General features: G+C 39.2%; 1 protein-coding gene across 3 annotated transcripts; it reads left to right on the forward strand.

Annotated features, from left to right (window-relative positions):
• The first annotated feature begins 9,686 nt into the window (after positions 1-9,686).
• LOC143857212 (transmembrane protein-like protein) lies at positions 9,687-105,732 on the forward strand. Of its 3 annotated transcripts, XM_077367626.1 has the most exons (14): positions 9,687-10,020; positions 15,907-15,965; positions 32,873-32,981; positions 51,551-51,660; positions 62,037-62,105; positions 62,842-63,516; positions 64,267-64,781; positions 64,914-64,978; positions 81,064-81,143; positions 86,536-86,640; positions 92,634-92,773; positions 92,868-92,996; positions 103,889-104,041; positions 104,669-105,732. In XM_077367626.1, exons 1-14 carry the CDS (start codon positions 9,837-9,839, stop codon positions 104,835-104,837), a joined length of 2,562 nt encoding a protein of 853 aa, XP_077223741.1. In that variant the 5' UTR covers positions 9,687-9,836; the 3' UTR covers positions 104,838-105,732. The 3 variants fall into 3 exon arrangements, with proteins under 3 accessions (XP_077223741.1, XP_077223743.1, XP_077223742.1); XM_077367628.1 differs by lacking the exon at positions 15,907-15,965 and having other exon boundaries at positions 9,688-10,020; XM_077367627.1 differs by lacking the exons at positions 9,687-10,020; positions 15,907-15,965 and adding an exon at positions 28,568-28,702.
• The last annotated feature ends 5,165 nt before the right edge of the window (positions 105,733-110,897 follow it).

The raw sequence follows: 110,897 nt of genomic DNA on the forward strand, positions 1-110,897 counted from the left end.
CTAGGTAACTAGGCTTGTCCTATGAAAAGAAAAGGTAACTAGTGTAACTAGATCTATGACTCAATTGCTAATAATAGCAATTGGTCGTGATGAGGTTGGACTCCCTAACTCTAGGACATCCTAAAACCTAGAACGTGACGTAAGTGTTCCTAATTGGTTCTAAAAGACCCTATGAAGAGATACTGTTATCTAACGGTTCCAAAAGCATGGATCAAATGATCTTAATTTATTAAGTTAATGATTTTTAATTTTTCAAAGATTTTTGATTCCTAACATCTAAGGAATACGAAAGGCTCTAGGGCTTCACGAATTTCAGCCTTGAGTTGCATTCATGAAAGGGAATCGTGGTTTCCACCCTTGCATAATTTGACCCGTAAGTTATAGTATGTTATTGCCTGGCATATTTCTCAGAATTTTCGTGGACAGTGGACCTCGGAGCCAACAACATACTATAATTTAAATGCTCAAATTATTAAGGTTTGATCGCAATTAAGATACGATTATGAACGCAATCTTGGCGATTAAACTATAGCATAGCAAATATTGAATGCATGATAGAGAATTAGAATTCTCTGAAAATTTGGATTTATTTCAATTCTCTTAAAGATTTTTAAAATTTCAGTTCAAATTATAGATTTACACATCAACCTATAACAAATCTAATCCAATTAGGCTCAATCTTTTACAGTAGCTTCCTCTTGACCATAGAAAGTTACTGTAAGATTTTCATGAATTTTTAAGATGATTTACTATCAGTTTTCTAATGTTAAAGATATCTGTCAAGATTATAGATTTACACATCAACTTATAGCAAACCTAATCTAAATAATTTCAAATTTTTACAGTAACAGCCTCTGGACTAGAGAAGGTTACTATAAAATTGGCATGGATTTTGAAAATGATTTACTATTAATTTGCCAATGCTAAAGAAATCTGTCTAGATTATAGATTTACACATAAACTCATAGAAAATCTAATCGAAATAAGATGAAAATTTTATAGTAGATTTATCTACACCATAGAAAATTACTTGAAACATTTGATGAATTATAAATATGATTTACTATCAATTTCTGATTTTACAAGTATCTATCTAGATTATGAATTTACAAAGAAACACATAGTAAATCTAATCTAAATCAATCAAAATTTTTTGAAAACATGTAATTATAGCAGTAAATATCAATAAAAGATTTGCAGAATTTTGCATTGCAATTCGCTATTTTATTCTGATTTAATATGGTCAGCTTGATTTGGCATAAAAAATCATAAACAAGTATCTAACAGCAACCAAAATTTTTGAAAACTTCACAGGAGATTAGATCAAGTCTTAGTTATTTCTCATCCAAATTTCATCTCTGGAAACTCTATATTTTTTGAAAATTAGTTTTTTTCCAAAAATACCCTTAGGATTAAATAATTTTTTAAACCCCTTAAATTAAATCCAAATTTTTTAAAAATATTTTAACTGTTTCAAAACCTTAAAAGTCTGTTATGTTCAAATTTTCATTAATTTTTAATCTATTTTGATATCTTTTTAAATTCGATCTTGAGAATTTTACCCCTTTAAAGGTAAAGTTCAAAAGGTCAAATCATGGTCAAAACGAAGTTAAAATTTCTGGAAATTTCAGATTTCTATGCTTTTTAATACACAAAAGACTCAGAGATTGAAAAATTGAAGAAATTTCAAAGGTTTATTAAAGTTGCTTTGTAAAGTGGATTTAAACCCTCTTAATTTCAAATTTTGGATTTTAATATTAAAAAAATAGATTTTTCAAGAAAAATTTTAGATTATGAAATATCCTAAACCTGATCTCATCTCCTCAAAATTTCACATGCAAACAATTTCATATTCATAGCTTTTCAAAGAAAATCACAAATTCAACCCTAGCATGCTTTTAGTTTAAACTACATGAAAAATGATTTTGGAAGACCAACCTTGTTAGCTCTCATTGTCTCTAGGATAAGTAATCCTTGGATATACGCTTTGACTTACCATTTTAATCGTAAAAGAAATCACAAAGAATCATAAACCAACCTCCAATATGTTGAATGTATTGAATATGTGAAAGCACTTTGTGAAGAACCAAGTGGAGGAGATGAACACCAAAGCAACAAAAGAGATGAATGAATTCCAAGGAGGAAGTGAGAAATGAATGAATTTTCTAGAAAGAGGCCAAAGGTTGTGCTTGCTTTGTTTTTATTGAAAAAGTTAAGGTTAGATTGGATTTGAAAGTTTCCAATGTGAGGACTCCTACCTTTAGTTAGTTTTCAATTCTCACATATGACTTGCTTTTCCCTTACCTTCTAAATTGGATTTACTTCTAATATTGATTTCTTAAAAGCCAAGCAATGTTAAGTTACACAATTGAGATCATTCCAGATCAATCTAGAAGCCTTCTCACATAGGAAACTAGCTTTTGTGAATGATTTTCGTCCAAAAAGAGCTGTCCGACGTTTGAGCTCGTTTTTTACCTATTTAAAGGCTGATTTAGAAAAAGTTAAAAACTAGAAAGTTGTAGATCTTGTCGAGACGTGTACAAGTTAAACACTATGAATAATTGCACATCTTCTGTTTATATCGTGTATTCAATTAATTTATGGCATTCTAAATTAGGACATGTGAATTATCGAAGTATGAAATGCATGAGTAAATTAAATTTATTGCCTACTTTAGATTATTCTGATATAGAAAAGTGTCCTATATGCATTATTAAGAAAGCATTTAAAAGTGTGACTAGAAATTCACGATTGTTAGATTTTGTGCATTATGATATATGTGAATTAGAGGGTCACTTGACTAGGGGGTAAACGATATTTTATTATTTTTATAGATGATTGCTCAAAATATACACATGTTTATTTGTTTAGGACTAAATATGAGGCTTTAGAAAAGTTTAAAGTCTATAAGGCAGAAATTGAAAATCAATTGGATCGTAAGATTAAAATTCTTAGATCTGATGGAGGTGGAGAATACATCTCCTTTAATGATTTCTACGAAACTTATGGAATAATACATCAAACTACAGCCCCATATAGTCCTCAGCAAAATGGTGTGGCAGAAAGAAAAAATAAGACTTTAGAAGAAATGGTTAATTCTATGCTTAATACTTCTGGATTGCCCAAGAATTTATGGGGTGAAGCTTTAATGACGGTATGTTATATACTTAACCGCATACCTCATAAAAAGACAAAAATGTCTCCATATGAAGTTTTGAAAAAGAGACAACTGTCCCTTGATCATTTCAAAGTATGGGGATGTAGAGCATTAGTTAGGCTTATTGATCCAAAACAATCAAAACTTGGTAATCGGGCAATTGAATGTGTCTTCATTGGTTATGCTCAAAATAACAAAGCATATAGATTTTTTATTATGGAATCTACGAATTCCGTTAGTCAAAATATAATTATGGTATCAAGAGATGCAGAATTCTTTGAGAATTCATTCTCAAAATTACGGGAAACAGAACACTCAAGTGATAAAAGTAAAAATGAACTTGAATATCAACCCTTAATTGAACCGCATCCTCGTCCCATAATAGATGAAGACATTGAACCAAGGAAAAGTAAACGAGCTAGAAAAGAAAAAGACTTTGGTCCGGATTTCCACATGTATCTTGTTGAAGGAAATAGAGGAAATATTTTTTTTAGTAAAATATATAATGTTGAGCAAGATTCTAGTAATGATAGAGATCCATTAACTTTTCGAGAAGCTATTACATCTCGAGATTCTGTTTTTTTGGCAAGAAGCAATTAATGATGAAATAGATTCTATTATGACAAACAAAACCTGAATTTTGGTGGATTTACCTCCTGGTAGTAAACCTATTGGTTGTAAATAGATTTTCAAACGAAAGCATAAAGCCGACGGATCCATTGACAAGTACAAAACAAGGCTTGTAGCCAAAGGTTTTAGACAAAACAAGGTATTGATTATTTTGACACATACGCACCGGTTGCTAGAATTAGTAGTATTAGAGTTATGCTTGCATTAGCATCTATCTATAAGTAAGTGATACATCAAATGGATGTTAAAACGACTTTTCTAAATGATCATTTAGAAGAGGAAGTTTATATGGAACAACCATAGGGGTTTGTTATAGAAGGCCAAGAAAAGAAAGTTCGTAAACTTGTAAGATCTTTATATGGCTTTAAGCAAGTTCCTAAAGAATGGCACGAAAGATTTGATCTGGTGGTTCTTTCCAATGGTTTTAGAATAAATGAATCTGACAAGTGTGTTTATTCTAAATTTAGTAAAGGGGATGGTGTTATAATTTGTTTATATGTTAATTTTTGGTACTATTGAAAATGTAGTATTCGAGACTAAAGCTTTCTTATCATCAAAGTTTGATATGAAGGATATGGGAGAAGCTAATGTAATATTAGGTATCAAAATTACTTGAATTTTTTATTTAATTTCTTTAACTCAAAGTCATTATATAGAGAAATTGTTAAAGAAATTCAATCATGAAGATTGTAAAACAGTTTCAACTCCATATGATTCTTCTATCGAGTTATTACCAAACAAAGGGTCTTCAGTTAAACAAATGGAATATGCAAGTGTAATAGGTAGCTTAACGTATGTTATGCAGTGTACAATACCAGAGATTGCATTTATAGTTAGACTTTTGAGTAGGTATACTCATAATCCAAGTGAAATTCATTGGAATGCAGTATCTAGAGTACTTTAGTACTTAAAGGGCACAATGAATTACTCACTTTGTTATGATAATTATCCCGCAGTTTTGGAAGGTTATACAGATGCTAGTTGGGTAACAAATTCTTACTCAACTAAGTCCACAAGTGGATGGATATTCACTTTGGGAGGATGAGCTGTTTCTTGGGGATCAAAGAAACAAACTTTAATAACTCATTCTACAATAAAATCTAAGTTTGTTGCTCTAGCAACGGCAATCAAAGAAGCTAAATAGCTTAGAGATTTATTATTGGAAATCTTATTATGGTCTAAGTCTATGGCTACTATATCAATATTTTGTGATAATGAAGCAGCATTGTTACGTGCTTACAATAAAGTTTATAATGGGAAGTCTAGTCATATTAGTTTGAGACATAGCTACGTGAGGGAACAACTAAACCATGGGGTTGTCACAATAAGCTATGTAAAGTCAAAAGGAAATTTGGTTGATCCCTTGACAAAAGGCCTAGGCAGGGATATTATATGGAAGACTTCAAGAGAGCTGGGTTTAAAGTTTATAAAATAGGTGACTTTCAAGTGGAACCCAACTATACACTAGAGTAATATCTAGTCTACTAGTTCAATGGAAAACACTTGTAATTAACCAGTTATGCCTAACAAGTATGAAGATTTTATCTTCATAGCCATCTCAAAGTATAGTGCATGCTTGTATGAAAAGAACGAGAGGGTAAGATAATCCTTTAAATGAATTTAGGTTATAGATGTGGGTCATACAAGCAAATCTTAATAGATTCACCTATATAAGTGAAGGAAGTGAGGCCGCTTCTGCAAGGTTAAGCTTTCCTCTAAGTCACTTATGAATCCTAAGACGTAACACAAGGCCATAAATGTGTTGGGTTTCTTGAAACTATAAGAAGATACATTATATGTCTAATAGACCAGGTTGTTGTTGTATTAAAGAATGCTTAGTTCAAAGTTTTGGCTACTATGGATTCTGACTTCTTGAAAAATAGACTACGTAGAGGCTTGAAGTCGAAAGACACCTTTACTTAAGTATAATATATATCAAAGTATAGAGAAGGATTGTGAAAAATGGGGGGGGGGGAATTGTTAGGATTTTTCAAAATCCATAAAGCAATATTCCTGAAAAGTTGTAATCTTTAGTGAACAGTCATGATTCTATAACTAAGCATTGCAATCTTTGGTGAATAGTCATGATTTTATACGAACGATCACATTGTTTCAAACTAGTTTTCATAAAGACATGTTTATTCGAATGAACAGACATATCTGTTAAGAAATGGTGCCTTGATTCAAATGAACAGACACATCTGTTCTGAAATAATGCATTGATTCTAGTAGACATGTCTATTCATTGATGTTTAGAAAAGACATGTCTATAGAAAGTGACTATTGGTTGGTTATAAATATGTGGGCTAGGATTCAATTCAAAAAACTTCTTCAGATTCGTTATCTCTTCTCTATTGCTTCTGTAGTTTTGCTTCAATTACAAAACTGCAATTTTGTAAGTGAAACAGATTAATTTCTAGGCCTAAATTATCTTGGGAGGCAGATTTGTTGATTACCTTTTGCAGATTTATAAGGGGCAAATTCTGTCTCAAGGAGAGAACGAATTACATTCGATTTAGGCATTAATTTTCTTCATTCAATTAATCAACACTTTCCATTTCTAAAAGGGATTTTGAAGGCTTCTAAGAATTCCCTGGATACCCATGGCAATGGAAGATGGTTTCATCTCTTTGGTCATTTTTTTGATCGAGATGAAAATGGCAATTTTTTTTTATTGCTGTTTATTTGATCTTTAACAAAATGGAAAGTTAATGAATTAAGCATAGTATCAAAATCTTATGCATGTGATTCTTATTCTCATTTCATTATATGTGAGATAGATCAAAACACTCAGTAATATCAAACTTATTTTGGTTCACCTTGAGAAAATAGTTACTCACCAATTCAAGAATTTTGTTAATTTGGACAGCCTCACATACAACTACCCAAAAGTTATCAACATCATATCATAAAATGTCTAATGAAATAAAGAGTGCCATTATAAAACAAGTGTGTCCATCTATCATTTCACTGTTTAGTTTATGTTATTCAGTTTAGAGAAATTATATGATGGCCTCCCTTTACATATAAAGGGCGGAGAGATAAAAAATCCGTTGATTTTTTATCAAGCCAAAAGTAAAAAAATGGAGTTTGACCTGGATCAAATATCAGTATCAGGGGAGAGTTTTTTCTCTCTCCGCCCTTGTTGTTGGATAGTCGAGCACCATATAAAAACTCTCCAGTTTATGGTCATTTTACATTCTGCTAGAATTCATGTAGTATCTGAGTATGAGTATGGGTATCGTAGTGTGTTGGACACCTACACAATTATCAGAGTATCACAGGCCATTACAAGCCTAGCCCATTATTGCTCATTGGTCCACACCACCATTAGATGATTTTAGACCTTTGATCAAGCATGATAGAAAAGGCATCCTTTAAGTTGTTTTTCTTTGTTTTTGGTCTGTAACTAGTTTTTCAACGAAAACTGCAAATCTAACTCAGAAGGGTGTGGCTCTCTGGGGTAAAGTCATGGGTTTGCTCCCCAGTGACAAGCGTTCGAATCCTCCCTTTCTTACCCGATGCGCGTGGTTTCCGGGTGATTGTGCGCATCCGTAGGGAAATAGTCCTGCCACACCCTTCGTTACCAAAAAAAAAAAAAAACTGCAAACCTTCTAAACCAGGGTATTTTATTTTCAGAAATTACTTTTATTTTCAGATTTTGTAAAAATAACATTTTCATAATTTTCAGTTATCTAGGTCCAACTGAGGCACACATTAAGAAAAATTTTAACGCTTTGAACTTTGAAGTCTAAGGTTTGGGCGTTTCAAAAGTGCTCTAGGGCGGCCTAAAAGCCTTTATAATTTGCAATGGTGGCTAGGCAAATTCTGTTGAAAATTTTCACCGTACATGTGGCACATGCACTCTGAACCAGTCAATCCTAGCCATCCAATCAGTTAACTACTCATCACAATGATTTACACAAGAGTTTTAAAAAATGCACTAATCAGATCATTTTAAACGAATCATTAACAACTTCCTCTTCATCTAGCGTTATTCTTTCATGTCTTTCTTGTCACTAGAGTGGTGGTGCTATTGTAGGCAGGATGATCCAGATCAACGGTCATGATCTTGATGTTGTTGGAGGAAATAAAAAAAATCAACGGTTTAGATGTTGTTGGAGGAACACTAAAAGGTGGGGCCCACAGAGTCTGTTGGCTGCCTCCGTTTGGTTGCCGGTATTTTTTTGGTTCTTGGGACTTTTGTGGAACAAAAATCTTCCTGGGAGATTGGTGGGAAAAAAAACTCCCTGGAAGTATCCCGGTAAAATAAAAATCCCATGTTTGGTTGACCGGACTATGGTGGGAAAAAAAATCCCGGTAAAATAAAAATCCCTGCTTTGTTTGGTTGCTTGAATTGTTGGGAAGAAAAAGTTCTTCTTTTGGTTATTTTTGGTTCCTCGGAATTCGTGCAGGATTATTTTTGTTGCTTGGATTTTTTTTTCTAACTTTGGGTATCGTAGGGGGTTATTTTGGTTCATGGGATTTTTTTGGGCCTACTATATAATCAGCAACCAAACGTGGGTTTCCTGCGGAAATTCCACTACGGTGAGTTTCCAAAAGTTTTTTGTCCATCTAGAAGTTTTTTTGGTTGCCATAATCCATGTGATCACCACCGTACACTTGTGTTGCTTGCGTTTACAAGTTTGCCTATACAAGTCAACTAAACTAGTCCAATCTTGGGTTTATAAAGACTAAGAAGAAGGTTCTAAAGTTGGTCGAACAGCAGCTTAAGAAAACACAAAACGTTTGAAGGTATAATGGTCTAAGAAATCTCTCGAAATTACTAAACTGCCCTAAGCTCTATTTGGAATTTTGGATTCCAGAAAATGTTTGGAAACATTTAAAAGGGAAAACTTTTCTACAATTTTTTGTTTTTCTCCTGAAATTTCTTTCTATTGGTAATGATTCTAATTTTCGCATAATACAAACCGATGGAAATGGAAGAGTTAGAATCGCCCGAGCGACTCCCCCAGCATTGAAAAAGAGCGGAAATTTGATTCTCCAATTATTTTAGTAAGCTACATTTGGATACCAGCGAGATTTAGATTTGGATTTAGTTGATATTTTGAACTAGATCATATCCTTTTTCGGCCCTAAAATGGCTTTTTCTAGAAATTTCGGACCGAAATTACCAAAATTTCAGGCCTAACTTCTGACATTTTGGGCCGAAATTCCTAAATTTCGCGAAATTTTCAATTTTGGGAATTTACAGTTTCAATCCCCACCAGTCGAAATTTAAAACCTTGCTTCCTACTAGAGGGGAGAGGTTGAAGAGCACAGATGGTGAAGGAAACTGCCACACCTGTGGATTTCAAATTACTTATTTCCACATAATATTTGGAAATATGATTTTTTTCACTGTCAGTTGCTGATTTGGAAATCCTAGGATTTGATCCGGATCGAAATTACAACCCAAAAAGGGCTCCAAATCCAAATCAAAATCTTCTCGGCATCCAAACCGGTAAATGCGCCCCTTTTCCATCACCTAGGACTTGGTTGGTTCTCACCCTAGATGGGCTATGGCCGAAAATTCTCCTTGAAAAGATTATCCTAGCACACTAATATTTTGAGTTACAAATGAAAAATCATACATTTACCCTTTACAACTTATCATTGTTGGGACAGAAGAGACCCTCCACATTAATGGGTCCCACATTTGACTGATCTGAACCATTCACTTGTTTTTAGGATTAGATGGCTGTGTGATTTTAAGCTGGTCCTTTGTAGTTGGGATTAATCAGAGGAGGAACCAACTCCGCCATATGGTCCCGCCATACCGAAGCATTTCCTCAAAGACATGAACAGCACAGGGCTCCTTCGTCATTTCACTTCAGAAAGACCAAACGCTCCTTTCCCTTCTAGATTAAATTAAATTAAAGTCCCTATTATCATTTTCATAAGAAACTCGTTTTCATCTGTCTCTATATATTTGCTTATAATAATGTCTCTATATATTTTCATCTGTCTCTATGTATTTGGTTATAATAAAGATCCCGCTACTGAAAAATCTTCCCTTGCCTGAGATCCTCTTCCCTCTCTCCCTCCTATGAAAATCCTCTATGAAATTCCTTTTATGGGTTCTCTAATTCCCTCCCTTCTCTTTTGTTTTTCATGTATTTTGGTCCACTACTCCTCGTATGGAGACCAAGCTCTGGACAATTCAGTCCTCCTTTCCAGCTTTAGCTATCCAGAATCCAAGCTCAAGCCCTTCGATTGGCGTTACATAAGAGGTGCGTACATTTATAATTTGCAGACCCTTATAGTACTTAATGGTTTTCAGCTTTGTTTTTTTGTTCTCTTTGAGGGAGTTGGGGTCTTTTAGCTGGTCTGTTGTAGTTGGGTTTTCATTGAATTTGATTTTTCTAAGTAATTGATTTTTGGATATTCGATAAATTTAGGGAATTTGTAGTGAAATTTGTGGATGAATTGGGTAAATTGTCTCTTAATTTGGTTGTTTGGAACGAAATTATTTTGTATTTTGTGTTAAATTTGTGGCTTCTATGTTATTGGTTTTTTTTTTTTTCCAAATCTCTGTAGTCTTTGTGGAATTAGGCGGGCCCGCACCATAGTATAATGAGGCGCTCCCATTGCATTTTTAGGTGGGCCACATCTTTTTTGTTTGTAGGGAATTGTCTACATGTGGGCCCAACCTTCATCCATAGCAGCACTCCAATCAGGCTTCTTTGGAAGTTGGATATAGACTGTTGGCTATATTTTTCCAAACTGTTGGCCTCTTGGATTATTCCTCTAATTGCGAGTTGTTATATGATGCATAGTCATTTTTTTCCTTGGGAAAATGTGTGCAAGCTGAATTATAAGTAGCTCCTACTTGTTCAATGATCTAAAATATTTATTTATTATGTCTTTCTATGGATGTGCCATAAACCGAAACCATTCTCGTTGGATATTTTAAGCCTTCAATTTGCTGAGGCATTCAAGGTTTTTTCTATTTCTTCACTTTCAATTTAACTTCCAAAATGCATGCTCCATCCATTGGATGGTCTAATGACTATGTTACATGGATTCTTCTGAATGGGCAATGTACACGCGTCATTTTCCAATACTTTGGGATTCACTGTGGCACTTCTAGATCTCTTTGACATATATTTTTCTAAATACTACAACAAATTTACAATTATCAACTTTCAAAATGAAAAGCAAATTTGTTAGGCAAGCAATTAAAGCATTCCGGTTTATCAGTTGTCGATTTTTAATTGCCGATGCGTATTTCAAAGAGAATTGAATAGATTCAGCAGATTTTCTTTGGGGGATGGGGGTCTGAGAAGAAGGGTATTTCGTTAGTAGGGTGGAAAAAGGTTTGTATACCGATCAAGGCAAGTGGTTTGGGTGTTAGAAGAGTTAGAATAGTGAATCAGTTTTTGTTAAGCAAGTGGTTGTGGAGATTCGGAGAAGAAGAGAGTGCTCTTTGGGTGAGAGTAATTGATAGTAAGTATGGGTTGGATTTGTCTCGATGGGTGTCTGAAGATAGTTTTTTGAGGAAATGATGCATGGTATGGAGGCACATTTTGGGCATTTCCTTGAATTTTCATCAAGGCATTAGATTCAGGGTGCATAGTGGTGATCGTGTGAGATTTTGGTTGGATTTGTGGTGTGGGAAAGAACTATTGAAGGATGCATTTCCGGATTTGTTTTTGGTGGCGTCGGCTAAGGATGCTTTGGTTAGGGATTGTTATGTGCGGATGCAAGGAAGGGTTATATGGGCGCCTGCTTTTAGGCGTAATTTCTTTGATAGAGAACTAATATCGGTTTCCAGACTTTTTGATGTTCTTGAGAGTTGTTATATTAAGAGGGATGGGGTTGATGCCAGGGTATGGATTTGGAACACTGCAGGTGAATTCACATCTAAATCTTTTTACAGCCATTTACTGCCTTCTTCTGCTGCTCTTGATATTGCCAGAGTTTGGTCTATCCCAGCCTCCTTAGGTTGTTGTTTTTGGGTGGGCCGCCATATTAGAGAGAATTCAAACGATTGACTTTTTGAGAGATAGAAAGATGATCATTATTAATTTCTGTACCCTTTGCCAAGAAGATGGGGAGTCGGCGAACCATTTGCTTCTTCATTGTAGATTTGTGAGAAAGGTGTGGGGAATGTTGTTGGGGAGGTTTGGTGTGCATTGGGTTTTTCCGAGAGGCATCGCCCAGGCTCTAGAGAGATGGCAATTTGCTCCATGGGGATTGAAGGGGAGAATTCTTTGGAAGCTATCTTTTCTTGCAATAATATGGTTGTTATGGAGAGAAAGAAATGCTAGAACTTTTAGAGGCATTTCTAAAAGTGCTACCTTTATTGCTTCAAAAGCTACGGCGTTAACTATATTTTGGGCGAAGTCATGGCCTCTATTTAATTTTGTATCCGCATTCGATTTATGGTATGGTATGGGTGGTTAGAGGCGTGCTCAAGTGTTGAAATGAGTACTAATATTGTTCAAGCTTGGGATCCTTGTATGGCTCGTGTAAGCTTAATTTTGATGGATCAAGTTTAGGTAATCCCGGCCCGGTGGGTATTGGAGGGGTTTTAAGGGATGATAAGGGTGAGGTGATTTGGTCATTTGGGATTGCCGATTCGAACGAGGCGGAAGTGCGGGCTGCTCATCAAGGAATAAAGCTTCTTGAAGGGGAATATCTTAATAATGTTGTGGTGGAAGGTGATTCTATTAATGTTATCCGATGGTTATCGGGTTCTCATAAGTTTCCGTGGAGGTTTGCAGACTTTTTTAATGAGATCCTAGATATTATCGGAGATTCTCATGTAGCGTTCAGTCATGTTAGGAGGTCGGCAAATGAAGAGGCGGATTCTCAAGCTGGGAGGGGGGTTGGTTTGGAGTCTTTGGAGAAATTTGATTTTCTTCCCCCTTGATGATGTTTTTTCTTGAGTTGTATTGTTTATTTCTTTTTTGTAATCTCTGACCATCTCGGTGTTTTTTAATGAATTTTACCATTAAAAAAAAAGAAACACAAATTTACAATTGTCACAATGTCTTTAGCTTTATCTAATAGTAAGTTTTTTTACATGAAAATAAAACATTATCTTTACTTAACCTACATAAATTCTGAATATACTATCTATTGTGAATAATATATTATTATGTAAAATAAATAAAATTAAAACTGATTAAAATATATTAGTGAATCCACGAATCCTTTTTTTTTTCTGAGGTTAGTTGAATCCGACACTTAGTACTCAGGTCGGATTCCGACACTCGTACCAGTACTCATGCAACAGTCTAACATATACATTGAACAAATGACCCAAACTTATGCTTTTGCCTACTCATATTTTTCCTTGAAAAATCATATGCTCATACATTATATATAAAGTCTACACTTGAATTGTAAATTTGTAACTAATATGAAAACCTACTCAATAGTAAAAGATGTTGGGTTCACTGCCCACCTATGAGTTGGAGCAGAAGAAAACTTCAAAAATTTATGATCTAGGATCTTCGAACTGAATGGATAATAAGATTCCAATCATCATGATTAAGATCACAAACACATTAGAGATGGTACACGTGCACCACGAGGACCGTTATCTCTGCAATCTTCATAACTTTTCTTTTGAATGGTAAGCAGACAATAAAGCACTCAAGAGCAAGAGACACCAATGCCGAGGACGTCCCAAAAAAGAAGCAAAGCAACAAACTAAACAAAAAAAACAACAACAATAGACTAAACAAAAAAAAAAGAGAAAAGAAAGAGAAACAAAATGAAAAATAGAGTAAACAAAAACAAAAGAGAGAAAAGAAAAAGCAAAAAAAATGAGAAAATATCAAATAATACCACAAGGTTATTAAAAAAAAAAAAAAGAAGGTTATCAGGGATGAAGATAATCAATCGATGATATCTCATCTCTATCAATTCCAGTATGGCTAAGCCGATCGGCCTCACTACTGACATATTGCCAAGCATGTCGAATCTCCATATTATTACCCTCAATCACGTTCTGAATCTCTTCAATAGCACCCACGAATCTCCAAGTGTAAAACTCCCCATTTCTCACCCATCTAACCACATTGAGCGAGTGGCCCTCGGTGATGAGATGATCAAGAAGATCTCGATTCACAAGCTGGATACCAAAGAGGAGGTCCTGCACGACAACCCCGTGAGAGTCCTTGCCAATAGGGCTCAAAAAAGCCCATCTAATCTCCTCGTACAACTCCTTAGAAGACCCCAATTCTCAAGGCTCAACCTGTTGAAATTCAGCTTCGGAAAACTAAGAGGAGATGCCACCAAGGATGATCCTCACAACAACTGCTTTGTCAAATTTCCTCCTAGGAAATGTAGAAAGAAGTCACAAAAGCACCCCTAAAAATAGGAAGGTTTGTTATCCACAGGACGACAACAGTAAAAATTTACCTCTGAGTGCCACACACACTCCTTGATATCTCTTTAAACACTCTTGATTCCCTTCCTTCCAGACTAGCTATAGTGAAGCAGTAAAGAAAAGGTTCCAAAGAACTGTATCTCTAGAGTGCCAAGGAGCGACGAGCCAAGCGTCAAAAGAATCAGCTCTAGGAAGAACCCACCTTACTCTGAACAAACTAAGAACAAAATACCAAATCACACAAATATAACTTCAGCGAATCAGCAAATGATTAACATACTCAGAAATTGAAAGACATAACACAATGATTAACTAAAATCCTTTGTCTACACCAAAGATGGCCAGCGTAAGGATCTTATGAAGGCACACCATCTAGCAAAAGGTCCTTACTCTACAAAGAGTCTGGTAATTCCAAGCTCTCCAAGCTGAAGAGGGTTGCGTCTGACCAGCAAGATGGTTATACAGGCATCCAATGAAGGCCATCCTATTAAACTAGATCCATACTTGGACGCAATAACCAATCTCCAAAGGCTAGTTTCGAGTGAAGTCGAGATTCAGGTCCTCCTCACTAGTCTCCACATCCACTTTTTATTCAACAATCTCTCCGTGGAAAGCATTTCCACAAGTGTGATTTCTTGGGCTCTAATAAGATTATCGGGGAGACTTGCACACTTCATTTCAGAAGTGGCTCATCTCTGTAAAGATTTAATGCCTTCTCTCCAACACTTCTTGAGATCTACGAACGAGGCAACAGGCAATTTGACAAAGGATGAAGTGGATTGGCCTACTCTCTTTGTTGACGACTCTTTTCCAGATTGATTTCTGTGGTTCTGTGTTCTTTTCTGTTTTGGTTTTTCCTAAGGTACATGGAGACAACTCGTCCTTTGCGGTTTTGTAGCGTCTCTTTTATTTCATGATAAAATTCATGCTGTCTTTCCAATAAAAAACACTTTAAGACAACAATATCAATCTCCCATTTGTAATGAATAGGGTAAGAAACAGAGGGAAAGGTCATAGACATTGATGTTTTGGTTTTGTGGATGCTGGTTTAAGTGCTGGCTTCCAAGGCCCTCAGTGCAATATTTACTTTCCCCTTCCGGATGTTTTTTGGTGGACTTGGTATTGGCACTAACTTTTTTTTGGTTAGCCACCAGTACATACTACATAGAAGATCCTTACACTTTAGACACCAAGGAACATATAAGTCCTATACTCCCATCCAACAATGGGATTTTAATATTATTATTGAAGTGCTGATGTTTAGTGCAACACTGGCTTATTTATTATTTATTTAGACTTCTATCAGGTTTGCCCTAATTTTTGAGCTAGTGCTGAAACATTATTTTTATTTTTACAATCTGAATATGACAGAATGTGGGAAGCATACTTAAATTGGTTTGAAATATTGTTTGCTTTAATTTTTCTATGAAATGTCTGAAGAAGAGATTTAGTGAAAGTCTAGGTTGTCACTATGTCACAAATCTCCGAAATTTTCAAAATATAGCGATTTTATCCCGTCGTTTTGATAAAACGACCAAATCCTGTATAATCGCAAGAATTTTAAAAATATAGCAATATTTTCATTTGCCGCAAAAAAAATAAAAAAGATTAATGTATCTCGAGATTTTCCCATGCCGAGCAATTCCTGATAACGATATTTGTGACATAGGGTTGTCATGTCCTGACTGTTAATAGGAGGAGTTGGTTATGGACTTTTGAATTGTTTTAAATGCATATAATATTTCACTAGTTTGATGTGTATGCCTTGTTTCAGTTGAGCTGCCACCTTGGTTCTCTTCCATGGATATGACTCTAGTGTCAAATATAGACGTTGTAAGTATTTTTATTGGTCCTATTAAACATAGTTCATTGCTAGAGGTACCATCAATTGTTTCTTTGGATTATTTTAGTGATTAAGTTTGTGTGGTGAATTATTGCACTATTATGCTTTTCACATAAATTTTTCTTAGTCACGACGGGCATCATAATAGACAGATGAAGCTAATTTTATGGTAAATATATACCTTTTTTTTGAATGGCTGGTAAATATATATCTGTTATTTGACTATTAATTGATGGTTCCATGTATACTTTTCATATACCATTTCTTGTAGTGGGAATAAGGCTATAAGCTGCAACTTTGTGGTTCTGTCTCTAAATTCCTCTAATCATGTCAGTATGATGGCATGCATTTTATGGAAGGAACATATAATGGTTTGATTGAATATTATTTATTCATTTTTAATTGCTTGTCCAATGAATTGAAACATAAAAACTGAAAGCAATGCCTACAAAAATCTAACCTGAATTTTTTTTTGAATATAAGCTAAAATTTTGGGCACATAGGCAGTTACATCCTGAACCACACCCTAGAATCTCCACATGTTAAAGATTTGATGGGATGGATTGTATGACCTCGACAATATTTGGAATGAAAGATTTATGGGAAAGACTTAAACTATTTTAGAAACTAATGTCCTTTTTGGTAATCTCACAGCGAACCTGTAAATAAAAAGAAACATATAACAAAATTTAAATAAAAAGAAGTCTTTCAAAGTACCCTATGTTACCTATGGGTCATGTGGACCCTTTGGTGGGCCGTGGCCCCCACACATGGTGATCTTTGGTGAAGCATGGCTCATGGATGCGTCAATCCTGTTTCTGTTTGTAAATTAACTGTCATTCTTCTTTTGCTAAGTGCTGAACATTTGTAGTTTATAGTCTTGAGTATCTGAATCCTATAGATGCTAAACTCATTATTTTATTATTTCCTTCCAAGTTAAATATATTTACCTTTCATCATTGTTTGTTTCTATATCATTTTGTATCTCCTGGATTTTGGGAAATGTTGAGTGTAACGCTACGCTCATAGGTTGACATACTTATGTGGATATCTATATGTTATGATGGAGTTCTTATTCATTGATTTTTTTATTTTGGAAGGGTAAAGAAATAAAATGGTACTCTAATAGTCGTTTCATAGATTCTTGATATGTGTGTTCTGGTCCAAGTTCTCTTAGGGTTCTTGCATCTTGTTGGATTGTATCCCTTTACTAAATCTTGATGTTTGCCATCTTTTCCATAGAGGTATTCACATTTGCAATATATACCTTTTGTGTTGAGCACAACGACAGTGAACTACTTGCTCTTTCACTATTAATTTTCTTTGGTAAGAATATAGTTGGTTGTGCTGACATCCAAATTGGGTCTATCAAAATTGTGTTGAGCACAACGACAGTGAACTACTTGCTCTTTCACTATTAATTGTGTTGAGCACAACGACAGTGAACTACTTGCCATCTTTTCCATAGAGGTATTCACATTTCAATATGTACCTTTTGTGTTGAGCACAACGACAGTGAACTACTTGCTCTTTCACTATTAATTTTCTTTGGATAGAATATAGTTGGTGGTGCTGACATCCAAATTGGGTTTATCAAAATTGTGGCCCGATATGTCATCTCCGATAAAAGGTCACATCTTGCAGAAAGTTTGTCTAGTCAAAACCCTATGGTTAACTTGGAAGGGTTTTGGCATCCTGCGTTTATTGAGACGGAATCTATTAGTAGTAGCTCAATTCTTCCAATATTCTTCATAATGAAGAGTACTAAATAATCTCATTGCGTAGGATAGTAAACAACATCTTGGTGTAGCTAGTAAATTTTTGTAGCGATATCTTTATGATATAATTCATTAACCTTCATTTTCAAAAAAAAATAAAAAAATTATTAACCTTATTAGAAGTATGTGTATGTGTGTGTTGCTGCCTAAGGGCATAGTGGTCATTGTACTCTTCTCTATTTATATAAATACATAAGTGAGGGGGAGCTATCCAAAGCTCACTCTTTCTTTCTCTCATTCTCATCTCCTCATCTTCTTCTAACATGGTATCAGAGCCCTAGGGTTACGATGACCACGTCCGCCTCGTCTCGCCTCCGCCTCGCATCCCTCGCGTCCCTCTCTCTCTCTCTCTCTCTCTCTCTCTCTCTCTCTCTCTCTCTCTCGGACAAACCCATCCCCGTCTTTGCCACAAACCCGAGCGAAACTCTGGATTGAAGATCGACGATTCCACTCCAAAGCCCTAACCCTAACTCTAACCCTAGCCCTAACCTAAACCCAAATTCATCCTTTCCAAACCCTAACCCTGACCCGTGAACAGTACCTGCGAATAGTGCCATGAACAGTACCGTGAATAGTACCCGTGAACAGTACCGTGAATAGTGCCACCTCCCTCCACTATCTCTCTTCTCCGGAGCTGCGATATGTCTTTTGGGCCCTTTTAAGTTCCTTTTCCTCTCGTTGTTTACTTTCCCTTTCCTTGTTTTTCATTCATTTTTATTCCTATCAAAAGTCCACACCACGTGTTTGCTGAAATGTCTGAGTGAGCTATTGTGCCTCCGCCTTCATCTCCTAACCTCTCTTCTCCTCTCCTCTCCTCTCCTCATGGCTAGTGATCCTATGTCTTCTTATGCTTTGTCCCTTCGTCGGATCTACGCTATTATGGCCGGGCTCGTCATGTGATTCTCCACTTCTCTCTTGTTTATCCTCTACCGTAGTGTGCTTGAGGGTGTCTCTATATTTCTATCATAATGGATCCTTATCTTAGATCCCCTCGTACTACCATATCGACTTCTTCGCCTTCGGCTCCCTTTCCAGTGCTGACTCCTGCCCCTTTGATTGGTGCTTCCATTCTTGGTGTGCATATTGGTGATGGATCTTCTGGCCGTGGCGGTGGTTGTCTTTCCCCTCCACTGAACCAGTCCGTATCTCCCGCGCTTCTTATGAAGAGCTTTTGCGCCTGCGTGCGCATCGCCAAGCCCATATTGCCCCTTTTGCACAACCCAATTGTCCCCCTGCTTCACTTCTTACTACCTTTGGTCCTTGGATTATTGATTCCGGGGCGTCAACCATATAACGGGTAACCCCTGCTTCCCTTCGCTCGTTTCAGCCCCTTTAGCTCGCTTCTACTGTTACTTTACCCAATGGGACCACTGCACCCATCTCTGGTATTGGTACTGTTTCCCCTCACCATGGTCTTACCTTGTCATCGGTCCTTTGTGTTCCTTAGTCGGCCTTTAATTTACTGTCTGTGACCCAAATTACCAAAACTCATCACTGTTCGGTCTCTTTCTTCCCCTCTCATTGTGTCTTTCAGGACCTTTCCACTGGGAAGAAGATTGCGTTTGGCCGTGCAACCAATGGTCTCTATTACCTTGACTGTGATCCTCCTTGTTCTGTGTTGCATAGCTCTGTTGATGCCTATCATTGGCATTGTCGTCTCGGCCATCCTTCTCTTCAGTGACTTCAACAGTCCTCTGTTATCTCTTGCCCTCTTCAGTCCTTTCAGTGCGAGGCCTGTGAGCTTGGGAAGCACCATCGCACTTCCTCCTCAGGCTGGTTAGCCGCGTCTCGCGTCCATTTGAGCTAGTCCAGCAGACTATGTCTCTTCTAGGTTATCGATACTTTCTCATTTTTGTTGATGATTTCTCCCGTATGACCTGGCTCTTTCCCCTTAAGGATTGATCCCAAGTGTTTACTATTTTTCGTACTTTCCATGCCGAGATTACTACCCAGTATGATTGCCGTCCTAAATCTTTGCGTACCGATAATGCTTGAGAGTACTTTTCTGCCTCTAATGGCTTTCAGGAGTTCTTATCATCTCATGGTATTATCCATCAATCCTCTTGTGCCTACACCACCCAGCAGAATGGTGTATCCGAACACAAAATCCTGTCCTTTCTTGATCTTGCCCACAGTCGTCTCTTCCAAATGCAGGTTCCTAAAGCCTATTGGAGCGATGCCATCCTTACCGCCAATTGTTTTGGCTAATCGGCTTCCCTCCTCGGTCCTTGATGGAAAGCCCTCCTTTTCTGTAACGACCCGGATTTTCGGATAAACCCGAATCGCTACCAAAGACAGAAACTAAATGTAACTCATGAAAAATGCGGAATAATTTTTTTTTATTTTTTGTATAACTTTGAACTCATGTAATATGGATCTAAATCAAACTTAAGAGTTTAGCAAAAGTAAACTGACATCAGTAATATAAATGAAAAAGACTAGACACTCCAATGACTCGTCACGCTCTTCTTACGCTCCCCATTTATTCTCGATGTCGTCCATTGTAGCAAAACCTGAGGGGGATTTTTGGTGTTAGTTCAAAAAACTATGTAGATTTATTCGGTACCTAAACAAATATAATTAAACAACTCTTAAATTTAAAAGCATATAAAATAATTCAATAGTTAACATGTGATAACAATTATTTCAAATTGAAACATGAAATATTAATAAAAGAACACGCCATAATATCCGTTAAATGTGAATCTACTAATCTCATAAAACATACAACATTTTACCTTTAAGAGGTTTATATTTATTATTAATTTAATGCATGAGACGACTCCCCAAGGCAATCCAGCTCCTCATAGCTTGTTACCTTGCCTCTAATACGTTCCACTACCCTCGTCTACAGATAGTGAGCATGAAGAACTTCTTACGACGTGCTTAATAGCCACTCCGCCTCTTGACATCATGGTCTAAGATATGATGCATTTACCGCCAAGGGGGTGCGCTAAAACCCAAGGCCGGCTTGGAATTTCATTATTCCTGGACGACTCATACCTCCGCCCAATTCACCAAATTATTTTTCCACTGCCTTTGTTTCTTATCAGTTTTACTGCCATATCATCCATATCTTTTTTTTTCCAATATCCTAAAGATATTTTTAGCAATTTTCTTGCTTCCCACATTTTTCTTTTTCCTTTAATAAGGAATCATAACATTTTTAAGCTACTAGCATAGCATCATTTTCCAATATTTGCTGCAGGCTACTAATATAACCAAACACAAGAGCGAGATGCATATTAATAAGAAACAATCATCTTAACTACATCATTAGCATGAACAATTCTATGTCTACTAAGAATTTTCATTGCATGCATATAAATCAATCATTGCTTAATAGTACAAGTTTAGGACACCGTCACCTACCTTGAATTCAAAGTTGACTTTGTGAGAGAGTCTGCAAATTTCTAAATGAGTGGAGGATGATGATTAACCTGAAAGTAAGAGACCACACACACTAAGTTTTCCGTTAAATTTTACTTTCACTCTGACCCTATGATAGTTGGAGTGTCATAACTTTTTCCGTTTTGTTCTTTAAATTCTATTCCCAAAGATTTCAGTACAACCAAAAGATACACTCATGGGTATTAATACCTATGCGTAATTCATATACTGATCTGATTCTTAATTATTTGCATCATATATATAATATATATATGAGGAAACTGTTGGTGAGCTTAAGCTCACCAAACTTATGGTGAGCTAGCTTGCCCAATCACATGGGTCCCACATTTTGGGGAGTGATCCAAACCATTCATTTGCAAGGCCTTATCATAGATAGGGGGTGTACCAAAAATCAGCTACATAGGATCATCCTAACCCCTCCATTTGTGGAGGACAAAAATGGGGCAGATTTGTGTCTGTCCATTTTTGTCCTCCACAAATGGAGGGGTTAGGATGATCCTATGGAGCTGATTTTTGGTACACCCCCCATCTATGTAAGGGACTTTCAAATGAATGGTTTGGATCATCCTAACAAAGTGGGCCCCCCATGTGATTGGGCAAGCTAACTCACCATAAGTTTGGTGAGCTTAAGCTCACCAACAGTTTCCTCATATATATATATATATATATATATGTATATATATATATGTATTTGGGTAAAAATCATGTTAGGGGCTGTTTTTAACAAAAAGACAAGTACGAACAATTTATACAAACACTAGGTCTTTCTCCGAAAGAAAAATAATTATATAATTTATCAAGCATATCACCTATGGGCTGATTTTTGAAGGACATGGTTTTTTTACATCAAATAAATCACACTGTTTGGAAGAAAAACAGTTGCTATTTCATATTCAAATCACACACATGCTTTGATATCTAGGAAACAATTCTTTAGTGTATATATATATATATATATATATATATATATATATATATATATATATATATATATATATATATATAGAGGAAAGTGTTTCTACTCGGTCCCCTAGATAAGCTTATCTACTCCTCCCTTTAAAAAAATACAGTGGGCCCACGCTGTTTGGATGATCCAAAGCATTCATTTGATAGGTCTTAACATAGATAGGGTGTGCCCAAAAAATCAGCACCAAAGGGTCATCCTAGCCCTTCGTTTTGTTGGGCACACCGTGTCCAAAATGGACGCATATAAACGTGGACGTTTATATGTGTCCATTCTGGGCACCACAAGGCACTACAAAACGAAGGGCTAGGATGACCCTTTGGTGCTGATTTTTTGGGCACACCCTATCTATGTTAAGACCTATCAAATGAATGCTTTGGATCATCCAAACAGCGTGGGCCCACTGTATTTTTTTAAAGAGAGGAGTAGATAAGCTTATCTAGGGGACCGAGTAGAAACACTTTCCTTATATATATATATATATAGCATGCACATGATGAAATTTGTGGAAAACTAAAGCTTCTAGTAGATTTATATCATATATATATATAAAAATTTGATTTTAAAAGAACATCTTTTGTACATGATACTAATTATAAGCATGCCGATTTTATGGAAAAACAGCCATAGGGCTCACTTGATCTGATCTTTATAAAAAAAAATCATATATATATATATATATATATATATATATATATATATATATATATATATATATATATATACTACGGATCATGCACATGAATTGTCTTCCAAGAAAATCATCTTTTACATATAAAGATCAAAAGAAAATCTTGATTTGAAGGAAAAACAGCTTTGAACCCTAATTCGAAAGAAATTTAAGGAAATAAAAAATCAAACACCATGAATCACAAGCAAAACACATATAAAAAGATTTTAGGCACTTACTCGAAACAAGAATAGGGTTTGAATATCAATCCCTCTTCTCCTTTTCCTTTTCTTCTTTTATCTCTCTTCTCTCTTCTCTCTCTCTCTCTCTCTCTCTCGGTTTTTGGACATGCAGAAGTAGGGTTGCAAAAGCCCATGTTTTGGGTTTTTAATAGCTAATGAGTTTTGTGCTTAAAGTGGGTGTCTCAATTAGATTTAATATTAAAGGTTAGTTTCTTAATCCAAGTTTTCCACAATTAGCAAGAGTCCATCTTTATTAAACTCCCTATGGGTGTACTTATCAAATTTAGCAACTAAACTAAAGTTTTTAAATAAAAAAAAAACCCAAAAGTTGCCTAATAAGACAAAACTCGTAACTATGCCTAATCCTAGCAGAAAAAGGGTCATAACTTACTCAAATCACGTCCGAATCGCTAAATCTTTGGTCCGTTGGATAAGTATTCGAAATACCAATCTACCGAGACCAAAATCATGTCGAACGGACAAAATTTGATGCCCTAAAATTGGTTATACTAGAAAAACGAAAATACACTGTGATTTTTGGTATGGAGATCTACGGTCCAGATTTAATTAAGGTTATTAACTTTCTAGGCCCGTATGGGGCCTAGTCTTTACATTTTCGATCTTACATCCTCATCGTGATCCCTTTCCTCTTACCCCACGGGTCTTTAGCTGTGTTTGCTTTGTTCACACCCTTATCCCAGGGCTAGATAAATTGGATCCTCGGGCAGAGCGTTGTGTCTTTCTGGGCTACTCTCATTCCCAGAAAGGTTATCGGTGTTATAGTCCTCGACTTCGCCGACTATTTGTTTTCGCCGACGACACTTTCTTTGAGTTTACTTCCTCTACTGCTCCTGTTGAGTGCAGTCCCTTTGTATCCGAATCTCATATTCCTCTTCCTGTTCCGTTCTACCTGATCATGTCTGTTCACCCTCTTTACCATTGCCATTGCCTTCGGTTCCTACTCCTCATTCCTCAGCTCTTCCTCCTCCTTTAGCTCTTATACATGTTTATCAGCGCCGACAGCTGCCAGATGCCCTCACCCCTCATCCTGAGCCTTCATCATCTCAGTCGGCGATCCCAGCTCATTCATCTCAGATGCCTCTTGTTCCCTATCCCGATGTTGCTATCGACTCCCCTATTGCTTCACGGACTTGTTCCCGTTCTATTGCCCATCCTATTTCTCACTCTCACTATATCTCTTATGATCGTCTCACTCCTACTTTTCACACTTTTGTCTCCTCTTTGTCTTCTGTTTTCCTGCCTAAGTCTTTGTAGGAAGCTCTTGCTCACCCTGGCTGGTGTGCTGCTATGGACAATGAGATGGCCGCCCTTCAGGCCAATCATACTTGGGATGTCGTTTCACCTCCTCCTGGTGCAGAGCTTGTTGGCTATCGATGGGTCTATGCCATCAAATATTTTCCAGATGGGACAGTTGAGCGCCTTAAGGCGCGCTTGGTTGCCAAAGGGTACACTCAGACTTATGGAGCTGACTACACCGAGACATTCTCTCTTGTTGCTAAAACTCCCTCTGTGCGTGTGCTCATCTCTTTTGTTGTCAACCATGGATGGCCCTTACATCAGTTGGATGTCAAAAATGCCTTCCTCCATGGCGACTAGGCTGAGGTGTATATGGAGCAATCTCCTTGCTATGTTGCTTAGGGGGATATGTCCTCCTCAGTATGCCAGCTTCGCAAATTATTGTATGGTCTTAAACAATCCCCTCGAGCTTGGTTGGGAAGTTCAGTGATGCCCTCATGAGATATGGAATGAAGCAATGTGAAGTTAACCACTCTGTGTTCTGTCATGAGTCGAGTGTTGGCCATGTTCTTCTCATTGTCTACGTTGATGATATTATTATCATTACAAGGAGTGACACACGTGGCATACAAAAGCTGCAGGTATTTTTGCGAAAAGAGTTCTCCCCAAATATTTTTGGTCTCCTTAGATATTTTTAGGGGATTGAGGTAGCTTACTCTGGCAGTAGCCTCTCTCTCTCTCTCTCTCTCTCTCTCTCACACACACACACACACACACACACACAGCAGAAGTATGTTTTATATTTATTAGATGAGACTGGATCCTTAGGTATGAAACCAGCTGTTATTCCCATGGACCTCGATACTAAGCTGCTTCCAGGAGATGGCTACTTGTTAGAAGACCCTGACTGATACAGACGACTAGTTGGGAAGCCCATATACCTCACAGTCACTCGCCCAGATATTTCATATGCCGTGGGGGTTATCAGGAGGTTCACGAGTACTCCTCGTACCTCCCACTGGGCAGCTGTGATTTAGATCCTTAGATATTTGTAAGCGCTCCAGGGAGAGGACTGTTTTTCAAAAGACATGGCCATATGAAGTTAGAAGGTTTTTGTGATGCTGACTGGGCAGGGCCACCGGCTGATAGATGATCCACTATTTGATATTGCACCTTTGTTGGAGGTAATTTAGTGTCCTAGCCTAACTTATAAATTTCGTTTCGTCCGAAATGGACGAAACATTTCGTTTTCGTTCCGAAAACGAAACGAAATCTTCAAAATTTCGTTTCGTCCGAAATTTCGGTCATTTCGTTCGAAATTGACCGAAATTTCGGATTTCGTCCGAAATGGACGAAATTGGCTATAACGGCTAGTTTGACTGTTTTTTGCAGAAATTACATCAATGCCCCTGTAACGGCTCTTTTGGGTTTTTAACCATTTTAGCCTCCAAATGTGACCGTTTATAGCTGTTGGGAAGGGTTTTCTAGTCATTTTTACTTGCACAAACAATAAAAAACTCTATAAATAGCATTTCCCCTACCTTCTCCTCCACCTTCACATAAGTGATTCTCCTTCTCTTTTCTACTTTCACTTACACTATCTATTCTAATAAATTTCCTACAAGTCTCCACTTTTCTTCAACTCAATCCAAGTCCATTTTGGAGCAAAGGGAAGGCCTACCTTCAACTTACAACTACAAGAACTATTTCCTAAGGCTTGCAAATTACAAGTTACACTACAAATTTCAAGTGAAGGCTTACAACTTACACTACAAATCTCAAGTGAGGGAAGGCTAATATTATCTTATTCTCTTCAAATCAAGTTCAACCTCAAGGTTCTCTTTATTTCTTTCCATTTCCTTTCTTTTATTTCTTACTTCATTTGTCCCTTTTTACTTCATTTTTTTGTAATTTGTTTCAATTTTTTTCTTCTAATTCATTTTTCCCCTTCTTCTACTTCATTTCAGAATGAGTGGGTCGGGCTCGGGACCTTCTGCAGGAGCATCCTCTATTGGTTCGGCACCCGCTAGATTGGATGACCCGGCATGGGCTTACGGTACATTGGTTCCGGGTCAAAAAAATAAAGTAACTTGCATATTCTGTGGCAAAGTCATATCGGGTGGAGGTATAACCCGCTTGAAAGAACATTTAGCGGCTATTCCTGGTGAAGTAGCATCATGCAAAAAAGTGACTGAAGATGTAAAATATCGAATGAAGCAACTTTTAGATGCAAAGAGAAAAGAAAGGGCTAGGATGAGCCTATCCAGAGTAGCGGTTTGAGGTTTTTATGGCACACCAGACGAAGAAGAAGAGCAGGATGAAGAAGACATTGGCACACAATTGCCTCAACGAAGGGGTAAGGAAGTTCTTATAGAACCGAGTGGTACGAAAAGGAAGAAGAAGGGAATCACAGGAGGGATTAGGAATTTCTTTGCACCACGAACAACCCCTGGAGCCCAGCCAAGCATTAAAAGTGCTTTGGCTACCAAAGAAACAATGGATAGAGCAGACATGTCGGTTGGCATGCTTTGCTATGATGCCAATCTCCCTTTCAACGTTGCCAATTCACCTTTCTGGCAACCTATGTTTGATGCTGTGAATGACGTGGGTTCGGGTTATAAGGCACCTACGTATCATGCTTTAAGGGGTTCCATTTTGAAGAATACAGTGGATGAGGTAAACAACTACTTGGAGGAGATTAAGATGTCATGGAGATACACTGGCTGTAGCATTATGGCAGATGGATGGTCAGACACCAAACAACGTTCCCTAATCAACTTTTTGGTGTACTGCCCTAAAGGAGTCATATTCCTCAAATCCGTTGATGCATCTGGCATAGTGAAGAATGCCGATGAATTATACAATATCTTTGAAAAGATTGTCGGAGAGGTGAATCCGGAATATGTGGTGCAATTTGTAACTGACAGTGAGCCAAGTTACAAAGCTGCTGGGAAAAGATTAGAAGCCGCGTTTGGTACATTCTTCTGGACTCCGTGCGCAGCTCATTGCTTAGATCTCATCTTGGAGCATCTGTGCAAGCCGACTGTATTTCCTCACATAGCAACCATAATTGAGAGGGCTCAGACGATTACAAAGTTCATCTACAACCATGGAAGCCTCTTGAATTTGATGAGGAAGAAGCTCACAGGTGGGAAGGAGTTGTGCCGCCCTGCTGCAACCAGATTTGCTACAAATTTCATTAGCATACAAAGTCTGGTGTTGAATCGAAAAGCACTTCAGCAGATGTTTGTGTTTGATGAGTATAGTACTAGTAGGTTTGTCCAACACCCACTGAGTGAAGGGGTAGTTAGTACTGTGTTGGATAAATCTTTTTGGGACCAATGCAAGTACATTCTAAACATCAGCGAGCCTTTAGTGAGAGTGTTGCGTTTGGTAGATCGGCAGGACAAACCGGCGATGGGTTACCTATATGAGGCCATGGATAAGGCCAAAGAGAACATCAAGGAGAGGTTGAAGAGAAAATCAGATTACATGCCCATCTGGAGGATCATCGACCAAAGATGGGATAGGCAACTCCACAGTCCCCTCCATGCAGCAAGATATTTTCTTAACCCCGCTCTCTTTTTCACTCCTACCTTCTCTAGGCACAGTGAAGTAACCAGAGGCTTGTTGGCATGCATCACTCGACTGATATCTGATGAAGCTACACAAGACCTCATCACCAATCAGATTGAAGATTATCGAGAGGCTAAGGGTATGTTTGGAATGAAGCTTGCAATCCGCAACCGAACGAAGTTGGGACCAGGTATATTTGAGTTGTTTGTTTAATTAAGTATAATTCATTTTAACTTTCAGTTTCTCAACAAATAATGCTTTACTATTTGTTACATGGTGGATCAATTCGGAGGTGACGTGGAAGAATTACAGACCTTTGCGATCAGAATCCTCAGTCAGACCTGCAGTGTGACTTGGTGTGAAAGGAATTGGAGCACTTTCGAACACATTCACTCTGCAAAGAGAAATAGGTTGGAGCACCAGAGATTAGATGACTTGGTGTTTGTCCATTACAATCTTAAGTTTCGAGAAAGGTATACAACGTAATATAATATTTTCAACTCTCACCTCATCACTTTAAGCTTTTAAGTTTAACCTTTGACATTAAACTTAATGTTTTTCTTTTCAGGGACTTGTTGAGGAAATCATCTACCACTAGTGACCCTTTGAGCATAGACCATCTGGATGTCATGATGGATTGGGTTGCAGAAGAAGAAGATGTCATATTCACGCCGGAAGACATTGGGTGGGAAAATCTTGAAGCACCTACTGCTGTGGTTGGGGCCGGGGACGACGACGACGACTTTCTCATGCCTCTTGAAGAAGATGTCCCTATTGGTGGTCCAAGTGGTGATGACGGCGGCGACGACGACGACGAAGAAGACATTGAGTATGATCATCCTGGTTATGATGACTGAGAGTTGTTGCTACTAGCTATTGTCTATGTTTCACTTTCATGTATCTCTTTTTTTTTTATGTTTTTCTATGTATCAGACTATCAGTCGGACTTGTGCAAGACTTTATGTATTTAAGTAGTGAATATGCCTTTTGAGACACATATTTTGAACTATTTATTAGTTTTTCATCTTTTTCTGTTGATTTTTTATTTTTTTGGATTTTTCTCATATTTTTTAATATATTTTTTGTGTGAACGAAAAATTTCGACCGAAATGCACCGAAATGACCGAAATCCCACCGAAATTTTGTTTCGGTGGCCAAAACGAAATGGCGACCGAAACGGAATTTACAACTATGGTCCTAGCGAAGCAAGAAACAAAATGTTGTGTCCAAGTCAAGTGCTGAAGCAGAATACAGAGCTATGTCACATATTGGGAGTGAGCTTATCTGGTTGCGCTCCCTTCTATCTGAAATTGGATTTTCATCATCTTCCCCAACTGAGTTGTATTGTGACAATAAAACTGCTACCCACATCGCCAACAACCCAATGTTTCATTTGCGTACCAAACACATAGAGGTGGACTGCCATTTCATACGTCACAGGATCCAATAGGGCGAGATATGCACTACTTTCACTCAGTCAGCAGATCAGTTGGCTGATACCTTCACCAATTCCTTGAGCAAAGATAAATTAAGTGATTTTGTAACAAGCTAGGAATGCATAATATATACATTCCAGCTTGAGGGGGAGTGTTAGAAGTGTGTGTATGTGTGTGTTGATGCGTAAGGGCATAGTGGTCATTGTACTCTTCTCTCTTTATATGAGGGTAGCTATCTAGAACTCACTCTTTCTTTCTCTAATTTTCATCTCCTCTTCTTCTTCTAACAAACCTTATTCCGATAATGTTTGGTCATTATGAGAGAAAGAATATTTTGATTAATATGGGGCCGAATTAGTTTAAGAACCCATAACATTTTGGTATCATCCATAGAAGGTTCTTGTATCTTACGGTTCCTTTATCGTACCATTATTATCCCTATCGAAAATCTTAACTGTTTGGATGAGGTAAGAGATTATGGCAAACCAACTTAACTGTGGAATTTGCACTGCTTAAAACTCCACTCTTCTGTCAGCCAATCGCCCAAGTTGACTCCCTTTTATCTTGGTTGAGTTGTTTGAGCTTTTGCCCTGTCGTCCATATTTTTGGCCCATAACATAAATAGCTTTTGCCCCAAAAAATCATTTCCATAGGATGATCCTAACCCTCCTATGTCTCTCAAAACTCCTTTGACATGTCATGCTCAATGAAAAATTGACTATTTCAATCATTGTCTCACTTGAGTCGATTCCCTTTTACTGTGGTCGAGTTCTTGTCCAAGTCCGAGTTTTGAAACACTGGCAATTTGTACAATTGATTTTTCTTGCTTATGGAGATCCTGAGGCATTTCTTTTTTCTTTTTTATTTATTTCATCACTGACAAATATTTCAGATGTTGAAGCTTTCTCTAAACTAATAATTTTGTGTTGGATCAGACTTCAATTAAACGAAAAGGGCAAATATGTTCAAAATATAATTGAGTTTAATGGAGACATCCAAAAAATAAAAGTTGAACCAGTAATTGTACATGAGGGTTTTTGTATTGATCGGTCACATCTCAACAAAACTTAAATGTTCCACACTCACGTGTCTCTTAACATGTTTCTTGTTTAACAATAGCAGGACATAACAATCAAATAAGAAATTTTTTTTTCCCCTATTTATATGCTCCAATCGTAAAAATTCACCACAGATTCCGTTAAGAGTTATGGAATTTTATTTTGATTTACATCATGTTTTAAGTCTATCTTTTATTTTATTTCTATTCGTAGGATGTCGCCTATCATGGATGACCTATTGGAAGCATTGTCATTAAGTGGTATAAGTTGTCATTAAGTGGTATATATATATATATATATATATATATATATATATATATATATATATAGAGAGAGAGAGAGAGAGAGAGAGAGAGAGAGAGAGAGGTGTTCCTGAGCTCTAGCTCAGATAGGCTTATCTGAGCTAGAGCTCAAAAACACATGTGGCCCCACATTTTTGGGGTGATCCAAAGCATTCATTTGGAAGGCCCTTCCATGGATAGGGTGTGTACCAAAAATCAGCCCTATAGGATCATCCTAACCTTGCCATTTGTGGAGGGAGAAAATGAGCAGAAACATGGACACACAGTGTCTGTCCATTTTCCCCTCCACCTTTGATTGGGTTAGGATGATCCTATCGATCTGATTTTTGGTACACACCCTATCCATGGAAGGGCCTTCCAAATGAATGCTTTGGATGCCGCCAAAAATGTGGGGCCACTTGTGTTTTTGAGCTAGAGCTCAGATAATATCTGAGCTCTAGCTCAGGAACACTTTCCTCACACACAGACACACAGGGGACACTGTTCGTGAGCTTGAGCTCATATAAGCTTATATGTGCTAGAGTTCCTAAACACATGGGTCCCACATTTTTTATGGTGATCCGAACCATTCATTTGCAAGTCCCCATACATAGATAGGGAGCGTACCAAAAATCAGGTCCATTGGATCATCCTAACCCCTCCAAAAGTGGAGGGCAAAAATTGGCAGATTTGTCGACAAACAATGTCTGTCCATTTTCCCTCTACTTTGGATGGGTTAGGATGATCCTATGGACCTGATTTTTGGTACACACCCTATCGATGTAAAGGCCTTCAAAATGAATGCTTCGGATCACCCCAAAAAATGTAGTACCCATGTGTTTGTGGAACTCTAGCTCATATAAGCCATACAAGCTCAAGCTCACGAACAGTTTTCCCATATATATATGAGGACACTGTTCGTGAGCTTGAGCTCATATAAGCTTATATGAGCTAGAGTGCCGAAACACACGGGTCCCACATTTTTTATGATGATCCGAACCATTCATTTGCAAGTCACCATCATAGAGAAGGTGTGTACCAAAAATCACCACTACGGTATTTTGATGATCGCACTCCTCACTTTATTAAAAATTATGGTATGGCCCGCACCATAGGATGATCCAAACCGTCCATTAGATCCACATCGTAAATAGGTTGTGCCCCCAAAATCATTTCCATAGTTTAATCATAACCCACCAATCTATAGAGGGTTAGGATCAACCATCTAATATTCAGTCCCTCTATAGATCGGAGGGTTATGATCAACCTATGGAAATGATTGTTGGGGAACAACCTATTTAGGCTGTGGCCCCTCTAATGAACAGCTTGAATCATCCTATGGTGCGGGCCATACCATACTTTTTAATAATGTGAGGAGTGCGATCATCAAAATACAGTAGTGGTGATATCATTTCTCTATATATAATGGATGTTGATTTTGGGGTTGGACTGCAACTTCCATGAAATCTCTCCTCTCCATTCTTCCTCCATACTACTTTCATATGAATTTGATGTGGGTGGATTGTTAAAAAATCAACAGAGGCTTTTGGAGAATAAGGAAAAAATTGCATATAATCGAAACCCTCCAAGTGGTGTCAGTCTTGCATCAATAATGTTCTCATGCCAAACTTTTTTTTAACCTTAGCAAAATTTATGACATCAACCATGCAATCTTATATGGCTGCAAATCCCAAAAAGAATCCTTCAGCTCTTATATTTTTTTCTCTAATTCCCTTTGTAAATCAATTAGCTTCGGTCTAGGTTTTCATGGATCAACCGTCAATTTTTTCAACAGTACCAAACAGAAGTATGAAATAGAGAGAAACTAAAAATAGAAGGAGACATGATTTTTGGAAAGATCAAGAGAGAATCATACATCCCTTCTTTGATTTTATCTAATAATAATACTTAGACGAGAAAATTATGATAAAACCTCTCACTTAAAATTTAACTCATTATTTTGAGCAAAGACCAAACTACCCTTTTGAACCTAAAATAGATGCATGTATGAACAAATATGTACTCAACAATGAAGACAAATGCTTACCACTAGCTTTTCAAATTTTGGTTCTATTTCTGAACTTTTCATTATCCATTTACTTACATGCCCGGAGATTATATTTTAAAATATGCTTGCTTTTTTTCAGTATCATTTATCAAATGTCTTGGTTGCACCATTTCAGTTCCATTTCCTCTTATATGCTTTATGGTTTGTGTTGAGCAGGATCAAGGGATAGTGGAAAGGTATGCCAAGAGTATGCAGCCCATGATGTGCTTCCAATATGGAAGTCCCCCACTTCCTGATGCATCAGAAAATTATTTGGATGATTTAGGTAAAATCCTACCTCAATATATATGAGTTTTTTCTATGATGCCAGACCATGAAGTCACATGCGGGCGGTACTTTTGTTGTACCGCCCACACAGGACTTGATGCTCGGGCACCATATAATCTCTCTCTCTCTCTCTCTCTATATATATATATATATGTATATATATATATATATATATATATATATATATATACTAGTAAAAAACCCCGTGCGATGCACGGGCCGACAAAGAACTGTACGGACCACATCATAGGTTGATCCAAACCGTCCATGTGATGGAACACAACAGAAGTAGGTTGTGCCCGTAAAATCATTTCCATAGGCTGATCCTAGCCCTCAAATCTATAGAGGTTTCCATAATATGTTGTTCCTCTTAAGGTGCCTGGAATTCGTCTATATTTTGAAAGGCGTCCTGAATCCGTAGTATTATGTACTATGTTCACAAAAATTCGTAGTATTATGTAACATATGTACCAAATCCGTAATTTTGCAAAGAAAAAATGTCATTATGTTGACTTTGTTCACTTTTTTTATTACAAAAGCATAGAGGGGGGTAGGATTGAAATTATGTGGCTTTAATGGGTGCCTTTGTTAAAAAGCATAAAGGAGGGGGTAGAATTGAAAATATGTGGGTTGAATGGGTGCCTTTGTTAAAAAAAGTCAAAAAAAGTGATATGTAATTCTATTAGAATTTTGGGAGAAATTCAAATAATTCTCTGCTATTCTCTTCTGCTATATATATATATATATATATATATATATATATATATATATATATATTTGGCTTATTTTAGTATCAACTAATCGAAGTCTCTCACTGATCACTTACATCGTGTATTGGTCGACCTGGTGGGGAACATGATATATATGGACCATTTTATAAGCTATATTTGACTTGGACATGTACATTGAGACATTGCCTTGGGAGGTGATAATATGGTTAAGTGTGTTAAGGGCTTTCTGTGTCGGTTCAATGATACATCAAGCACTTGACTTCATTTTATAACTCACATGGTTGGTCAGATGAAGACTAGCCAAAAAGGCAAGTTGTGTTGTCTATCTACCAAATATGCCTGCAATGATGGTTTCCAAGGTGATTAGCATCATTAGTTTTTGATGAAGTTGAAGTAATCTCATATCACATGATCAAGAGCACACCTCTATCCTTTCCATTTCACATGCTTGACACAGGATATGAGGCCAGCAGTAGAATAAATAAAAAACCGCAAGACAATGCATTATTTATCATTGTGTCCATCAGAGATGGAAACCATACATCATTATCAGAGTTAATTTTTTCGAACGAGGATGTGGTAGCAGGGAGAGGTGAGGCAGAAGTTATTGGTTTGTTGAGAGAGAGACAAGTGAGGTATTTATGTAATTTTGAAAGAATAGGATTTTATTGTGGACATTTCTATGAGGGGCTGTTTGGATACATGGATTTTAAAATCCTGGATTTCCTCAAAATCCTGATGGGAGATGAGAGAAGAAGGAGACCGTCTGTTGTTTTCTGATTTCTCGCCCCTCTTTTCGTCGAGCGAGAGAGTGGGAGATCATCATGTGTTTCCAGGTTTTAGAAATCTCAGGACGGGGGAGATATTTCTAAAAGCTGGATTTCTTAACATCCAAGAAAACAATTGATATCCAAGATTTTAAAGGAGACTGTCCGCCGTTTTCTGATTTCTCGCCCCTTTTTTACACTGCTTTCAAACTAAAACCTGGATTCTAAAATCCAATCATCCAAACAGCCCCTTAAAGCATTCCCAATTTTTTAATAGAATAGGATTTTATTGTGGACATTTCTATTAGGGGCTGTTTGGATACAAGGATTTTAAAATCCTGGATTTACCTCAAAATCCTGATGGGAGATGAGAGAAGGAGACTGTCTGTTGTTTTCTGATTTCTCGCCCATCTTTTCGTCGAGTAAGAGAGTGGGAGATCATCATGTGTTTCCAGGTTTTAGAAATCTCAGAATGGGGGAGATATTTCTAAAAGCTAGATTTCTTAACATCCAAGAAAACAATTGATATCCAAGATTTTAAAAAAGGAGACTGTCCTCCGTTTATTGATTTCTCGGCCCTCTTTTACACTGCTTTCAAACTTAAACCTGGATTCTAAAATGCAATAATCCAAACAGCCCCTTAAAGCGTTCCCAATTTTTTATTTAAAGCAACCAGGTCCTTTCTCCTCCCATTTCTGACACATCTTTGTAGTTACCCACTAATCCAGCAAGAATCAATTTAAAAAAAAAAATCCAATAGGAATCATGAAAAACCAACAATTCTTGGCAAATCTGTCAAACCCATTGATCAATAGCATGCATTTATAAATGCCTTTGCATCTTACGTCTTTCTTTCTGTCTCTCTCTATCATGGGTGGGTCCTTGGGATGTGTGTAGATATTGTTGGCTCAAGTGAAAAGGAATTGAATGCTCTGAAATGGGGCCCAAAGGGGTAGAGTTGTGATACTCCATGTTCAATTTCTGCCCATCATCCTAGGTGCAATTTTCTAGTTTTTATTTATTTTCTTCTAGAGCTATAGATGTTTCTCCACCAAGGATGATTAGGGCAATTGAGACGATGTGAAAAAGGGTTAGGAGCATATTTTCAAAACTCACTCCCTTCATCGTGGACTCCCCAAGTCGACTCCCTTTTACCTTGGCCGTGTCACGTGTTTTGCCCTACAGAGTCAATAAAAGCTCCTTTGACTCTGCCGTATTATGACTGCATGCCGCGTCAACCGAGTACTCGACCACGTCGTGTAGATTCCGCTTGGATTTTCTTCAGCTGCGTTTCGTGCCACATCCACATTTTTTAAGACTGGTTGGGAGGACAAAAAGAACTGCAAAACATAAATAGTAATACTGAAAAAGAGGTAATTCTACAAATTTTGAAGAATAGAAGAAGAGAGAAGGGGACATTATGGGATTGAAGAGAAACATAGTGCTAACAGAACCTAGTTCTAGAAATTGTTTGGGAGCATCAATGAGGATATCTTTGAAGCTATGATACCCGGATACATGTACTTATGTGGGCATGTACATGAAAGTGGAGATACAACTCAACATTTTTCAAATTGTAGTACATGGATGCGGATATGTGTATCTCGTGCCTTGAAATAAGACACAAGAAATGCATAAATTACTATAATGCTTATTTAGATTTAGATAAGAAGATGGAATTAATAAAATATCTAAAATAGCATCGATAAAACACATCGGCGCCACATCTAACAGGTAAGCTGATAAAACACATGCTCAAAGTTATTGCAAATATGAGGAGCTCACAAGAAAAAAATGATAATTAATTCGAAGAGTGTTTGAAGCGTGTTCTCTATTTTTAACAATATCCTTGAAGTATCCAGTACGCCCTCTCCCTTCCGTGCTTGTGTGCGAGAGTCGTGTGTGTATCCTTATCGTATCATCCAACAAGATACATTGGGCCTTCACTACTCACAAGTATCTTGGCATTATAGCTTTAAAGATTTAGCATGCCTCTCTAGTGCAGGATGACCTATGATGGCCCACTAGAAGGTTGGCTTTATAAGATAGTTAATTTGGAGTGCAAGAAGATTGGTTTTGATGAGAACCAGGTTTTGGCCTTTGGCAAGCGGTAAAGGGAACTGAAGGAAATAGTTGAGAAAGGGGCTTATAGTTCTAATCATAGTTGCATGAAATACCTACCTGAAGTGGGAAACACGTTTATGAAATGGGAACGAAACGTTTTTAAAAAAAAAGTGTGAAACGCTTGGCAAACATGGCGGAAACGCCTAGGAAGCGTCGGGGAAGCGTGGGGGAAACACGGTTTTGTATTTTGGAAACATGTTTCCAAGAAAGGGAAACAAGTACTTTTCCTGGAAAAAGTGTTTCCATGGAAACATTTTACATATTTTTAGTAAGTGAAATGTTTCGCCCCTTGTAATTAATGGGACAATCCCATGTAGTGTAAAAGAAGAGTCATATACACTAAAAGGCGGGTTTGGTTCGGTGGAATTGAAAAGAAGAATGGTTATTTGATACCCTTTCTAATAATTCACGCGTTTGGATCTAATTTTTAGTAGCAATAGAGTTTGGGAGTCGGAAAAAAAGCAAAAATAATGGGGGCTATCGTTACCGCCCAAAAGAGGTGGTATTCAATCCCCCCCTCTAAAATCTCTCTCTCTCTCTCTCTCTCTCTCTCTGTCTCCCTAAAATCTCCCCCACTTACTCTCTCTACGTCCCTCCTTTCTTACCTAAAATCTCTCCCCCCTCTCCGAAATCTCACTACCCTCCTAAAATCTCTCCAGAGAAAGCTCTCACCGTACGCCTCTTTCCTTGTCAGAAAATCTCTCTCTCTCTCTCTGTAAGGAAAAAAATCTCTATAAGCCCATCCGTCCATCTCTCTTTCTGGTTCCATGAATGGTCTCCCCAAACACTAGAATGGGTATCGGCATTCCCTTTGTGAGCGGAATTGGTATGGGATTGGAATTTGATATCCATACCGATTCCTGATTCCCGTGATCCAAACGCACCCCAAAAGGGTCTGTTTCAAGTATAAAAAGGGGGTGAATATATCACTTATCTATATGTCTTAGCCCCTTTTGTTTACTGGATACAACCCAATCTAGTGTAAAAGAGGAGTCATAAATACACTGAACGGGGGTGTTCCAAGTAAGAAAATTGGGCTAATATACCACTTACCTATATATACCAAGTTTTTTTACAACAAATGTTTCCCTTGCATTTCCCGAATGTTTCTGAAACGTTTCTTTTGCGTTTCCCAAACGTTTCTGAAATGTTTCTCAAACGTTTCCCTTGCATTTTCCAAGATGTTTCCCAATGCGTTTCACATGTGTTTTTCTATCGTGTAACTATGATTCTAATTGGGCATTAGCAGTGGTAGCACTTGTAATTTTCTTTTCTAGTAGGGGTATATGTGTATTCCTTTAAAAGGACAGGCATTTATGTAATTGAGATATGTAGTGATTTAGTGAAGGCATTCTTGTAATGTGAGTAGTCTAGGCTTGGACCAGGGGCGGAGCCAGGAATCAGCTTTAAGCGGGGCAAAAATGGTTGTCATGGTATGTTTGGGCCCCCCATTTTGCACTTCATGTATTGATAGGTGCGTCCCATCATCTTCCCCATAACCCATGCATAAGGTGGAGCCTACAATTTATTCCTCATATATTTCGACGTAGTTGAGCCCACTATTGTCACCTCATGTTCTGATGGGTGGGGCCCACAATTCACACCTCATATTTTGCACTGCATAAACCTTCATAGGATGATCCTGACACTCCGATATTGACACTCCGATCTAACAGTCCAATCTAACGGGCAATCCCACTATAGATCGGAGCGTTACGATCATCCTATGGAAATGATTTACTCGGTGCAACATATTTATGTGGTGGTCAAACAAATGAACAGTTCGAATCATCCTAAGAAGTGGACCTGCAATTTTTTTTTTTTGAGAGGGATATTTACTATAAAAAACCCTATAATATAGGAACTCTACATGAAAAAAGGCTAATTTCTCAAAAGGAGGTGAAAATTGTTTACAGTTAGCCAGACGACATTTTAGGGATTCTTTAAGGGCAATGATAAATACGCAGCCCCTGTAGGATAATGCGCACGACTTAAACGTTAAAAAGAGTTAAAGTCTGCCACATACCCTCTTTTACAGGGGTACGAATTTATCATGGCCTTTCTTTAATTACCTATTTTTTTGTTCTCTGCAACTTAAAAATAGGTGAAAATTGTTTTCACTATGGTTGCCGAACACAATCTAAGCAGGGGAAAATCCAGAACAAACTGCTAACTAAACCTATCCACATGGCAAAGATCCCAAATTTCAAGGGGGCAAGCCTAATTTCAAGGGGGCAGCATTAAGAAAAAATTGCTAATATCAACTACCGACTCATAAAATCCAGATTTTTAGCCGTCCTTGGCTTGGACCCCATATAAATAGCTCTTTATGAGTTTTGGAGCGACTTTTGGCTGAGATTTGAATTATAAGAGCTGGAACTCAAGTTTTGTGTGAGAGAGGTTATTTGTAAAAGGGAGCTTTGATTGATGTTAGGAAGGAGATCTGCTCAAAGAAGGCCCTCCATTTCTTCATCTCAATTTGAAGTTCCAATTGAGCTAAGTTCTTTTACTGTTACGTCTCATTGATATTCAATAAATTCAGTTCATCTCTGTTCTTTGTTTGTCCTTCGTATTTTCCAGCATTTCCAGCACATTTTTTGCACTTTTTGCCCATTTTCTGCAATTTCCTGCAATTTCTAGTTTTTGGACTGGTTTTGATCAGAATTTTCAATCCTTTACTGTTCATTCACTGATCTGAATTGACCTCCTTCACTGGTCTGAATTGGTTTTGATCTGAATTGACCAATTGGAAATAGATCTACATTCGATCTATATCAAATTTGGTATTAGACCCAGATACGGAAGAAATTCTCATTTCTCTGCTATCCGAAGCTTCGAATTTGGTTTAAACTCCACCATTTCTTAAAGATTTATACTTGTTCGATCTGCCTGATTTCTTTTTTTTTGTTGTAATGCAACACAGTTTAAGACATAAAAATGACAATAAAACTTTAATTTTTCTGACTGTTGAAGTAGAAATGAGGGAAGAAGAGAGTGAGTTGGGGAGGACTCCTCCTCACTTGTGTATTTATTAAGCGAGAGGAAAGGTACAAAGACAACTATGCCCTTAGGCATTCTACATATTCTAACACTCCCCCTTAAGCTGGAATGTATATATCATACATTCCTAGCTTGTTACAAATATCGCTTAACTTAGCTTTACTCAATGACTTTGTAAATATATCTGCTAGCTGATCCACAGATCGAGTGAAAACTGTGCATATCTCCTCCTTCTAGATTCTCTGACGAATAAAATAGCAGTCCAACTTAATATGTTTTGTCCGTTCATGGAAGACTGCCAGCATTGTTATCACAATACAACCGAGAAGGCGAAGAAGGAACAATACCATTCTCAGACAAGAGTGAACGCAGCCAGATAAGCTTTGTACTCATATGTGCCATGTCCCTGTATTCGGCTTCAGCATTGGACTTGGCTATGACATCTTATTTCTTGCTTCTCCGTGACACCTAGTTACCTCCTACAAAGGTGCAATACCCAGTGGTTGATCTCCTATCCGCTGGAGATCCAGCCCAATTTGCATCAGAAAAACATTTAATCTTCATATGGCCATACCTTTTAAACAACAGGCCTCTCCCTGGAGCGCCTTTCAAGTACTTGTGAATCTGGACTACTGCTGTCCAGTGAGAAGTACGTGGGGAGCTCATATACTGACTGATTATCCCTACATCATATGAGCTTACCAACTAGTCTCTTATATCTGCTGGGTCATCCAAAAAGTCCCCTTCTTCTCGAATAAGTTTTACATCAGGGTCCATGGGTACAGATGCAGGTTTCACTTCAAGGTTTCCTGTCTCATCTAATAAATCCAATACGTACTTTCTTTGTGATAGAGAGAGACTTCGAGAAGAATATGCTACCTCTATCCCAAGTACCTTAGGAGATCTAGATCCTTGGTGGAGAACTCTTTCTGTAAGAAACTCTTCAATTTCTGTATGCCCCCTGAATTACTACCAGTGATGATAATGTCATTAACGTATACTATCAACAATATATTCTTTTTGTTGGATATCTATGTGTGTTTCTATGTATGTATGCCATAAGGGCATAGTAGTCTTTTCCTCTTTCCCATCTTATCTATACTTGAGTGAAGGGGAGAGACCCTAACTCATTCTATTCTCTCATTTTGGTTCTTCTCCAACATGGTATCAGAGCCTTAGGGTTTTTGTGTCCTAGGGACCAAATTGGAGATTCTTCTCCTTCTTCTTCTCCACTCTCTCCACCCAACCCTATGACCTAAACCCATTTCCCACTCTCTCCACCCAACCCTTCCCTCTTCTTCTTCTTCTTTTCCTTCTCCTTCCTCCTCTCGCCCCCCTGTGTTGCCCCCTCTCTCTTTCTCGTTCTTCTTCTACCTCCTCCACTCCCGTTCCCCCACCTGCTGTCCATGTTTCTCCACTCCCTCTTTTCTCTAAACCCTAAACCCTATTCATTACCTTATCTAACTCCAACCCCATACCCCTCCAACTCTCAATCCCTCTCTTTCCCACCTTATCTATGACCTAAATCCCCACCTTCTTTCTATCCCTAGTCTTTGCGGCTCTGCATGACTCGGTATTGGCCCGAGCCTTTTTTCTCTTTGATGCTACATGTGGGTTGTCTTTCTATGCCTCTTCTCATTCTCTTTTGTCGTCGGAGCCGCGCTCGTCTGATGGAGTCGCCCTTGTGACTTCTCTTTGTCTCTTCTATTTCATCTCCTTTCGGGCCGTCGTGAGCATTTTCTCTTCCGATAGATCCATCGAATACTTCGGATCCTCCTCTCTCACCCTCCCTTACTGACAGTGTGACTGATCCTCCCGGGGCTTCTTCTCCTTTGAGCTACCATCCCACAGTGTACTCTCCCTCTGTTCAGCAGTCCTTTCCCCAGATGACTTCGGAGCGCCTTGATGGCTCCAATTATCTTAGCGTGAGGAGGGCTGTTGAGACCTATTTTCTCGCTCGCGGCAGAGTCTCTCATTGAGCGGGGTCCTCCACCCTCCTCAGATCCATCCTATGACCAGTGGCGTCAGGATGATGCGATGGTTCACACGCTACTATGGCAGAGCATGACATCTCATATTTCTCGGCCGATGATGGACTTGGCGACTGCCAAGGACATTTGCTCTCATGTTCTCTGGGGTTGATAACCTCACTCGCATCTGTGTGACCTACTCTGAGTGGATTCGTCTTCAACGTCACGACTTATCCCTCTCTGACCATTACAGCCGGTTTATCTCTCTATGCCAGCAGCTCGATGTATTTATGCCCCTCACTTCAGATCTGACGGTTCTAGCTCGTCAGCGGGATCAGCTTAGGGCTATACACTACCTTGAGTCCTTGGGCCCGGACTTCTTACCATTCCGTCAGCAGATGATTGGCTCAGGAGCCATCCCCTCTCTCCCAGAGATTTACTCCCGTGCTCAGCAGTGTGCCCCAGGAGGCTTCTCCACTATGCTTCCTTCAGAGGGTTCCGCTCTTGCTTCTTATGATACTGGGACTTCTTCCGGTCGTGGCACTGGTTCTTTTGGTCGTGGCACTGGCTCCTTTGGCCGTGCTCGCGGATCCTTTGGCCGTGCTCGTGGTTGTGTGATGGGTGGTGGCCGTGGTACAGGTGGTCGTGGTAGGCCATATTGCACTCACTGTCAGAGGGATGGTCACTGTGTTGGTACTTGCTTCGTGCTTCATCCAGAGCCCTGTCATTCCCGCACTGCCCACCTCTCTGCTGCGTCCCCTACTGATGGCACAGTCCAGTCTTCTTCTTCTTCAGATCTTCCAGACGAGCCTTTTGAGTTCACCGGAGCTGATTATGAGGAGCTTCAGCGACTCCGCCTTAGCAGCCACCCTCCATCCGCCGGGGTTGCCCAGTCAGGTAGTGCACCTGCTTCCCTTCTCACTAGCTCTAGCTCCTGGATCATTGATTCTGGGGCATCCAACCATGTAACGGGTAACTCTCAATCCCTTACATCATTTCCGTCCTTTCCTTCTCATTCTCGTTTTGTCACTCTGGCTGATGGCACCAAAGTCCCCATTTCTGGTACTAGTTCTCTGTCACCCCATGAGGGTCTAAACCTATCATCTGTCTTGTGTGTTCCCACCTCTCCTTTTAATTTGTTATCAGTCAGCCAGCTTACTAAATCTTTGCATTGCTCTGTCTCATTTTTCCCTTCATATTGTGTTTTTCAGGATCTCTCGACTGGGAAGACGATTGGAACGGGTCGTGAGCTGAGCTGGCCTCTATCACCTCCAGTGCCATCCCTCTCCCACCATTTTGCGCAGCTCTATTGATGCCTATCAATGGCATTGTCGTCTTGGTCATCCATCTCTTCAGCGCCTCAGGCAGACCTCCATTGTCTCCTCTAGCCTTCAGCCATTTGAGTGCGAGTCGTGTGAACTCGGGAAACACCATAGTGTGTCGTTCCCTTCTAGGCTTGATAGTAGAGTTTTGAGACCTTTTGGGTTGGTTCATTCAGATGTATGGGGTCCCTCGAGGACCAAGTCATTTTTTGGATATACATACTTTATTGTCTTTGTGGATGATTTTAGTCGAATGACATGGGTTTACTTACTTAAAAATCATTCTGAAGTGTTTACTGCTTTCCACACCTTTTATGCTGAAATTACTACTCAATATGATTGTCCCCTTTAAGTGTTTACGAACAGATAATGCTAGAGAGTATTTTTCCTCTTCGAGTGGGTTTCAGGACTTCTTAGCCACTCATGGCATTCTACACCAATCCTCATGTGCATACACCTCTTAGCAAAATGGTGTTGCTGAGAGGAAGTTGCGCTACCTTCTGGACATGACACGTACTTTTCTTGTTCAGATGCATGTTCCTAAGGTATATTGGAGTGATGCCATTCTTACGTCATGCTTCCTCGCAAACCTTCTTCCTTCGTCAGCCTTAAGCAATCAATCCCCATTTTTGGTCCTTCACCCTCACGGCGAACCATTTCCTCTTACCTCTCGCGTGTTTGACTGTGTGTTTTGTCCACAAGCTGGGCCTAGGTGTGGACAAACTAGACCCCCGGGCTGAACGGTGTGTATTTCTGGGTTACTCCCGCACCCAGAAAGGATACAAGTGTTACAGTCCTAGCCTTCGTCGGTGCTTTGTTTCTGCCGATATTACCTTCTTCGAGTCTGTTCCGTATTTTGCGAGTCCACCTCCTCCACAAGCCCCTTCTGTTCCTCTTCCTCTCCCAGTGCTTCCCGATGTGGTACCCTCTCTTTCTGTCCCCACGCAGGCTCCTCCGTCTCCACCTCCACCTCCGCACGTTCCCGGCCCTGTTAGGATCTACCAGCGTAGATCCCGTCCTCAACTGTCTCCAGCTCTGCCTGCGCCAATCTCGTCCCAACCAGAGATCACAACACCTACTTCACAGGTATTGCCGCCTTCTTGCCCTCCACTAGAGTCTCCCATTGCATCTCGTACATGCTCACATACTACTGCTCACCCTCTATCGTCTTATGTCTCTTATGACCGTTTCTCACCTGCATTTCGTGGCTTTGTAGCTTCGTTGTCTTCTGTCTCCTTGCCTAAGTCTTTGCAGGAAGCACTGGCACACCCTGGCTGGCGGGCTGCTATGGACGATGAGATGAGCGCCCTTCAGGCGAATCGGACTTGGGCTCTTGTTCCCCCTCCTCCTGGAGTTCATCCAGTTGGATGCCGATGGATCTATGCCATCAAATATCTTCCTCACGGCACAGTTGAGCACCTCAAAGCGCGCTTGGTTGCTAAAGGATACACTCAGACTTATGGGATTGATTACACTGACACCTTTTCCCCTGTTGCCAAAATACCCTCTGTGCGTGTCCTTATCTCATTAGCAGTCAACTATGGGTGGCCTCTTTACCAACTTGATGTCAAAAATGCTTTTCTCCATTGCACTTTGGTTGAGGAGGTGTATATGGAGCAACCTCCAGGGTATGTTGCTCAGGGGGAGTTGACCACCTCTGTCTGCCATCTTCACAAGTTCCTATATGGCCTCAAGCAATCCCCTCATGCTTGGTTTGGCAAGTTCAGTGATTCTCTCATAGGATATGGTATGAAGCAATGTGAGGTTGACCACTCTGTCTTTAACCTCAAATCTGATGCTGGATATGTCATTCTCATAGTTTATGTTGATGATATTATCATTACAGGGGGTGACTCTTGTGGCATTCAACTATTGAAGAGTTTTCTTCAGAAGCAGTTCTCTACGAAGGATCTTGGTCGCCTTCGATACTTCTTAGGGATTGAGGTATTGTACTCTGGTACAAATGTTTCCCTATCTTAGCGAAAATATGTGTTGGACCTTCTGGAGGAGACTAGATCCTTGGGGATCAAACCTGCTAGTACTTCCATGGAACCAAATAAAAAGCTCCTTCCAGAAGAGGGAGACTTATTAGAGGATCCTGACAGATATAGGAGACTTGTTGGAAAGCTCATATATCTTACTGTCACTCGTCCTGATATTTCCTATGCTGTAGGAGTGGTCAGCCAATTAAGGAGTGACCCTCGTACCTCTCACTGGGCAGCTGTAGTGCATATCCTTTGTTACTTGAAAAGTGCTCCAAGGAAAGGGCTACTTTTCAAGAAACATACTCACATGAAGATAGAGGCCTTTTGTGATGCTGATTGGGCTGGCTCTTCGGCTGACAGACGATCCACTACTGGATATTGCACCTTGGTTGGGGAAAACATTGTGTCATGGCGTAGCAAAAAACAAAATGTTGTATCTAAGTCAAGTGCTGAAGCAGAATACAGGGGTATGTCTCACACTTGTAGTGAGCTCATTTAGCTACGTTCTCTACTATTTGAGATTGAGTTTCCTCCATCTTCTCCTGCAGAGTTGTATTGTGACAACAAGGCGGCTATCGATATTGCGAACAATCCTGTGTTTCATGAGCGCACCAAGCATATTGAGGTGGACTGCCACTTCATTAGACACAGGATCCAGCAGGGCGTCTTACGCACTATTTTCACTCGATCGACCGACCAACTAGCGGACACCTTCACCAAACCATTGAGCAAAGCTAAATTTATTGATATTTGTAACAAGCTAGGAATGTGTAATATATACATTCCAGCTTGAGGGGGAGTGTTAGATATCTATGTGTGTTTCTATGTATGTATGCCATAAGGGCATAGTAGTCTTTTCCTCTTTCCCATCTTATATATACTTGAGTGAAGGGGAGAGACCCTAACTCATTCTATTCTTTCATTTTGGTTCTTCTCCAACACTTTTGTTTGTGTTTAAAAAAAAAACAATATACAACTAGCTGCAGAGTGATAACTGAAAACCGAATGGTTTACGACATATTGTTTCGTGCCGAAACGCATGACAGCTTCACTGAACCTCCCAAACCATGCTCGCGGAGATTGCTTCAAACCATAGAGAGATAACACACAGAGTAGTACATCTTCCTCTGAGCAACATATCCTGGAGTTTGCTCCATGTAGACCTCCTCAGTGAGGTCGCCATGAAGAAAGACATTTTTCACATCTAGCTGATGTAGTGGCCAGCCATGATTAACTGCCAAAGAAAGTAAAACACGAACTAATGAAATCTTCGCAACAAGAGAGAATGCCTTAGTGTAATCAACACCGAAAGTCTGAGTATACCCTTTAGCCACTAATCGTGCCTTCAAACGCTCAACAATACCATCTGGCAAATGCTTAATAGAGAACACCCATCGGCATCCCACAGGGCGAGCATCAGAAGGTGGAGGAACCAAATCCTAGGTCTGATTGGTGTGAAGTGCACCCATATCTAGATCTATGGCTACACACCAGCCGGGGTGAACAAGAGCCTCGGCCACAGACTGCGGTAAAGAGATAGAACCCAAAGATGAGACAAAGCCTCTGAAGGAGGGGGTAGATTAGCATAAAAGACAAAGTTGGAAATAGGATGCGTAGTAGAATGAGAACAGGTACGCGAAGCAATAGGAGAATCAGATAGCTTAATAGAAGAAAGAAGAGATGATACCTGAGAGGTAGATGTCGCGATCACCGGCTGGAAAGAAGATCCCTTGAGACTCGAGAGGAGGTTGGGGGGGATCTGCACGCCGACTCCGCTGATAGTGTCTCGTAGTAGCAGGATGCCAGGACCTGGTGCTGTCAGAATTGGTGTAGGTGTAGGGGCTGAGGCGGGTGCATCCAGTGACATAGATGGGGGCGGAGGAGGCAGCATAACTGAGTCAGGTAGAACCGGGAGAGGAAGAGAAGGCACCAGCTCAAGAACAAGAGGACGAGACTCAAGTGTCTGTGTGAAGAATTGCTCGGACTAAAGAAAGGTCACCTCGGCATACACAAACCATCGTCGAAGACGAGGACTATAACAAAGATATCCCTTCTCGGTACAAGAGTAACCCAGAAAGACAACGCTCCGACCGCGGGTCTAACTTATTAGGACCTAGATTTTGAACAAAGCAAACGCAGCCAAATACCCGAGGGCTAAGAGGGAAAGGATCCCGGTCAGGATGTAAGACCATTAAGGGTGAGTCACCAATAAGGACTGATGACGGGAGACGATTAGCGAGGAAGACGGCAGTAAGAATAACATCACTCCAATTGGTTTTAGGCAAGAGTGCAGGCCACCTCAAGTAAGTAGCGTAGGTTCCTCTCAGCAATACCATTTTGTTGAGAGGTGTAGGCACAAGATGATTGATGAAGGATGCCATGAGTGGAGAGGTAATCCTGAAAGCCATTTTACCCAGAAAAATATTCTCTAGCATTATCACTGTGTAGACATTTGAGATTGCAATTATATTGGTTTGTAATTTTAGCATGAAAAGCACGAAAGGCAGAAAAACCTCAGAACGATGTTTAAGTAAAAATAGCCATGTCATCTGCAAATAGTCATCAATAAAGACAATAAAGTACTTATAACCAGAAGAAGACACGACCCTAGAGGGTCCCCATACATCGGAATGAACTAACTGAAAAAGGACTCAACACTCTACTAACTACTCGGGGTTAAAAAGACACACGATGGTGTTTCCTGAGTTTACATGACTCGCACTGAAAATGAGAAACAGGTACACGAACAACATGCGTCTGCTGCAGTCGCTGAAGAGAAGGATGGCCAAGACGACAATGCCACTAATAGGCATTGACAGAATTCTATAAAGCAGCTGAAGGTGTGCTACAATCCATAAGATAGAGCCCATACACCTCACGTCCCGAGCCAATCGCCTTCCCAGTCGAGAGATCCTGAAAGAGACAGTAAGTGGGGTAAAATGAGATAGAGCAATTGAGACTTTTAGTAAGCTGGTTAACAGAAAGTAAACTAAAAGGAGACTTAGGAACACATACGACTGAAGATAAAGGAATGCTAGGATGAGGAGAAATACTACCAACACCAGAGATGGGAGTAGTGGTCCCATCAACAAGTGGTTCGAGGCTTTATCGTCTGAGAGATAGAATGAAAAGCTTGAAAAGAGGTAAGCTGAGAAGAGTTACCGGTCATGTGGTTCGAGGCTCTTGAATAAATAATCCAGGACCCAGAGCTAGAAAGAAGGGTAGTAGGTGAACTACCTGGCTGTGCAAAGCCAACAGTAGGAGGATAGACGCTCAAGCGAAGGCGTTGAAACTCCTCATAATTGGCCCGTGATAAAGTGAATGTGTAATCGGCCGGCACAGGGGGCAGTGGAGGAGGAAGGCGAAGCCTCAGAGGGACCAGCATCGGTGAGGTGTGCCGAGCGAGTCTGGCGAAGCTTGGGATGAAGGGTATTACAAGTGTCGACATGATGGCCCTCTCGCTGACAATGAGTACAAAATGAGCGGCCACAACCACCACCCAACACGACCACCACCACGGCCACCACATCCTTTACCACAGGGAAAATAACAATCACCACAACCAGAGCGAACATCATCATCATAGGCTGCCAAGGCAGTGCGATGAATCTGAACAACTAGTGAGGAGTCGCTCAGAGCAGACTACTGGGCACGAGAATAGACTTCCGTGAGGGAGGGAATAAAGGCGGAGCCAATGATCCGCTGACGAAGATGAATGAACTTAGGGCCCAGATTGTCAAGGTAGTGGACAACAAGGAGCTCGTCCCACTAACGGGTAAGTACTATGATGTCAGAGGTGAGGGGTATCAAGCTGCTAGAATAGGGAGACGAACTGGCTATAATAGGCAGCGAGAGACAGATCACTACGACGAAAGCGTATCCACTCGGAATATGTGGCACAAATGCGCGTGTGGTTGTCGACTCCATAATAGAGGAGTGCAGTATGATCCCAGATCTTCTTCGAGGTGGGAAGGACCATCATGGTGGCAGCTATAGACGGAGTCATACTTTGCCGAAGAAGTGTGCGAATCAGCGAATCCTTCTTCTCCCATCGAGCACACGTGCAATCAGTAGAGGAGGGAGGAGCCTGGTGAATAAGGCTAACCTTGTCTCGAGCAAGGAGATATGTCTTGACAACGACCTTCCAAGTTAACTAGTTAAGTAATTGGTCCCATCCAATTTAACAGTAGTCATCTGTGGGAATGAACCATCTACATGAGAGGTGTAACTAGAAGAGGGAATAGCCGAAGGTGGTTGTGCGCACAGACCTCATTGGTTGTGTTGACGGAGGGATCCTCAACGACAGAAGGCTCCATGAAGACAAAGAGTTAAGTAATACAACAACCACGGCAACCGGCAACAAATGAACAAATACGAGAAGGTAGAAAAACTAGATGGGGCCAAGGATCATATCGCGGCTCTGGGAGTGAGAAATGTAAAGGAGAAAGACACAGTAGTGGGAACCGAAGCCGCGTACAAGAACAAGAGAAGGGTAGTGAGGATTCAAGACATTAGATCTTAGGGATTTTAGTTTTTTTATGTGTGGTTGTGGGTGTGAGGGCTTTAGATCTGAGAGAGAGAGAGAGAGAGAGAGAGAGAGAGAGAGAGAGAGGTGGGGGGGGGGGTTGTGTCGAAGGGGGGAAGAGACGGGAAAGAGAGAAGGGAGGTGGGACGAGGGTTTACAGGCGTGGGGGGGGGGGGCGGTTGTTTCCCAATGGCAAGGAGGAGGTGGGGAAGAGAGAAGGAGCTAGGGAGGTGGGGCGGGGATTTACAGAGGGGCAAGGGGTGGGGGTGGCAGGGGAAAGTGGGCCGGGGGGGGACCAGGGAGCTGGTGCATGGGGCAGGGGGTGGGGCAGGGGGCATGGGAAAAGTGGGCAGGGGGTTGCCGGGGGCGGGAGGGAGGACGGCGGGAAGGAAGAGAGAAGAGGGGTGGGGTTGGCCGTCTTGGAGGAAGGGAGAGAACAGGGAGGGGGTGGTTGTGGCGTAGGGTTAGGGCTGAGGGAAGGGTGATGGAGAGAAGCTCTATGGGGTCCCTAGGGGATCAAAACCTTAGGGCTCTGATACCATGTTGAAGTAGAAATGAGGGAAGAAGAGAGTGAGTTGGGGAGAACTCCCTCTCACTTATGCTTTTATATTAAGAGAGAGGAAAGGTACAAAGACAACTATGCCCTTAGGCATTCTACATATTCTAACACTAACTATGTTCCTGACCGCTTGAAGTGGCCACTCCAGTCTCCATTGTACTTTGGCCTTTACAGGATATGCATATAACTGTTCATCTGGTGAGGATCACTGTGGATCAGCCACAGTGCAACATTGGTCAAGTTTTTTTAACCATATGCCCCATAAACTTTTTTCGGTTCATTCTAGACTATTTCCATTTTTGTCATTTTTGGCAGTTACTTATTAGAAATTTATGACTACTGCAATTTTTGGATTGTGGCTCCATGGGTAGCAGTGCTTACTGGATGAATGGTTTGATACCCGCACTTGTGTCAAATGTGCATGTGGTGATCAGAGTCTGTCAGACATCCCTCATAATTTACATAATAATGGTCAGTGCATTGTTGGCATGCATTGTATACTGGCCCACCATAAATTAGACATATGGCAGGTTATCTGTTGCATGCTAGTGTATGCTGGCCCACCATAAATTAGCCAAATGATTTGCATCTGTTATATGACTGCTCACACACCGAGTTTGGGCCATCATAAAGTTAATCTTTAAATTGTGCATCTATCGCACAAATTTTGTTTGTGCTTTCTTACTGTTGTGTGTCAATGATAATCTTTATGCTTGATTTGGTTTCGTAGAAATATACAAGTGGCAAGTAGAATTTTTACCTATATATGTTTAGATGTTCTCAGAAATAGTGACACTTTCCTAGACATCAATGACCAATTGGTCTTTGACTGAGCTGTGTGAGCCGCTGACCCTCACCTTGTATCGTGGGAGTTCAAGTTCAGTTATTTCCAGCCATGTATTTAACCCTCTCGCTACTATATTAATTGCACACATTATTGTTACATTCTCTAAGCTCCAAGTCCGTCCTATCCAAGGTTTTAAACTTTGCTTTCGGTTTCGGTTTTGGTTGGAAATTTCGTTAGAAATCCTGTAAAATCACAGAAATGTATGGAAACACTGCAAAATGATATATTTTTAAGAAGAAACATCAAGAAATAGTGTAATGAACACAAATACAAACTTAGAACCCATCACACAAGCAAGACAATCATCGATAATGGTTTAATAAAATCCAACACCTATAACGACATGTGCTGTTTGGAGTACGTACACCATATTTGACATGCAATTTATATAAATATAATTATGTAACATGTGCTGATATAATATGCCACTAATGCAGTTATGATTTTGGTTTCAATATGCATTTCGATTTCAGTATTGTTTCCGTGGGGATGGAAATGGAAACATTTCGGTTTCGGTGGAAATTGAAAACCATGCCCCTATCATAAGTTGTTCTTTTCATTAGAGTTTATATATGGTTTTGTTTTTTATTCTGCATTGCTGAGTCTAGTTTTTATGTTTTTTGAGAATCTACAGCTATATCTGAATGAAAATTTGTGCTAACCAATGACCCTTTTTTTCTTCCTGATAGTTTATTCATGTAATGATCACAGCCTAAAAGACTTTTTTGTTTTCGCAGTGTTGAATTCTCTCTTTAATGGATCTATTGGAGGCATGCAAAATGGTCAGGGTGCAGAACAGTGCTTTTTCTTTCAGAAAAATAAAACAATTACAATGACAAATGAGCAGGTTCCTAACAAACATTTGGACTCATGATAAACTGAACACTGTTTGTAGCCATAGTTGAAAAATATTTTATCTGCTTAATTACGGTAGGAATTCACTATGGATTCTTTCATCAATTTTAATTGGGAGTTTCCAATCAGAAATTAAATATAATGCTATATTTAGATGGCAATGGAACTGAAGTTGAAAAGCTATGGCTTCTATTGTAAATGCTACATCTATATATCTTTGTAAGAATCAGATTTTTATATATGATCAATGACTTTATCTGTTTATGAGCTCTATATTTACAAGTGAAACTTTGTTATGCAAACCATGATAACATGTCCATATAAATCATTCAATATTTAACACTATCCTTGGTTTTTTTTGCGGTGCTATCTTCTTGGATTGCTAGTAGTTTACGTAAAAGCTTTCTTGTTTCTTTTTGCTGTGTGGCACTTCTTTCTTATATTGGAGGAGGTGATTGACATAGCTACAAATATCTCCGATATTTTAGAAAATATTGAGATAATGTGTTTTTTTGTTCAAACAACAAAAGCCCCAAAATTTCCCATGATTGTAAAAATCATCAAGAAATCTTCATATTTTATTTTGACTGTGAAAATATCACGAAAAAATCGCAATAGATTCACTATATTATTTGTTGTAATTATTTTGTTCTTAAATTTTATATTATATATATATATATATATATTATATTTTTCCAGTTTATTTCTGATATAAACCCAAAAATAACAAATAACAAAAAAGTTTAAAATATCTCGAGATACTCCCTTCCCGAGAAATCTTCGCGACAAATATTTGTGACTATGCTTACTGCTACAAGGTTAGAGAGGAAGGGGATGAAATGGAAGCTAGAGATTTGAGCCTCATGAAATAGGAAATGACATGCTAGAAATATGCTTAGAGCTTGATACCTCACTTCTTAATTTCAATTTAAATATCCAAGTGCAAGAGGAGAAACCCATAATGAAGGAAACAGTGTAGGGATAACCTGTGAGACACCAAAGGTCAGTACCCCCAAATATCAAAACTAAACAACTCAGAACTTCAATTGCATAGGTTTGTTCTTCGAAATGGGAATTTGGCATTTTCTCTACAATATGCAAGTGTTGTTAATATCATTCACTGACTTTCAGATTTGCTTCTTACAGAAAAAAATGACAAGTGAATTTCTTGTATTCTTTTGTTTGCATGAGCTAGATGCTTATGCTACAACTAGACATTTGCATTCTTTGCAGGCCAATGTAGATATAACCAAGGTTTGAAATTTCCGCCGAAATTTTTAAAATTTTGGATTTCTGCCAAAATTTAAAACCATGGATTATAAATTTGTCTCTGTCATCAAATTTTACTCTTCCTTTCTCTTTAACTTAATTATCATCCAATTTGTTTAAGGATTCTGAAAGAAACAATTGACGAAGAAAGAGAATATTTCAATAGTCTTAATCGGTGTAGGAGGTTTGAGATCAGTAGTTCTGCGGGCATCTGAGAGAATGATGAGCGGTCAGGTTTTCACGGGTAAGCAAGGAACTGGAGGTGGATGCACTTCGGGGGGACCTGGATCTGGGAGATGGACCCGCTCTCTTTCGAAAAAGGTGCGAAGGATCGAGCGAGTGGCACAGAAAAGAAGGGAAGAGGGTTTGGGCGATTAGAAGTGTATAAGGTGTAGGTTCAGCAACTTTAGAAGAAGGGTTGGGTGCCAAAGATGCGGGAAGATTTGGTCTAACCTGAATTTTAACTTTCCGGGGCCGTCGTTGGGTGTTAATATTGATGATGGAGGCGGTGTTCAATTGGAGGAGGAGGGGCCTGGATTGTTGGGTGAAGAATTTTTTAATCAAGTCTCAGATGGGATTTCTTTTAATCTTGAAGCTATTCCTCTGAAATCAATTGGGAATGGTGACTGTTATCTGTGGGGGGAGGATAAGACGGGGCTGGAGCAGTGATCTTCCTGCTCTTGAAGGGTGGTTGTGTAGGAAAGCTGGTTTGAGATCAGCGGTGGTGTATAAAATTGACCCCTTAGAGGTGATGGTTTTCCCTCCTTTGGGGGTCAGCAAGATGCATGTAAAGGCTCTTTGGATGGCGTCGAGTTACTCTCCGTTTGAAGCCTTGCTCCCTTGGGAGGAGAAATTTCCATCTAAGGGTTCCATGTGCTGCTGGAGGGTCACCAGGATTCCACCTGAAACATGGTGCGAAGATAACTTCAGAAGGGTGGGAGAACGGGTCGGAAAAGTCTTGGATCTTGACTCCTTGTGTACGACAGGGGAAGTTTATGTGTTAGCTCTGGTTTTGATTGCGTCTGCGTGTGATATTAGCCCGGAAATCTCTTTGCAAGCGAATTTAAATGGATCTGTTTGGTGGGTAAGTGATGCAGGGCATCCCCTTCAACATATTTTACATTGGCCTTAAAAAAAAAGCTCATTAAAGTAGTCTTTAGTTATTTTAATAGCTAGGGGCAGTTTAACTAGTTTTAGTCTTTTGGGCAATTTAGTCACTCATTTAGTAAGGGTAATTTAGGGTTTTAAACCTTGTGTAATGGGCTATATAAACCCTCATATTCATTTTGTAAGGAGCTTTTGATGATTTCTATTTTAGACTTAGGGTTTCTACCCCCTTTTTGTTATGTTCGATTGAACAAGGAAGTTACAAGCTTGTGATTCAAGCTTTTCTTCCTAGTTCCTGTTTTTACCCTTGTAGATTTCAAGGTTTTGAAATCATTTAATGTTTCGAATTTTGGCATCCCCTTGCCAAAATCTGTCTCATTTCAAAGCATCTGGCTCATCAAAGAAGGCAACGTTGATGTCCGTTTGAAAGCGTTTTAGGGCATTCGACAAGATCTGCAAGAGTCCTCCAAAATCTAGTGAGTTTCCCTTCACATAATACGTTTAGGATATCCTCTCGTGCTGTTATTCATATGAGTATTAAAATTTCCGGAACGATGTAGCCAATTTGGAGAAGTGGATTTCACCATGTCCATATCTGTATGAGCATTAACAGAAAATACCAAATTGAAAAGCTCATGCTTGCTTTCAATTTGTATGCTTTGGATGAGTTGTTGATTAATAGCAGGCATATTTGGTATCCACGATCATCAACCCCCTATATCGGTGTTGTTTCTTGTCATTCCAGTGGCGTGTACTCCAAGTGCTTGTTGAAATGTCTGTGAGGTTTGATGGTAAAATTCCTTGCTTAGAAACTTTAGAGAAGAACATGCAAATGATAAGTGCTCAATTATATTTTGTGAATCGATCTTGTTGAAGGCTGTCTAAAGTATATTTTTCTCCTTAGATGCTAATAGTCATCATCCCTATAGAAATTAAATCAGCTCCTGCAAGCTGGTGCATTTGCTTCCACTACTTGTGCCACCTTGTTCTACATCAGTAAGGCTTGAAAAAGCTGATCCAGCTTGGTCTTCATCTTTGAAGGACATCTCTCCTGATTCCTCCTAGGGTGATTCATATCTATGTCCCAGAGAAGTAGGAGCTCTAAATGTTCTGACCGGAGATAGTAGCTTGCGCCCGGAGGATGAGGGAGATGCATCGTCTGAGGATTGCTCTATTGGGGAAAACGACCTAGTGTACGATAGTAGGAATTGCTATCGTGCACTGTCTTCAGCGCAAGATAGCTTAAGATGCACCGGCGGTATTTTCAAAATTCAAGCGGCTGGCTCGCCAGCTGGCTTGAGGTGGAAAAGCTTATGTGGAGTTGATATACATCATTATGATAGGGTGGGTCCCCCTGGGCTATTATTAATTCTTTTGAAAGTATCGTGGAAGCGATTTCACTGAGAAAGTCCTGACTCGTTTTATCAAATGGTCTGATGTATAATCCTGTGGAGTATGGGCGTGGTTCTTTATTGATGAGTTGACGTGGCAACATCCCCATGTTGCACACGTCTCTTGGCTGCAAAAGATAAGGGCAAGTGGAAGATGACTCCTCCATGTTTTTTATTTCGGGTGATGAGTCCAACAGAAGATGGAACTTCATATTTTAATTGTTGTAAGTAGTTGAGTCCGAGTGGGTATTTGAGTTCTATTTGGGCAGGAATAGAAGTATAGGTGCTAATCTCAGCCGTAAGGTTAGATCAACGGCTGAGAAGTAGTCTTGTTTAGGGTAAAATAGACAATCTATTTATACCTAAGTGCAAGGGTTGTTGCACGACTGATTTTATTTTTGCTGAAATTCAAAAGGAAGGAAACGTTTCTCCTTAATTCTATCTTCGTTCTTCGTGGATTCGTCGAACACCCTTCGTTGATTCGAAAGTTTATTCCGATCGGTGTTGAAGTTAGTCAACCTCGACTCGTTCTTCGCGCTTCCGGCTACGCCATGAGTCCACCGTGTAGGGTGAATAGGGGCGGGCCCAGTCCTGTGGTGTTTAGAAGCGCAGCCCAAGTAAGTGCAAATCGGTGGGAACCGTAGTCTTTAGATGAAAGGGTAGATGATTTGGCTATATTTTCTTCATCGTTCAAGTCGGTGTCCCCAGCTCTGGTTCTAGAAGAGGTGGCTAGCCTCGGTTGTCCCTCTGGCATTGTTATGGGCTGGAAGGATCTGGATGCGTCTTGTTCAACTCCACCAGTGGTCGGTCTTGTGTTCGGTAGCCATGAATCTCGCCGATCTGGTGGGGTTTTTTCTACGAACCGTGCCATCACTCTGGATTTCGATTCGTTAGAGGTTGAGGTTCAACCTGCTGGCGAGGTGTTGTATCAGCATAAGTCTTTCAATTTTATGGCGGACAACGTTATTAGGGCCTCTATGGCTGGCGGTATGGATTTTGTTCAGTTTTCGACTTGGAACAGTGTGTCTTGGCGATGATAGGTCTGGTCTATCTCAGCTACAGAAGAGTTGCTCTTGTAAGACTACTGGTATAAGGAGCTTGCTCAAGCCGGGATCTGATCTTTTATTGGGTGATGGTTGGCAATTTTTGGTGGAAAGGACACAATTTCCCATTAGTTGCTTGCTTCGCAAAGCAGAGTCTGTGGACTTCAATTCCTCAGATAAGTATTCACCTGATTCAGATGGCCTGGGGGTGGATCCTAATCTAGAGGATGCTTCGATGATGGTGGTGGGCAATGGTATTGGGGGGGGGGATCTAGACAGTGGCGGAAAACCTTCCCCGTGTAGAAGTGAACCGTGTCGGGGAGATAGATCCTGCGACATGTTGGCTCCCTCGGCAATTCGTTCTGTTGCTTCTTATCCTCTTTCCTCCCTTATCAATTCTTTTAGTAATGGTGAGGGGTCTCCAGATAACATCATTTCTGATGGCCAAATTTCTGAAGGTACGATATGTGAGCCTTCCTTAGTTGGGCATGTTTTTCCTTTACCTTTGTCTGAATTGCAGGTTACACAGTCGGGCACTAGTTCTCCTTCCTCTGTGGGTGCTTTCCAGTTCTCGGACAATTCTGATCCATACTCTTTTGTGGCTTCGAATCTTGGGCAGAATAATATCAAGCAGTGGGAAGGTTCAAGAGCAGAGGTTGTTGAGTTTTTTGTGGGTCATACACTGGAGGTTTGTAAAAGATTGGGCTTGGATTATGTTGGTTTAGGTGAAGTCTTGAGATCAATGATAAAATCTGCGGAGCTGAGAGATAATGATAGCCAATCTAAAATTGTTAAGTGGTCTGAGGAGAAAAACAAAAAGAAGTGCAGAGAGCTAGAAAGGCTAAAATCTGATATCAGCTACGATGGGTGGGTGATTGAGAATTGTGCTTCATCAAAACCTTGTGGAAGGCAGTCCAGTGTTAGAAAGGGGAGAAAGAGCTCAAAAATGGTTATCCCATGAAGATTGTCTCATGGAATGTAAATGGCCTGGGTTCTCAGGAAAAGAGAATTCAAGTGAAAGAGATTGTGAAGAAGTCTAAATCTCATCTGTATTCAAGAGACCAAATTAGATGAAATAAACAGGAGTTTTATTAGATGTCTGGGATTTAGCTCTGAGTGGGACTTTGTTTATGTGGCTTCCAGAGGTGCTTCAGGGGGGATTCTGATTGTGTGGGATGAAAATTTTTGGCATAAAGAAGAGGTGTGGAGGGGCAGATTCTCATCATCTGTGTCACTGTAAAGTGGCAGACAACTCGATGTGGTTGTTGTCTGGAGTATATGGTCCCACTCTTAGGTCGGATAAGGGAATTCTCTGGGAGGGGCTGAGTTCAGTCAGAGATGTTCTTTTCCATGGTGTATTCAAGGGGATTTCAATGAAACCAGAGAAGTAGGTGAGACATTGGGGAGTCAGAGAGCAAATCAGAATATGTGTTCTTTTGCTGATTTCATTGCAGAGTATGAGCTTGTTCATTTACCTCTTTCAGGGGCTACTTTCACGTGGTCTCGAGGGCAGGGTAGAAGTCGCATCAATCGATTTCTCCTTTGTCATGGATGTTTGGATTTATTACCTGAGGTTATCCAGTCCAGAAAGCCTTGCCTCATTCTGTGTCTGATCATTGCCCTTTGCTCCTTGACCCTAGATTGGAATCTTGGGGCCCTCCTCCTTTTAGATTTGAGCTATCTTGGCTTAGTTCCCCTAATATGGTAGACAGAATGGGAGTATGGTGGTACTCTATCATTGTAGCAGGAGCAGCCGATGTGGTGATTGGTCACAAGTTGTGGGCTGTGAAGAAAAAATTGAAAGAGTGGGTTCAGGAAAGGAAATTGCATAGTTGTGAGAGAAAACAATGGCTAGAAAATCGTATGGTGGAGCTCGAAGCCTTAGAGGAATGTGGTCTGGTGGTGTTGAGTAGTGGGAAGAAATGGGCAGAATCAAAGAAGAACATAAGAGTTTGATTCTCCAAGAGGAGATATCTTGGCATAAAAAATCTAGAGTCTTGGTTGAGGGCAGGGGACAAAAATATAGCTTATTTTCACGCAATGGCCAGTGCTCGTAGGAGGAAGAACAGAATCGAGTCGCTTGATGTCAATGGTAATATGGTGACCAGTAAAGAGGAAATTTCTAGAGCCATTTTGGATTTCTATAGCTCTCTATACTCTTCTGAGGACTTGGTTCGACCCATCCCAGAAGGAGTGGAATTTAGTAATCAATCCTTGGAGGAAAGTTTGAGTTTGGAAAGACCCTTTGAGGAGGAAATTGAGAGAGGGTTATTCTCTTTGGGGAAGGATAAGGCTCCTGGGCAGCCTGATGGCTTTTGCTTAGCTTTCTTCCATCATGTTGGACAAATGCGAAAGATGATATTGTGAAATTCTTTAAGGAATTCTATGAAGGCTTAGTACTTGACAAGGGCACGAGAGCTACGTTTCTAACACTCATACCCAAGGTGAAGGGAGCATCAAAGGTCTCGGAATATCGACCTATTAGCTTAGTGGGGTGTCTTTACAAAACATTGGCGAAAGTATTGGCGGATCGTTTGACATCTGTTCTCTCCTTGATCATTTCGGATAGTCAAAGTGCTATTGTTAGCAAAGGGCAAATCTTGGACTGTTTTCTCATTGCAAACAGACCCATTGACTCTTATCTAAAGTCAGGAGAAGGAGGAGTTTTGTGCAAATTGGATATGGAGAAAGCGTATGGTAGGGTAGAATGGGATTGCCTAGACTACCTGTTCGGGAGGTTGGGTTTTGGGGGTCGCTGGAGAGGTTGAATTAGAAATTGTGTCTCCTCGGCTCAGTTCTCTATCCTAATTAATGGTAAGAGGTTTCTTTCAATCATCTAGAGGATTGAGGCTGGGAGACGCCCTATCTCCCTTCCTATTTGTTATTATTGCTGAGACCTTGAGTAGGTTAATGAAAAAAGGGATTAGTACTGGGCTCTTCGAAGGCTTTAAGATTGGTCGGGATCGTGTGGAAGTATCGCTTCTACCGTTCACAGATGATACTCTCCTTTTTTCTGCACCTGAGGGGAATTAGATTTTGAATTTGAAGGCTACTCTCAGATGCTATGAAATGATTATTGGCCAAAGATCTAATTTTTATAAATCTAGGTTGTATGCCGTGAATACTTCACCGAGTGATGCTTGTGGCTTTGTAAAAATTCTTGGTTGTCAGTTGGAGGTCCTTCCTTTGGGAGTTGGTAGACCTAATAAAGCTTTGTAGGATCCGATTGTAGGGAGAATCGAGAGAAGATTAGAAACATGGAAAAGGAACTTAGTGTCTAAAGGGGGGAGATTAACTCTTGTTAAGGCGGTGCTGGCCAATATCCTTATCTACTTCCTATCATTATTTAAATGTCTCATTAGTGTGGTCTTAAGGATTGAACAATTTCAGCGAAGGTTTCTATGGGGTGGCTCTGAGGATAAGAAAGGAATTCCGTTGGTAAAATGGGAGAAAGTCTGTCTTCCTTTCAAGAACGGAGGGTTGGGTACAAGAGTAAGAGAATTTTACCACTTGCCCAAGAATGGAGGTTTGGAATGGAAGAATCTTCATTATGGGTTAAAGTGATAGGGAGCAAGTATGGTTTCTCAGTGGGAAAATGGGGCTCAGAGGATTTGTATTGTAAAAAATCACTGACTGTGTGGCGGGATATTAAAAGGTTGTCTCACTCTTTTGATGGCAGCATAAGATATAAAGTATACTCTGGGGATTGGATCAGATTTTGAGCTGATGCACGGTGTTCGAGCGAGCCTCTCATGGGGTTGTTACCAGATTTGTATGCTGTTGCTTCCCAAAAGGAGGCTTTAGTAAGTGAATGTTTTGAACGGAAGGTCTTAAGGTGTCATGGATACTGAGATTTAGAAGGAATTATTTTGAAAGAGAATTGGACTCAATGGCCCAGCTTTTGAATTTGATTGAGGGGTGCTACATAAAAAGATCCGGTTCAGATAAAAGAGTATGGATTCAGGATTCTTCAGGCTCCTTCTCTGTTAAATCTTTCTATTGCCATCTAGTGCCCTGCGGTGTAACTTCCATTTCCGCCAAGGTATGGAAATTTCATTGTCCTTTGAGGGTTAGCTTCTTTGGTTGGGCGGTGAGTCATTGCCGGATCCAAACTTTTTGACTTTCTTTGGGGGCGGGCATCGTCGCTAGTGGATCATTGTCCATTGTGCTTGGAAGATGGGGAATCTATTAACCATCTCTTCATTCATTGTAAGTTTTCTAGAGAAATATGGTGTCTTATTCTTGTGCGGTTTGGGATATGTTGGGTGTTCCTGCAGTCAATTCAGAATTTAATCACTAGTTATGGAGTATGTGTTTGTTAGCTACCTGGTGGGTTATTTAGAATGAGAGGAACTCTAGAGTCTTTGATAGGGAGTCTAAAACTCCATATTGGCTCTATATTAAAATAATCACTCTAAGTCTCTAAGCATAGCTTCGGCAAAATGCCTTCCTATGTTTAGATTTGTCTCGGCCTTCGATTTATAAGAGGGGTGGCAGATAGTGTGTATGGAGAATGAAGTGCAAGCTAAGATTATTCATCGGTGGGAGCCTCCCCCTTCGGATTTGCTCAAAGTCAATTTTGACGGGTCGAGTTTGGGAAATCCAGGGCCGACTGGTATTGGAGGACTATGCCGGGACTCTCTTGGAGCGGTTTTGTGGTCCTTTTCTGGGCCTATTGGGGTATGCGATTCTAATGAGGCGGATATTAGGGCGATGTACCAAGGGTTGAAAAGAATTGACGAGGATCTCTATAACAAGACCATTGTGGAGGGTGACTCTAAAAATGTGATCAGATGGTTGTCAGGTTCACCCCCGCACAATGGAGGTTTTGGTCTTATTTTGAGGAGATTGCAGACTTGACATATGGATCATCTATTGCTTTTAATCATGTAAGGAGATCTGCTAATTTTGAAGCAGAATCTCTAGCTAGGTCCGGGGTGCTTTGTTTGGATTTGGCATCTTGGTTATCTTGTTCTTTTATTTCTCTGTTGTTCCTTTGAGGACCTCTTCGGTTCTCCTTTTTCCTTAATATATTGCCATTTCAAAAAAAGAAAAGAAAAGAAGGTTGAGATCAGTAGCTTCCCGTGGCTAGTACTAGTGAAAAGTAAACTTTAGAATTTAATTAGTGTTTTCAGTGTCTTGGCATCTTTATATATGTATAATGAGATTTTTTTGGACTGATTACGAATTTTATTTAATGGATTTTGAGCTGTTCTTATCCTTTGATCTGATTTAGCAATGTTTCTTCTGATTTATATCTCTTATGCACAACTTAATGTATCCCATTGCTGTGGTTTGCGACGTCAATAGGTTTTTATGCAAATCCTCTGCAGCCTGTGGATTCTGGTTTTGTTGTTTGTGTTATGTGTTATTTTGTCCAAAAAATACTTCAGAAAAAAAATAAAAAAAATTTAGGCCTTTATATGGGCAAATTGAATCATCTGAAAGGCATTATAGCTTGGTGCATAAGGTGTTCTTTGGTTCTCCTGGTTTAATCATTTCTGTGCATCAGGATAGTAAAAGTGAATAAATTCAACACTGAAAAGAATTTTGTGCAGATCTCTCCGGGAGTATGGTATATTGGATTTTTCAATGGCATCGGACCTGCGAGAACACAGTCAAAGATGGTATGTCTTTTGTAAGCACATGGACACGAATAATTTCTGCTTGATTTGTATTGCAAACACTTTCATTACAGTTGGGAACACATACCTTGTTGTTGAGTTAAACTTCAAAGGTGTTAATATATGATTGGTCCCTACTCCCTACAAAATGATTTTTTCCTCATTTTTACCATTATTATTAAGACCTGATAAACTTTAAATGTGTTAAAGGGTTTGATTGAAAGATTCACTTAGGTTATTGATGTAGGCTGTTACTCTAAGCATTTACTTTCTCTAGAGTCCGGGTGGATATTTTTCTCCTTTGTCATTGTGTTCTGTGAGTCCCTTTCATGGTTTAAAATTTCGGCCGAAATCCCGAAATTTCGGATTTCGGCCGGGGCCAACACTCAAAGTACAAATTTCGGTGTCGGCCAAGATTTTGGCTGAAATTTCTGCCAATTATCAGTTTTGATTTTATTTTTTTTTCAAAATTTCAGGAAAAGATGATTTTTTTATACCAAATTTCGGCCAAAATTTCGTCTGAAATCTCAATATTTCGGTTGTGGCTGAAACCAACACCGAAAACTGAATTTTAAAACCATGGTCCCATGATCTTCTTGTTCTGTGTTCGGCGAATGATTTCTTAGCCAAGATTATAGACATTCATGTAATCTTTACAATATTTGATTTGTGAAGGTTAAATTTTATCACTTATTATCATAGAAAAATAAAATATATGACTACTATGTGTGCAATGCAGATAAGTCGAGGACCAGCATACATGTTCAGTTCTGAAATAAGTGTAAAAGGATGCTTAACCTCAACAATATGGGGACCCTACTGCAACCAGACAATCAATCTTCTTTCTTGTGCTCAGGATGATATCTACACACATCCAAGGAGTCTTCTTAATCTGGAGATGTCCAATGGTGGAGCCCACTTTAACTATGCAATAAAAAGTCGAGACTATTTGCCTCCTAATTCTTCCTTATTATATGGGCCTAACAGTAATGTCATAACTTGCAAAAATTCCTTGGAGGCTGCATGTCTTGGAACTGGTGAATTAAAAACATATACATTGGAGATAGTGAGCACAACACTCCAGTTGAAGATTATGGCAAAGGATGTTAGATTCAATCAACCGTCTACTACAAATAACACGGAGAGCACCGATGAAATTGTTATAATGTGTTATGCCCGACATAATGCCATGCCAATGACAACTTTACATGATTATTCCATTGATATAAGTAGGGTCCCTCTGATTATACAGTTGCCGAAGATCGGGCGCTGGTATGTTGCTATTCTTGTTGATAACCACACAAACGTTCAGGGAGTGCCGCGTAATCTTTGTTTTTCATTGGAGTGGCAAATCCACGGATGTCTTCTTGGAAAGGCTGGACCAAATTGTACATGGGAAAAACACATGCTCCAGGTGGGATTATTTGTTTTCTGCATCTATTTTTGTTGAGTGTACTGTCCCTTCGAAGTTTTTTATAAACTAGTCTTTCACTACATCGATTATGAGTCCATTTAACAAGGGTATCACTTGGGCTCCTAGCATTTATTAATTTGAGGGCTTTCTGGGTCACTTTACATTAGGGTCTATCACGATTTATTCTTGATTCTTCTTAGATGTTTGAAAAAGATTAACTTTTATTTACATTTTTTCCAAAATGGTTTGATATTTCGGCCGGGACCTACACCGAAAGTACCTTGAATCAGTGTCGTTCCAAGATTTCGGCCTAAATTACCAATTTCGGTAATTTCGGCTAATTTTAATTTTTAAAATTTTTCCTGGAATTTAGAATTTTATCCGAAATTTCAGCCAAATTACCAAAATTCCGATTTCTGCTTACGCCGAAACCGATACCGAAACAGAAATTTCAAACCTTGCTTCCAATTTCCATTTATCACTCTTAAGATGTTCAGTCCCAGTGCTTTAGATTTATTAAATTTCTCTTTTCCTTAATCTACATATAGTTTGCACATCAGTAGTAGCATGATATTCATTTACATAATATGTTTTCTGGGTTAGCGAAATTGTGTTAATTTTCTTGTCACTGTCTCACTCTATAGCTTGAATCTTGGTTATCCTTCATCTAATATCTTTTATGCCCATGCTTGAAGGGACTTAGCTATATTGAGAAACTTTTATTGACCAGCTTAGAATGGTTTCCTGCAGAGAGTTCTTAGGGAAAGTGCATTTCTTCCTTATGAGTCTTATTATTTGCCAATTGGTGAAAACACAGCTAATTTCCCTCTGGAGCCCCTTTTAAGCAACTCTTCATTTGAGGAGAAATTAGTTGCTTGGACTTACTTTATTCTGGATATTCCTCACGGCGCAACTGGTGGAAATTTACACGTCCAACTAACATCAGATGCAAAGATAGATTATGGAATATATGCCAGATTTGGTGGGCTCCCATCTCTTGACACATGGGACCACTATGTAAATGGAACAAGCAGTAGCAATGGCTCCATGTTTTTGGCATTAAATGAATCAAGTAGCCGAAATGTAAATTTATATATTTTATATCCTAGAGAAGGAACATGGATTTTCGGATTTAGGCATCCTGTTAGTATTCCTTTTAGAGATCAGATTAATATGCATATTGCTCTTGAGGGCTGCCCCAGACAATGCTCTTCTCATGGTACATGTCATTCTGGTGCAGATGGAAGTGGATTGACTCTTTACAGGTTAACTATACAGTCATTCATATATTTGAAACCTTTTGAATTTTTGACTTTTTATTCTACAATTGATTTTGAAGTTGATATTATATACATGTCTAAATGCTGAAATTAATCAAAGTTATATTTCATTCTCAGTTACTGTTCTTGTGATCGGGACCATGGAGGCTTTGATTGCGGCATAGAACTTGTAACACATGCAGGTAATCTCATGCTTAGTGTATGCAAATTGAAGGTTCTCTGTGATCTCCAATCAATTGTTCTTTGATTGCAGCATTGAACCTGTAACCTACGTCACAAATATCGTTCCCCCGAATTTCTTGGCAAGAGAAAATCTCGGGATATATTATTATTATTATTTTATTTTCTTGTTTAAATTAGAAAAAATGGTGAAAATAAAATTATTTAAAAAATATATAAATATATAAAATTTAAGAAAAAGTATAAAATAAAAATATTGTAAAAATATCGGGATAATATTGTGATGTTATCATGATATTTTATGATAAAAATGAAAATATCGCTGTATTTTTCAATCTCAGGAATATTTTGGGATTTTGTCGTTTTATCAAAATGTCGCGATAAAAACGTGATATTTTGAAAATGTCGGAGATATTTGTGACATAGCTTGTAACACATGAAGGTACATGATGGTCAGTGTATGCCCGAATCATCCTTGAGAATTGTTCATTTATCTTTTTCCCCATAGAGATGTGTCCCAATTCATGTTGATTGCCACAATTTATGCTATAATTTAACCTTGAGCTTTCCCTGAATCACACATGGTAGTATGGACTGTAATGTTTAAAGATTTGAGAAGAAACTATCAATGTGAAGATAAATTTTTTAACATTAAGTGGAAAAATTACATTTGATGCCGTCGGCCCTTTGTAATGCGACCGTTTTGATAGGTGATGCAAGTATGGAGTGTAAGATAAGTTTGCAGTTGTAAACTTACTATAATTGAGGTTAAATTATATTATTATGACTGAAATTCTCTTCAAAATTGTTGTTCAAAGATCTTCCTATCAGTTTACTAAATTTCAGAAAATCAATGATCATTGGCATTTCCAATAGTTCCAGGGTGTACAATTTCAGCACCTTGGCGTATATTTGAAAGTACCCTGCTGAAACTATAGGTCCACACGAAATGGCTAGTCCCTTAAATTTGTAGAGCATGCCGAAGTTCTGAAGACTTAAGATTAAGAAGGGGTAGAAACCATGATATTAGTTAATTTAAGGGTTCAGAACACTGTAAATCAATGACAGAACACCAACTCAGAGAAAAGAACACTGTAAAAATTGAAATTAAATCTTAAATCTAAGATGAGAGAATAAAAGAAAGAAATAGAAGAGACATAGAAACACCCACATTCTGCCCATGGGTTTGGGAGAGAAAGCTCAATAGATTTCTACTCAAATTTCACTACCCCTCTTTACCTGCTAATTAATATATAATGAAGCACAAATGGAAACAAATCATTACCCTTTATTAGATCTAATCTAAACCACCCGCATATAATCATAAAGGACTAAAAAGACAAACGACAAAAATACCCCTAATTGAGAATCAAATCCAAATAATATGGTTCGTTCCTGCTATTGCACTCCAGTTGTTTGAGAAAAGTGAAAGTGTGCACTATTATTCTCTTAAAACTGATTCTATGGAGCCTCTACACCAACTGTCCCTTAAGCATCTTCATTTTATCTTTCGTCCTGAAGTAGAGTGCTAATTGGGGTGCATCAGTTGCCCCAATGAGAGAAAAACGACCTCGGATTTTAGTACTCCCATCTGATTTATACTTCACAGTATATACCCATCTTCTCCCCACCACATGCTTACCTTTAGGAAGTTCAACTAGATCCCATGTTTTTTGCCTTTAGGAAGTTAAACTATGTGAGGTACCTTACCGATACGCCAAAAGCTCCAGAGCTGATGGAACGCGTTAGGCAAGGCCCTCTAAACCTGTCCCATACCAGGCTGGGTCCCACCTAGTCCATGCCTTGGCGGTCCCCCACTTAGGACCATAACATACCATCACGTTTCCGAATCCGCCAACCTCGGCGGCCCACTCTGTGATGGCTCTCACTCTGGCCTTTTTTCCAAGTAGCCCTTTCCACAAGTCGCCCCTTCCGCGGCGGCCCACTCTGTGGCAACTTCACTCTGGCGGCTTTCACTCTAGCTTTTTTTTTACTAGGTAGCCCTTTCCAGGTAGTCCTCTCCACAGGTCGCCCCTTCCGCGACTTGAATACGGGACGTGGTGGCTGCTCTGATACCAAATGTTAGGTACCTTACCGATACGCCAAAAGCTCCAGAGCTGATGGAACGCGTTAGGCAAGGCCCTTTAAACCTGTCCCATACCAGGCTGGGTCCCACCTAGTCCCATACCTAGACGGTTCCCCAGTTAGGACCGTAACAAACTAAATCCCATGTTTTTTTTTCTTTTCGAGGATGAGTCAAAGCATTAGTAAGTTTAGTAGGAATAGAAACGTAGGAAATAGAGACAAGTTATGCACTAAAGGTAGGAGACAAGGTGTTATAGGAAACAAAATTATTAATTGGATAATGAGTACAAGGTCTCTTCTCCTTAAGAAGAGCAGTTGTTAAGTCGGAGAGGGGGAATACCTGGTGAATCAGATGATCAAAGTGGTTCTTAGGACTGGCCTGTTTGCTGAATTTCAGACTTTCGCCTGGTATAGACTTTCAAAGATTTTTGTGTGTGTGTGTGTGTGGTGGGGGGGGGGTTCTTGTCGGAAGATGAATATGTGTCACATGTGGATGCAAAATTGGAAATATCCTCAATGAAGGTGACATCTTTAGATACAAACTGCTTTTGTTTCTCAAGACAAAAGCATTTCTATTCCTTACGTAAACTGGAGTAACCAAAGAAGACATTTAATTGACTGGGGGTCCAACCTGTTTCATGTTGGACCAAGGCATGTCAAAATATAGACACCAAAAGGCTTTGGGTGAATGAGAAAAAAAGTGGATTGTTAGGTTTGAGGGTTTGATATGGATACTTTCTGTTGAATATGAGTATGTATATGAGCATCCCCTGTTTAGGGGTATTTATGTCTTTCCATGTGTATTCACACACAAACACACACACACACGCATATCGGAAAAGTGAGCGTACTCGGTCGACTAGATAAGCTTATCTACTCGGTCTGCTAAAAACAGTGGGGGCCCACATTTTTTGGGTAATCCAAACCATTCATTTGAAAGGACCATACCTACATAGGGTGTCCACAAAACATCAGCCCCTCAGGATCATCCTAACCCATCCAAATATGGAGGGAAAAAAGGGGAAAAATGGACAGACACAGTTTGTCCACAAATCTGCCATTTTCCCCCTCCACTGTTGGATGGGTTAGGATGGTCCTATGGGGCTGATTTTTGTGACACCCTATCTAGGTAAGGACCTTTCAAATGAATGGTTTGGATCACCCAAAAAATGTGGGCCCCCACTGTTTTTAGCCGACCGAGTAGATAAGCTTGTCTACTCGACCGAGTACGCTCACTTTTCCCATATATATATATATATATATATATATATATATATATATATATATATATATATATATATATATATATATATATATATAGGCAGACACACTGTGTGCGTGAGAGATAATCTCTCTCATTCACGCATTCTCCCAAACCTTCTTCTTCTTCTCTCTCTCTCTCTCTCTCTCTCTCTCTCTCTCTCTCTCTCTCTCTCTCTCTCTCCAATGTAGCGTTAACATGGTATTAGAGCTTTGATCGCGTTGAAGATTGAAGATCGCGATTATGGTATCTCAACCCACAAACCCTAATCCATTAACATACCATAACCCTAACCCTAACTGAGTGCCGCACCCAAACCCTAGCTTGTTCCTCCATTGTCGCACCCACCCTTGCCTTCTTTCTCCATTGCCGCATCCCTCCCTTGTCTGATCTCTATTGCCGCAACCCTGTTTTGCCTTTCTCCTTTGTAGCCACCCAACCCTAGCGTTTTCTACGCAACCCAACCCTAGCCTTTTCTCCATTGTCGCACCTACCCTAGCACTCACCCATTGTTCTCACCCCTTTTTCCTTCATTTTCGGCATCATACCCTAACCCGAATCCATTTATTTCTAAAAAACAGTCCCTAAACCTTCCCTTTATTTTTACTTATGTTCTAAACAACTATTCGTGAATCTTTTTCATTCCGTGGATGGTTCCGGGTGCTGGTGATTTGTTTTATTATGATATTGGTGTTGACTTGTGGTGTTGGGGATTAGTTCTATCCCGGAACTGTACGGTGGATATTCATCTGTAGATGCAGTTGTTAGCGCTTGTGTTGTAGGTGGTTTGATCGTAGTTGGATGGTGATCCGTCATTGCGGTTGGTTATTTATTCCATGGTTGTGACTTATTTTGTGGTGGTCTGCATTGTGATGATTGTTGGTGATCTCCGTGCTCAGTTTGTTGTTTGTTGCCCATGAGTTGGTTGATGTTTCTATGGGTAGATGGTTCTTTGTTGGTTCTTGTTGGTGGCTGCGGGGTATTGGGGTTTGTTGGTTCTTTGTTGGTTACTGTTGGTGGTTGTTTGTTTGTGCTATTGTAGCATACTCATAGATTCAGGATATTGAGGTTCACTTTGGGGTTCGATATGGTTATGCCTTCCACATCTTCTACTTCCACACCCGATTTGTTCAGCTCTACCTACGTGGGTAGGGCAGGTTGAGTTTTATTACATCAGACCCCCCTAAATCCGAAGGATGTCTCGTACGACAAGTGGAGTCAAGAGGATGCCCAGCTTCAGTCACTTATGTCAGAGTATGGATCTGAAGATTGCTTGTCATATGTTGTTTCTGAATACCTCTCGCACAGTTTAGTTACGTGTAGAGACTCTATTCGGGGACTAATGATCTCACTCTGATCTGTGATGTTTACACTGGAAACAGGACGAAAGATCTGTTTCTGAGTACTATTCTGATTTCGTTAGCTTATGTGAGCAGATAGATGTCTATCAGCAAGATCGGTGGATGGACTTGGTCAAGATTTTATGCCTATTCGTCAGCCAATCCTAGGTCTTGTTACTTTGCTGGACATGTATGAGGTCTTCTCTCTGGTTCAACAAGCATTGCGTGTTGATCCTTAGGGTGATATGATTGGTAAGCAGTATGCCCTTGCCGTTTAGTCTGGTTACAGTCGCGGTCGTGGTCGCAGAGGTTATGGTAGGGGTTTTGGCTGTGATTCCATTGGAGGCCGTACCACTGGTGGTCGTGGATCCCATTATTGTTCCCATTGTGATATGGAGGGTCATACTATGGATTTCTATTATGATTTACATCCAGAGTTGCGACCCTCTATAGCTGTACATCATGTTTCGAGGACTTCTGCAGAGACTCCCATTGCTATCTCTACTAATTATTTTGACACCCTCGTGGTCTCTCGCACTCAATACGAGTCTCTTCGATGCCTACAAGAAAAAGGGAACAACTAGCTGCCACTCTTGCGATGGAAGGTAGCACCCCTTCTTGCTCTTTCAGTCATTCTAGTTCATAGCTCATTGACTCGGAGCCTCACATCACATGACTGGTAACAGTAGCCTCCTTAGCACCTTTAAGCCTAACTCTTCTTCTACATTGGTTACTTTGGCTAATGGGGCCAAGTGCCCCATTTCTGCTACAGGAGACACTTTTGTCAATTCTCATTTATCACTTATCCTCTGTTTTATGTGTACTTAGTTTTCCGTATAACCTTTGTTAACTTACCAACTTCTCCAAAAGCTTAAGCTGTGGGAGAAAGGCGTTATTTATCTTTTATACTTTGACACTCCCCCCCGCACGTGTGGCCCACTTGGCAAACACGTGGCACATGTGGTCCCACTTTGGGTCGACCATCGCATGCGGATTTTTGCTATCCTGGAGGTTTGAACTCGAGACTTTTGGCTCTGATACCATGTTAACTTTCCAACTTCTCCAAAAGCTTAAGCTGTTGGAGAAAGGCGTTATTTATCTTTTATACTTTGACAACCTTCTTTCTGTTAGTCGACTTATTTGTCGCCTTAACTGTTCGATGATGTTCTTTCCTTCTTGTTCTTTTCAGGATCTGGCGACTAGGAGGGGAATTGGTTCAGGACGTGAAGTGGACGGTCTTTACTACCTTGATGGTGATTCTGCACCTATGGTGCTGAATACTTCCGTTGATTCATTCATGTGGCACTGCCGTCTTAGTCACTCTCTAGCTGATCGTCTATGGCATTCTTCGGCTCTGTCTGGTCCTATTAGCCAGTTTCAATGTGAGTCTTGTCAGTATGGAAAATACCATCGTGTTTCCTGTCAGTCACGTTCAATTAGTCATGTCCTACATCCATTTGAGTTGCTTCATTCTGACGTTTGGGGTCCATGTAGGACTCTTTGGGTATCAGTATTTTCTTATATTTGTGTACGATTATTCAAGGATGACTTGGTTATATGTAATAAAAGATTGTTATGAAGTTTTTAATATATTTTGCTCTTTTTATATCGAAATCTCTAATCGATACTCCTATTCTATTAAATGTCAGATAATGCACACGAATATTTCTCTATTTCTAATGGTTTTCAAGATGTTTTATCTTCTCATGGTATTACTCATCAGTCGTCTTGTGCCCATACCTCTCAGCAAAATGGTATTGCAGAGGAAAATTAGATTTCTTGTAGACATAGCTAGGACTCTTCTTTATCATGTTCCTAAATCCTATTGGGACGAAGCAGTTCTCACATCTTATTTTTTGGCGAACCGTCTTCCGTCATCTGTTCTTGAGAATCGGTTGCCTTTCTTTGTCTTACATCCATCCGAGACTCCATTTCCTTTACTTCCACGAATGTTTGGGTGCACATGCTTTGTTCATGATCATACTCTTGGACTAGATAAATTGGAACCTCAAGTGATTAAATGTATTTTTGGGCTATTCTCGCACTCATAAGGCTATCGGTGTTATAGTCATCAGCTTCATCGTGCTTATATGTCTGCTGATGTTTCCTGTTTTGAGGATAAGCTTTATTATTTTGGATCTATTTCTACAGAGATTCCAGATCCTGAGGCGCCACTACGTGTCCTAGTTCCTATCTTTGTATCGAGTTCATCACCTGTCGTTGAACCCAAGCCGCTGCAGGTTTATTCTCGTCGTCCTTAGCAACCTGCAGGTCCAGATGCCACTTCATGTCCTCCAGCTCCCTCACAGTTCGCTAGACCACCCACTGCTCCTGAGGTAAGTGACTCTCCTGTTGAATCTCCGGTCGCATCTCTACCCCGCATCATCCTTTATCTAATGCGGTTTCTTATGCTCATGTGTCGCCTTCTTACAATTCCTTTCTGTCATCTCTATCTTCCGTTTCTATTCCTCATTCTATTGTCGAGGCTTTTGGCTAATCCAGGTAGGCGAGCAACTATGGAAGCAGAGATGGGGGCTGTGAAGGAAAATCACACATGGCAATTGGTCCCTCTTCCACCAGGAGCTCAGGTGGTTCGCTGTAAGTGGGTATTCATAGTGAAATTCCTAGCAGATGGGATAGTAGAATGACTGGAGGCTCGGTTGGTTGCAATGGGATATACACAGACATATGGCAATTATACACGGACACATTCTCTTGTGGCAAACATTCCTTCCATCAGAGTTTTGATATTGCTTGCAGTCAACAGCTTGTGGCCTCTCTATTAGTTGGATGTCAAGAATGCCTTCTTGCATGGTGATATGTAGGAAGAGGTATATATGGAGCAACCTTCTGGGTTCGTTGCTCAAGGGGAGATGACGAATGATGTCTACAAGTTAAAAAGGCGATATGGTCTTAATCAATCTTCTCGTGCTTGGTTTGGCAGATTTGGTGAGGCAGTGATATGCTTTGGGATGAAATAGTGTGCTGTAGATCTTTCAGTGTTCATCTCTCAGGGCAAAGATGATAGGATCTTTCTGATTGTATATATTTATGATATCATCAATACATGGAGTGACAGTGTAGGGATACAAAGGCTGAAGGACTTTCTTCAGAAGGAATTCTGCACCAAAGATCTTGGCTGTCTGAGATACTTTCTAGGGATAGAGGTGGCATATTCCCGTAGAGGGCTATCCCTCTCACAAAGGAAATATGCCCTGGATGTATTGAAGGAGACTTGTCTTATGGGAGCAAAGCCAGTTGAGACTCCCATGGACCCAAATGTCAAGCTTTCAACTGATCAGGAGGATTTACTAGAGGATCCAGGTAGATACAAACATTTAGTTTGGAGGCTGATTTATCTTACTGTCACACATCCGGATATCGCTTATGCAGTTGATGTGGCTAGTGCACCACGGACATCTCATTGATCGACAATTATTCAGATAGTGAAATACTTGAAGAAAGCTCCCAGTAAAAGACTTCTCTTCAGAAAACATAATCACATGAGGATTGAGGGGTATTCTGATGCAGACTGGGAAGGATCTCTTGCAGACAGAGGTCCACAAATGCCTATTGTACATTTATTGGAGGTAACTTAGTGTCTTTGAAAAGCAAGAACCAGAAAGTTGTTTCAAGGTCAAGTGCAGAAGCTGAGTACAGAGCCATGGCCTATACAGGTTACGAGTTGATTTGGTTGAGGTCATTCTTGTTGCTCGTCATCGGTGTCACTCCATTGTGACAATAAGTCCTCCATTCATATAGCCATGAATCTAGTCTTTTGTTGGAAGGGTTTTCACCCCATGTGAAATCGCTACGCGCAGCGGACCTAAAATCGTGTAGAATAAAAAAATTTCTTCGATTTCGCCTATTAACCCAAGATCCTAGAGAATTAGATGATCATATGGTGATTGAAATATATATTCAAGGATCAGTACTTAGCCTTTAGAATTCAAAGTTACAAATTCTTTTGCTTGATCTACTCCTCGAAGTTCCTCGCACGTTCTCAACGTCGCGAATCCACAAGTTGAATCGATAGATTCCGGTTCTTTTGCACATGTAGGAGAATGGAATAACTTTTATTCCAGCAAGAAATTGATCCAAATCAATTCTTTAAATTAAAAAGGAACAACTTTCCTCTAGGAGCCTTTATGTAGTTCTATCAATAGAAGTAGAATTTCTAGAGAGTGTAGAGAGATATATTAGAGAGAGACTAGAAGAGAGATAAAATTGAATTTGAATTTTCTAGGGAGGGAGAGGGCTGGACCAATTTCTCAGAGGGCTGGAGAATCAATCAAATTCTAATTTCTTTGGTGGTTTAAATAGAAAAACAGAGTTTGGATTTAGTTTGGATTTGGTCCCTACAATTTCTCTCATTAATCCTATCTTATGTTGAGTTTCTCATGAAATAGGATTACAAGGACCAATAGTATGCTCTTGTTTGAAGGTAGGTTATCTTTTCCTAACTTTTTGGAAGATATTTTCTCATAAAATCTTTCAAAACCTAGATCCTAAATTGTAGGAAACAAATCCCTACTTTTTAGCCTATTATTTAGCAATCCCTACAAAATAGGAAAACACTTTTCCACAAATGCCAAGACTAACCCTAAGGGTCGCATATTATTTCAAATTCCCGAAGGAGGGGAAATTCAAAATGAATTTGGAGTGTGTAGGTGGTCTGCCAAGCATGGGAGCACCCCATGGCCGAATTTGTCAGGATAATTCACCCCTTCTGTAATGTCAACTGTATACAGGATAATTCACTCCCCTTCTGTATAACTTTCATTAATTAATATATTAAATATATTAAATCCCATCCAATTGGAATAGAAAAGGCTCCAATGGATTTCTAAAATCCTTTTAAACATTTCCAATATTTCTTCTCTATTGGATCAAATCCGTAAGAGCTTATAGATAAAATGCGAGACCCTCATTCATAAGAATGTACTCGGATCATTCGAGTTATGACTGCCATCTCAGTCTGTAATTATAACTACAATCACATTGAGTAAGTTGCCTCCATCGAGACAGAACCCTGAAGATGATCCTCAGATCATCTTACCCTTAACCACATCTAGTATGTGAAAGTCGCTTCTCCGATCTACATCTACCGAGTTAAGTCCTACGAGGAGTGGACTCTTACCCCCTGGCCCCACTCATGGTATACCATTCCGGTCAAGCTGTGTAAGCCTCACAAATGCATTTGCAAAACTATTAAAATTTCAAACTGTTTCAAAACTTTTTTTTTATAAACCTTTAATCAAATCCAACTGGCCAGGTATTTTAATATGCATACTGCTCTGACTGAAATTGTAGATGTCTTCCCTAGAGTTTAGGGCGGAGAATTCCGTGTTGGGTATCCCTATTGATCTCGAGGGTTTGTCGTTGGATCTAGTACCATCCAAATGTGGCTCTAAACAAGAACCACTATAAGATAGACCAAAACCCTAGAATGGCCTCACAGACAAATATAACCCCTCAGATCAAAGGAAATGTAAAGGGTCCTGTCTTATAATCTCCTTGTCCACAGGTTTTTCCAATGTGATCCTGTCCAGTGTGTGATCCAAACGTCACACCCACTCTTCTTACTTAGGGTCCACTACCTAGATGACCGAGATAAGTCTCCTTACGGCACGTGCATGTAAGCATGGATGATGCTGGTTGTATACAAGAAAAGATGTCCAATCTCAGCCCAATCAGGAACTATTAAGGTCTGCAAAGAACCGGAATGCCATATCTCCTTGCTCCCTTGGATCTGTGAATCCCTTAGCATGGCATTCGTACTTTGCTACCTAAGGACGAATATTGGTCGTAAAGTAATCACATCACACATTCATATGTTTAATACCCATAATATTTAATGAAATGTAACTTTATTGATACTTCAATTGAAAGGAAATACAAAATGTACTGACTTTTAGGGCACTAACTCTAGACGTGCATGAAAATCATGGTGAATATGATCTATGCGATCCGAGTGGGATTGCAACCGTTTAAATTTAACATTTGGGCCTCACAAAAACTCAGCTATTCGATTGGGACTGCATCTAGACATGTTTTACCTTGAGTTCTGATACCAAATCTGATGTTGGATGATCGAAGGAAGGACTAATACTTCGCTCCGATACCAAACTTATGTAGGACAATCAAAGGAAGGACTAATTTTTCATTTTGATGCCTGTTAGAAATGGGGATAAGGTTAGAGAGGAAGAAGAACATGAATGGAGAGGATGGACAGTCTCCACTAAGGGAGCTCTTACATGATGTATATGTAGGTACAACTAGGGAAATCATGGTACAATGACTATAATACCCTCTACACTACAAGTAATGCTTAATCTACCCTTATACATTATTCAACACTCCCCCTCAAGCTGGAGTGTATATGCTATGGAACTCCAGCTTGTTACAAAGAAACTACAACAAACAACTAAAAATAACCAGACAACAAAAAAGTACAATAATCTCATATACACAGCAAGCTTGGTACAACACTCCTCCTTAAGCTGGTGTGGTGAATATATAATGAAAAGCATAATAAAAGCAACGATCACAAGAGTACTGCAGCGAGATCAACGGCTATAAAAAGAGCAGGACCCCCTGAATCAGCATCACGGCGAGAGCAATCAGAACAGGGAAATAGCAGCGATCCAACGAGCAACATAGGCACACGAAAGGCGCGCACACAAGCAACAGTGAATTTCCATGAGCAGAGACATCAGTTGAGCAGCACAACACCAATAGAAGAAGAACAACTAATGGAAAGGTGATCGTAACCAACCTACGACGAGAGTCACTGTCGTCTGGAGACAAGGTCGACGGGGACCACCGTCGCCTGGAGATAAGCAATCAATGATGGGGACACCATCGTCTCAAGACAAGGTCGACGGGGGACACCGTCGCCTCGAGATGACCAACCAACGACATGGTTTTAAATTTCGGTTTCGGTGGAAAACGAAACGAAATTTACAGTGAGTCGGAAAAGTACCAAACTTCGCCGAAACGTTTCGGAAATTTCCGTGAAACGTTTCGGTGAAGTACAAAATTTCACCCGAAATTTCGGAAATTTTGGTGAAACGTTTCAGAAATTTCCGAAATTTCCGAAATTTCCGAAATTTCGGTGAAATTTTTACAAGATTTCGTCCGAAATTTCGTACCGACCGAAGCCGAAACCGAAACCGAGATTTAAAACCTTGTGTTGGGGACACCATCGTCTGGAGACAAGGTCAACGGGGGACACCGTCGCCTGGAGATAACCAACCAACGATAGGGACACCATCGTCTGGAGACAAGGTCGACGGGGGTCACCGTTGCCTGGAGTAACCAACCAACGATGGAGACACCATCGTCTGGAGTAACCAACCAACGATGGGGACACCATCGTCTTGAGATAAGGTTGACAGGGGAAACCGTCGCCTGGAGAGAACACCGATCATCGATGGCGGAAAGCACGTCACCCGGGGCAGGGATAAGGGAGAAAGCCACGCTAACGGCCAAGCATATAGCCGGACAATGACAAGTGGATTGCAACGTAAATTATGATGAATGAGAAACTACGTAAGAGAACAACTCCAAGAACTCAAAAAAGAAACAACGAACAATGTGAAGAACTAGCAATGCGAAGAAGTAACGATGCAAAGGACTGACAATGCGAAGAAGACAAAGAAAAGACAACATGAAGAAGGACGAATAACATAAAGGAATCACTAACAACACAACACACTCCCCCTCAGGCGAGAGTCTATGAGCCCGGAGACAACAAGACAAGAAAAGACAACAAAGGACAATACAAACAACATGACAGCACTCCCCCTCAAGTTGAGGCCGAAGGCCGTCAACTTGCAAAGAAAAGAAGACTATTATGGAACCCAAAAACCCCTTAGGCATTTTATCAAACACTTGGTGTGCACTTTGGAGAAGAAAACAAAGGCCATAGAGGCAAAAAATATAGAAAAATAAAAATAAAGAGATTTGGTGTTGAGATTTGGGAATGGAAAAGGATTTTTGCAAGTAGATCTACACAAACACAAAGGATATAGAAGCCAAAAAATATAGAAAAGAGAAAATAAGGGATTGGGGGGGGGGGGGGGGGCGCTGATATTGGGATTCAAAAGAGAAAGAAATTGGGAAATACAAGGATTTGGGGTGTCACGGCAAAGAGAACACACAAGGAATCTGAGATTTTTTTATTTTTTTTTGAGATTGACGGCAAAGGATAAAGAGAAAGAAAGGGTTTTCAGCAAACACAGAGAGAGAGATTGGGTTTGAGCAATGAGAGAAAGATTTGAGGGATTTTCTTTTTTTCTTTTGTTTTTACGGAAAAAATAAGAATGCGCAACATTGCAAGCCAGATAGAGAAAGAGAGAGATTACGGAGGTTGAGAGAGCTATTTTCAATGAGATTTGTGGTGATTTATGGAAAACTAAAAAAGGACTGGGTTCACGCCTATGAAGCACGGGTACGGGTACGGGGTGCGAGTACGACACGACACGGGTACGTGGGTACGTGATTTGCCAAAAAATCGGGTGCGGGTACTTTCGGGTACGCCAAATATAATAATATATTTTAATATTTTATTATATATTTATAAAAATTAAAAAAATAATAATTGTAGAGCAATCAAATAACAATAACATCATCAAAATGGAAAATTCTAATATTACTCTTCATTTCATAAGTGATTAAGTTCCATATTTCATAACATGAGGCATCAATACATCATTCATTAGAAAAAAAAGTCTGTGACCAGTGTGTTGACCAGTGCCTGACAAGATGAATAATTTTTAGAGACCAAATTATGAGATTTTTTTTACCGGACTTTTGGGATTTAATAATGTTTGGACAAAATAGATTTTATGAATTTTAAAATTTGAAAAATACCCCACCGTTTGGAAATTAAGAAAGTTGAAATTTTGACCCGACCCTTTTTCTTTGAATTTTGTACTAGAACTGGAGAGTTGACTTTTTTCCTTTTAGATTTGGGTGTTGAAACTATTTTTAATAAATAAAAAAAGGGGGTATTCCGTTATTTACATGTAAATCTTAAGTAAATGGACAATAAAATAGTAAGTATAGAGAAGTACATGAGAGGAAAGAGAAGCAGCAGGAAGAAGCAGGACGTGTCGGGTAGGCGTGGTGCGCACCCGACACGCACCCAACCACCAAAACTAGTTTTTAAAAAAAAAATAAAAAAAAATGGGGTACATACCCCGGACGTACCCGGACATACCCGCACCCCATACGTGTCGGGTGCGGGTGCGGGAGCCCCGGGAGAGTACCCGTGCTTCCTAGGTTCACGCAAAACCATGGAGGGAGGGAGGTGTGAATGGAGAGTTTGGGGTTCACGCTCGGATAAATGCGCAAAGGCGCAAATCTGGTGTCTGCGAGAGAGAGAGAGAGAGAGAGAGAGAGAGAGAGAGAGAGAGAGAGAGAGAGAGTAGAAACAAAAAAGAAAAAGATGCGAGGGTGAGAGATTGCCGAGAGAGATAGAGAGAATCTAGGGAGAGAATGTGGGGATTTAGAGAGATTTGAAGGATAAAGAGAGAAAAAATAGGGTTTTGCGTAGAGTTGTGATAGAGGAATTAGGGTTTGCCGAAAAACCAAAGACAAAAAAGAAGGAAAACAACGATATGTATGGCATGAGGATAAAGTCTTCTTTCCTTCTTTCCCTGGATCTTTGCTCTCATACCATGGTAGAAATGGGGATACGGTTAGAGAGGAAGAAGAAGAGGAATGGAGAGGATGGACAGTCTCCACTAAGGGAGCTCCGCATGTAAATGATGTATATATAGGCCCAACTAGGGCAATCATGGTAACATAACTATAATACCCTCTACACTACAAGTAATGCCTAATCTACCCTTATACATTATTCAACAATACCAAATCTGATGCATGGACTTCTTGTTCTGATACAAAATATGACGTACGATAGATCTATAGATGGGATGTTAGGGGTGAAAACGATGGGTGAAAATTAGGGTTTTGGATCCTAAAATATATGATTAGATTGAAAAAAATATTTCTACTTGGTTTAGGGTAGGTTTGGAGTGGTACAAATATCTACCAAGAAGGTGAAGACATATGTTGAGAAGCTGTAGGCTAATGTCGGGAAAGTGAGGGTTTTGGGCAATATTAGGGGACCAAAAGATTAGGGTGAGATAGGATGGGTCAAACAAGAAGAAAAATTAGGGTTTTTAGCTTTGAAGTAATGAGAAGGAATATTTCCAGTTCACAGGCAGATTTGTTTTCGTAGAGGAAACCAAGAAAAGAAAAGAGAAAATAGGTGAAATATAGATTGCAAGCAATAAAGAAACAAGATATTTATTTCAAGGCATCACACCAAGAGGTTTCCTTGGCATCTCACTAAAGCAGCATTGGCATCTCACCAAAGATGAAGATTTTTCTAGAATCACATTAGCAATCCCGAGGCTTCGCACCAAGGAACCCTATGCATAGCACCAAGAGAAAACATCCAGAGAGAGAACTTCTCACCCTGAAGAATAATCATAACATCCAGAGAGAGAAAACTTTTAATCTTTATTCATTCCACCATAACATCCATTCCATCAAAGAAAAGTGTCATTTGGCTTATAATATATATATATATATATATATATATATATATATATGAAAATGAAGAGAACTAGAAAGTTCTAAAACCCTAAGCAAACGCATTACACTTTTGGATTAAAATAGTCTCTAATGACTTAAAAACTCGCACTCCGCTAAAATTTTCTTAATACATGTATGGGCCCTATTTTAAACACTCATAACTCAAAGAATTTAAGTGATTTTCATTGGAAAAGGCTCTACTACCCCCTTATGCCTTGAAAGACTTAAATAACACTCTAAAAACTAAATGAAACTCTTTAAACATTAACTATGGCCACCCATCTTCTTCACTCATTGATTCTTCATGGAATCTTGGATGGTTCCCCTATCAGATGCATTACATATCACATAAAAATTGAATTCTTGTGAGCTGAATTTGAGGCTTCTTGTGACTAGCAAGTATTAGGGGTGATGAGAATGCTTTTCACCATACTTTGATTTTTTGGTAAGTTTATAGTTTTTTTATCATAAATGTTCTAAATATTTGTTGTTTACATTTTTGTCTGCATTCATTGAAAATTGTCAGCAATGGGCAGTGATAAATCGACCCCCCAATATCTTAAATCGACCCCCATCTCTCTCTCTCTATCTCTCTCTCTAAGCACTGCCCTATCTGGGGGGCGATTTAAGATATATGGGGGTCTATTTATCACTGCCCTATCTTTCCTTCTCAACATAATTGGCATATAATCTATCTGTATCTCATAATCTAGGACAACTAGTTTGTCACATTTATTTATGGTTTTCGCTTATTTTGACATGTAAACTGAACTTCTGAAAACTAATGTAGGACACATGTGGCAGTCAATTGCTCTTATTGCCTCAAATGCAGCGGCCATACTACCTGCGTTTTGGGCCCTCCGTCAAAAGGTTCGCTATGTTCTTATTCCCACATACTGAAGTTGGCAAGATTTATAAATGATGTTGCTATTTATGTTTAGATGTGGGGGGGGGGGGTATAATAATTTCAAAATTTGCATCTGCGGACCTGAGCTTTTCCAAGTTGGCATCAGCATTTTCTTGTGAATAGGGCAGTCTCTCTCTCTCTCTCTCCCAGCTTTCATACTAAAAAAAACTAATATAAATACAATTGGAGATAAATCGTGGAATAGATTTTGATTCCAACTTTCTCCACTTTTGTATATGTGAACTTGCTCTTCTTTTCGTCTTTCTTCATGACTTGGTGATCAAGTCTGATGTAGGACAGGCTAGGGAAGACAACTTTGGGAATGCTGATTTTATCACACCCAAGGGAATACAAGGGAATACAAGCAATAGTGTAGGGGAATTTGGTCTATCTGAATAGATAATAGGATAAGGGACTAAGGGAACTGTTGAAGTATAAAAGATTAAATTCTCCAACAGCTTAAGCTTTCGGAGTAACTGGTAGTTTAACATGGTATCAGAGCAAAGGTCCTGAGTTCAAACCTCGATATTAAAAATCCACATGTAAGGGCCAACTCAAAAAGAGGGGCCACATGTGCCATGTGTAGACCAACCCTAAAAAGAGGGGCCACACGTGAGGGGGAGTGTTAAAAGTATAAAAGATTAAATAATGCCATCTCCAACAGCTTAAGCTTTTGGGGTAACTGATAGTTTAACAGGAACATTTCAGTCAGGAATTAGGGGTAGATTTGGTGAGTAATACGGTGAATAGGGGACTATTATGACAAAACTGGACTGACCAGCAGATTTGTTTGGAGAGTCAAGGACTGTTTGCAATTTGCACAGTTCTGGAAATTCAAGATGGTTGAGGCTGGACGGGGTTTATGGCAGGTTTAGGATTGATCTGGGAATTGCAGTGTATGAGAGGTCAATAAAACACAGGTCTAGGGGTTATTGGGTTGTGGATTATGTGCTGGATTTGTCGGTAAGATTTAAATGTGAATCTTTCATATCTAGGGGACTGATTTAGGCGATCAGTGGGAGCTAGTTTGACGTTCAAAAGTGTGAGAATAAGGGGTGGTGGGTTTAGGATAGTATTGTGTGGACTGTTCTGACAAGTTTTAGTGACTTTTCTTTGTTAAAACAATTCAAGAAACTAGGTCTAGGATTTTGGTTTCTTGGAAAAATAGGGCAGCAGGGTGTTTGATTGATGGGAATAATGTTTAGGCAGGGGGTTGGTGGTAAAGGTTATGGGGAAGTGTTTTTGGTGGTAGGTTAGTGGTAAAGGTTATGGGGAAGTGTTTGGGGACTTGAACTTGGAATCAGTTCAAGAACAGTCCAGGCAAGGATTAGTGCTGTTGGCAGGAAACGGAAAGGGAATAAGTTGTGAAGGGAAGATGGAAACAGTTTTGGAACTGATTGGGTAGCAAGGATTAGGGAGCATAAGATTAAGTATTGAAAGAAGCAGGACTTAAGAAAGCGAAAGGTAACAAATAGACCTAGAGTCACCCACGATTTACCTAGGAGTCACAGTTGAGGTTTAAATGTGCAAAGGCAACAAACAAGCTTTATTCAATTCAATCAATTGCTCTGAATGGGAGGCGCCTTAAAAATATATAGGCTAGGCAAGCTTTGCAAAAATTCTATTGTGGATGCTTAGGATTCTAATCCTACTCTACTCCACACCAATAAAAACCAATCAGAAGCTGCCACAGACAGGATAGGTTTGGACTTTGTTTAACATAACTTTTCTACAACTTAAAAGAGAAAAACTCCTATTTTCAGCTAGTCAAATCCAAGGTTTAAATTTCAGTTTCATAAAGCGTTTCAGTCCTCACCGAAACTGAAATTTTCTGCCGAAATTCCGAAATTTCAGGCGAAATCCACGAAACCAATTTAACAGCTATTTTTTCTCCTTTTTTATTTCGAACGAAATTTCCGAAATTTCGACTGAAGTTTTGGTAATTTCGGCTGAAATTTTGGGATAATATTAAATAAATATGAAAAATCTGGATTTTTGGGTGAAATCCCTTAAATTTCGGACGAAATTTCGACTCAAATTTCAAAATTTCGTCCGAAATAAACTACAGTTTCGTGTATTTCAAATTTCGCTTTTGTTCTTGACCGAAACCCGAAATTTTGGATTTCTGTAGAATTTTAAAACCTTGGTCAAATCACATAAAAATTTGGTACTCCCTTATGTTGCAAGTGTAAACTCCACCCTCCCAACACACCGAGGCAGCATAAAGTCACGGGTATGCTCCCTGTTGACGAGTGTTCGAATCCCGCCTCCGACTTACCTGATACACGTGGTGTGTGTGTCGTTGCGTGTATCCGTAGGGACTAGTCCTACTCTCGAAGGGGGTGGGGACATCCTACGTCATCAAAAAAACAAAAAAAAAATTCACCGAATAACTTAAGGGCCCGTTTGGATACCCCTTGGATTTGGATTTTTAAATCCAAATTAGGCATTTGGCAAGCTTTTATGACATATGGATTTGGATTTTAGTGAAATCCACAAGATTTACAAATTCCTCATGTTAGTGTAATTTTTTGGATTTATAAATCCTTTCTACGAGAGGTTATTTATAAATCTAAATCTGACCCGTAAGGGGTTAAAATGACCAAAATATACCAAAAAAGTGTTAAATGACTTAAGTACCCACATGACATTAAAAACTGATCAAATACATCGTACTAGGTAAAATGACTAGAAAACCCCGTGTCAGGCAAAATGACCGAAATACCCCTATACCAAGTAAAAATGACAAAATACCCCCGAGTCGTGCAAAATGACTAAAATACCCTTATGACATAAAAATGATCAAAATAACCTCATACAGGGTAAAATGACTAGAATACCCCAATATCATGGAAAATTACTAAAATACCCCTAGATCAAGTAAAAATGACACATTGCTCATAAAAAATGACTAAAATGACTAAAAATACCATCATGAGATAAAAATGATAAAAATACGCCATATTAGGTAAAATGACTAGAAATATCCCTATACAAGGTAAAAATGACAAAATACCTCCGAGTCGTGCAAAATGACTAAAATACCCTTATGACATAAAAATGATCAAAATAACCTCATATAGGGTAAAATGACTAAAATACCCCAAGATCATGGAAAATTATCGAAATACCCTTATATCAACTAAAAATGACCTATGGCTCATGAAAAATGACTAAAATGACTAAAAATACCCTCACGAGATGAAAATGATAAAAATACGCCATATTAGGTAAAATGACTAGAATACCCACGGGTCATGCAAAAATCTAAATGACCGGAATACACCTATACCGGGTGAAAATGACCAAATACCCTGAGTCATGGAAAATAACTAAAACACCCTTATGACATAAAAAAGATCAAAATACCCCCATATAGGGTAAAATGACTAGAATACCCCTGGATCATGGAAAATGGATGAAATGCCCCTATCAAGTTTTTTAGGGCTTTTTGGTTTTGTTAGATTTCAAATTCAAATCCAAAGAGCATCTATACGTGGTCATCCAAACAAAAAAAAATTAATTTAGATTTGAAATCCAGATCTATACGTGGTCATCCAAACGGCATTATTTATAAATTTGTGAATTTTAAAATTCTTGATTTCAAATCCATGGATTTTGGAAATCCAAATTCACCTCCAAATCCAAATCCAAGGGAGGGGTATCCAAATGGGCCCTAAGTGATTTTAAACATGTGGGCCCCATTGCCCACTTAAACAACTTAAGTGGTTTAATGTCAAATACCTAACGTTCAATACAACAAAAGGTAAGTTAAATGCCCACATTTGACTAAGTAATTTTTCATGCAGGGGTTTCATAAGAAAGGATTTGGGTTTTAGGTATTCAAATGGAAGGATTTAGGTTTTAAGTTTTCATATGGTGGAATTTAGGGTTTTGGGATTTTGAATGGATTATGTGAAAAGGTGAGTTTTGATTGAAAAAAGGTTGAATGGTTTAAGAGGTGTGGTTAGGGCTTCAAATGGTAGGATTAAGATTTTGGTGTTATAAGGTCTCATGTTCAACAGCTTCGATAGCAGAGAAGGTAAGTTCCTTGATGCACTAAGCCAATAATGGAAGGCAAGATAGAGGTAGCAGAAGGGTAGGGAAACATTTTATTCTTTCTTGATCACCATGCTTTGATACCATGTTAAAGTGAAGAATAAATAATCATTTTCTTCGTGTGAGTAAAATAGTAGTAGAAGTAAGGGGAAGAAGGGATGGGAGAATTAAGAGACTAGAATTTCTTGGAGATTGAAATCCCAACCCTATGACTTAAGTTTTTATAAGTAGTGAGTTGTAATAACTACAATGTAAGACTGACATACACTATATAAACTAAGACAACCAAAAGTTGAAATGAGGGAGACTATAGGCTTTATGAGGCCGCAAATTTGCCAGCAGGAAGCATCACTATGTACCTTGTTCAATGGACTGAATCAAGTGTTCTCGTATGGATCTCTCATTAAAAGACGACTCATGTCCCCACCTAAACCCAAATTTTGATTAGAAAGGGTCCCACACAAAGTAAGATTTACAATTTTTTTTTGAATGGTACAAAGTGAGATTTACATAAACTCCAATAGAATTTGGATTTCAAGTTTCACTTCAAAAACCTTTAGGGAACAACATAAATCCATGAATACTTGCAATCCACGGTCTATCAAATACTACCTACTTCCATGTAAATATAACGAGATCAGTCATAGTACCATTGAGGTCTCCAGAGTCCAGATATCCCATTAGATCCCTTCAGTCAGTATGTTGCATGACAAACTCTCCCTTCTAGTTTTTGATTTGATCTTTGATTGAGTTTTTTTATGGAAAATGACAAGGATTTAGGGTTTTCATGGTACTTGCTTGGATTCAATGTTAAAAAGAAGAAATGAGGTTAGGGGAACATGAAGTCATGTAGTCTCTCTTTCATATCTATTCATTGACAGAGTATCATTTAACATTAGTGTAATGAGGTCTGAAACTGAAAATGTATAATAAACATGAAAAAGGACAAAAAGGTCCTCAAAAAATAAATTATGATCCTTTTTGTTGTTTTGGCCTAGAACTTTCTTCCCTAGTCACCTTGCAGATATCAGATTTTCATAAGGGAACAGTTTTTGCAAAATTCCCATCACTTCTGCATTTTTACTGTTTCATATGTATTTATTTAGTCTGGTTTGATTATTTCGAATTTCATGAACATTAAATGAATTAATCTTTTGCCCACTTTAGTTTTACCAAAAGTACTGATCACATATTTGATATTAGTTTGTTATTTTGTGTTTGGCTTGTTATATTGTAACATGCAGTATAATAGGATGAGGTTTATGATAAAGAGATTTAGTATGTTATTTTGTTCAGGCATTTTCTGAATGGGTGCTCTTCACTTCTAGTGGAGTTTCAAGTGGACTGTACCATGCATGTGATGTAGGCACCTGGTGTGCTCTATCTTTTCGTGTTCTACAGGTATATGACTTGTTCAACTAATTTTTTTTTTTTTTTTTTTGATGTATCATTTCTGAGCAGATGTGGAAAAATGAAGTGATCTGAGGCATTACTAATCTTGACAAATTCCTGATGGGATACCAGTTTTTTTTTTTTTTTTTTTTCAAATATTTGCTTTGTTTGATGTAGACGTGGTTGATTATGTGAACCGTTTGTAGAATCAGAAGTTCACTAGTCGTTTAAGGACACACTTAAGGACATGTTCTGTCTAATGAAGCTTCTGGGAAAGGAGTAACAAATGAGAACTGTCCATCAGAATTATTTGCCACTATTGTAATTTTTCTTTGCTTCTTTTAACGAAATCTTGTTAAATAATATCTTATTGTATATTTGAAGAGGGACTCCAAGGAGTGGACCTGTTATACTAAAATACGGATACGGATAAGACACAGAAAAATGGGGATATGAATAGGAATTTTTCAAATTCTAGCACACAGATAGGGATATAGGTGTTTATACCATGAGAAAAGAAACAATACATGCATAAATAGAAATAAAAGTTAAGTACATTTAATTTAAAAGATGGAACTAATAATAAATTTGAAGTAGCATCTATAAGACTCACATGTTAAAAATTATAATTTCAAATATGTGACACTAAAGAGCAAAAAGCATTATAATGAATTCGAAGAGAATGAGATATTTCAAACATTATAGTTCTTTTGGCAAACAGAAATATCCATGAAGTATTCGAGTATCAGACACAATACGTTGGGCCTACAAAAGTATTCGGGTTTCATAGCCAAGGATAAGGGAAATAATTACCTGTAATCTTGAGAAGAAAACTAGTGTTTGAAATTATAAAGAAGCTTTTGGGATACATTCTAGTTCATCTGCAAGATTTTAAATTCTGGATTCTGAGTAGCCAGTAATGTCAAGATTTCCCTCTATTCGATACACAAGTCCTTTATCCGCAACGAGTGTTTAAAAACGCGGATGTGACGTTGAACGCGGCCAAGAAAAATCTGTCAACTTGGCACGGACGTTGCCAAGAACGCGGTTGACATGGTTGACGCGGCCATAACTCGGAAGAGTCAGAGTAGTTTTTATTGACTCTGTAGGAAAAAAATGCGGAATGTGGATGCGGTGCAACGCGGAACACGACTAAGGTGAAAGGGAGTCGACTCGGGCGAGTTCTGAGTCAAGTCATCGAGTTTTTAAACACTGCCCGCAACACTCTTTAAATATCACAAAATTCTATGCACTGCTCCCCAATAACTCGGTGCAGGACTCTCGATAAACTAACTCCTCCCACCACAAAAAAGACGTATGATCTAGTAAGTAGTAACAATCCAGCATATGAGTTTTCCATCCATCCATCTATTCCTTTTCTTTTATTCAAAATTCACCACTATCATTAGCATCCAAACTTGCATTGGATTCCGTTTGGAGTATTAATGGGTTTAGCTCCAAGTATCCTTCTCTAATGGAGGAGATCGTTCACATATTTTTGTTGAGAAGAACAACACCTATCAAATTTTGCATCTGAAACTAAAATGTTTCCATTTCACCGAGGCTGAAACATGAAAACATATGGAAAAAATGCAAATAATGAATATTTAAGATGAAACTTCTGAAAGTGCTAGAATAAACAATAATATACACTAAAAAACCATCACATAAGCCAAAAAAAATCCATAATGGTTTAACATCGAATACCTAATGACATGCATTGTTGCGCATGTCTAGTATGATATAACACTAATAAATTAAGGGAAATGATATCAGCGCTGTAATGTTTTGATATTTCCGCGCAAGTTTCTTGTCTTTTAGTATTTAAAGGACTTGTGAGAGCTTTTTGGGAACTGTAATAAAATTTTGACAGCCCTTTAAATACTAAAAGACAAGAAACTTGAGTGGAAATTATCAAAAATTGAAGCGCTGATATCATTTCCCTAAATTAAATGGCAAAGAAATTTTTTTTTTATTTTTTAAAATGATTTTTGACATTTTATAAAAAATTGCAACAAAGATAAAAAAAATAGTGAGAAATACAATATAACTTTTAACAAGGCTAAATCTGCACATGCATCGATTTGTTAGTTTTTCTAAAAGCTTAATGATTTTTTTATTTTCTATTAGAAATATAAAAATTAGTTATAATATTATAAATGTAGTATGTAACACTAATAATATTAAGGGATTTGCTAGGGACAATTGCAGAAGGCATTTCACGGACTGGCTATTGCATGAGAGAGCAGCCACATGAGGCTCACTCTCTGATGCAAATCCCTAATATTAATTGTGCTGCTTGTATAATTTTCTTGTCATTTTATATTTTTTATAAATTTTAAAAATTATTCAGTATTTTTTTATTTTAATGCAAAACATTTACTCTTTCCCAGCTCTTCAAAAAAAAAAAAAATTGTTTTCCATTCTTTTCATCACGCTTCTTCCTCATCATTAGCATCATCATAAACATCCCAAATTGGGGAGTCTGTTACGATAAACTTTGTCACGTATATAGAAAAACAGTGAAATTTCGTCGAAAAAATATTTCGTACCTTCCACCAAATCTCTTTTGACGTCCAAAAATGAACTACGTTTGTTAGAAATATGGTTATGGTTAGGAGGAAGAAGAAGAGGAATGGAGAGGATGGAGACTTTCCACTAGGGACCTCCTCAGTATACGATGTATATATAGGGCCTCTATTTAGGGCAACAGTGTACAAAGACTACAATATCCCCTACACTACATGTAATGCCTAAACTACCCTTACATGTTATTCAACACTCCCCCTTAAGCTGGAGTGTATATACTATGGAACACCAACTTGCTACAAAGAAACTACGACAAACAACTAAAAATAACAAAAAAGTAAAATAATCTCATACGCACATCCATCTTGGTGTAACACTCCTCAAGCTGGTGACAAGGTTGCCTGAAGATCAGAAGAAAAGGAAGAAGAACATAACCAACCAACAATGGGAAACCATCATCTGTTGGCAAGGTTGACGGGGAAACCGTCACCTGAAGAGAACACCGACCAATGACGACGGAAAGCACGTCACCCGGGGCAGATGAGGCCGAACTACACATGTGTAGAAACACATAGAAACATGATGCTGAGGACAACTGGCAATGCGAAGAGGAAACCAAACAACTGAAGAATGGTGAAATACATCAAAGAGAAGACAACATGAAGAAGGAAAATGAACAACGACGAAGAACAGAATCACCAACAATACTCTCCCTTGGGCCAGACTACATGAGCCCGAAGATGACAACAAGACAGGACAAGTCGACAAGAAGATAATAGTAAGGCAACACTCCCTCAAGAAAAAGACATCAAAGAGGACAACACAAAGAAAGAAAAAGATAACCCAAGAACTACATAACAACACTCCCCCTCAAGTTGAAGGCCGAATACCTTCATCTTGCAAAGAAAAGAAGACTTTCAAGGCACCAAATCCCTCTTAGACATTTCATCAAATACTTGGGGTGCACCTTGGAGAAGAAGACAAAGGCCATAGAGGCTAAAAAATATAGAAAAGAGAAAATAAAGAGATTTGGAGTAGAGATTTGGGAATGGAAAAGGATTTGGGGGAGTAGATCTAATCAAATACAAAGGCCATACAAGCCAAATAATATAGAAAAGAGAAAATAAAGAAGGAATGGGTGGTGGAAACACCCAAAATAGGTTTTACAGTAACACGAAAATGATTATTTTGTTATTGTTTTGGGAAGGAAAATGGGTTTGGGTTTTACGGAAGAGAGGGAAAGATTTGCGCTCGACATAGTTACGGCGACGTTACGATGGGGTTACGGCAATCCAAATCCAGATTTGGGTTTTGGTGTTCGCGCAAACCACATCAATGTGGTTTACGGAGAGAGAGAGAGAGAGAGAGAGAGAGAGAGAGAGAGAGAGAGAGAGAGAGAGAAGGTGAGAGATTTGAGGGAAAATATGAAGAGAGAATAAGGAGATTTTCTAGGGTGGAAAATACGGCTTTGCGCAAAGAACAAAATATTCAAAAAGCAGAAAATAGAGGTTGAGATTTGGGAGAGATTTGAGGAGAAAAAATAGGGGATTTTCGAAAACAGAAAAAAGGGAAAAGATTGCGCTATGCGCGGAAGAGAGAGAAGAGATACATGCGAGAGTAAGAGATAAAATACAAGAGAGATTCTTGGGTGAGGATTTGGGAGATACTTTCCAGATTTTGGGGGAGATGTGCACGAAAAAAAGAAAAGAAAGAGACGTGCAAGACGCGTGGGATGCATAGAGAGAGAAATGAGAGAATGAGAGACATGGAGGGAGATGGTGGTGTGAGATATGAACTCTTCTTCTTATCTTGCCCTTTTGAGGATCAGCCCTTTGGCTCTGATACCATGCTAGAAATATGGATATGGTTAGGAGGAAGAAGAAGAGGAATGGAGAGGATGGAGAGTCTCCAATAGGGAGCTCCTCATGTATACGATATATATAGTCCCCACATAGGGCAACAATCTACAAAGACTACAATACCCCCTACACTACATGTAATGCCTAAACTACCCTTACATATTATTCAACCGACAATTGTTGTTATAAATATTCAACTTGACATCGTAGCTTAGGTACATCCTTATTGAGATCGTAGTCGGCATCTTTGACAATTACTGGCCTCCATGAAGGAGACATGCTCGATCTCCAAGGCCCAACTCAGGCTGTAATACCAATTGGATGCATTGTAGGCGATGAAGCATGAAATTCAAAACCAGAATCCAGCTTACATGTCAAGAAGTCAAGAAGAACATTAGAAATCAAGAGAAGACGAACTCTAACTCTACTTTCATTATTTTTTTGAATGGTTCTAACTCTACTTTCATTCAACTTGTGTAAAAACTCTAAGGGATAAACCCAAGTCAAACATAACATAATTTCCCTAAAACCAAATGTGCTTGCTTTTATAATAGTAGCACTTACACGCAATTAGATTCCTATATCAATAAGGAAATGTCCAAGAAAAGAAAGAAAAGTGGAAATAAAAGTTGACAAGAACAACTGATGTTGCTACAATTCTGCACACCATGCCGATCAACGCTGGATCTGTCAATCGACTATCAATCCCATTGACTAATTACTCAGGACACCGATCGATTACCTGGTCTATATCGCATCCCTGCCAATTTGAATCCCTAAAACCTAACCGCCTAAACCCTAATATCCTTCGCCAATTTGAACCCATAAATCTCATGTTGATGGAAAGCTTGTAATTATGCTATTTAGGTATATGTGCCTCATCTTACTCTTAATTCAACATCCAGCTTCAACTTATGATAGTGTTATGTTTAGTCCTGACCTGGCAATTCATATGCCCAATGTATATTTGCTCCCTATATCTTTGATATAAACATACAGAAAAAAAGAAAACAACTGACAGAAGATGGTGCTTTAACCATACTCTGCACGTCTTCATTTGAGTCAAAATTTCTTAAATGTTTCCTTTGCTTCACGACCCTCTACTTATGAGCCATCATCACTATGGAGTTGATGTTTTTTCCTTTTTTATTGTATATGTAAACTCGTGCAATAATCTTCAATTTCATGTTCCTACTTTTATCTTATTTATCCTCATGTTTTGCAAACCCATTGAACTTATTTATTTCCAAATAGTGTGGTTAATGGCTATATATTACTTAGAAGAAACTACCTTCGAAATGTTTTACTCACATATTTTATAGCTTTCTAGAATGAAGTTCCATTGTGACCATTATAGCTTTCTAGAATGAGGGCGAGCCTTGGCACAACGGTAAGGTTGCTCCATTGTGACCTGGTGGTCACAGGTTCGAGTCACGGAAACAGCCTCTCTGCAAAGCAGGGATAAGGCTGCGTACATCTAGCCCTCCTCAGACCCCGCAATGGCGGGAGCCTCGTGCACTGGGCCGCCCTTTTTAGAATGAAGTTCTTCATAATCTGCATTTAATTTTTTTTTATGATGTGTGTCAGTGAGCCTCTAAACTTGGTTTGTTTCAGTTTATGGACTTCTGGCTCTCTTTCATGGCCGTCGTGAGCACTTTCGTGTACATGGCTACCATAGATGAAGTTTCTAAAAGGGCTATTCATACAACTGTTGCAATTCTTACTGCTCTTATGGCTTCAACTAGTGCAACCAGGTACTGGGAACTAGAGCATTTATGTAATGAGGTAAATGTAAATATGCTGAGCAGTTCTGTGGGTTTTTAACTGTGCGTGTATTAATTTTTGCAGGTCTGCAAATATTTTCTTTGTTATAGCAATTGGAACTCTAGGTCTTCTCATTGGATTGATGATAGAGTTCTCCACTTCGATTAGATCTATATATTGTTCACCAAGATTCCGCTTAAATATACCTGAAAGGTTTGTTCCTATTCTCTGTTTCAGCAACTCTTTTAGATTTACCTGTATATTTTATATGAAATGAATTTAAGCAAAGAATGAGTAATGTTCGTAAGTACATATCTTGATTGGTTAGAAATCAAGCATGCATGGAGGCCAGAATGGATAGGGAAAGTATTTTATGTTTGCTATTCTACTAAATAAATTCTGCAAGTAAATCCTTGTCAGAAAAGCTATCTGGGAATTCCAAAACTAAAATGACGAGTCTTTAGTATTTTATTTTTCTGTTTACCCAGTTGTAACTTGGAGAGTCCAATCCTGGCCATTTGATTTTTATGGACCAAGATTCAAACTTACTGGCACTCAACACATTGAATAATTAAAATGATAAAACATGTAAACTCATTGAATAATTAAAATAAACTAAAGTAATTTTAAAGTTCTATTTTTTTAGCTAGACATTCAACAACAAAAAGACGGAACCATGGCCCATGGTGCAATGCCCAGGCTGGGTGAGGGTGCTACTATTACTCATCGACCCAATAAATACCAGGAGGACATTTGAAGGATCCATATTATTTCTAAACAAAAATTAAATAAGATAGACCCCTTGTTAACATGTGGTTGTTTGTGGGTGATTCCGGAAAGTTTCAGAGATATCTTGAATATAATCAATCAAATCTATAACATTCTCAATCCAAATGCCCCACAATAATAAAAATGATGTTAACATAATCAGAAAGGGAAGAATAATAGGGAGTTGATTTCTGCTAGGGTTTGTAAAACCCTAGAACACAAAATAGCAAGAAGTATGGCACAAGTAGTGCCTCCCAAAGCAAGTCTTAATTTTCAATAATCAAAGTCTATTTCAAATCCTTTTTAAAATGACATAAATACCACTCCCCTCAATACATGAATAATAATTTGAATAGTGGACCCGTATAACATAACTCAAAGCACTCTCAAACATAACGTAGGTGACGTTCGCTCATTTTTTATTTTTCAAACTTTTGCGCCTAGGGTTACCATTAAAAAAAAAAAAAAACTTGTGTGCCTAGGGTAAATATGGGACTCTCTCTCTGCAGGGTAAATATGGGTCTCTCTCTATTTTCACCGTACACTTTCTTCGAGATTGAAGGTTATGGAATTTCATGCTTCTCCAATAAGGCATAAATCTGTTCACATTCTTGGACCTCACCTACGATGTTGGCCATGGAAAGAAAATTGGAACCCCCCTCCAAACAAAATCAAGTTTAGACAGAATTTTCTCCGAGGAATGCCCCAAGGTAATTTCAATATTATCTTTCTAAAAGGGGTACATGTTCTTTTTATCATGGTAAACCATATCCCCATCAGATTGGCACGATTAGCCTAATAATATATGGCTTGTATCCATTGTGACAACATCGCACCATACATTTTCATGATATTTGTTTCCGATTGAAAATTAAACTAGGCATCATTGTGATATTGTTGCCTCATTACCCATCTAGAACCATGACATTTTATAAGGTCATGGATGCTTTTCGACCTTCAAAATGAGTCAATAGCCTTTTGGGTTACCACATTTTTGCAACTCCGATTATCAGGGATCATATTGCATACCGTACCAATGTTGGATTCCGACATGGGAGATGAGAAGAAGAGAAGCAGAGAGGAGATGGAGAGAAAAACATGCGTGAGTTGTCCTCCCCCTCACACGAAATTCTTATATATGTAAAAAGATATATGAGAAATTACAAGTATGACCTTAATGAGTAAATATGCCCAACAATCCCCCTCGAGCTGGAATGTATATATCGTAGATTCCAAGCTTGTTACAAGCATCTTTCAACTTTGCAGGCCCGAACGGTTTGGTGAACATATCTGCAAGCTGATTTGTGGATCATGTAAATACTGTGCAAATTTCACCTTTCTGAACTCTCTGACAAATGAAGTGACAGTCCACTTCAATATGCTTGGTTCGCTCATGGATTGCAGCCTTGTTATCACAATACGAATGTGCCAGAGATGAAGCTGAAATACCAATCTCTAATAAGGAGCGTAGCCAAATCAATTCTCCACTCGTATAAGACATGGCACTGTATTCTGCTTTTGCACTTGATTTGGCTACAACATTTTGCTTTTTACTTCTCCAAGTACTAAGTTACCTCCAACAAATGTACAATATGCAGTAGTTGAGCTCCTATCTGCTGGAGATCTAGCTCAATCTTCGTCAGTAAACCCTTCTATTTTCGAATTGCCGTATTCCTTTCTCTGGAGTACCCTTCAAGTACTTAATGATCCGAATCATGGTTGCCCAATGCGAGGTACGCGGAGAACTCATGAACTGATTGACCATACCTATGGCAATGAGATGTCTGGACGGGTGATAGTCAGATAAATCAACTTTCAAACCAACCTCCTGTACCGACCAGGATCATCCAAAAAATCTCCTTGATCCGGAAGTGGTTTTACAATTAGATCCATCGGTGTAGCTGCAAGTTTTATCCCCATTGAACTTGTCTCTAAAATATCCAAGACATATTTCCTTTGTGACAAAGAGAGCCCACAACGGGAGTATGGTACCTTAATTCGAAGGAAATACTTGAGAAGGCCCCAATACTTAGTGGAAAACTCTTCCCGGAGGAAGGTCTTTAACCTCTGTATGCCAATTTTGTCGTCCCCTGTGATCACAATATCATCCACATACACTATCAAAAGGATATGCTCAACGGCACACTGCTTCATACCAAAGCACTGAACCGTCCAAACCATGCCCTAGGAGATTGCTTTAGTCCATAAATGACTTTACAGAGACGACAGACTGAGGAGCAAATCTCGCCCTGAGCAACATACCCAGGAGGTTGCTCCATATATACCTCCTTAATAAGATCGCCATGAAGGAACGTTCTTAATATCCAACTGATATAGCTGCCATCCACGATTAATAGCTAGGGAAATCAAAACACGGACAGAAGGTATCTTGGCCACAGGCGAGAAGGTTTCCTGGTAATCCACTCGAAATGTCTGAGTGTATCCTTTTGAAACAAGACGCGCTTTCCGGCGTTCAAATGTCCCATTGGAAGGTATTTAATAGTGAAGACCCAATAACACCCAACAGGGTGAGCTCCAGAGGGAAGGGGAACCAATTGTCACGTTTTATTGGAGTGAAGGGCAGTCATCTTGGTATCCATGGCAGCCCGTCGCATAGGATGAGCTAGAGCATCTGAAACTGACTTAGGCACAGTAATAGAGGACAAGCTAGAAACAAAGGTGCGGAATGAAGGTGAGAGATGCTCATAAAGAAACAAACTGTGAAATAGGATGTGCAGCCTTGCGAGAACGAGTGCAACTAGCAATAAGGGAATCAGATATAGGGGTGGTATCTGAATGAGAACCATCTGATTGGGGAAAAGGATCAGTAGGTGGAGATGAGGCCTCGGGTAGTGGGATGAGCAATCTGTCGTGGTCGACGAGTATAAACTTTCAGGTCATAAGTAGTAGTCTCCTCTGTAGGCCCTATAGTAGTCTCGGGAAGAGTCTCTAGCGGAGTCTCCGGTGGACTCGACAGTAACTGAAGGGGCAGACTAGGCATCTCAACAGGAGCGGGAAGGAGATCTGGAGAATAAGGAGTATTCTGAAAGAAAGTAACATTTGCAGAAACAAAGGTCTTCCGCAACTGAGGACTATAACACTTGTAACGTCTCTGGGTACGAAAGCAACCCAAAATGATACACTTCTCCGCTCGAGGATCCAACTTCTCAAGACCAGGAGTCAACTTCTGAACAAAACAGGTAAACCAAATACACGAGGAACCAAGGGAAAAGGGTCACCCAACGGATATAAGACAGAAAAGGGTGTCTTGGCAGACATGACATAGGAAGGGAGATGGTTCCCTAAGAAGCAATCTGTGAAAGCTGCATCACCTCAATATACCTTGGGCACTCTCACCTAAAACATAAGAGTCCGAGTCATATTTAACAAGTATCGAATGTTCCTCTCAGCAACTCCATGTTGTTGCGAGGTATAAGCACAAGATGATTGATGGATGATACCACGAGAATCAAGAAATTGATGAAACCCACTAGACATAGAGAAATATTCTTTGCAGGACGCAAGCAATTAATAGAACTTTTAAATTGATTAACAACCTCAAAATAAAAGGTACGAAATACATTAAAAGCTTCAGAACGATCTTTAAGTAGACAAGTAGCCCGTGAATAATTATCAACAAATATAACAAAGTATCTAAAACCATGTAAGGAAGTAGTGTGATATGGACCCCATACATCGGAATGAATAAGTTCAAAATGAAGCGACACACGACTACTAACACGAGAAGGAAAAGACACATGATAATGTTTTCCCATCTCATAGGACTCGCAAGTAAAAGACGGGACAAGACTCTACACAAAGGATGACTTTTGAAGTTTGTCAGCACGTGGGTGGCCCAAACGATAGTGCCACTGATAGGCATCAACAAAGGTACGGAATGCAACACCAGCAACGGTCTGCTCCAGGTAGTATAAGTCATCAATCTCACGCAGCAAACCAATCCTCGTCCCAGTCTGCAGATCTTGAAAAGTACAATACGATGGAAAGAAAGAAACAGAACAATTTAGAGATTTAGTCAACTGATTAACAGATAATAAACTAATAGGAAATGATGGAACGCAAAGAACAGAAGATAAATGAAGACCAATAGAGGTGGAGACTCCACCCACCCCAAAGACGGGGATGTAGTCCCATCAGCTATTGTAGGAGTATGAGGGGCTATGGAGGAATATGACTGGATAGAAGAGAGAAGATTAGAATTACCAGTCATGTGATGAGATGTTCCTGAATCTATGAGCCATGATCTAGACGTCATACCAGTGAGAAAGTAGGAGGCCCTTGTGGAGCAAACATGGCAGTGAATTGCTTGCCTTTGTTGCGCAGATGCACAATCTCATTGTATTCAACACGGGGGACAAGTAAGGAGTCAGAAGAGGCCGGGGTAGCGGAAGAAAGGGAAGGGCTATCAGAACTGGCGATTGAAGCAATAGCATATCGGTAGGGGCGAAGCTCTAGCTGTAAGTCATAACAGTAATCAACATTGTGGCCTTCCATACGAGCGTGTGTATAGTAGCGAGACCCACGTCCACGGCCTTCCCCTGTGATATCACAACCACCTCCACGCCCACCGCCAAACCTACCACCAGGGGCGGAGCCAGGAATCAGCTAAAGGGGGGGCAAAAATGGTTGGGCCCACCATTTTGCACTTCATGTTTGATAGGTGGGTCCACCATCTCCCCCTAACCAATACATAAGGTGGAGCCCACAATTTACACCCCATATTTCGATGTAGCGGGCTCACTATTTACACCTCATGCTCAGCACCGCGTAAATCATCTCCATAGGATGATCTTGACACTCCAATCTAAGGGGCATTCTCATTATTGATTGGAGGGATAGGATAATCCTATGGAGATTATTTACGTGGTGCAACCTATTTATATTGCGGCCCAACAAATGAACAGTTTGGATCATCCAATGAAGCAGGCCCGCAGTTTGAGAGGGAGAGGGCGAGAGGTGGGGAGAGAGAAAGGTTTATTTTAAAAAAAAAAACATATAGACTATAGAGTGCTGCTATGGGGAGAGATTAATTTAGGTGACTTCCCTTAGGGGGGAGAGAGAGAGAGAGAGAGAGAGAGAGAGAGAGAGAGAGAGAGGATTGATAAATCGACCCCCATATATCTTAAATCAACCCCCTATGTGTCTTTCTCTCCTCTTTCTCTCTCTAACCGAGAGGAGAGAGAAAGACACATAGGGGGTCGATTTAAGATATTTGGTGGGTCGATTTATCACTGCCCTTTATTAAAAAAAAACTTATAGAGTGCTGTTATGGGGACAGAGTGTGGATCCGAGAGTGTAACCTAACAAATCCCCATATGCTAAATGTGTAACCTCACTCTCGGTTCAACTCTTTGTCTCCATAGCAGCACTCTATAGGTTTGAATAATGATATGGAAACCCAGCTGGGGAGTTTACCAAATAGCCTAATAACACATTTCCAATCCTTCCCTTGATTTTTGGCTTTTTTTAAGGTGAAAATGGCAAAACTAACGTCCCATGCCATGTGGCATATATGAACTTTACACGAAAAAAGAGCTAAACATATGGAGGAAAAACTCTCGAATAAGTTGCTAACCAAACCTATCTAGTTGGAAAGAATCCATAATTTTAAGGGGGCAACACTAATTTCATGGGGCAACTTTAAGAAAAATTTAGCAAAAGCAATGTCCCCTTGCATAATATTGATTCCAAACATTTATGATCTGTATGTGAATGAGTCGAATTACTTATTCCCCGGTCTATTAGTGAAGGGAACGAGCAAGTCAAGCTGCTGACAAAGAGCGCATAATCACTATAACAGACCACCATTGACTTGTCCCCACACTGGAGACCAAACTACTCAGAAAAGAGATCACAAACACGGGTAAGATTATCAAGCCCAGAATATAAGGTCGCCGCATGGTCCCAGATTTCCTTAGAAGATTGAAGATACATCATCGTAGCAGGATCATGCTCAAGAAAATTAACTTTACCATGCCCAAGAAGATATGTTTGAACTTCCATCCGCCAAAGGGGGTAATTTGTCCCATCAAATTTGATGGAGGTCATATGGAAAGAAGCTTCCACAGGAGAATAAGCAGATGAGGGAGCATAAAACGAACGGGTGATCTCAGATACCTTAAGGGAGGCCATTTGCTGAGAAGAAGGCTCCACGGGATCCATAATGGAAATCAGACGCTAAGCAAAAACAACACTAACACGCAATCAACCAGAAATGTGCTCCAACAACAACCAACAACTGCAAACGCAACGAGCAGCCAACAACGCCCAATAAAACATAAACTACCACCACCAACACACCATAAAAAAGGCGAACAACACGGCTCCTACAAGAACACCAGCGGGTCAACACCAACGAACCACTACAATGGCACCAACGACAACCAATAACAATGAAGCCGTGAACCACACAGCAAACCATCCTCCAACAGAACACCTCCACCAATATCAATGAGAAAGCAGTAAAAAAATGCCACCAACAACCAAGAACAACCAATAACAGCCACTGAAGCTGGCACACAATCACCACCACCAACAATGCACCATAAACATACAAAGTGCTCACTACCAACATACATCTTCCAAAAGGCATGAAGATGCAGTTTTGGGAAAAACAAATGATTAAGAACACCACACAAACATAGCATGAAGAAAGGAGGACCACAAACCAATTTCCCGGAACCAATAACAGGGTGAAACAAGAAAGAACACGAGCTTAGAGCATAAAGAAAAAGGGAATTAGGGACTGATTTGAAAGAATTTCGAGTTTAAGGGTAGTGTTTGAAGTCAAAGATGTGATAAAGGTGCTTAGGAAGGGATCGAGATCGACTAGGGTTAGGATTAGGAAAAATCACATTTAGGGACGTCTAGGGTTATGATTTGCGAAGAAAAGATCGAGGGTTAGGGTTTGGGAGTGAGAAAGGGCTTGGGAGGGGGGCGACGAATTTATCTAGGGGGTATTTGGGAGGGGCGGCAAGGGTGGAAGGGGGTGGAAAGGGTGCGGTGAGGTTAGGGTTGAAAAAACCCAACAAAAAATGTGTTGCGGCTAGGGTTAGGGGGAGGTGGCTAGGGTTAGGGGTAGGGTTAGGGTTTGGTGGTGATGGAATCTTAGGGAAGGGAGATTGGTTGTGGGGGGATGATGGAAAAACACAAAACAAGAAGAGGGGTGATCGGTTAGGGTTAGGATTTTGAGGATTCAAGAAGAAGAAGAAAAAAGAAGAGGAAAGAAGACGTAAAAGAAGATATGGTACCTTTAAGGAGGGAGGAAAATAATCATTTCTACCTTGAGCTCTAATACGACGGAGAGGAGGGCAGTCACCAATGGCGAAAGGAGCTAGTTACCATAGGAGCTACTGACCAGAGATGAGAGCTGACCGAGTTAGTTACGAGCTGACTTCCTTTGTTGCGGACCGGTCGATCATGAGATTCCTGCTTTTATATTTGTCCTCTCGTTTGTTGCTTCTCCACCACCAATGCTCATTGGTACACCTCAAAAACCTTCCAAAACGAAAGACACATCCTGAATAATTGGTCATAAACCACCTAGGTATTGCCCGACTAACTGTTCATCATTTTTTATAATTTTTTTCGAGCCACCTACTAATAAAACTCCATTGTATAATCTTCTATAGATCAATTTCCTTGCTATAAATTATTTTGATGCTGCTACATGGTCTGCACATAATTATGAAAAGGGAATTTTTTCTTTAATTTATTCATTTTCTCCCAACATGTGATTTCTGGCTTTCATATTCTCTCTTGGGACAATTGAACTGGAAAATGCCTACCAACTCATCTCAGTTTTTCTGAGAAGCCCTCGGGTAGCAACTTGCAATCTCTTCTTCCCTTGAAAGCCCAAAATCCTTGTCTGTTCTAGGGAACCCAACCCTCTCCCTCTATTTTCGATCTTAAGAATAAAAATATTTAAATATTCTATTAAAGGCTACTCTTAAACACTCTTTAAAACGACCAAAAAATGATCATATTTTGATAAAACGACCAAAAAATGCACGGCTCATGGAATATGCATGGTTTTTGTAAGATTGGTGAGATTTGGTTCTTATGCTTAAATTCTCAAATTTCTTATTTTTATTTTCTATTTCCCCATTTTTTAATGTATGGTTTGGTTTTATATGTTTTTAAGTGTTTCATTAGGCTAGACATATGAAGTCATGTATCCATTTGCTACAAATTATGCATATGTTTACTTTTTTTTCTTTTTTATTTACTTATTTTATGCTTGTTTATTTTGTCAGCATTGTTTTTTTTTTTTTCATTTTTATCTTGCATATGCTATTTTTTAGTTGCTATAGAGCTATATGTTGGGAAAGTTGCCTTATTTCCCACCACGTGGGAAGGCAAGAAGGCAAAAACGGCAACTTGGGTTTTAAGGTTTTTCCTCAAACCTAACTTTAAAAGAGAACTAGTTACAGACCCGTGCGTTGCACGGGAACGAAAACAGGGCTTGAAGGAAAGTAGATTATTCAGAAGGAAAAAATGGTTGTAATACGAGTAGAAAAAGTGGGAGAGGTGGTGGTGATAAATCAGAAATTAATAATTAAATTATCAATAAACAATGGAATCAATTACTAAAATGGAGAAAAGAAAAAGGATACTTTGTAAGTAAACTATAGCAACTAACCATTCAAAAAAGAAATATATAGCAACTAAAATATAGTAGTTGTTTTACAATGAAGGATTACTCAATAAATATCAATCAATTTGGTCCCCTACAACAGCAAGTGGAAAAAAGTGGGATTCTAACATATTTGGGCCAAATTTGAAAGCAGCGCTAGAAAGCCTGAAAAGGAGAGGAAAATAATGATTGTTAAAGAAGGATGGTTGGTGGGGTAGGGCGCACCTAAGCGAGCAAGGGAGCTTTTCTTCTTGGGTTACTCTCGGTGTATAGTCTTGGGTTTGAGAAGCAAGGAAAGAGTTGCGGATTGTGAGGTTTTTGGTTTTAATCCATTGTAGTCCTTGTATATTGTTTTTCTCATAGTGGAAGATCGTGTTTCTTTCCGTGGAAGTAGGCTTGGCCGAATAATGCGGGATTCAGGGCTGGTGGTTCGTAGGGTATGATCTAAAAGATGAAAGAAAAACAATTTCAGGCCTAGGGTTCAATTTTGATGGCCGTTGCACCATCAATTTCCAAGAAAATATGTTTTAGGGTTGAAAAGGGTGCGAATTTTCAATTGGCTGTAAAAGGGGTTTAAAACTATGGATCTTGGATGCTTTGGCTGAGGTTTAATTCCAAATAAAGTCCTTCAAAGTCTCAAGTTGAGATCTTAAACGATGTAGGAGATATTTGGATTTAGGGTTTTTTGTATTTTAGGGTTCAAGAACAAAAAAAAAAAAATTGAAGAACTAATGACTTGTTTATGGCTTATTTCTCATCAAATTAAGGTTTAATTCATAGGTTTTGGTACTGTTTTAATTATTCTACTTGGTCGCACGTTTAAAACCTTGTTTTGGGCTAATTTTACCCTTAACTAGTTAGCCAAAGGACCATTTAACTGCCTACTAATTTGTTTAAAGTTTATTTCATGCTAATTGTATTCTTTCTCATTATTTAATGCAAATTTAAGCCTCGATATTGCTGCTGTCCGCCAATTAATTCTGCCTTAAATCAACCTTAGTTAACCCCTACGTGTCTTTAGCCTCTTAAGAGTTAGCCCAAAACTTTCCTAGAACCCATTATCCCATTAGGAGTGTAGGATTTTCCCTAAATTAGGTATTGTCCTGCATCACCGAACCAGGTAAAATCTTGGTGTTTGTGTTCTGGCTTGATTTATTATTTTATTTTTCCATTTAATTTGTGCATGATCGGATCGGATTTGCCCGTCGGATTTTCTCAACACTATACGTCCGTATCTTTAGCTATCCATGTGGCATGTGTGCCCATTTTTGCTACTTTTTCATGAATTTCTTTCACAATATTTTCATCTTTTTCATAGTTATCTTTAGTTTATGTTTAAAATTTGATATTATTTGGCCTAGATATATGTTTTATACTTGTGCTTTGTGTGACATGTATAAACTTATATTGTTGATTTCTTTAGTTCACTTGTTTCTACAATTTCAGTTCAAGCAGTAAAAGCTGAGACAAGATAGCTAAAAAAAAAGTGAATTATATAATGTATCGGTACTTGAACAACTGCAAAGCTGGGACAAGAAAGCTCTGTATGTCAATGTAGTGATGATCTCTTCTCTATATTACTACATAATATAACAAAAAGAACGAAAAAGCAGAAACAGAAAATCATATGGCTACCGTGTCCCGTATTTCTAAGAAGCCCATGGTGTTTTTTTTTCTGCAGATGGCAAAATATTAGAAGATGGCTGTACAATCTTGTGAAAACATTGCGTCAACGATTCCGGTGGGATTTCATAATTCTAGGGTTCATTGCACTATTCGCTGCTGGTTTAAGCTGGAAACTGGAAAGCAGTCAAAGTTATTGGATTTGGCATAGGTATGAGACCTCTCCTTCATTTAAAGCTGCTATCAAACCATCTACATCTCAAACTTCTATATGTATAATCATGTCACTTAGACATGGATATTGGTGGCAATATCAGATGCGAACTCAAGGTGTCTGATACAGTATAAGCCCCTCGAAAACCCAACATGCTGCCATTTCCGTACTATTTGATACTGTTAGGACTTAGGAGTCATATCATTGCATGATATTAGTTCATTAAGTATTAAAGATAGAAAATTGCCTACCCAAATAGAACTACTAGAAACTATATAACATTATAAATATTATGATTTCGAAAACCAAGAAAGAAGCATATTACAGTATAAATGATTAAATGACACCAACTCTAACAGCTTAAGCTTTTGGAGCAATTGGTTGTTACACAAAGATATGTTTGTCTTAATAGCCCTCTCGACATATCCAACAAGTACAATTATGTCCTGCTCGGAAACTTTTTTATAAAGTGGAAGATATTTGTCACATAAGCCCAACTAGTTTGGGACAAAAGGCTTAGTTGAGTTGAGTTGAGTTGAGTAGATCTGTGTCACATAATCTTTCTTTGCTGTTAGAATGCATTCATTGTCAGTGACATACATTATATGATTGTTTTTATCACAGCCTGTGGCATGTCACCATATACACATCATCCTTCTTCTTCCTCTGCTCAACAATTGTGAAAAATAATGAAAGGTGCTCGGAAACTGAATATGAATTGACACGGCAAAATTCATTTCCAAGAGGTGAAGGAGTAGAAAGTGCCGATTTGGCCCCAGTGATCAGAGTCTGACGAAAAGCAAAGATGTCCTGGGTGAACAAAGAAACATTTTGACTGACTCAAACAAGTCAGAGAAGAAAACTAATCTCTCACCTATTCCTAGTTAGCAATGACTACAAGAACATCAGCCAAAAGGAACAGCTATTAGTTGCGAAAGTGGGCTATAGATGATGAAAGTTAAGCTCTCTCACCTATTCTCTACTGGAAGTTGCTTAAAGATACCATGGGAGAAGGTATTACATGCAAGTTGCATTAACTTAGGCTCGGGCGAAAATGGTGGCAAGCCAGAAATAGGTTGGATGGGGCAGACTTGGAGTGGGAAAGGAAGAAGGTACTAATTTTTAGCAATTTACACTTGGAGTGACATGGTAGAAGGTACTGTCAGCTGTTAGCATTGCACCATATGTTCGGTTTTGCGCATGGAGACAGAGAGGGATGGATTGAGAAGGCAAAGAAAATAAAGGCAAGGGCACACTGGCCTTGGTATGAGATGTAGAAGAATTTGGGAGAAGGAATTGATATCCAAACCCATTTGCTTTGATAATGGCACTACTCACTTTATTTTACACTCATCTAATTAAATGTTATATTTACTATTTGATTAGAGAAGTGGAAAATAAAGTGAGGAGTGCATTATCAAAACAAGGGAGTGTGGATATCATTTTCCTTTGGTAAATAATGAAGGGTATACATGTTAATTTTTGTAATTTATAGTTGGCTGGACACTGGAAGCACATGTTCCCACCATGAAATTATGTATGTTAATAAAAGGACCCTTGTTATTCATGTCAAATGTACTTGATAGAAATGGTAAGAATGTAGCATTTCATAAAACTGATTAGAGAGAGAGAGAGAGAGAGAGAGATGTATACATGTTAATTTTTGTAATTTTATAGCTGGTTGGACACTTGAAGTGCATGTTCCCACTAGAAATTTTGTCTCTTTGTATCATAAAATTAATGGAATACACACACACACACACATATATATAGGGAAATGTGAGTATGGCGGCCCCTCATATAAGCTTATATGAGGTGACGGCTAGAAATACGGTGGGCCCACATTATTGAGATGATCCAAACCATTCCCTTGATAGGCCACGACATGGATAGGGTGTGCCCAAAAAATCAGCTCCATAGGATCATCCCAACCTTTCGAACTGTGGAGGTGAAAAATGGGCAAAACCTCCACAGTTCGAAAGGTTGGGTTGATCCTATGGAGCGATTTTTTGGGGACACCCTATCCATGTCGTGGCCTATCAAATGAATGGTTTGGATCACCCTAAAAATGTGGGCCCACCGTATTTCTAGCGTCACCTCATATAAGGTTATATGAGGGGCCACTCCTACTCACTTTTCCCATATATATATATATGAGGAAAGCGTTTCTGCGCTCGAGTACAGAAACAGGGGTGGGGATATATATATATATATATATATATATATATATATATATATATATATATATATATATATATGAGGAAAGCGTTTCTGCGCTCGAGTACAGAAACAGGGGTGGGGCCACATTGGGGGAGCGGGGATCCATAGCATTCATTTGATGGGCCCTTTCATGGATAGAGTGTCCACCCAAAATCAACTCCATTGGATCAGCATAGGATGTCCATTTGTGAGGTGGAAAAATGGGCAGATTAGTGGACAAACAGCATTTGTCCATTTTCACCCCCACAAAAAGACACCCTATGGTGATCCAATGAAGCTGATTTTTGGTACACCTCATCCATGACGGGGCCTTTTAAGTGAATGCTTAGGATCACCCCATCAATGTGGGCCCACCCTTGTTTCGAGAGCAGATAAGCTATCTGTGCTCGAGCGCAGGAACCCTTATCTCTCTATCTCTCTGTCTCTCTCTGTCTCTCTGTCTCTCTCTCTCTCTCTCTCTTTATATATATATATATATATATATATATATATATATATATATATAGGAAAGGGTTCCTGCACACGTGTGCAACGAGTGTTGAAACAGGGCGGGGGCCCACATTTTTTTGTGGTCCGAAGCATTCACTTGGAACGACCTTCCATGGATAGGGTGTGGCCAAAAATCAGCCCCATTGGATCATCCTAACCCTGCCATTTGTAGAGGGGAAAAATGAACAGAAACATGGACACACAGTGTCTGTCCATTTCCCCCCCACCTTTGATTGGGTTAGGACGATCCAATGGGGCTGATTTTTGAGCCACACCATATCCATGGAAGGGCCTCCCAAATGAATGGTTTTGATCCCCACTAAAATGTGGCCCCCACCGTGTTTCAGCAATCGTGTGTGCAGGTAACTTACCTGCACACATTTGCATGAACCCTTTTCTCATATATATATATATATATATATATATATATATATATATATATATATAAAAGAAATGATAGATACAAGTAGGGGTGGACATGGTTCCGGTTCGAATCGAGGAACCGAACCGAACCAGCACATATGGTTCGGTTCGGTTCGGTTCCATATTTTTATGGTTCGGTTCCGGTTCTGATATCCTGGAACCGATGGAAATTCGGTTCGGTTCTGGGTTTGGGATTCCGGAACCGAAAACCGAACTGAGAACCGACCCTCACCTTAAAACCCAATGCCTCATCGCTTGATAAAATCACCCCACGCCCTTTTAATTCACCCCCCAAATTTGTGCTTGATTATTCCAAATTTGTGCATGTTTGTAGGTCATATATAATTTTTGCAATGCCCAAATTTGTGTAAATTTGTGCCTGATTATTCCAAATTCGTGCTTGTTAGTCTTTGTAGTTCATATATAAACAGGACCGAACCGATTATAAATACGTTTAGGCAAAATATCTACATTTGGTGAAGGTCAGGTAAACCCAGAACCAAACCGAACCGAACTGATTGTGAGCTTGAGCATTGGATCCTTATGGTGCGCTTGAGCTCTCAAACCAATGAGGCCCACATTGGTAGGATGATCCAACGCATTCACTTCACTAGAAAGGGCCTTACATAGATAGGGTGTGTACAAAAAATCAGCTCCATAGGATCATCCTAACCCATCCATTTGTAGAGGTCAAAATGGACAGACCACAAATCTGCCCATTTTTTCCCTCCACTTTTGGAGGGGTTAGGATGATTCAATGGAGCTGATTTTTGGTACACACCCTATCTATGATAGGGCCTTGCAAATGAATGGTTTGGATCCTCATAGAAATTGTGGGACCCATGTGATTGGTGCACTCAAGCGCACCATTTGATGTTAGAGCTCAAGCGCACGAACATATTCCTCTATACACACACACACACACACACACACACACACTAGTACAAAACCCCATGCGATGCCCGGGCTGACAAAGAACTGTACGGACCACATCATAGGTTGATCCAAACCATCCATGTGATGGAACACAACATCAATAGGTTGTGCCCGTAAAATCATTTCCATAGGCTAATCCTAGCTCTCCAATCTATAGAGGTTTTCTTAATTAAAAAAAGCATAAAGGAGGGGGGTAAGATTGAAATTATGTGGTTTTAATGGGTGCCTTTGTTAAAAAGCATAAAGGAGGGGGTAGGATTGAAAATATGTGGGTTGAATGGGTGCCTTTGTTAAAAAAGTCATAAAAATTGATGTGAAATTCTTATAGAAGAATTGTACTGACCACATCATAGGTTGATCCAAACCGTCCATGTAATGGAACACAACATTAATACGTGGTGCCCGTAAAATCATTTCCATAGGCTGATCCTAGCCCTCCAATCTATAGAGGTTTTCATAATATGTTGTTCCTCTTAAGGTGCCCCGAATTCGTAAATATTTTTAAAGGTGTGCGAAATTCGTAATATCCTCAAAAAATTACTAAGGAAAAGTAGTTTTTTCGTAATTGTCATGTTTCGATACCTCTTGTTTGTAGTTTTTTCTGTAATTGTCATATACAGGTACCCGTTGTTGTCCGTAATTTCCCTACAAAACTTTACTACGTAATGATTATTATTGCTAGCTTCTTTCGGTACTTATTATTGCTAGCCACCTTTTAAGAAATATTATTTCCGTGTAGTTTTTCACCACGTCTAATAAGACAAATCTCTGAACACATACAATTGCAAAGGATGGGCGAGACGTAGCCTTTGGAGAAGGTGGCTAGCAAATAATGATTTGTTTTTTCAAATAATTTCGAAAATGGGTAGGATTGAAATTATGTGGCTTTAATTGGTGCCTTTGTTAAAAGCATAAAGGAGGGGTAGAATTGAAAATATGTGGGTTGAATGGGTGCCTTTGTTTAAAAAAAGTCAAAAAAAAGTTGTGTAATTCTCATAGAATTTTGGGAAAAATTCAAATAATTCTCTCTTTTTCTCTTCTGTTATATATATATATAATATATATACTATATAAAAGAAGAGAAAAGAAGAGAATTTTTTGAAAATTCTATGAGAATTACACATCACTTTTTTTAACAAATGCACCCATTCAACTCACATATTTTCAATCTTACCCCCTCCTTTATGCTTTTAACAAAGGCACCCATTAAAGCCATATAATTTCAATCTTACCCCCCTCCTTTATGGTTTTTTAATAAAAAATCTATATGGTGATCTTAACCATCCGATTTAAGAGGAATTATGGAAACCTCTATAGATTGGAGGGCTAGGATCAGTTAAAAAACCCCGTGCGATGCACGGGCCGACAAAGAACTGTACGGACCACGTCATAGGTTGATCCAAACCGTCCATGGGATGGAACACAACATAAATAGGTTGTGCCCCAAAAATCATTTCCATAGGCTGATCCTAGCCCTCCAATCTATAGAGGTTTCCATAATATGTTGTTCCTCTTAAATCGGATGGTTAAGATCACCCTATAGATTTTTTATTAGAAAAGCACAAATGAGGGGGTAAGATTGAAATTATGTGGCTTTATAGGTTGATCCAAGTCGTCCATGTGATGGAACACAACATTAATTGGTTGTGCCCGTAAAATCATTTCCATAGGTTGATCCTAGCCCTCTAATCGATATAGGTTGATCCTAGCCCTCCAATCGATAGAAGTTTCCATAATTGTTGTTCCTCTTCAGGTGCTCAGAATTCGTCAATATTTTGCAAGTGTCCTGCATGAGTAATATAAAGTAGTTATTTCGTCATTGTCATATGTCTTTACCTCTTCTCGGTAGTTTTTTTCCATAATTGGCATAGACAGGTGCCCGTGTCGGTACTTTTCGTATGTAGATTATGATTTTACCCTCACATAGATAGTATGTACAGATATGTGGGGAGGGCAAAAAATGGTAAAAATCATCCCCATTGACGTGTTAAATGGACAATAATTCTCCCTCTTCTCTTCTGCTATATATATATATATATATATAAACACTAGTAAAAAACGCCGTGCAATGCACGGGCCTACAAAGAACTGTACAGACCACATCATAGGTTGATCCAAACCGTCCATGTGATGGAACACAACATCAATAGGTTGTGCCCGTAAAATCATTTCCATAGGCTGATCCTAGCCCTCAAATCTATAGAGGTTTCCATAATTAAAAAGCATAAAGGAGGGGGGTAGGATTGAAATTATGTGGCTTTAATGGGTGCCTTTGTTAAAAAGCATAAATGAGGGGGTATAATTGAAAATATGTGGGTTGAATGGGTGCCTTTGTTAAAAATAGTCAAAAAAAGTGATGTGTAATTCTCATAGAATTTTGGGAGAAATTCAAATAATTTTCTCATTTTCTCTTCTGCTATATATATACTAGTAATACCCGACGTGCGATGCTCGACACTGCCCAAAAAAGGATTATGATACCAAAAAACAAATTAGTTAAAAATATGTAGAAACAATATTTTTAACGACGATGTGTGATGCACGACACGGCAAAAAAAAAAGAGTATGATACCCGACGTGCAGTGCACGACACGACAAAGAAAAAGACAATGATAACAAAAAAAAAAATTTAGTTAAATATATGTAGAAACAATAAGCAAAAAAGTATGCATAACTGCGTACCAAGTAATGAAAAAATGCAAATGAAAGAGTTTTCTAATACTTTTTCTAGAAAAAAAATATGCACGATACGGCGGGAAAAAGTATATGATACAAAATTTCGTAA

Source organism: Tasmannia lanceolata, unplaced genomic scaffold (assembly GCF_043159265.1).
Source record: "Tasmannia lanceolata isolate RefF3 unplaced genomic scaffold, GAP_Taslan_0.1 ptg000024l, whole genome shotgun sequence".
NCBI classification, from domain to species: Eukaryota; Viridiplantae; Streptophyta; class Magnoliopsida; order Canellales; family Winteraceae; genus Tasmannia; species Tasmannia lanceolata.

Coding starts and splice junctions, on each gene's coding strand:
- LOC143857212 (XM_077367626.1), top strand. CDS start 9,837: ATGAAAATCCTCTATGAAATTCCTTTTATGGGTTCTCTAATTCCCTCC. Junction 32,982..51,550: donor AAATTATTTGGATGATTTAG/GTAAAATCCTAC, acceptor TTGTTTTCGCAG/TGTTGAATTCTCTCTTTAAT. Junction 92,774..92,867: donor GCTTCAACTAGTGCAACCAG/GTACTGGGAACT, acceptor TAATTTTTGCAG/GTCTGCAAATATTTTCTTTG.